This window comes from Anolis carolinensis, chromosome 3 (genome assembly GCF_035594765.1).
Source record: "Anolis carolinensis isolate JA03-04 chromosome 3, rAnoCar3.1.pri, whole genome shotgun sequence".
In the NCBI taxonomy this organism is placed as follows: domain Eukaryota; kingdom Metazoa; phylum Chordata; class Lepidosauria; order Squamata; family Dactyloidae; genus Anolis; species Anolis carolinensis.
This window is the reverse complement of record NC_085843.1, coordinates 251,768,913-251,913,091: the sequence shown is the minus strand read 5'-3', so window position 1 is coordinate 251,913,091 and position 144,179 is coordinate 251,768,913. Positions and strand designations below refer to the sequence as shown.

The 144,179-nt window shown below is 39.1% G+C and overlaps 2 protein-coding genes and 1 long non-coding RNA gene across 8 annotated transcripts in view; 1 reads left to right on the top strand and 2 right to left on the bottom strand.

The window, feature by feature from the left end:
* rhbdd1 (rhomboid domain containing 1) overlaps nt 1-8,263 on the bottom strand; it is a 39,914-nt gene extending 31,651 nt beyond the window's left edge. The window contains exon 1 of one of the 6 annotated variants that reach the window (XM_008106256.3): nt 8,109-8,263. The gene's annotated coding sequence lies outside the window, so the exon portion shown is untranslated. Of the gene's footprint in view, nt 1-2,226; nt 3,134-3,230; nt 3,837-7,874; nt 8,074-8,108 lie in introns of those variants that run through there. The other 5 variants (XM_062976598.1, XM_062976597.1, XM_016992094.2 and 2 more) reach the window with 5 other exon arrangements.
* A 17,817-nt stretch (nt 8,264-26,080) lies between these two features.
* Nucleotides 26,081-29,702, bottom strand: LOC134297848 (uncharacterized). Its single transcript, XR_010004726.1, has 2 exons — nt 29,393-29,702; nt 26,081-26,600 (listed from the first exon to the last, which is right to left on the bottom strand). It is a non-coding gene; the product is annotated as an uncharacterized LOC134297848 (long non-coding RNA).
* Nucleotides 29,703-38,586: 8,884 nt separating this feature from the next.
* On the top strand, nt 38,587-106,368 carry irs1 (insulin receptor substrate 1). Its single transcript, XM_003218293.3, has 2 exons — nt 38,587-43,763; nt 105,289-106,368. Exon 1 carries the CDS (start codon nt 40,151-40,153, stop codon nt 43,739-43,741), a length of 3,591 nt encoding a protein of 1,196 aa, XP_003218341.2. The 5' UTR covers nt 38,587-40,150; the 3' UTR covers nt 43,742-43,763; nt 105,289-106,368.
* The last annotated feature ends 37,811 nt before the right edge of the window (nt 106,369-144,179 follow it).

Genomic DNA, 144,179 nt, shown 5'->3' with positions numbered 1-144,179 from the left:
GGAATAAATTAACCATCTTGTACTTATCAAGGTCGCAGTAGCAGACACCATCACACTTATCAACCAGAATTTCCCAGAAGACATTACAGCCCTGTTTCACCATTGCCTCACCACAAGCTATTTTCAGTGGGACAATGAATTCTATGAACAGAAAGATGGAGTAGCCATGGGGAGCCCTTTCAGCCGGTCATAGCAAATTTCTACATGGAGCACTTTGTAAAACTAGCCCTAGAAACAGCACCAAAAAAGCCTACTATATGGTTCAGATATGTGGATGACACTTTCACCATTTGGAGCCATAGAGAAGAAGAACTCAGCAAGTTCCTGGACCACCTCAACAGCATCCACCCAAACATCCAATTCACCATGGAAAAAGAAAACCAATGAAAACTGCCATTTCTAGATGTTCTAGTCATCCGCAAACCCAATCAACAATTGGGCTACACAGTTTACAGAAAACCTACACACATGGATAGATAACTTCATAAAAACTCCAACCATCACCCAAGTCAAAAAAGAAGCACAATCAAAGCCCCAGCAGGCCGTACACAAAGAATCTGTGAACCTCACCTCCTCCAAGGTGAACTAAACCACCTAAACTGGGCCCTACAGGCTAATGGATACTCCACCACAGACATCAGAAGAGTTGTAAGGCCAAGAACAAGCCATGAGAGTAAAGACAAAGATCCACCCAGAGGAAAAGTGCTCTTACCATACATCAAGGGAACCACTGACTGCATAGGAAAGCTGATGAAGAAACACAACCTATAAGCTATCTACAGCCCCACCAGAAAATCCAACAAATGCTACATCCAGAGAAAGGAAAAGAGGGATCCTCTCACCTCTGCAGGAGTCTACCGTATACCAATCAGCTGTGGACAAGTCTACATAGGGACCACCATACGCAGCGCCCAAATATGAGTAAAGGAACATGAAAGGCACTGCAGACTGATTCAACCAGAGAAGTTAGCCATAGCAGAGCACTTGATGAACCAACCTGCGCACAGTATATTATTTGAGAACACAGAAATGCTGGACCAATCTAACAACTATCATGTCAGACTACACAGAGAAGCCATTGAAATCCACAAGCATGTGGACAATTTCAACAGAGAGGAGGAAACCATGAAAATGAACAAAATCTGGCTACCAGTATTAAAAAAAACTCTAAAATCAGAACAGTAAACAAGGAACAACACTCTGAAAACAGAGGAATTCCAGACATGAATCAATCAGGGGCAGCCAACACCTCTGAACAAAAGATTCCCTCAGGCAGGAAGCCAGGAAATGAATCTGGCAAAGCTATTAATGCTAATCAATGTGATTAATTAAAACATTCACACTGGCCTCTGAGGATGCCTGCCATAGATGTGGGTGAAACGTCAGGAGAGAATGCTTCTGGAACATGGCCATACAGCCCGGAAAAACACACAACAACCCTGTGATTCTGGCCATGAAAGCTTTTGACAGCACATCTTGGACTGTATGATAGGATATGCACATTAAGAGCACCTGGAAAAAATGGGAGGAGGAAACTAAACTAAAACAGTGGGTGAACATGCACATTTTGCCATCCCAAATAAGTTAATATGTGCATAATTATCTGTACTTGGCCTTTACTTTTTAAAAAGAAATGTAAACTACTAAGAATGCAAAGCACTTATTGTAGATGTGGAACACCTCTCTGGAGTTTTTGGAATGTAATCCATTGTCAATAAAACATTACAAAAAAATTCTTCCTCCAACCTCTGCTGTGTTTATAAAAAGCCTAATGAAGTTTTAGACAATGCATGATTTATTCTGTTTCCTCCAATGGTTTCCAAAACATGTCACAGCTTTCAAAATGTACATACATACAGAAAAACCCTGAAGTGGATGTTTGTCTTTAACTTGAGAATGCCATGGGCCTACATTTTTTGTCACCTACACAAGATAAATGTCTACATCTACATATTCTAGGAATGTTATTGTTCTTTATAAAGCAATGAACATAATTTAAAGATGTTTACACTGAACAGTCTTCTATTTTTATAAACCAAATTAATATATAGTCAGCCTTCTGTATCCACAGATTCTATATCTACTGGATTAGCCAGCCACAGCTTGAAAATTAAAAAGTAAACGTTTATTTTGCCATTTTATATAAGAGATCCTGGAGCCAAACACCAGTGGACAATCAAGAATTATCATGCACTCGAAAGAAAAAAAGGAACTGTAAAATAATACCCAGATTATGTGATGAGGCACAATATCATGTCATCAGGAAAAATTAAGCGGCCATATTAGATACATCCACTGGTCTGTGCTCCTCAATCCAGAGAGATCACCAATTTCCTCCTCTTACTATACTGTAACACAGACAAGGAGATCATCCCAAATGCAGAATGCACCATGACTCCTCAATATCAACTAAACTATATTGTATAGCTACAGTGATATCATAGAAGCAGCTAGTATTTAAAAAGTTCATCTTTGGACTATAGACCTCCTGACTGAAGTCTTAAATCACAATCCTACACAGTTTACAGAAATAAGATCCCCATATTGGTGCTGGGGGAAGGAGGGGAGGGAGGAAATGAATTCATGAGTAAAAGGCAGAAAGGAGTTATCTGAAACTTGTTAATGGTCAGCATTTGGATGCAGTAATGTGCCCCTACACTCTGTTCCCACCTTCTCTTCAGACATATTCACAAGATCAGTCTTCCATTTTGTTTTTCAGGTTAGCAATATATCTGAAACACAAACTGTCATTAATCTTCACAATCTAGTTTAGAGCTCGTTTATTTCAAACAAACTACAGTTAAAATTGATAATTGTTTGTCTCATTTTAGATGAAATGTCAAGCTCCAGTTAATCAAGGACAACAGCTTCCAATTTCTTCATCAGCATACATGAAGACAGTGCATAATCCTGAGGCTAGCTTGTACTTGTTCTTTTCATGATAAACCATTGTTTAATGTCAGATCTAAACACACAGCTATACTCCTTATGTTGCTAAAATTAACCTAAAAAGATGTAAAAAAAAATACAGCACCCTCAAAAATAATTGTTTGAAAAAGCCAAAACATTTGGTCCTAAAAACACATAGTTGCTGTAACTGATCCATGAGTACTGCACAGACATTTAGGATTTGTGTTGTAGTTTCAAACTCTTTCTAACTAACTCAATTTCTTTTTATCTTAGAATTGTCATGAATAATGCTATTTGATCGCTTATTAAGACTCACTTACTTTTCAGAACGGCACGTCGTAACTTGCAGTGGCAAAGAAATGAGGTAGTTCAAAAGAAATCTTCCAAGGTAAATTATGTAAATAATTTGTAAGCATATTTTTGCTTCCAGGAGTTGAATCCCACAGGGCAAAATTCACTTCAGCAGAATACTGAATATTAAATATGAAACAAGGGTCATTTTCTAAAACAAGGCCGTGTAATTTACCCAGCACTCAAGGGCTCACTTTTGGCTGACCGGTATGTCTGTACTGAGACCCTGTCATTATGGGATTTGCTTTAATCATCTCTGTGCCCAAGTCTATTAAGATCAAATGTCTACTGGACCATACACTAGTGATACCTGTCTGGGTAAACTCCGCATGCTGTTATTCTGCCACTTGCAATAGAGCAGTGAACTCAATGTATTTAAGTAGGAATTATGATCAGCATGACATGAAAAGCACCCAAAGCCAATTTGTAACATATTACTTCACATATCCAGGATATAGGCTACTCCCTAATCACCTGAACTCATTAAGTTTCAGCACACCTGCAACATCATAACTGAGAATGTTGTTGCAACAATAACTGTGGAAAATATGACATTTATGAGCTGAACAGTCCTTGTGTTCTACTAACATAAACAGTTGAATTAATACTAGTCTCTAAATTAAATGGGGCATATTATAAAAATGCCTGGTAGGCTGAAGGATATAATTATATTAGAAACAGGAAGACTCTTCTCTGTAAACAAAGAGACATTTAAAATGATCACCACGTACAAACAATACACATGGGCAATAGACACACCTCTGCCAGCAATTTGGTCAGGACTCGACAAATTCAAATTGACAAGAGCAATCTGAAATGGGATGTAGTGGGAATAGGGGAAGTGAAGGTTAGACAGAGGAGTACAGGACATTAGTCTTTGTGCCAGTACAATAATTGGATATAAACTTGGGAAACAACTTGTATATAAGTTTTTGTATAAATGGGATTGTGTAGGCTGCACTATGAAGTTCATTTAATGACTTCTACTATTTTTTTGGGGGGGGGGGGGCATGAATCATAGAATCCTTTACAACTGATGATACAAACAGGGTTTAGGGATTTTAAAAAATATAGATGTGATGTGAAGACAAACAACCCCATTTGAAGTTGGGACCCACAGTTTAAGAAGTCCTGATTCAGATAGGTGTCAAAGAGTGACTAACTCTCTCCACCCCCAATTTAGCCTGTCCATGTCATTTACCCTAAGATAGATAGATAACACAATAATAGCTAAGCTTACAGTTTGACTATAATCGTAATTTTAAAGCAAGTCCAGGCATCCATGTGACCCCATAAGGAACCAATAGTCAGCATTGCTGAATTCACTCCTGCTTTCAACACTAATACAAATCAAGCGGTATAAGCCCTTTGGACTAGTATCTGAGCCAATATGTTGAAGGCAGTATAGAGCATTCAACAAGACTTAAAAAAATGAAGGTCTTTAGTTGTTGGCTGGGTTGTGAAGAACATAATTTATTTGATTTTTATTTAAGAACGGGGCACACTGAAGAAGCCAAAAAGGTGACGCATATAAAAGCCACACATTTAGAGTAGTGTAAAGAAGATGTTGGTCTTCATCTCTTTTTCCAATACCGTAGCTAAAATGTTTAAGATAAGACAGTCTACGTCAAGAAACTACAGTATGATTGTAGTGGTGAAACAACATCTGCACATTTGGCACTATTACTCTGCTGAAGAACAGGAGTGGGATCTCTAATTTTTAATCATTGTCAGATGATGTAGGTTATATTTAAAAGGAACTAGCAAAACCACCCCTAAGTATCCCTTGTTTAAGAAAAAAATTGGGATCACCATATGAACAGGTTACTTGAAAGCACATACTCAACATCTGTAGCGATATTATTATACTTTTGGAAGCTAAGAAAGGCCAGCATGGGTTGGTGCTTGAATAGGCTTCCAAGGAAGAACTGGTGCTGTTAGCTACATTTCAAAGGAAGGAACTGGCAGCCACTTCTCAGTATCCCTTGCCTAAGAAAACCTTATAAAATGTATAGTCACCATCAGTTGACAAACAACCTGAAGGGACATACAAACATAATGCCTGCAGCTACATTAACATGATCTTGGAAGCTTAAGCATACTGTAAATAAATAAATAAATAAATAAATAAATAAATAAATAAGCAGTCAGCTCAGGTAAGCATTTGAATGGAAAACCAACAAATATAAGGTGCTTCATAAATTGTGGGTCCCAACCCCAAAGGTTAGCTCCTCAATGTTGGGGTCACAAAGAATTTGGCAACCCTAAAATGTTTCTGAATGTCACCCATTTACCTAAATCTGTTAGCAACAACGTATAATTTTTACAGTGGATTCTGCAGAAATTGCCTCAGCTGTACTTCATAAAAAGAAAAAGCAACTTGTTAAGCAAGCTTTACAAATATTATTATTTTATATGCCTAGAGAAGAATAAGAAGCCTTGCTATAGTTTATATTTCGGAAGAAATTGGCAAAATCACCTTTTAAGTATTCCTTGCCTAAGAAAACTCATAAGGGGATCTGAAGTACATACAAGAGCTTGGGCTTTCCCCTAAACACTGCAGGCTACAACTACCACACGGTATTATTTGTTTTTAACTTTTGTATTGCGATGTTTCAACTTGACTAAAGTGTGGGATTGTTAGCCACCTTGAGTTCCCACAGGGAGAAAGGCGGGGTATAAATAAAATTAATAGTAATAATTTTATTTCTTTCCCGCCTCCCCTCACGGCTTGAGGCGGGCTATAAAACAATTAAAATACATCCGCTCAGCAAAAACACTACAAATACACACACTAAAACGTACCTCCATAAAAGTTACACACCAAAACGTATCTCTAGAAAATACATACTAAAACACACAAAACAAGAGACCAAACAAAGGACACTTAAAATTCATGTTTAAGGACTGTCTGGGTATGCTTGCCGGAGGAGATAGGTCTTTACATGGTTTAAAAATTTTGACATCTCATTTAGCTGTTGGGAGTTCTTTCAGCAGATCGTTCCAGTTGTGGGCCAGCATATGAAAAGGACCTCTGGGTGGTAGTTGTCAATTGGGTTCTCGCAGGATTATCCACCCCACAGAAGACAGAAGTGTGTGTAGCAAATTGTTGTTGGAGATAGCAATCTTCTCAAGTCTACTCTATTTAATGTATTGTCTATTTTATAATGTGTCAGTTTATTTCTTGAAATATATGTCTTATTTTGTTTGCAGTTTTCTTAGCTGGGAGGGGCTGTAAACCATGTGACTGGTTCAGTGATTCTTTAGAATGCTCAGTTTTAAAAGGATGACAGTTAGAAGTCAGTTGAGGCTTGAGTCTGTCTGAGTGCAGAAGCCAGTGTTAGGAGTTAGAAGTCAGCTGATGCTCGAGTCTGTTTAAGTACAGAAGCCTGTGTTAGGAGCTAGAAGTCAGTTGAGACTTGAGTTTCTTAGGAGAGTGGTCCCTGGTCAAAAAAATGGTTGGGAACTACTGCAATAAACAGGGGGGTCGGGCTGTGGCGCAGGCTGTTGAGCAACCAGCTGCAACAAATCACTCTGACCAAGAGGTCATGAGTTCGAGGCCAGCTCGGAGCCCCACGTTTGTCTTGTCTTTGTTCTATGTTAAGGCATTGAATGTTTGCTGTATATGTGTAATGTGATCTGCCCTGAGTCCCCTTTGGGGACTGTAAATAAATACTGTAAATAAATAAAGAAAATAAATAAACTAAAGGAACACCTCTGAAACTCTGCTATCCAATAGGTTATGATCCTAACGGGTCATAATCACCATCAGGTTGTGATCCTAACAGGTCATAATCCATTATCCCAATAACTGTATGGGAGAAGACGATCCTTTAGGTAACCTGGACTCAAACCATGTAGGTCTTTAAAGGTCAAAACCAACACCTTGTACTTGTAATAATTTCCAGAGCTTATTTATTTATTTATTACATCACTTCAACCGTGCCCTTCTCACCCAGCAGGGGACTCATGGCGGCTTACAATATAAACATCTGCATCCAAAAAAACAGTTTGCATCAAATTTAAAATCCATTAATATTAAACATTACAATAAGCTTGGGAAAAAGGTGCCTTTCTGGACTGTCATTCCTGGAATCTCTGGAAGTGGGAGTCCAAAGAAAACTCCTTTCCACAAGGAATATTTGAGACACAAAAAGGAAATGAGAGCCATGCGTGAGTTAGGGCCTTTTACCCTAGCACTTAAGACCTGGCTCTTTACTAGAGCTTTTAATCTATGTTAATTTTATCAATATTTGTATGTATGTATTTTTATCCTTTACAATTTTATCTTGTAAATCGCCTAGAGCATCTTGGATGGAGGGCGATTAATAAGTAATTAAATGATGATGATGATGAAATGCCTTTCCCCATATCAAGGCTGCCAAGGAATACCAGTTGTGCTGTGTGGGGGATTCTGGGAATAGCACTCCACAGGGAAGAACCTTTTCCCAAAGGCCAGAAAGAAAGATCACAAAGGGATAGACCAGTTATGTTGCCCTGAGGATGTGGGGAGTGGCAGTCCAAAGAGGAGGACCTTTTCCCCAAGCCCTGAAGGGCTGGGAAGGAATCATGAAGGAGGGCTATATTCCAGAGGAAGGAAGTGATTAAATCACCTTGCCTTGAAAGCACACCTAATGAGAGAGCATTTCAGACACGGCTGCTTTTAAAGACCCCCTTCTCTTCCGCATAAGCTTTAAAAGGGCGCAGGAGCCTTCTCCCTCCCTCTTTTGGCTTTCCCCCAACGCCAATGGGGAAAACGACCCTTCAGCCGACGCCATATTGGAGAATGAGCCTCAGAGAAACACACAGAATCCCCCTCCCTCCCTCTCTCTCTCTCTCTCACTTACGTTCGGCAGCGCACGAATTGTGGCAGCACGGAGAGCCTAAAACATCACGTGACTGCGCCGACTGCCCAATCACGGGCAAGCTGGGAATTGTGACGTGTATCGCCCCGCGAGCTGTCTTTCTCAGGCTGTGTCAGAGGCAGAGAGGTCTCACCGGAAGTGTCAGTCTCGCTTTGTCCCCGCCTCCTCGGCCCAAGAAGGGAAAGCAGCTCAAGGCGACAACCTTCACAAGCCTTGCACCAAAAGCAGCATTGGCCAAAGATGAATCAAGGAACATGAAAGGCACTGCAAACTAACCCAACCAGAGAAGTCAGCCATAGTAGAGCATTGAATCATAGAGTTGGAAGAGACCTCATGGCCCACCCAGTCCAACCCCCTGCCAAGAAGCAGGAAATCTCATTCAAAGCACCCCCGACAGATGGCCATCCAGCCTCTGCTTAAAAGCCTCCAAAGAAGGAGCCTCCACCACACTCCGGGGCAGAGAGTTCCACTGCTGAACAGCTCTCTCACAGTGAGGAAGTTCTTCCTAAATGTTCCTAATGAAATTTCCTTTCCTGTAGTTTAGAGCCATTGTTCCGCGTCCTAGTCTGCAGGACAGCAGAAAACAAGCTTGCTCCCTCCTCTCTATGACTTCCCCTCACATATTTTATACATGGCTATCATGTCTCCTCTCAGCCTTCTCTTCTGCAGGCTAAACATGCCCAGCTCTTTAAGCCGTTCCTCATAGGGCTTGTTCTCCAGACCCTTGATCATTTTAGTCGCCCTCCTCTGGACACTTGTCAACATCCAGCTTGTCAACATCTCCCTTCAATTGTGGTGCCCAGAATTGGACACAGTATTCCAGGTGTGGTCTGCTATGGCAGAATAGAAAGGTAGCATGACTTCCCTGGATGTATTGATGACACAATCTGGACACAGAATACTTTTTGAGAACACAGAAATGTGATATCATGATGTGTTTAGACATATTCCGAAATTCTCTTGATCATGAAGATATACCCTGCCTTGCAAGGAGTTTCTTTAAAAAAATTAAATTAGGATTTTTACATATGATACGGAGGGGGGGGGGGGGAGAGAAGTAGCTGGTGGCACTATTGCTATTATCCAGATAGAAACTCTTTTTCCTAAAACATAAGTGCAAAGGGTAAAAGTTTCCCCTGAAGTTAAGTCCAGTCATGTCTGACTCTGGGGGTTGGTGCTCATCTCCATTTCTAAGTCAAAGAGACGGTGTTGTCCGTAGACACCTCCAAGGTCATGTGGCTGGCATGAATGCATGGAGCTCCATTACCTTCCTGCCAGAGCAGTACCTATTGATCTACATGGCTATGTGCCCAGGCTTTCAAAGATTAAATGATAAAAGACGACCCTGGACTGATTTACGGCTACAGCACGAGGATTTTGGAGGAATGGATTTTAATCATATGTTTTATATTTTTCTATTGTTTAATTGTTTTATTGGATTTTCATTGCTGTTTTAATTATGTGCAGGCATTGAATTGTTGCCAATTTGTACGCCGCCCTGAGTCCCTTCGGGTGAGAAGGGCGGGATATAAATGTTGTAAATAAATAAATAAATAAAATACTCACATTGGCATGTTTTTGAACTGCTAGGTTGGCAGAAGCTGGAGCTAACAGCGGGCGCTCACTTCGTTCCTTGCAGCCTTTCGGTCTGCAAGTTCAGCAACTCAGTGCTTTAACACACTTTGCCACCGGGGCTCCTTCCTAAAACATAGTAACCAATAATTCTAGTTAGGAATAGTCTGCATGGATTTTGCATTGAAAATACCTTGAATTCAAGTGAATGGTAAAGTACGGTATGTTATATTTATTTTGCACAAGTTGCTATTAGAATACAGATCTAGACATGTTTCATTATTTTTGAATATATTTTCTGATTGTATATGAGATTGTGTCAAATAATTAATATATTTTTTAAAAAAACAACAACCTGGACACAAAATATTTTTTGAGAATGCAAAAATGCTGGACGACTCTTAACAATCACCTTTTCAGACTACACGAGGAAGCCACTGAAATCCACAAGAAGCATGTGGACAATTTCAACAGAAAGGAGAAAACCATGAAAATGAACAAAATCTGACTAGCAGCATTAAAAAATTCTTAAATAAAGAACAACACTCTGAAAACAGGAGAATTCCAGACAGGTAACAATCAGGGCCAGCTAACACCTCCGAACAAAAGATTCCCCTAGGCAGTAAACAGCCTGACCTTGAAACTGAATTGATATTCAATGCTAATCAAGATGACCAATTGAAGTATTTGTTACAAAATGAAAAATCATGTGTAGTCCACGTTTCATCAGCCCACACACTGCCTTGCCAGAGAAAGAAAATATGCCACACAGATTAATAATAAAGTTTCCAACATGCCTCGCAACATCTGAGGATGCCTGTCATAGATGCAGGTGAAACATCAGGAGAGAATGCTTCTGGAGCATGGCCATACAGTCTGGAAAACTCACAGCAACCCAGTGATTCTGGCAATAAAAACCTTCAACAACACATCTTCACAGCAACTGTCCTTGCTCTATGCCAGGCCTGGGCAAACTTCGGCCCTCCAGGTGTTTTGGACTTCAACTCCCACAATTCCTAACAGTCTATGCCTGATAGAAATTTTGATTATTCACACTATAATTATCTATTTTTCTACCAATTTACACTGCAATTGCAGCAATAGCTGACATAGTGGAAGCAACCATAGTGGAAGTTGCCAAAATATGATAGCCGGCAGGAAAAGCCTAAGGTGGGGGAAGGATTTGACCTGGATTGCAGGTGAAAACTGAGGAGACTGTGGAAACTGAGGTGCCTCCCACTAGTTCATCTAATCCAAACCCTGCCAAAGAAACCATGGAACAGGAGCAAAGATAAGGAGCTGTGTCGTTGTTAGACCTTGGATTTTATATGAACAAGACTGTTTCTGATGACCAAGTGAAAGTTCAATTAGTGCAAAATTCACAGACTCCATTGCTAGGATATGTATTTCCTGTGGATAAGAAGAAGCATCTAAAATTTCAACCCAAATGGTTCAGCAGATTTTTCTGGTTAGCCTACTCATTTCATGTACAAGGTGCACTCTGTAAGTACTGTGTGGTGTTTGGAGGAGAAGTTTGGGGGTAAAGGTGGTCTTCAGAAGCTTGGTGCATTGGTTGCAATTGTGCGATGGATAGATACAATAGAAGTCTTCAGTAGACACCAAAAAACAGAACAACTTGTGGTTGGCTGAAAACTTCTTGCTAGCTCACAGTGGAAAACGTCTTGATGTAACCTGTCATTATGATAAAGGAAATAAGAAGAAAGCAGAAGAAAACAAAAAATGAACTTCTGCCTGTTGTGAAAACTATTGTCCTTTGTGGCTGACAAGAACTGACTTAAAGAGGGAGCAATGATTCAGGACCTATTACCTGTGAAGAACCTTTGCATAATGATGGCAATTCCAGGGCCTTGTAGAAATCTTTGCCAGATCAGGAGAGACTGACATGAAAAGTCATCTTGGGGGGAAAAAGTTTCAACCCCTTCTGAAAGTTTTTTCTGGCTAACGGCCTGCTTGAAGGTATCCATGTGGCCCTTCCCAGCTGCTCCCCAGTTGCAAATAGGATAAGATGGTGGAGAAAGGGAGCATATATCCACAGGACTGGACAATTGCGCAGTGTATTGAAGTTCAGTGTCATCTACGTATAATAGCTGAACCTCTGGACCCTTCCAATCCTAGGTTTGGTCTTGTATTGAACTTGCAGTTTCCCCTTGAATGGTCTGTCCTGGCTCTCTCTAGTTGAGCTGTGTTGTTTTGGTTACTGTTATTACTATGTATATTGTATTTTTGTTGTAAGCCGCCCTGAGTCCCTTTTAGGAGAGGGGGCATGACACAAATCAAGTTGTTTATTACTACTACTACTACTACTACTTCAGCTTGTCCTTTCTGCCACAACTTATACTTCTGTACAGGGTATTGTTTCGGAAGAACAATTCACTTCATTCTGTTATGATGAAAATGCGATGTGTGGTTTATCTGGCTATTGTGTTTTGCAGCCTTCTCCACTAAAAAGAAGAGCTACTAAGGTCCTGCCAGACCACCTGGCAAGAGATGATTCTTGCCTTCCTGTTTCTAATTAAAATCTTGGCCATAATGTTTCATAGGAAATATGGCTAAATGGAGTTCAGTAGTTTTGTAGTAGTTTCTTGCCTCTTTTACAGAGGTGCAATGGAAAAACTCTGCTCTTTTGCTCAGCTAAGCAATAATGCTCATTTTAAAGAATTAGTTCTATTGATTCACTTTTCCAGTCTTTAACTTCTTTGTTTCCAGGTTTCTCCTAATGTTGCTATGTAATCTACTTCTCATTGTATACTGCTTATAGTATAGACATGGGCAAACTTCGGCCCTATCAACTGTTAGGAATTGTGGGAGTTGGAGTCCAAACACCTGGAGGGTCAAAATTTGCCCATGCCTGTCAATTGCACGTGCCTTAACATGGTTATATTTGCTGAGTTCTTAAACATTTCTTCTAAAGGGTGAAGAAGGAAACCTTGAAAATGCAATTTCATATACAGTAGAGTCTCACTTATCCAACACTCGCTTATCCAACATTCTGGATTATCCAACGCATTTTTGTAGTCAATGTTTTCAATACATCGTGATATTTTGGTGCTAAACTCATAAATACAGTAATTACTACATAGCATTACTGTGATTTGAACTACTTTTTCTGTCAAATTTGTTGTATAACATGATGTTTTGGTGCTTAATTTGTAAAATCATAACCTAATTTAATGTTTAATAGGCTTTTCCTTAATTCCTCCTTATTATCCAACATATTCGCTTATCCAACATTTTGCCGGCCCGTTTATGTTGGATAAGTGAGACTCTACTGTAATTGCAAAAATACTAGGTGTGTCAAAGTCACATAATGTTGAAATGGTTCTTTTTGTAAAGAGTGGTAAATTGATGGATATGCACAGAATTAATTAAATGGGAAAGATTAAAATCCATGTAAAAAGAAGAAACGGGAATTAAGAGGAGGAAAGGAGTTGAGATATGTTTTTTCCAAAGAACGGATGCAACAAGAACAATGCATTAGGATTCTATTTTGTTAGCAGCTGCTTTCTGCACAATATGCAGAAACAGGGTTCTAGGTAGACTGCATCCTCTACCTTTTTAAATACATCTGTAAAGATATAATAACGGTATGGCCATTCTGTGAATATTCATTAGTTTAACGAACGCTGGCACTACACTACAGCGTAAACCTTTACATCTTTCTGTATTTTGTGTGTGTGTGTATTTTATTTTACTTCTTGTTTTTCACTTTCATGATTGTCTTCTATATTTCTTAATACATTTTTTAAGTAAAAGAAAAAAATACAGAAGTGCAAAAATATGTGTGATGAAAGCCCCATGTGAGATCCCAATCTTTAAGGGGAAAAAAAACATGAGATCCCAACTCAAATGGGAAAAAAATGTTCCATCTCAATGAGGAAGGCTATGCAGTGTTAAACGTTAGTTGAGGAAAATGATATATGAAGAGGGGAAATCTAAGGCAGCGTATAAGAGACTAATTGACTAGAGTCCAGAAAGGAAGCACATTGCATTGCATTGCATAGTGGGCTTCACTTCACAGTGCCTAAGGCCCCTTCCACACAGCTGTATGAAATCCACATTGAACTGGATTATATGGCAGTGTGGACTCAGATAATCCAGTTCAAAGCAGATATTGTGGATTATCTGCCTTGATATTCTGAGTTATATGGCTGTGTGGAAGGGCCCTAAGATTCTTTAGTTGGTGCATTATGCACACGGCTAATAGTGTGTCTCTGCAAGGTGTCACAACAAACTAAAGCTGGAATCCTGTTATTGATCACTCCTTGGGGTATACTGGACCTATGGACCACCATGTGTGTTCTTTGTATGTGCACACATGGCTGATGTTTTCACAGTTTCTCTAAATAATTAATTTGGGAAGAGAATAAAGCAGTTAAAACAAGACAGCTCAGGTTTCTTGAAGATATTACACTTAGATGCTGGTGCACTTCTTTTTTTTAGTACTATTAATTGCCAAGTAGTCCTTGAACTCTTTCCTGCTTGCCTCATTCCATCAGAGGCCCCTTCCACACAGCTGAATAAAATCTCACATTTGAACAGTCCACTTTCAACTGGAATATATGGCAGTGTGGACTCAGATAACCCAGTTCAAAGCAGATATTGTGGGATTATCTGCCTTGATATTCTGGATTATATGGCTGTGTGGAAGGCCCAGGGAGTCCACTACCATCTTCTCCCTGTTCAATAATCCAACAAAATCAAAAACAACTCCCAACTGAGCGTTAAACCGCCAAACTTATTTTCATTTTCACGCAATACCTTCTTTTCAACACTAAGAGCTGTGATCCATTCTTTGTACATACCATATTGAACAAATCATCTGCAATCACAAAGACAGATATTTATAATATTAGAAACAATTCTGTTTTAACTGATTTCAAAAATAGTAGCATTATCTGTCAAAACACATTGAATCAACATGGTGAGTTTGCTCTACCTGAGAATACCAACTGGATTGAAACCATGCAAGCTAAAGCTAGATTTTCATGTAAAGAAATATGTATTGTGTAACACAGATTGGACATTTGTAGAAAAGGTTAGCGGTTTACCGAAGCATATAATGGAATTGTATGAAAATAATATTTTGCCTTTCCAAAAACATCATACAGTTCGGAATACAAGAGACCTCATTCCTAGAAACAGGGTGGAGATCAAATGAATAGAGGTGAATTTGCCAAAGCAACCAACTTTGGCATATTTTTCTTTTTGAAAAAGAAGTGCTTGCCAGAAAAGCACTGTAACTTCAGTAGATATTGTATTTTCAAGTAAAAGCATTATCTTCTAAAAGTTTGATTCAATTAATGTTTAATTCATTTAAAACTTTGCAATCTATTGAATAAATTAATGCAAGTCACTTTAATTCCAAAAATAAGAAAAAGTGATGAAAATACACAGAACTAACAGGGGGTATTTCTTTTTCTGATTGTAGGTTTAGAAAGTTTTTTTGTGTAATTGCATCATGCATCCTTTTGCCATTCAGGAATAAATGGGAAATTTTCTCTGCCACAATTCAATTATTCCTGACTTTATATTTCTAACTGAAGCCCACATCGTATCCTTGGTCTTTGATGTTTATTTTGTATTCCAGGGAAAATAAAATCTCTTGTGGTTAAAGCATGATTCAGAAATCTGGGTTCTCTTTTTAGAACTTTTTTTACATGCTTTTGGTCAAATGATTTAATTTCTCTTTTCTCAATTTATTATAAGATGTGAATAACATTTCTGTAGCATAAAAGAGCATGGAGAACAATAAATTAATGTGCTCTTAAGTTACTACGACAGTAGTCCATGTAGAATTACAGGGAACTCGGAGGGGGGGGGGGGGGTTGTACTGAATTGAAGCAACTCTTCTCTTACTGTTCCATTGCTTTTCAAACTGTGAGGTCCCCTAAGGGAAACATAACTGGTTGCCAGGGAGAGACATACATTCCTTCCTATCCCTTCTCAGTGTGTATTTTTCATTGTGCCAGGAGGCAAAGAGCTAACACATACCACTCCTTCTCAATTAGGGCCCCACCAGATACACTGTACTTCCAGCCCAGGCATCTTTCAGAGCTATTGTACAGCCTTTATATTTAAGAGAACAATCACTGTATTTTGAACCAGTTGCATGAGTTTAGGGAGGAATACAGCCATCGAGCTGCTGGCTTCAAAGTAGCCTCTCTTCAAAGTCGACAAGTCTTCGGAGCAGTGTTATTTCAGAGCAAGTTCATTCAGAATCAATGCTGTAGTATTTTGCAGTAGTACGTTTATTCTACTGATGTGATGAATCATTTCTCCATTAAGATAGTTGGAATAGATTGTCTTTATTTCTGCTGTTCTATCACTTCTTAATAGACCCAGTGTGAGGGGGCAGTTTGAATATTAAATTTGGATTCTGGAATACCAGGGTTTAGATCCCTGCATGATTGTGGGATCCCACTGGATCACCTTGGGCAAGTCTCACTCTTTTAACCTCAGAGGAAAGCAGATTTGTCCCTTTGTCCCACTCTGAACAAACCTTGCCCAGAAAGCCCCATGATAAGTTTGGCATTGCCATAAGTCAGAAACAACTTGAAGGTATACAAGAACAGAAAAAACGACAGCAGTATTACTTATTATGCAACCTTATGGAGTTAACTTGTTTAACTGTTTTAACCCAAGGGCTCGGTGTAGGTTATATATAATTTAACAACTACAATCACAGTAATTAAAAATTAGCTCATTATCTTAACAGACCTCCCACATCCTATCTTTGGAACATAATATTTTGATTTCGGTTGTCCCATAATTTTAAGGTAAAGGTTTTCCCCTGACATTAAGTCCAGTCATGACCGACTCTGTGGGTTGGTGCTTATCTCCATTTCTAAGCCAAAGAGCCAGCGTTGTCTGTAGACATCTCCAAGGTCATGTGGCTGGCATGGCTGCATGGAGCGCCGTTACCTTCCTGCTGGAGCGGTATCGATCTACTCACATTTGCACGTTTTTGAACTGCTAGGTTGGCAGAAGCTGGGGCTAACAGTGGGAGCTTACCCCACTCCCTGGATTCGAACCACCATCTGTTGTGCCACCGGTGGCCCTTTAGAAGAGCTAAAAAGTGAGGTAGAAACAGTTATATGTCTATTTATTGTGTGGGAATGGAAAAGAATTCAAAATAAGAGTTTAATAGAACATAGATATGGGTATCTGCATGCCTGTCCTCTGATAGGTTAAAACTGTATACTGTATACTTAGTTGGGTGTAATCGACATTAGAGAGTTACAAAAGCAATGCCTGAATATGCTCTTATATCAGGGCAACTGCTTTAGGCAATCTGCCCTAATAATTGTATCCTTCAAAAAGAGCAAAAAAGAACCCCGCAGTCTGCAAACATAAGGAAGGGGTGTGGTATTTACTTCACAGGGAGTAGAAAAATATATGTTGTAGCCTGTCTCCTTTGCCCTAAGGATAAACAATCAGTAGCTTACAATGTTTTACCTATGCACATTCCTCTGCATGGGTTGCATAAGTCTAGAACGGTAATTCTGTTTGTAGTAGGGTCAGCAGTATTGCATGCAATTTGTATAAATGTCCACATATTACTACTTTTATTATCAATCTGTGTAAGAACAGCTGCCTAACTAGTTGTGTATCTATTTTTCATATCTCGAAGGACAAAGGAAATTGACAATAACGATCACAGTCTTTTCTGTTCATTAAACCAACATTGTTTTTTAAGAGTTCTCATTGTTCAAATTTTTTTTACCAATGATTGTTAATCAAACCTGAAGTTAAGGATATTTTTTTCAAAAAGCAATGCTGGATCTAACAAAAGATCCACTTAGAAGTCAAGCCTATGGATGTATATTCAGAAACAAGCCCTTTTGAGTTCATAATAACTTACTAACAGGTAAGTTGGTATAGGGATGGAGTTGAACAAAACAATTCCACAAGCCTCCCCAGGAAGAAATCTGATTTCAGCTGGGTTTACCTCTAGGTAGCTTTCAACCCAGTTGTCCACAAGACAGTGTCCCAGAAACAAGAGGATAGTGAAGGAGATCTTTGGAGTCTCTTCCCACCATCTATGAAAACCTCCAAGGTTCCTGCTTCCCTAACATAGGCAAATATGGAGGAGAGATTGGAAGGCACCATGATATCAGCATTAAATTTGTGAACATGTCATTATCTCTGTACTCAACTGCTACTTCATAGATGAGATTTCCATGGATGTGGCTTCACATAATGATGGAGAAGGAATATTAATGATGTAAATGCTGGTTCAGGCTGCATATCATTATGCTGCCCTGCGCTCTGTCGTGGATACTGAGGCAACAGTGTGAATTTTGCACCACTGTTTGTTGGCCTCTCACATGTGTGTATGTTCAAAAGTAACTGATTTAGTTACTGTTGAGGAAGAAATAATAGATTTTTAATTTTTTTGATGGTAACAATAGTTAACTACTGGTAGTGGGAGTAATCTGGGACTATTGCCTATTTTCGGCTGTGTCATTTCACCTGTGAATGGTTTGAGACAATAAGCTCTGAACATCTTTAAGGTGAGTGCAAAGCAGAGTGTATAGTCAATATGTTTTTTGTTATGCAAGATGTTTCACAACTGCTTGTGCAATGGTATTATCCAGCACAACTGGGCTAGGAGGAATTTCCGCTAAGCTAGCATTCCTTTTGGATTTTCTTTTGTAACTTAATTAATTACTTTGAAAAAATAATGTTCAAAGCTCTGCCGCCTGTCTTTGTTCTGTCATTAATGGCTATGGATTACTCAACAATCTGAATGTTTTGTGTTGTGTCATGTTCCCTTATAGCTGTTTTATTTCTTTAACGTGTTCATCAATCTATTTGCTTTCTGTTAATAGATTTTCATTTTTGTAACATACTCCGCATCCTCTCCATTTAACTATATATCTTTGGGAGTATAGAGAAATATTTCTTGTTACTTCTATACATATATTCCTTTTCTTTTCCACATCTGATTTAGAATTTCAGATCTCAGAATACAGTACCTTAGCAATGTTCCTAGTACTTATTATTGTACTTGATTTGATTTATATTCATTTCTTGCTAGAGAAAATAAACATTTTAGCTGGGCACCAACTCAAAATGAGGACATTGATTTTTTTTTTGTACCTTATAATGTTTCATGTCATCACTGCATATAAAAACAACACACTTTCAAACACTTGCAATTATTACATTTTTGGAAAACAGCAAAATGTTCCATTCTCTCATTTAACTCTCAGAACTATTCATTTCCAAACCTAATCATACTTATATTAGACCCACTGAGATCAATGGAACATAAGGTAGTAGTCATGACTGAGCGTAATCCCATTGATTTGAGTAGGCGTATTATAAGTATGATTGACTAACTTATCAGTTTCAGTTATTATGGCTCACAGTGTTTGCTTTTATGTATGCGATTGATATTTCATCTCACAGAAATTGGTTCATGATATTTTATGTAAAATATTGCTTTTCAAATTGGACCCCCTCCCCCCCCCCCACCAGTTTGTAAAAGAAAGCAAAACAACTAGGTGGTCTGGCCAGTTCCATTAGAGATAATTAGGAAAGGAATTAGAAATAGAAGAAATAGAAGTGCCACTAACATAAAGCCTTTATACAGATCTATCATACAGCTCTCATTGTTGCATTGCAAGAAGCGGAGCTGACTAAAATGATCAAGAGAATGCAATAACTCTCTTACAAGGAAAGGACACACAATCTGTGACCTTTTTGTTTAGAAAAGAGTCGAATAAGGGGAATTTTTTTTTTCGCGTCAGGAGCAACCGGAGTTGCTTCTGGAGTGAGAGAATTGGCCGTCTGCAAGGACGTTGCCCAGGGGACGCCCGGATGTTTTGATGTTTTACCATCCTTGTGGGAGGCTTCTCTCATGTCCCCGCATGGAGCTGGAGCTGATAGAGGGAGCTCATCCGCACTCTCCCCGGGTGGGATTCGAACCTGGCAGCTTTCAGGTCAGCAACCCAACCTTCAAGTTACGAGGCTTTTATCCCCTTGGCCACCGGGGGCTCCATAAGGGGAAATGGAGCCCCTTATGGGGAAATGTGACAGGGTTATATAATTATGAATTTTAAAAAAGGAAAGTGAATAGAGAGGAATTCTCATTCTCTCCCATAGTATTATAATGTGAAGTCACTAGATGGATCTGAACGATGAAAGAGAAAAGAAAATCAGGTTTAACCAAGCAGTCTTTCAATGGACTATCTTGAGATTAGCAGTTGATGGTATCAGTGCCTATGTGACATGGCTAATTGGAGCATCCTTTCTTCTTATTTTTAATAGTATTTAGCCAGACATACATGTAGATGTTCATTTTAAAAAAAAAATGTTTTTAAACATGGCAAAATTACAAGGAGATTTCATTATGTTTTTAAAGCAATTGGAATTCACTCTAGGAGTTTACACATCCTTACAGAACAGCAACCTCCATCTGTAAATTTTTGGACCTCATAGTTGTGCAGCCTATTGAGCAACAGGTATCACAGTCATTTAACACAACAGCTGATTAATTCTGTGCCCATCAACTCAGATATGAAAGAGTGCATGGGGAGTGATGGACTGCAGTAGCAACCATATTTGCCCAACCTCTATCAAAGTGCATCTTTTTATACTAATTTTTACACTAGCATAGTGTCCCATTCAATTTCTGGCTATAGCCTTTTAAGTATCAACATTAGTGACAAACAATCGCCCAATCTCTAAAATTCCCTGGCTTCATTACTTAATATATAGAAATTGAAGCTTGAGAGGCGAAATCTAATGTGCCCATTAGCTAGAATGTTTCTGATATTGGAATCCTAGATGGCTCAAGTACTTGGACAAATCTTTCATAGACCCATGTTCCATCTTTCCTATCCCATATGATGAAAATAAACTGAGTTTTCCTTAAAGGTTGCAAGCAAAACTGGGCAACTGACAGTTCTTATTTGTACCGATTTGGACAAGGTGCACATTAAAGAAAACACTCACTTTGGTTCTGAAATAATTGCAGATTGGTAGTTTAAAGTGGCTTTTGCTCCCCTCCCCAAAGTCATAGATTTACACTTCCTTCCCACTACAATTTTTAAAACAAGTATATTCAGTCATGTCAATAATTGCCTAGTATAGAGGTGCCTTTATAAAACTCTCAGAGCACCCCTAAATTTGTCAGCTGAAGAACTGTCATCTCCAAATTGCCCTCACAATCAAACATGTGTGGTCAGGAATCTCCTCTGCATTATTTGTTGTGTTTTTGCAAAGATCTCAGATGAGTGCAGGATCCGTGAACTTCCTAAGTGATCATATAAGATCCCAATCATATTTCTTAGAACTTAATATTAATCATGTTAATTTTATTGTTTTCTTAACTCACAAAAGTGCAGTGAATTTATGATATTATTTACTGAGCTAAGTTTTTCTGGGACTCTAGAAGTTGTTTACTGTGTTCTCCTTGTAAGAGTACAGCGAAAATACTGTGAACTGTGCTTTGCACATTACAAATATGATTCTTAAGCACTGATAACTTAAGCCATAGTTTTGCAACACAGTTTGCAGTTTATTTTTAAGCATAGCATTTGAAGAGCAACACCTGTCCCTTGTTAAGAAAAACATCCAAACTTCTGAAATATATGGAGGACCAAATATTCTCTGATTCTGGGGGAGATAATATTAAGACCAATATTTTGACTCACTAGTGTTGTATGGCAGCTTCAAAAGTGCTGAGCCACATTCATTTTTGGCTCTTAGCTGCAGCAAAGGTTTCTGTGGTTGCCACACAGGTGTACATACAAAGCATTTTGAAAACTCTGGAGGTAATACCTTCAAAACAGATAATATATAAATAAACTTTCATAATCTCCAACTGGCATGGGCATTGGTGAGGTTCTGGGATTGTAGTCTAAACTGTAGGTTTTCTGAACTGTCCCTGACCTGTGTGCTTTCAGCTGGTTGCCAGATCCAGTGTTTATCAAAACATTGCTATTTGAAGTGTTTCCAACTATGTGAAGAAAGCTTTCATGTATACAGCTTGTACATTTCTAGGTTATGAAAGGCAACCAACTAAATATGTATACCTGTTGTATGTGTTTAGATGTCAAAACAGAGCTATCCCCTTGGTTTTCCAATAGGAATATATACTGATTTCATACAATTAAAATTACAATTCCTTACGACATTCAATTTCCTTCTAATGCCATATCTTAACTGTTACAATAGTTCCCCACTTGTGTAATATAACTTCAGAAAGTAACTGTGCTAGGGACAGGTCTTTCTTATCTTCTATATTCAAGGTCAGTCAGAAATATGTGTTGGCTTTTTATTCATAGAGTAAGGTATAGAAGATACAATGTATAATGAACAAGATATATTGGAAACTTACAAATACTTTTAGTTTTACTGAGGTTTGATGCAATCTTAGTAATTCTATGTTTTGCACACAAATCAGATAAAGAGTCTTCTGAACACTGACACAGCCCTGGGATCTGTGTTGCAAAGGGGAAGTTATTATAATGTTTGCCCCTGGAATATAGATATTGCACTGTGCCATATTGCTGACTTTTGTATCTTCACTTGTCACAGCGCACAAAAGTCAGCAATATGGCACGGTGCAATATCTCTAGCAGCATTCATTGCGGAAAATTTGGAGCAGATTAGGTCAACGGAAAGGCAGCTGCTGATATCACCTCAGGTTCCAAAGGTTCTGACCCTTAATCATAAGTTTTGTAGAATGCAACTCAGCATAACATTATTGAATTCACCTTTAGATTAAAGAAAAGCCTTATTGACATATACCGTTCTGTGTACAAGGTAATGGCTGTGGTGTGGATTTAAGTTTACACATTTAGACAGTAGACCAATGCCTGCATATTTGCAATTCAGAAACACTTGCAAAGCTCTTGACATTTTGAGTTTTTCACAACGTAATGTAAAGTGACATTCACATTGCAGCTCATTCTTATTCAGGTCGTGCTGACATGCATGCCTGTTGCCTTAACACTCAAGTGTATCAGATCTAACTTCCTTCTCCTTCTGCTGTTGTCTGAAATGTATGAACAGGTTGGGACCAGTGGGACATGCATCTACATTTGTAGTGGCTAGTCCTTTCTAAGGAAGTCCATGCTAGCATAACATGTAGCATATAATATCTGAGAGTCCTGGTGCCTTAGAGCAGGGTAAGTAGGCGATAAAAACCAGTTTGTAATATCTCAAGAGAATATTGTAGTTTCAGGGCCAGCTCAAGGAATTCTGCAACCTCCCGCAGAACAGTAAACAGTACTCTCCTCCCCAGATCATGGTGTATAGCTTGCAAAACAATTCAAGCTATTTTGTCAAATAAGATGGGAAATCTGAACTTTATCACACGGAAATGGTGAACTGGCACAGTAGTTGTGTGATACCCAATGCAGGTCCACCACGTCCTCTCAATGAAGTTGTCAGGTGTTACTGATGGGCAAAGCCCCAGGGCTTACCTGTTGAGGTGAGTCTGGATGCTTCAATGGAAAAGCATTTTTTAAAATTTTTAACCCAGCAATTTTCAATTGTGAAGTGCTAATAATAATAATAATAATAATAATAATAATAATAATAATAACAACTGTGCGGTTTTCTGGCATTGTATATTTTTGCCGCTTCTGTGACTGTTCATTTGTATTTTGATTCCGTAGCTCACTTGTCGATGGATGTCCAGAATCAGCAGCATCCACCACAGTCCTTTTTATCCTGGGCGATGACCGAGCCAGTATAGACTTCGTTTTGGTTTGATTCTCCATAATGCTAATGGGTTAGGTGCACTTGGTTCCAATCCTCAGCTGAGGGCTCCCTGGCTTGGTTGGACCTGCCGGTAGTTACACTACCGCCAGCACAGCCCTCAGTCATCATTGGAGTGGTTAACCCCCCACCACCACCACCACCACCTCAAGGTGGCACCTGCGGGGGGGGGGCTGCAGGTGGTCCCGGTGGTGATGGGCACGCTGGGTGCTGCGCCAAAAGATCTCAGCCGGCATTTGGAAACAATAGACATTGACAAAATTATGATCTGCCAACTGCAAAAGGCCATCCTACTGGGATCTGCACGCATCTTCCGAAAATACATCACACAGTCCTAGACACTTGGGAAGTGTTTGACTTGTGATTTTGTGATACGAAATCCAGCATGTCTATCTTGTTTGCTGTGTAGTAATAATAATAATAATAATAATAATAATAATAATAATAATAATAATAATAATAATGGAAGAGGCACAGTGGGAAGGCAGAATTATGCTACAGCTTAGGCAACACCATCATGCAACACCAATGGTTGTGCAAATCCTGCACCACAGCAATGGCATGAGATAGCTATGACCAATTGATAACATTCCCTTGTCAATGTTTCTCTCCATATCTGACAATTAAAAAAATGAACATAATAACCTTTTAAGGAAGTTATATAAATAATTTAGACAATTTAGAAAAAAACGTAAAATGTGTTGCCGTGCCAAATTACCTTTGCTTACAGTGGTTTTCCTAACAACTTAATCCATGAAATGATTCTGATCCAAATATTCTAGTCTGGAATTGCCACTTTCTACAACAGGCAAATGATTACTGGGTTTACCTGTTGTACCAAAATAACAATAGGTTTTCTGACAGTTTAAAAAAGGGCTATTTTATTATGCTGTAAATTTTTGTGGACCAAATTCCAATGTTGCAAAATATCTAATCCTAAAGTGACAAGATTGACTGTACCAATTTATGGATTTATTTTGTTTTTTGAGGAGACAGAGAACAGAAAGGGTGACTTCAGAGGGAAAAAAGAACAGTGAACAATACATAAAAAGCATATTGTTACAGGGACAATGGACAATAAATTGCTGGTTACCACTTCAACTAGTACTTGGTTTTCTCTGTGACTTCCTGGCAGAAAGACACTTCCTTTGGTTCCTTCTTTCTTCCTTTTTAACAAGCAACAGATAGTGGTCCACAAGATTAACCAAAGAAACGGGATTTAAAACTAAGCTTGAAAGCTCATTTTCTTTAAAAGAGCCCAACAAACAGTCAAAGAGTGTATTGTCAAATAAGATGTATACTTTGAAATTTTAAAGACTATTGTTTAAGTGGAACTGATGCCTAGATGAGTACAGATATGACCTTAGTATATGCCTTATGAGTCTGGAATTGTTGAATGAATAGCCACTTCATAGAAGGTGCTTGTAAAGCATTTTGTATTTTTTCATTTCCAGACACATAGGGAACTTTAGGGCTTTCATGTTTACATTTAAGATTACATTGGAATGAAGCTTTTTCTAAATTTGGCTAAATTGAGCAAATGTCATATATCAGTTTTTATATCCTATAGAAACCCATTCAGACAATTATTCTCAAGCAAGAATCATATGCCCCACAGGTTGTGTGGATGTTTAATTAGTGTATTGCTTTATTTATATATTTACATAGCTTGAACTGATTGTATTACAATCTATCCAGAGATTATGCTCATTCATGCCTAAAGTCCATGAATTGTGTGGGTTGTGGGTATGCATTGTGCTCCCTGACACATATATGGATACAATTGAAAGTTCTTACTTTATCTGAAAAGTTTTAATGTAAAAGATGTCACAAGCTTGTCTTCTGCTGTTTTAAAGACAAAAATATGAATGAATGGATTCAGATTACATTAAAAGGTTCCACCAAAACATTGGAAAGATCTTTTTTTTTCTTTTACCATAAGAGCAGTTTGACATTAGATAGATTTCCTTGGAAGGTAGCAGACTCTCTATACTTGAAAGTCTTTAAATAGAGATTGGGTGGGCATCTTCCAGGGGTGCCTAGAGTATATATTTCTGTATGCAGGAGATTAGAATAGATAGCCCCTATGGTCTCTTTCAGCTGTAAGAGTCTATAATTCTGTGATTTCCAATGACATGTTTCCAGGAGACTGATGAAATTACTACAGAAATTATTGGTAGAAATAATTAATTTTAAAGTGAATACATCATTAGAAGTGAATTTGAAAACTGAAATTAAAAGAAAACCTACAATTATCCCTATTACAGTGCGTATATGGTAAGAACACCTTACAGATTTGCCATATATGCCCTGAAAATTTGGTGCAATGCATTCAGTGTTCAGGTGAGCGATGAGTTGTTGCCCTCTGGTGTGTTTCTAATGTGCAAACCAGAGGATATCTAGTCTAACCTCCTGCATTCAGAAATATACTATGGTAACAGACTCTTCGACTTACCACTGAATACCAGTAATATCATCGAGTAAAAATTGTAATGCTTGGATCTTATTTATGTTCTTATTTTTGACTGCTGTTGCTTAGCTTTTGAATGATGTTCCTGCTTCTGAAAGCAGGATATTATACTGAAGCATAACCCGTGACCAAAACATAATGATGTGCAATGATGCCTACAAAAAGTGTTGGCTTTATTGTGTGAAAAATTAGCCTTTTCACTGAAAACATGCACATAATTTCCTTCAGTTCCGGAAATTGTTATTTTTCTGTCTGGTTTAATGTTAGCAGTTTGTCAGAGTGATATCTGCGGAGAGGTTGGAGTCACTGTCCTTATCTGCCCTACTTTCATAGTTTGTTATGCTCAGGACCCTGGGGACAGTGCTTAGAGACTAGGCTTTGTATTCCTTGCTTTCTTTCATGCTACTATAGCAGAGAAACAAACATGACAGTGAACAAGAGGTGAATCATTCTGTTCATATGATCAAATGGGATTGATCAGGAGGGCATCTCTATCACATCTCCCATGTTGTCAGACCACATCTTGGAAGAGGTAATTTTTTGGAGTACAGATTCCCTATTTCCAAACCAGTATCTGCTCCCTTGACATGATGGATGAAGGCTTTGGGAAGTTATAGTCCAAAGAGTAAGCTTCCCAAGCTATGCCACAAACACTGACTGGTTTATCAGTTCAACTGTAAGGAAAAAGAGACAAACATGATTATTAGTCCAATTAAATTTATTTTTTTCTTTTGCTTCATGAAACAAGTTTGTCCTGAGTAATGGTATACAACACAGAATAGCCCTGGCAGGCATGTAGCTGGGGGGGGGGGGGGGGGGGGCTTGAGGGGCTTCAGCCCCCCCCCCCCCCTAAATTCTCAGGGTGGTCTGCAAGAAGGTCTTACATTTATTATTTAAACTGTTATGTTTATTCATATCATGATCTGATCACCATGCTCAATATATCCCATATGCATGAGGGTATTGGGATAATGATATGAAAGGTTTGCTAGGGTAGATCCTCTCTCACCCAGACACAGCCCCCCCAACCAAAATCCCAGTCCCTCCCGAATCAAAATCCTGGCTAGGGGCCTGAGCCCTGGCATAAAAATCGGCAGGGGTCTGAATTCAGTGCAAGCTCCAAGACAACCAAGTTGTTTTCTCAATCAGTTGATGACTCTTGTCTCTGTCTTGGTTTGAAACCTATTTCCTATTTGCGGTGGAACAGTAAAATATGTTCTAAGCATTAATATTATGTTGTAATAATAAATGTACCTATCTGGCATGCTACTGTTTGAAGAGTCTCCCAGCTTACTTCCACATGTTTTATAGTATTTACATAACTCTTTTGGCCATGTTGAAGTCTAATTTTTAAAACACATATGCATGTCCACTTACACATGTCAACATGTTGATTTTTATATATTTCTATATGCTTGCAGTCCAGCTATAACTTTTTGAACAATCCTAAAGAGACTTTCTAACTTTTTTCTCCAAATGTTTAGAGGTTGGGGTCCTGTTGGGGATTGTCTTGTTATACTTCTATACTTATTAGGTGATTGCATAAGGAGACCTCCAATGCCCCCTGACAAAAGGCCCCCCACTCATTTGCAATGCGTTTGTTCAAACCTGCCCTCCTAGCCTGGAACAGCCACTGAAATGTCACACTGACCTTACTTGCACAGCCTTGTTTGTGTAAATACGCTGAATGTTGTGCTTCATGTTGAATGGGATCTCAGCCAAAATCCCACCCACATGGTTCAGCTCTTGAGCCAGGCCTCCTCTGGTATTTTCATCTCTATCACTTTCTAAGCACTATTACATTTGATGAGGAAAATGCCAAAGATGTCTATTTATTTTATCTTGTTCAGGATAATTTTATCTTGTTCATTTTATCCAGCCACAAACTGATACTGCTTAATGCAGTGGACAGACAATATTACAGTATACATGACTAGGCATTTTGACTGTGGAGATTATTGTCCTATATTGCCAATAATAACATGGAAGAAGATTTTTATATAACTCTGTAAGAAAGGATTAAAGGTAATTGCTACAGGACTTCAGGAGTCACCACCCTGCTTGCTATCTGACAATATTTTTTTATTTCATTGTTAGATTAAAGCAGAGAAATGTAATTCCTGTTTTCTCAGAGGAAAGTAATGCAGTATATGAAGAAGTACTAAAAGTAAGAGATACTAAATTTCCCATGTGTATGAATGATTCTCTATAGACCATTTTAAAGAAAAGCACTGGATCTAAATAACAGAATTGTGGTTTTAGGAGAAGCCACAAGGACCATCCAGTCCAGCCACCTAAATCGAGATGTGTGACAGCTAAGGTTAAACTAAGAGCTAAGATGGAAAACCTAGACTAGATTTCCAGATATCATGTGATACCTAAGCAATGTCTACCCGGCGGAGAGGAAACTGTGGGTCCTTATTCAACATTGTTTACAACTCATGGCACCTGCTCTTTGACATGCTATGGGAAAAGCAGGGCAAATTTGTGGAAAGTTTGAAGCAGCAGCAGCCCAAATTTTAGGCTGAAATAGCCTCCTTCTTTGCACTGATTTATAACTAAGAAAGCAGATTAAATTGATGTGTATCAAATTGTGCTAATAAATATGAGCGTATGTTATGAATCAACATTTGGACTAAAAGTAGTCAAAAGATTTTAAAAGATACACCTGACCTCTAGATGGCAGCATTGAGCAATGTATTTCCTGTTGCTGAACTGCTTCTCCCTCTTCTTGAATACAGAGGCTGAAATAATACTATTGTATCTGGGTTGGGTATGGTCTATAAAGTGCAAATCATGTTGTGTGTTTAGTTCATTTAGGTAATTATTGTTTTGGAAAGTACAGTTCCCATTACATTAGTAAAATAACCAAGCTCTAAGCCAGAGGGGATGGGAGAGTGCCACAAATGTTGTAATACGTAAAATGTGAAAAACACCCTCCTTTTGAGTCATACCTCAGTAAGAGAGAATACCAATATTTGCAGCATAATCCTGTCTCTTCTCAAAACTGTTTGTAGTTTCAAGAAGAAGCATTTTGTAAGCACGCTGACAACATGGAAATGGATGGACCTGCGGATCATACAGCACATCACCTCCTTTAATCTAGCAGAGAAAGCGATTCACTGTGAACTTTTTCCTCTCTTGCCATTGCTTCCAATTGAACTGAGTTACATTTGCCTTCAGTGATGACATCACTGTCAGATTGGATCATCTCAGAAAAAAGGAGTATCTGTGGTTGCACTGGAAGGCAGTGGCTGTGAATTGTCTGGGGGAAATGGTTTTAGCTATCATCTTAAACATGACATTGAGCAATTTAGAGCAGTTCGCAAATAGTGAGATCCAGACTGCGGATTGCGAAACCCAATACATGGATAAAGAGATCCAACAAGCAGATAACAAGATCCGGCACCGGGCCTGGCAAGACCCAAAGCTAAAACCCAATGTTCCCCAATCAAAGAAGTCTCACCAATTGAAGCAGAAGCCATCAAGGTAATTTATTCAATTTGGCCAGAAAGGAAGAAGCTCAAAGAAGCCAACATGCCATGGTACAGAGCTTTGTGCTGATTGGCAGAGCCGGCTGTGATGTCACAAGCAGCTGGGAGGATTCCTTCCATGTGGAACGGCTGTGGCACCCGGCAGCCAATCAGAGAGCTTTCCCTGCTTCCAATGCAGATTCTGGCTCTCCAATGGCAGGCAGGGGCAGGATGGCCAGGAGAAACAAAGGAGGATATAGTTTTATGAATGGGTTACAATGTCTCAACCTTGAAACTAACAAAGAGGGGCCACCAGGCCGCTGAGGATTATTGTCTTGATGATTGTCCAGGAAATGACCCATCAGGTGGGTCTGGCACCCACGATGCCTGTGTCTATTGTTGACTGTACAAACATGCTGTCTACTCTAGAATGATGGGATTAATGAATCCTTTCCTGGGAAAGGGGAAATGGCATTCAGGAAAAAAAATTGCAGGACCTTCCAAACTTCAGGAAGGGTGTTAGGTGATTATGAGTCTATGTGCAAGGTTCTTGGAAGAATGTAATTAAGTAATTTATATGTTTTTAATGTATTCTTATTGATTATTGTTAATGGTTTTAAATGTGTTGCTAATTTTTTATTGATTTGTTTGGCATTGAATTTTGCCGGGTGTTATAAGCTGCCTTGAGTCCCCCCGGTGAGAAAGGCAAGGTAAAAATGTTGTAAATAAAATAAATAAATAAATAAAATTATGTCTATGGGCACACAAAATAAGTTTTGCCCAATTCAGGGTCCAGTAATCCTTTGTGTGGTCAGTCCAACCTGCAATCAATAAAGATGGATTGATTCTGAAGATGATGGGTGCTTGAGTGCTTTGTCGAGTTGAAGACCAGGAAGATACAAGGGGAATCCTAGGTCAAGGAGTGCCAGTGAAAGATCACTAAGGTCATGGCTTCATGGCTCCAAAGATACTTTATGAAATTATAAAATACAAAATATTACAACACACATACATAAGGGATCCCGCTTCGCCTAATCAGTGTTACTTACCACAGTGTCTTAAGGCTGTTCCTGAAAGACAAAACAGGACAATAATGCGATTTGGATTACACTGCATTATATGGCAGTGTAGATCCAGCCGCCTAAAATAGGAATATTAAGATTTTATAGTACAAAAGATGATACTGGATTCAAGTTCATTCTTTATTGTCGGGGTGGTGAACTCTTTTCAATCCAAAAGACATTGCCTCTGTGAAATCCCTGTGAGGATTAACATGCTGCTGGGAGTGTCAGAGCCCTGGGTTGGCTATTCTTTTATTATTACTTGCTTAATTAATATCCTACCTTTCTTCTGATATAGGGACTCAACGTGGCTAGCAGCAAAAAGACAACAGGGGGTGGACAACTCCCATATTATGGCAGCTCCACTGGCTGCCAATCTGCTTCTGGGCTAAGTACGAAGTGCTGGTTATTACCTATAAAGCCCTAAATGGTTTGGGTCCAGGCTACTTAACTAACTGCATCTCTGCATATAAACCTACACGGACATTGCGATCATTGGAGTGGGCCCTGCTCTCAGTTGGTGGGAATGAGAGAGGGGGCCTTCTCCATGACTGCCCCTTCCCTCTGGAACTCGCTCCCTTTGGAAGGAAGAACAGATTCCTTACTCCTCTTCTTTAAGAAGCAATTAAAACACACTTCTATACATTGGCTTTCGGAAAGGATGATGATTTAGCTTTTATTAACTTTTGATAATTCTACTCTGTCTGATGAGGCTGACTGAGAACATATTGCCCTAACTCATTGCACAGCCACGTTTTTATTGTTCATTTCTCATGTTGATTCTATTAACTTATTATGCTATTTATAGAACTTATTACCTGTTTTAACTATTATCGTGTTGTTTATGAATTTTTAACTGCTTGTTTTAATTGTTTTTTACTGCTGTTTATTTCTATTTTGTTTTTCTTCGGGGAGAGAGAGCAGGTTATAAATAAAGTTATTGTTGTTGTTGTTATCTGCTATACAGTATCTCTGGTACATATAGGGTGAGCCGACATTGTAGAACTAATGCTGTCTGATATTGTTTTAACTATTATGGCTTGATGCTGTGGAATCTTGGGAGTTGTCGTTTTTCAAGACTTTCTCCTCTTCTGCCCAAGAGCATTGGTGCCTCTCCAAACTACAACTCCCAATAAGTTTTTTTTCTAAATTATCCCCTTTTCCTGCAGGGGTGAAGAAGCTTTATTATGTTTTTAATTTTTTGTGGTGGTCTTGTTTTGCTCTTTTATAAAATGTATATGTGTTTGTAATACGAATGAAGGAAGGAAGGAATGCATTCGTGTGTGAATACCAGGAGAGTGATCTCTTCATAGTTCCTTAGTGGCTGGGTTGTGAGTGAAAAGAACGGAACTGAAGGGATAGACTTTGGAAAGATTTTAAAGCAGAGACTGGATGTCCATCTACTGGGAGAGCTTTGATTGTAATCTCCTGCATGGCAGGGGCTTGACTAGATGGCTCTTGTGGTCTCTTCAAACTCCATTATTCTATATGTTTCTCCCAGAGAAAGCCAAGCACTAACTACTTTTCTAGCCGAATGGGAAATGCCACCACCTCAAAGGAATGAACATGTAGGTTGGGGCTGGAAGATGTGAGTGGGTTGTTGAAGAATTTTCACCCTACAGCCCCTGGCAACTGCAGAACAAATCTACAACGTTGATATTTCATTTTGACTCAAAATCACCTGTTTATTGCTTGGGTGTGTGGGAAGACAAACAAATTGTTGCACTTAAAGTCACTTTGTGGCTTTGAGGGTAATTTTTTAACCAAAAGGAAATTGGAAGGATCCTGGTGGTGTTTTAGGAAGCTTGAGAAGAGCATCTCACATCACACAATGTACAGTATTTGTCTCAACGCTATTGTATGTATGAAAGGGGGATGGGCTAAAATTTCCCACCACCAGCCATCCTTGAAATGCTGTATGTCTGTCAAGGAAGGGATTATGGACATGGCTTTTAATCATGGTTTTAATGATATTGTGTAACTTGTTTTATGGCTCTCTATGTGATTGTTTGTATGGTTGAATGTTTTATATTGCTTAGTTTATTGTTTAATTTATTATAGTATTTTATGGCATTGAATGTTTGCCTTTTAACCTGTTGTTTTTTTTTCCCGTGTCAGGAGCAACTTGAGAGACTGCAAGTCGCTTTTGATCTGCAAGGACATTGCCCAGGGAGTGCTTAGAAGTTTTGATGTTTTTACCATCCTTGCGGGAGGCTTCTCTCATGTCCCCACATGGAGCTGGAGCTGATAGAGGGAGCTCATCCGCACTCTCTCTGGGTTGGATTCAAACTGGCAATCTTCAGGTCAGCAACCCAACCTTCAAGTCATCAGTCCTGCCGGCACAAGGGTTTAACTCGCTGCACCATCGGAGGCTCTTTTATGCTGTGAGCTGCCCTGAGTCCCCATAAAGAGGTAGAGTGGGATATAGATAAAGTTTTTACTTACTTACTTACTTAGCATGTTCTTAAGTAAGTATTTTACTTACTTAAGAACATGCTAAAGAGTATGTTCCTCCTGAGAGGATTGAACATAAGAAAGGACCTGATGAATCAGCCCAAAAGTGTATGTATTCCAGCATCCTGTTTTTCCACAGTTGCCCGTCAGATACTTCTGAGAAGGCTACACTTAGGACATGAAGGTGTGTGAGTAGTCAAGTCACCTGTCAATTTGTGGCAATCCTGTGAATTGCTTAGGATTTTTTTTTAGACACGTACTATTTAGGAGTGGCATTCCTTGTAAGTTTCCCATAGAAATGCTAACCAGGGCTGTCCTTGCTTAGCTTCCAAGATCAGTTAAGATCTGGTGATTTTCGACCCCCCCCCCCCATATAGTTACATCAGCAATGGTCAATATTAGCCATCTAGAGCTTTCTAGATAGAAATTCCCATCATCCACTCCTGTTGGATATGCTGGATAAGGAAATTGGGAATTGCAGTCAAACAGTATCCTTCCTTTTCATATTGTGTTTTAATGCTGAGTTTCTATTTATTAAAACTTGCACTTATTAATTGAGCTGTGTGTCCAGTCCTCTCTTAGACACCATCAGACACCTTTGCATAGCCAAAAAACATACAAACATTAAAACAGAATTAAATGTTAACAGCAATTATTTATTTATCATATCCGAAGTGAATGGAGGGTACAAGTTGTAATGTATTTAAAATACAATGTTTAAACTTGGCATTATACTAAATGTCCATTGACCAGTAGCTGGCCACATGGAGTGCCTCTTATGTTGCTATAAGAAGGTCCTCCATTGTGCATGTGGCAGGGCTCAGGCTGCATTGTCGTAGGTGGTCTGTGGTTTGCTCTTCCCCACACTTGCATGTTGTGGACTCAACTTTGTGGCCCCATTTCGTAAGGTTGGCTCTGTATCTCATGGTGACAGAGTGCAGCCTGTTCAGCACCTTCCAAGTTGCCCAGTCTTCTGTGGGCCCAGGAGAGAGTCTCTCATTTGGTATCAGCCATGGATTGAGGATCTGGGTTTTAGCCTGCCACTTTTGGACTCTCGCTTGCTGAGGCATTCCTATGAGTATCTCTGTAGATCTTAGAAAACTGTTTCTTGATTTAAGGCATTGTCGTGCTGACTGATATCTGAACAGGGGATGGGCCGGAGATGTCACTGCCTTGGTTCTTTCATTATTGGCTGCTACGTCCCGGCAGTTGTCAGGTGGTGCAATACTGGCTAAACAGTATAATTTATCCAGTGGTATGGAGCATGTCTCATTAACAGCCACATACACTGTTTTAACATGATAAGATGTGTTCTACACTGGGCATGTGTACTCAGCAGCAGAGTTAGCAAAGCACAAGAGCAGATGTCTTCACTGTATCTGGCTGTGATCCCCAGGTTGTGCTAGTCAGCTTTCATATGATATTGTTTCTAGCACCCACTTTTTGCTTCATATTCAAGCAATGATTCTTGTAGGTCAGAGCACGGTTCAGGGTAACTCCCAAGTATTTTAATTGTATTAATAGTAGTTTAAACCCTTAAAATTGATTAAAAACATATTCATAGTTAAAACCAGAGCACCCCTCTGACTTGGTCTTAAAAACTTCCTTCTTTAAAAGCATACCCGAATAAAAAGGTTTTAGCTTGCTGCCGGAAGGGTAGCAGTGAGGGAGCTATTAATTATGAATAGGTTTTTAATCAGTTTTAAGGATTTTAACTGTTTATTTTTAATATTTTGTGATATGCTTTTGTGTTCTACAAGTTCTGGGCAAAACTTGTGTTTCCTTTGGCTAAATAGCTATCCAGACTGTTAACACACATCCAGCCACTTTTAAGGTAAATGGAATCTGTATTTTAAAACTCAATAATATGTGGTAACTAAAAAAAGAGAGATGTAGGCCCCTTCCACACAGCTGTATAAAATTCACATTGAACTGGATTTTATTGCAGTGTGGACTCAGATAATCCAGTTCAAAGGAGATAGTGTGGGTTATCTGCCTTGATATTCTGGGTCATATGGATGTGTGGAAAGGCTGATAGAGACCAGTGAGATGAGTAACAGGATGAGTGTTAAAATGATGTCAAAATGGAAAGTGTGTTCAGATGGAAAATGCATGAATATGTGTGTCACTCAGCATTCAAATTAATCTCAGTATTGTTTTAATTTTGATAAGATAAAGGGATGTCCAGACCAAGGAATGTAATTTTTTTTTCCGTGTCAGGAGCAACCCGAGTTGCTTCTGGAGTGAGAGAATTGGCCGTCTGCAAGGACATTGCCCAGGGGACGCCCGGATATTTTGATGTTTTTACCATCCTTGTGGGAGGCTTCTCTCATGTCCCCGCATGGAGCTGGAGCTGATAGAGGGAGCTCATCCACACTCTCCCCAGGTGGGATTCGAACCTGGCAGCTTTCAGGTCAGCAACCCAACCTTCAAGTCACTTAGTCCACTATGCCATCTGGGGGCTAAGGAATGTAATAACACCACATCATTCAGCTTTAGGAGCGAGTGTGTCGTAATGGTTTGAGCATCAGACTACAACTACCGGTATGGAGACCCGCTTCAAATACCCACTCAGCCATGGAAACTAACTGAGAGACTATGAGCAAGTCACATACTCTCGGCCTCAGAAAACCCCACAACATGTTTGCCTTAAATAGGAAATGACATGAAGGCACACAACAACAATTCAGCTTTTATCAGACTTCACCTACAGTGCTGTGTCCAGTTCTGGACACTACAATTCAAGAAGGATAATGACAACAAGATGGAATGCAGTCACAGTGACTGAGGCCCCTTCTACACTGCCATATAATCCAGATTATCAAAGCAGATAATCCACATTATCTGCTTTGAACTGGATTATGTGAGTCTACACTGCCATATAATCCAGTTCAAAGCAGATAATCTGGATTTTATATGGTAGTGTAGAAGGGGCCTAAAACATTCTGGAAGTCAAGCCATGTGCAGGGAAGTTTATGGAGCTGGCTTTACCCTAGAGAAGGTTAAGAGGAGACATGATAGCCATGTTTAAGTATTCAAAATGATGCGATGTTGAAGATAGAACAAACTTGTTTTCAGAAGAGAAACCAATGGATCCAATTTGCAAGAAGAGATGCCACTTAAATATCAGGAAGAACTTTAGTTATTTCATATGTGAAAATATATGTATATATGGAGATGTTTATCTCTGTATATAGATTTATATCTCTGCGCATATATAGTAGCATTATATTCAGTTATTTCATATGTAAATATATGTGTATATACAAATATTTTTCTCTGTATATATACAAATATTTATCTCTGTGTATAGATTTATATCTATGTGTGCATATATACAGTAGAGTCTCACTTATCCAACACTCGCTTATCCAACGTTCTGGATTATCCAATGCATTTTCGTAGTCAATGTTTTCAATACATCATGATATTTTGGTGCTAAATTCGTAAATACAGTAATTACTACATAGCATTACTGCGCATTGAACTACTTTTTCTGTCAAATTTGTTGTTAAACATGATGTTTTGGTGCTTAATTTGTAAAATCATAACCTAATTTGATGTGTAATAGGCTTTTCCTTAATCCCTCCTTATTATCCAACATATTCACTTATTCAACGTTCTGCTGGCCTGTTTATGTTGGATAAGCGAGACTCTACTGTATTTCATATGTAAATATATGTGTATATACAACTATTTATCTCTGTGTATAGATTTATATTTATGTGTGCATATATAGTAGTATTCCGTTATTTATTTATTTATTTATTTATTTTTCAAACTTATATGCCGCCACTCCCCTAGGGCTCGGAGCGGCTTACAAGAACCGGCTAAAATCAACAATTTAAAAAACATTTTAAAAACATCATTTAAAAAAAATCTTTAAAACATCCTAAAAGCACCTTTTAAAACATCAGCAACAGAACTCAAAAGCCTGCCGAAACAGGTGTGTCTTACATGCCCTGCGGAAGGCCAACAAGTCCCGCAAGGCACGAACTTCAGGTGGCAAGGTGTTCCACAGAGATGGCGCCACTACTGAAAAGGCTCTGCGTCTAGTTGCAGTTAGACGCAAGGTCTTAAAACTGGGGACTTCCAGCAGGTCTTGGTCCTCAGAACGGAGGGATCTCTGGGGTTTGTAAGGGGTGAGGCGGTCCCTCAGGTACATCGGCCCTGGACCATGTAAGGCCTTGAAGGTAAGCACCATCACTTTGAAAGGATATGTGCATATACAAATATTTATCTCTATGTATAGATTTATATATGTGTGCATATATAGTAGCATTATATTCAGCTATTCCGTATGTAAAGATATATTTCCAATATTTCTATCCCGCCCTTCTCACCCGAAGGGAATCAGGGCGGCGTACAATTGGCAACAATTCAATATGTATACAGAGATGTTTATCTGAATATAGATATGCATGTATATACATTTGTGTGTATATATGCAGTTATTTCATATCTATAGATGTGTATGCAATGCATAGATGTTTATCTCTGTGTATAGATATGCTTGCATATACATTTGTGTGTATAGTTGCATTATTCAGTTTTTCATATCTATAGATGTTTATGCATAGATGTACAGTAGAGTCTCACTTATCCAACATAAACGGGCCGGCAGAACTCTGGATAAGCAAATATGTTGGATAATAAGGAGGGATTAAGGAAAAGCTTATTAAACATCAAATTAGGTTATGATTTTACAAATTAAGCACCCAAACATCATGTTATATGACAAATCTGACAGAAAAAGTAGTTCAATACGAAATAATGCTATGTAGTAATTACTGTATTTATGAATTTAGCACCAAAATATCATGATTTATTGAAAACATCGACTACAAAAATGTGTTAGATAAACCAGAACGTTGGATAAGCAAGTGTTGGATAAGTGAGACTTATGAGACAGGTATTTTTATCTGTGTGCAGTTGTATTATTCAGTTTTTCATATCTATAGATTTGTATGCATAGATTTTTATCTGTGTATTGTGTGTATAGTAGTAGCATTATTCAGTTATTTCATATACTGTATATACACGTTTTCTTTGTGAGACATCTATATATGTGACCGAAATCTAAATACAGTATGTATATTTATATGTGTGTGTGTGTGTGTGTGTGTGTGTGTATATATATATATATATATATAAAGGAATATCTATGTATTTCTATGTGAGGCATCTATATATGTAAGAGAAATCTAAATATATGTATGTATGTGTGTATATTCAAAATGTGAATGCATAATGCCACTACAGAAGGGGTCTGCAGGGCGAGAAGAGAAGGACCACGGCTCACAGCTGCAGCCTCTCGCTGAAATCACGGGCGGCCGCACGGAGGAGGCAGAGCGCATGCGTGAGATTCACAACCCATCTCTCGTTTATAAATAACACGCCACTGAATGGCGTCTACTCTGATGAAAAAGAGAGAGAAGCGGTGGGGAAATACTACGCCGTGCCTCTCAACCAACCCTGGGTGCCTCCCCGTCTGGCTTTCTACAACCCCCCCCCTCCCCGGCAGCCTTTGAATGATAGCTAGGTGCTCCAATGGGATCGCTGAAACTCCCCTCCCGCCTTTAGCTGGGAAGGTGAGCGCTCTGAAGTTGAGGTGCTGAATGAAAGGGAGAAAAGAGGAGGGGCGGGTTGGAATGCCGCGCGAGTAGGTTAGGTTGCTCCCAAGAAGATAGAGACGGAGAGCGCTTTCCCGCACGCATGCGCAGTGGCTGATGTAGACACACACACTCTTCTCCGCTGTTCAGTGCTGCTGGGGCTGGCGGTGGGGCTGGTCCACGCATTGGCGCCGTCACGTGTTTTGCTCCTCGGAGTGAGACGGAGCGTCGTCTGCTGCTGCTGCTCCTTCTGGAGGGGGCTGGACTCTTAAACACGCACTCTCTCCCTCACACTCGCTCACTCACACATACACAGAGCCGCTTGTTTTGGTTTGGGAGCGCGCACAGGCGGAGGAGAGAGAGGGCTGAGCGGCTTCCCTTCATGAGGACGAGGAAGAGGAGGCACCGGCGCTGCTGCTGCTGCTGCAAGGCGAAGGCCCTCTGCGCCTCCTGCTGCCGCCTCTTTTCCCCTCAGAGACTGGAATGAAGAAGAGGAAGAGAAAAGTGGACGAAGACGCAGAAGATGTGCCTCCCCCTCGGCGTCCTCCTCCTCCTCCTCCTCAGTCTGCACTCCTCCTATCCGCCTCCTTCTCCGTTCCCCCCTTCGCTCGCCCCTGCTGCTGTGTCTTCTCCTGCTGCAGCCTCTGCTTTCCTCCTCCTCTTCCTTTGGGGAAAAGAGCACTTTCCCTTCTTCCTAACCAGACGGGACTGAATGGGGTCGACCATCGTTTCCTCCACGAACTGAAGAAGAAGCCGCTCTGAAATAATTTTTGGGATATTGCTGTGCTTTATTTTGGATTCTTTCCTTCCTCCCTCCCTCCCTCCCTCCAAGAAGGATTTGGATTTTTAATTTTATTGAGTCTTGGTGCTATTGGACTGACTGCCTGGTTCCATTATTATTATTATTATTATTATTATTATTATTATTATTATTATTCAATTTTGCCACTTGTTTGGTCTTGTTTGGTGCTGTTGGGACTACTTGGGATTGTTTTCATTTTTCATTATTATTGCTATTTTTTTTGGTTACCTGCGTTCAAGTTAAAGACTTCTTTCTGTTTTATTTTTGCAAAACAAACTCTCTGGACCTCCTTCTTTCCCTCCCTCCTTCCCAAGAGGATATTGGATCCTAAATTGGTTCCTTTCTGAAGGGTAACTTGAGAAGAAGGGGGCTGTTTGTTTGGGAGAGAGAGAGAGGCAACTGGGGGAAACCCTGATGGCTCCCTTCGCGAGAGGAATTTCCACTCCTGTTTGGATGAAAGGATGCCCTGCTCTCTTTGCTCCCAGGCTGCTGCTTCTTGTACCAGGCTTTCCAGGGGACTTCTGAAAGCCACGTTTCTCCCCAGAAGGTTGATTTGGAAGTAAAACACAAAAACAAACCAGCAGCATCTAACTCGGCAGAGGCTCCGAACAGCTGTTTTCTGCTTCACCACTCTTCTCTCCTCCCTTCCCATTTTGGAGCTTTTTTATTGGTTTATTTTGTTATTGTTGTTATTGCTGTTCTTGTTAGATTGCTGCTGCTGCATGAATGGTATTTTGGACTGCTGCATTCATTCGCCTTCTCTGCTGATTTGGAAGCTGCCCTTTGCCATTGGAGCCGCAGTGCTGCCTGCCTGCTTCCAGCATGGCAAGCCCCACCGATCCTCATCACCACAGCGAGGGCTTCTTCTCCGATGTCAGGAAGGTGGGTTACTTGCGCAAACCCAAGAGCATGCACAAGCGTTTCTTCGTGCTGAGGGCAGCCAGTGAGTTGGGGCCTGCCCGCCTGGAATATTATGAGAATGAAAAGAAATGGAGACACAAATCAGGGGCCCCAAAGCGTTCGATCCCTCTGGAGAGCTGCTTCAACATCAACAAGAGGGCAGACTCCAAAAACAAGCATTTGGTGGCTCTCTACACCAAGGACGAGCACTTTGCCATTGCTGCTGACAGTGAGCCTGAACAGGAGAGTTGGTACCAGGCGCTGCTGCAACTGCACAACCGAGCCAAGAGCCACCATCACCAGCATCATCACCATCACCACTACCATGGGGATGTTACCGTGGGGGGTGGGAATATTGGAATGGGAGAGGCAGGAGAGGATAGCTATGGTGACATGGCTCCTGGCCCAGCGTTCAAAGAAGTTTGGCAAGTGATCTTGAAACCCAAAGGTCTGGGCCAGACTAAGAACCTGATTGGCATCTACCGCTTGTGCCTAACCAACAAAACCATCAGTTTTGTCAAGTTGAACTCTGACGCGGCAGCGGTGGTGCTGCAGCTGCTTAACATCCGGCGGTGTGGCCACTCTGAGAACTTTTTCTTCATTGAGGTGGGGCGCTCTGCAGTCACTGGACCAGGTGAGTTCTGGATGCAGGTAGATGACTCAGTGGTAGCACAGAATATGCATGAGACCATCTTGGAGGCTATGCGGGCAATGAGTGAAGAGTTCCGACCTCGTAGCAAAAGCCAGTCTTCTTCTAATTGCTCCAATCCTATTTCTGTGCCTCTCCGGAGCAGGCATCATGTCAACAACCCACCACCCAGTCAGGTGGGGCTCAGCCGTAGGTCTAGGACAGAAAGTGTGACTGCTACCTCCCCTGCTGGCAGTGGAGTGGGAGGTGGGGCAGGGGGAAAGCCCAATTCTTTCCGTGTCCGAGCATCCAGTGATGGAGAAGGCACAATGTCAAGGCCAGCATCAGTGGATGGAAGTCCAGTGAGTCCTAGTGCGAATCGGACCCACTCACATAGGCACCGCGGCAGCTCCAGACTTCATCCTCCTCTCAACCACAGTCGCTCCATCCCAATGCCTTCCTCACGTTGCTCTCCTTCTGCCACAAGCCCCGTCAGCCTCTCATCCAGCAGTACCAGTGGTCATGGCTCCACTTCAGACTGCCTGTTTCCACGTCGGTCCAGTGCTTCAGTCTCAGGCTCCCCCAGTGATGGGGGCTTCATCTCCTCTGATGAGTATGGATCAAGTCCTTGTGACTTCCGCAGCTCTTTCCGAAGTGTAACCCCTGATTCCCTGGGACACACACCACCGGCCAGGGGAGATGAGGATCTTAACAACTATATATGCATGGGAGGGAAAGCTGTCTCTTCCTGCTGCAGCATCACTGCTCCTAATGGGCAATTTGCCCCACGCCCTTGCCACCCTCAGCAGCAAAAACCCTATACTCCTTGCTGTCCCCGGCTTGGCAGTGAGGATGTGGGTGATGTGGAGAAAGGTTTCAGGAAACGGACACATTCAGCTGGCACTTCCCCTACCATCTCCCACCAGAAGACCCCCTCGCAGTCTTCAGTAGCTTCCATTGAAGAATATACTGAGATGCTCCCCTCATATTCCTGTGGTGGTAGCAGGCTCCCTTCTTTTCGACATTCTGCTTTTGTGCCAACCCATTCTTACCCTGAAGAGTGTATAGAAATGCACCAAATGGAGGGTAACCACCACCGGACCAACTCTACCCCACACACTGATGATGGCTACATGCCAATGTTGCCAGGAGTTGCTCCTTTGCCTAATGGTGGAAATACTTCCAAAGGTGGTGATTATATGCCCATGAGTCCCAAGAGTGTGTCTGCCCCACAGCAGATCATCAACCCTGGAAGAGGAGGCCGCCATGTCCAAGCCATGGTGGACTCCAATGGCTACATGATGATGTCTCCAAGTGGCAGTTGTTCTCCAGATAGTGGTCCCAGTGGTTACAGCAAACTCTGGCTGAATGGGACAAGTCATCACCCCAAACTTTCGGTGGAGAGCAATGAGGGGAAGCTGCCAACTGGTGGCAGTGATTACATTAACATGTCTCCAGCCAGTGGCTCTGCTACCAGCACCCCTCCAGATTGCTTCTTCACTGGCTCAGGAACTCCAGGCCCAGAAGAACCATCAGTGCAGGGTCCCACCCAGTCCCACCACAAGCCCATTTATTCCTACTTCTCCCTGCCACGCTCCTTCAAGCACATGCAACGTAGGACCGGTGAAGAGGCAAATACTCAGATGCGCCTGTCCTTCAGTTCTGGCCGCTTGCTGTATGCTGCTGCTGAGGACTCTTCCTCATCCACTAGTAGTGATAGCCTTGGTGGCCCTGGGGGACAGGAGGGTGTTGGGTATTCTGTTCTTACACAGCCATTACAGCAGCCTGCTCCTTCTTGTCCTGTGGACACAGCAACGCTGGCCAAGAGCCGTTTGGCTAGACCTACCCGTCTGTCCTTGGATGGCACAAAGGCCAGCACTTTGCCTCGTGCTAGGGAACAGCTCCCGGAGCCCAAAAGCCCTGGTGAGTATGTGAACATTGAATTCAAGCAGCCGCCCTTCCCATCACCTCTGCCTCATGGAGATACTGGCTCCAGTTCTGAGGAGTATATGAATATGGACTGGAGGACTGCCTGCCCAGCCAGCTTAGCACCAGGGCAGGCAAGCCAGGGAGGGGTGGGCCACATTGGTGGCCGAGACTATAGGAGCATGCAATTGGGCAGCGGAGGGCACTATGTGGTTTGTGCCCATACCCCCTCTCCTTCTCCTCCAGCTGTTCTGCTCAGTTATGCTGATATGAGGATGGGTCGTGGTAGGCCAGAGAAAAGCACACCTCCTATGGGGCTGCCCTCCCCTCATCCTCAGGCCCAGCCAGGGGATTTGGCTTCAGTCTTGCCCCACTCCTGTTCTTCATCCATGATTGGGGGCCCAGGAATGACCAGCGCCTTTACACATGTCAGCCTCAGCCCTAGCCACAGCACCCAGAGTGCCAAAGTGATCCGTGCTGACCCCCAGGGAGGCCGGCGACGCCATAGTTCTGAGACTTTTGTTTCCTCCACCACCCCTAGTGGTGGCCTGGGGGCCCCAGCTGTACCCCATGGTCCTGGAGGGGGGCCTGATGATGTGAAGCGCCACAGCTCAGCTTCTTTTGAAAATGTCTGGCTGAAGCCCATATCTGGAGAGCTGGGATCTTCCTCTGGCCACCGTATGGCAATCAGGAGGGAGCAGATAGCTGGCGGGACTGGAGGAGGTACTGAAAATGGCCTCAATTACATTGACTTGGACTTAGTGAAGGATTTTAATCGCCACCAACATCCTCATCCTCAGGAGAGCACTTCCCTGCTAGGGGTCAAGCAGCCAACGCAGCAGCAACAGCAGCACCAGCCACCTAAATCTCCAAATCAGCCTTGTGGGAGTAGCCACTTGAGTGATGAATTAAGTGCATATGCCAGCATTAGCTTCCACAAGCGGGAGGACACCCAGTAGCTGGGCAGGAGCCAGAGACAAGGTGAGTGTGCTGTAAGCTAACAGTTGTTTCATAGTGTGGGGTTGGATATTGGGAGAGATGGTGTGAAAGCTGCTTTGGATGGTTAAAAGAATAATTTCTCTTTAAGCATTTAATTAATACACTGAATCTTGGAATATGGTTAGATCACGTTTCGCTGTAGGTTATGTAACGGGTCTTTTCTTTTGTTCCTAGCTTTAGCGTATTGCCTTTAACCATTTTCTAGTCTCATTTCTGTCTCTTTTTTGTGTTGGTGTTTGGAGCGTGATTGGCATGCTAATTCTCATCAACAGGATTTACTATTAGAGGTGTTACTAGAGTCTGTTTATAAATTTGATACAATCATAGTGGAAGTGAACCAAGTCCTATGTCTTGTCTAGTGGTGGAGAGGGAATGGCTATTAATACAAAGCAGAATCTCAGGCTGCTTACTGTGTTGAAACCTATTCCATTCAGAAAAAAGAAACGTATTAACCAAAAACATATGCATATCTTGTTTGATGTTTTTCTATGTGATGCCCATTTCAGTGGCATTTGATCTTTGAAAAAGAGGCAGTTGCACAAGAAAAGAAAATTGCAAAAACAGCCAGCTGTTCAGAGTTCCAATAACAAGACATTAAATGGCATTCTTTGTTTTTGTTTTGTAATGTAATTGTTCTGTTAAAACAAAATAGGGTATTGTGTAGGACCTCTGAAGCAGTTGCTTCTTAAGTATGTACAAGTAAACATGTCTAGGCTAGGTGGTGGCATCGTTATCATTCTCATAATTCTGTGTGAATGTTACCTTTATGAAATCGCTTAATCTACTTTTGGCTGAATTTCTGTGAAGTGTCTTTATGAGTTTTATATGTGTTTTGACCTTCAGAATATTCAAATTTTAAAGAAAGACATTCTCTGTGTCCATATGAAGGGGCCTCTTCATATATATGTGAATACATGTATATTTGTTCCAAGGTGTGTGCTGCACAGGAGCAAAAGGTCTGGCTTTCACTTAGGACATTGGAGCTGGAATTGGAAACCTCTACCATTGAATCCTTGGTGGAGTATCAATTTCTGTGGCCTTGAAGTAGTTTTTCTGTATACAAAATACATGCAGAATGAAACCACAAAGGATTTCTATGTGTATTCATTAGCTAGTGTTTACATAGGGTTCTGTACATGAAATATGAGGCATGATACTAACGTAGAATATGTGTAAAGTTTTGTTTTTGATGCTACTAAGAAAGCCTTTCTGCTGCTTTGTTGCATTGAGCAAAAGTTGATGAATAGCTCTTAAATTATAAATTAGGTGGAATTTCCATAAAATTGTCACGTTATAGTTGTGAGAGATTAGTGGAGTAGCCAAGAGAATTGTTTAGTTTTGTTTATGGTTTGAGTCTGTATAAGAAAGCATTAAGCAATAATGAGGGACTTTCTCACTGCCAGTTTTTTCCAAAGCATGTATACTGCCGATGTGAATATGGCTGCCACTCTTGCAAAGTGTTTCTTCCACCAATTATGCTTGTCAAAACGTTGCTGTTCTTCACCGTGATGCCTCTGCTCCAAGCTTTGTATTGTGAGAGTCCTCATGATCTGAGCTGACCTCTTCCCACCCTTCCCCTTACCTTTGATCCGTAGTAGTTATTGGTAAGACACGGAAAATGTTTACATTGGCACAGGCGGAAGCAAATCCAGCAGCATGCTTTTTGATTTAAAACGTGACTTCTCCTGTGGGGTGCTTTCATTACTTGTTTGCTGGATGCATACTGACAGTGTTGAGAGATGTGAGTGTTAAAGGCCCTTAGATTATATAGTTGTAGCTTTCCTGTAGTTGAATTGGTGGGAATTCAGAATGAAAACTGAGCACCCCGAATCTCCAGTTACAATTCAGTGGCACTCACTGAAAAACAAATCAAGTACTTGTTGTTGACTGAAAGATTATTGCTGCTTTCAACTATATAAAGAACCACAAATTGTCATGTGGCATATAAAAGTTGTCCTCTTGTATGTGTAGCAGGCTGGTTATAAAATTGCAGCATGAGAAGTGCAAATACTAGAGAAGGGATGGCTGTGTGTCCTGGTTTAGGGAGCATTTTTTTTTTACAGTGAATATGTGTTTCAGGGCTCCTACCTTGACATTGACTGTAGTTGCAGTGACTTTGTTTAGGGCATAACCCTTAATTCGTTTATGGGTGGTCTCATTCTTTGGCTGTCTGTTCAGTTTAAATATATCATGGCACCACTAGATTTGAAGATTATGGATACTTCTCTTTTGTTTCTGATATTAATCAGAGATCTGCGGTGCTAAAAATGTTAGCGTTGTTACTACAGAATCAATTAAGTACTTATTTGTCTCACTATTCTCTATCTTCTTGCTTTTTTGAGTGATCATTCATGCTGCCATAAGTTACATAACTATTCTGCAAATCTAATGATGTATAGGGATGCTTGGCTGATAATGGTGTAGAGATACTGATATGCTGTTCCTTGATGGTCTCATTAAAGCTGTTGTTTTAAGCGTGCATGCATGTGTATATTATGAATTGTGCTATTTAAAAGGAGTATGCAGTAAGCCAGTAATTATCATTTTTTTGTTCTATGGATCACCCTAGGATCAAGTAAAAGATACCCCACATTTGCTGTAAGGATTCTGTGCAGCTTCAATCTCCTTTCCCCAAATTGTTGCTACTTTGTAATATCAATATAACCAAATCCTCAGTTATAAGGGGCATGTTTTATACACTACTAGAAAAATTCAGGAAAATTCTAATTTCTCTCCTCTCCCTTGCCCTAGTCGGCGTATAGGATGCAAACTTCTGTACTTGATTTCCTTGAGCCTAACACTCAATCTCAGTGTATAGTAACACAGCATCCTTATGCTCCTCTATAGTGTGGAAGCAGACGCACCATCAGGTATGGACAGCATGCATGTTCAGACTGTTGTGAGGGGAGAGTGATAAGACTGTTTTTATGAAACCTGGGGGTATTTATAAAAAAAATAAGCAAGATTTTTCATACCCCCAAAAGTATGTACAGTGCTCCCTAGCTAATCCGCGGTTCGGGTTCCGCGGATTCGCTGTATCGAGGATTTTTCCATCCAGCCCGCCCTCCCTTTGCAGGCACAAAAAAGGGCCCTGTTTGAGTCATGTAACCTGGTCCGCGCTTTCTCCTCAGCCGCCTGCAGGCAGTGCCAGTAGGCCCTGCCTGCACCTCATCACCCCAGGATCAAGGAAGACAGAACAGTATGTTTAAAGAGGAAAAGAGGGAGGGAGGGAGGCTGTATTTATTGAAATAAATATAGTGCCGCTATATCACGGTTTTCCACTTTTCGCGGGCAGGCCTGGAACCTAATCCCCGTGAAAAGTGAGGGGACACTGTATCCCTTTCCTTTCCCTTGGTGCCCAGTGCCCCATGTATATAGACTGGCAACTGTATCAAAGGGTAAGGCTGAGCAACATGTCAAGTTCCTTAACAAGTTGGAACAAGGTACCTTCCGAAACTAGCAAAACCTCTTGCATTGCCATTATTGTATTTCATGCAATAGATAATTTAAATGTATTCACCATGTGTTGGACATATACATTAAAATTCTACATACCCGGCATGTGCCATAAAATAACACAAAGAATTAAGAATACTTGTACATTACAAGGAAAGATAACAATATACCAATATTGGAATTGTGGAAGTTGTTAATTTTGCTGTATGCCATTTATCCTTAGATGGTAGTATCCTGTTACTATGATTTGTATTTTGCATTGTACATGTTGGGGTTGGAGATAATGGAGTAATATTTAGCTCAACTGTTCTTGGAACACTGAGATGTTACTCTTTTTGACTAACAGTGCTCAGAATCCCCCAATCTCTGCTTTTACCAAGGAAATAATTGTTTGCTCTTTAGTATACCGTTCTTCTCAGAATTCTAAAATATCTTAAAAACAGGAATATTTTTGTTTCTTAATCATCTTATATTGCTCTTTAGTTGCTTTTTGAAAGGGGTTATCTTGCTCCCATTTTGTTTTTGTGCATGATGAAATTTATTAGATATTGGCAGTGTATGTTATGTATATTTTGTCTGGGACATGAATACTTTCAGTCTTTTAAATTATATTTCAATGTTCCTGATTCTTTGAAACTGATAGCTTTTAGGTTGATTTGTATCTGAGTACATCCATATGTTCACCTCATTCAGGCGTAGACAAAAATACGGTTCATAGTCACAGTACTGTTTCGGCTTGGAATGGAATTTGCTTACCAGTATAGTTTCATTGACACAAACAGTAAAATTCATTGTTGGTCACTTTATATTGTTGACCACAGAAATGTTTGGGCCTCTAGTGCAACTTTATTTGGGTGAAACTGTAAAAAAGTGTCTTTTAATTTTAGGTATGCAAACATCACCAGATATTTCAATTGGGATTATCAAGTAGCTACATTTTTATATTTTTCTCATGCATCTGCATTCCATTGTTTCTCAGGGAAGTCTTGATCAAGGAAATCACATTTGACTGCTCCACAGTTGTTCAATCTCTCTTTTTACAGTGGCAATTGTCATATTCACTGGAGGTATTGCCTAAAGAAGCTAAAGAATTTCTGCAGTGTTCTTATGAGCACATAGTCCAGAAGTTAGTATATGATGCTAGTTATAAATCTGCCACCCTGCCCTCTCCCACTTTGACTTGTTATGAGCAGTGCAGTGATTGAAGGTTAAAGTTAATGTGTTATACTTTTATGAATATAGCCTAAGTGAGCTTTTAACTTACCCATCAAATGCTCTCTTCTTAACCCAGAAAATGTGTGTTTTAGGTTATTTCCCCTCCCCTGATATGCCTATGTTATGCTCTCTGATCCTCTGAACCATAGCATAGAGAATGGAGTATTCCTGTGAAATATGAAATTTGTGGGACTGTTATAAGCTGGTGTGTGTTCTTGCCTTCCCCGTTACCTTTTCCTTTTGTACACAGTTTAATAGCTTATTTGTCTGTAAAACTAGTCTCATCCCAGGGATCATCTTGGGTATCATCCCAAGGGAAAATTAACAAAAGCATAATAAAAGTATAAAATAAATAATTTAAAATGTGAACAATTCAGCTGAACAAGGATTTCAAATTAATTCAAATGTCACACATACATAGCCCATCCTCATGCTTCTGAACCATTGTTTGGAGGAGGTGCTATCTTATCAATAGGTAGGAATTTTATATTTGCAAATAATGTATCACTTTTGGGACAAAGGCCATACCTGACTTTTCTTTACATGGTGAAGATAAATCATGCTGAAAACATTTGACTATCCAGAAGTACTTGTCTATCCAGCATCGGCAAGGACTGGGTTGGCTGGCAAGTACAGGCAGTCCCTGAGTTACAAACATCCGACTTACAAAGAACTCATAGTTAAGAATGGGGGCGAGACAAGACGAAGTAAGAGAGATCTACCCCTAGGAAGGGAATTTCACTATTGAAAGAATTATCATGAGGAAAAAGTGTCTCAACTGAAGCTTTAGCACCAATCCTTGTTTCCACATCAAACCAAAATTTTTAAAATTCAGTTATCACAGGGACAGAAAGTGAGGTGAAATCTTCTGAACAGGGGCAGAGACAGCAAAACAAACACCACATAGGTGTTAACCCATCCCTATGCTATCCAAAATTTCCTCAGGCAAAGTGTACAAGGTATATAAATGAAACATAAATTATTTATTTAGACTTGGGTCCCATCTCTAGGATATCTCATTATGCATGTACATATAAATACTGGTTGGTATCCCAGCATTGAATAAAAAAATCCAATACACTTCTGGTCCGAAGCATTTTGGATAAGGCTATTTAACCTGTACTGCTAAGACACATGCATGCATGGCTTGACATACTACAAACTGGCTTGGATTATCTTAACTGCTTTCCTTGTGAAAGTATCAAGGCATCTGTGTTTGCATCTTCATATGTGTGAGTATATGTACATAAACTCTAGTGTGAAGAAAGGGGATATATATTTTCTATATATGTATGAATAGAAATTTAAAGGATATGTAGTTCGGAATGTTGGTTGTGCTGTTTGTAATATGCATAAAATGGATTCAAAGCTTTTATCTAAATTCAAATTAACTAACTTCCAGTTAATCAGTTGGTTGGAACTATTGTCAATAGTTTTAGAGGTTTTTAGATCTAGAGATTTTTTTTTCAGACTTAGAGGAGTATTTAAATATTTTCCCCATTTCAAAGTAGTACAATTTACTCTTGTCATGTCACTCACTCAGTTACGTTATGGACCAGGCTTCATTTTCATTAAAAATCTCTTTTGTGCACACATACATCACACTACTTTTCCTGCTATCAGTTTTCTCTTAATTTGACTTACTGTGTAATATTGGAGCCAGGCTGGGAAGAAAGTGCCTGGAGCCGTGGAATACAAAAGATTAATACTGAGATGGAGGATAGCGTAGCTTTTTACAACTGCATACCTTTGTTCATATTAAGTAGACATTACAGCATATTTTGGAATTGAATTCTAAAAGAACTTTTCAGATAAGGAAGAAAAAAAGAAGAGGAATTGTCATGTGTAAGCCAAAGAATTAGGGAGCGTATGAAATAGTTTGTTTAAATGGAAAATCTTGATAAGAAGCATTGTATAAAACCATTGCCAGTTTCAATCATTTTTGTATGACATTTTATGGAACATGTTGAAATACAGTAGTTTGCAAAAGTGGCTTTATTCCCAGTTTACCAGAATGCTGAAATTGTAGTCTTGGTCTCTTGACTATATACCACTTTAAATGTGCAGCCTTGGTTTCATTCTTTGTGGTTATAATAATTTCAAAAAAAGAATATGGATTGTAAACAATTTTATGAAATTTTGCTAGGGCAAAGAAGACAATGTGCACGTTCCGTTGGGAATACCCGAGTAAACAACATTAATTATTCAAGTATTCATGCGACAAATTTGAAGCAACACAGAATGTCAATAGTTAAAGGGGTTTTACAAAGTCTGGCACTTTTTAAAAACCAACTAAAAAAATACCTTGAAGTGTATCTCTGTGATCACGCTTGACATATCTAGGTCACATTTAACCTTCCATAATTGAAAGGTTTGCTAATTTCTCCCTAAAACTTTGCAGTGGGATTGGAAGGTAGTGAAAAATGTGTGGTGTATGTTGCTGTTTTATCACAGCTTAAATTCTACTTTAACTGCTAGTTTAGTATCTAAATCATAGGGTTACTTCTGAAATCCTCTCTCTTAAATGTTGAAAGTTCCAATTCAGATTTTATGGATAGAAAATATTGAATGAGTGCTGTCAAAATGTTCAAAGCCAAGTTCTGGATATTCAGGCATATTTCCAACTGAGCCAGGGGATTCAGGTATCTGTGAGATGCTACAAAGAGACAGTTTTAGGAATCTTGAAAATTAGATACCTGTCACCTGAGATAATTGTAAAATTATTCTGTCCTTTGGCAATTATTATTGTATAATTTGGAAAGGTCAAGCTGCTCACCTTGTGTGATGAACCATGGGCCTTGTAGTCCTGCTCAGGACATTGCAATTCCTGATGAAGATGAAAACTTGGGTTTTTTACCTTCCCAGTCTGAACTGGATTCCTCTCAGCCTGATCTTTCCCAGGCAGATCTGGGAACCTTGCACCTGCAAGAAAGTTGTGCCCCAGAAGTATGTCAAACAACCCCAGAGCCTTCTTCTCCCGTGTTCTTGCGCCGGGAGTTTTGTAAACAACAGAGAAGTTTGGATTCAGCTTCGCGCAGGAGTGCGAGGATAGCAGCTAAGAATGTTGCCAATTAACACTGGTTCTCGTGAGAATCTTTGAGGAGTTTAACATCTGGTCTCAGAGTTTAGCTTTCGTTTCTGATTCCCAGAGAACCGCTTTGGTGAGAAAGTTGGACTCTATATAGGTGTTTTGCCCGCGTAGCAACTTCGCGGAGTCAATTCGTCAGCCTGCGGAGCGAGTTGTGTTTGGACAGCGCGCTCCGATTCAAGCCTCGCTTCAGCTCAAGCCTTGCCTTGCTATCCAGCCTTCGCCTTGCTTCCCAGCCTTGTTTACCTACGGACTTTGCCTTGTTTCCCAGGACAAATCCTTGCCTTGTTTCACGGATTTTACCAAGTTATTCCACGGACCTTGTTCTTGTTCTTAGTTACCTTGTTCCACGTTCAAGCCTTGTTTCAAGTATCAAGTTATTTCCTAGCCACGCTCAAGTTTTATGGACTAAAGGACCTTGTCATCTCCCCTCACTTTGCTTGGCAAAGTGAGTGTTTCGGTTATTGGATTACAACTTTGGACCTTAATATTCTTATTGGACATTGCTTTTTTGGACTAATTCTGACCTTTCCTGAAGGGTCTAATTCTGGACTATTTTCTACACTTGTTTTTATTAACTTTATATATTCCTTCAATAAAGATATTAGTTAGATTCTGGCCTCTGTGTATGGTTATTGGTGCCTCTGCCGCCTGGGTCGTGACAGTTTGACTCCGCCACCCATAAGCACCAACTAACCGAGGCCAGGATGTCTACCGGAGCCGCGCCGGCTGGACAGCCGCTCAGCTACACCATCAGCAAGGACGAAGTGGACCGCATCCGTGACAGACTCAACGCGCAGGATGGAGAAATAAAAGGGTTGAGGGAGCGCGGAGTTCGCCTCCCGGCCATGGCGTTGCCTACCAAGTTTTCTGGAGAAGCTGCTAAGGTTCATGTTTTCCGCCGCCAATGTCAAGCTTATCTAGAGGCCCGTGATGCCGAGTTTCCCCAAGAAGACATCAAGGTGGCGTGGGTCTACAGTCTTCTAGATGGACCAGCGGCTAGCTGGGCGACGGCCCTGTTTGATCAAGCCTCCCCCCACCTAAATTCAGCACAACGCTTCTTGGATCACCTTAAGGAGACCTGGGGAATCGAGGACAATTTGGAGGCAGCCGGTCACAAACTCCGGCGCCTCCTTCAAGGAGACAGACCCATGTCTCAGTACATAGCCGAGTTCCGCGTGCTGGCCCACAACACCGGCTGGAACGATGTAGCCCTCAGAGGACAATTTCGGGAGGGTCTCAACATTGAAATGCTGGAAGAAATCTCCAAGGTGGATCCTCCCCAGACCCTCGAGGCACTCATTGATCAATGTTTACGGGCTGAAGTCATGATTGCCAACAGGAAACAATGGGTTCGAGGCCAGGGCGGTAGAGCCGGGGCAAAACCCCCCGCTCCCGCCAGTGTTCAGCCACGTCCGGTGTGGAGACCCCCGCCGCCAACCCCATACCCCAGAGGAGGCGAGGAGGTGCCGATGCAGTTGGGCAATGTGCGTCCCAGACTAGATGCCGCCGAGAAGGCCCGTCGTCAACGCTTGAACCTCTGCTGGTACTGCGGGAACGGGGGCCATTTCGCCAGAGAGTGCCCAGCCAAAGGGAAGCCTGCCGCCCGTCTTGCGGCGGCGTCCTCCACGGAGTCGAAGGCGTCTGAGCCGACTGGCACACAGCCGGCGGGGGAAGCCAACGACCGGGTGTAGAGAGGCTCGCCAACCCGGTCAAAAAATCCATCCAAGAGCCGCCAACCGGGGTCCTGTTCCTTCTCGTGGTCACATTATGGTCAGCAAAAAGGGGACCCGTCATGATCCACGCCATGATAGACTCTGGAGCTACCAACAATTTCATCGATAGAGAGTATGCCGACTCTCTGGGATTACAATATCATGATTTCAAGAATGCCCGTGTGGTGCAAGCCATAGACGGCCGTCCCCTCAAGACGGGCCCCGTAAGCCAGTGGTCGGAACCCACCAGGATGTGGATAAGGGAACATATGGAAGAGATTTCCTTCTTTGTTACCGAGGTTCCCCATTTCCCTGTGATTTTGGGAATTCCATGGCTGACACTTCACGACCCTAACATTTCCTGGTCCAACAGAGAACTGCAGTTTGCTTCACCGTACTGCCAAAACCATTGCCTCGTAGCCAAGGTATGCCATGCCACAGACTCCGAGCCCATCATCACCTTGCCAAAGAAGTACTCCGAGTATTGGGATGTATTCAATGAGAAAGAAGCCGAAAAATTACCCCCACATAGACCTTATGACTGTGCCATTGACTTGGTGGAGGGGGCCCCGATCCCGCGAGGGCATCTCTACTCCCTGACTGAACCAGAGCAAGAAGCTCTCAGGGAATTCTTAGAGACAAACCTTCGCAAGGGGTTCATCAGACCCTCTCAATCCCCAGCCGCCTCCCCAGTGATGTTTGTGAAGAAGAAGTCAGGGGAATTACGCTTGGTGGTGGACTACAGAGCATTGAACAATATCACCAAGCGGAACAGCTATCCCCTGCCCTTAATCTCGGATCTACTGGACCGACTTCGAGGAGCCAAGGTCTACACCAAGCTGGATCTTCGGGGGGCTTATAATCTAGTTCGCATCAGAGAAGGGGACGAGTGGAAGACCGCCTTCCAGACTAAATTCGGATTATTCGAGTCCCGAGTTATGAATTTCGGTTTATGCGGAGCTCCCGCAACGTTCCAGCATTTTGTCAACGATATTTTTCAGGACTATCTAGACAGATTCTTGATAATCTACCTGGACGATTTTTTGGTGTTTTCCAGATCACAATCAGAACATGAGAACCACGTCAAATTGGTGTTGCAACGATTGCGGGATCATGGACTTTATGCCAAGCTAGAAAAATGCGCTTTTGATCTACAAGAAGTAGATTTCCTTGGCTACCGCATCTCGCCTCTAGGGCTTTCCATGGATCCAGCCAAAGTTTCAGCAGTATTGGAATGGCGGGCGCCAACTAACAAGAAAGAGGTGCAGCGTTTCTTGGGGTTCGCGAACTACTACCGCAAGTTCATTCCAGATTTTGCCCGCTGGTCCGACCCCATCACTAGCTGCATCCGTGGAAAGCAGCCTTTCCGCTGGACTGATCAAGCAGAGAAAGGGTTCCAGCAACTGAAGAAACTATTCACCTCCCAGCCAATTCTACAGCACCCAAATCCTGGAACCCCTTTTGTGGTGCAAGCGGACGCCTCTGATGTGGCAATTGGGGCTGTACTCTTACAACCGGTGGGAGATCACCTCCATCCCTGTGCCTTTTATTCTCGTCAACTAACCACACCAGAGAGGAATTACACCATTTGGGAAAAAGAACTACTGGCCATAAAGGCAGCCTTTGAAACTTGGAGACATTGGCTAGAAGGGGCCAAATTCCCCATTGAAGTCCACACTGATCATCGTAATCTAGAACATCTAAGAACTGCCCGCAAACTAAATCAGAGGCAGCAACGTTGGGCTTTATTCTTTGAACGCTTCAACTTCCAGATCCATTATGTGACCCCAGCTCAAACCAAGCAAGCAGACGCCCTGTCACGTAAACCGGAATACGCTGCAGGACGCAAGGAGACCTTTGAATCCCAACTGCTACAACCTGAGAACTTTGCCACGCTCACTGTGGGGAACACCAAATCCAGTCCCATTGGTTCAACTTCTCCTACTCCAGGACCCATCTGTGCTCAAGAAATCAGGGCTAGTCAGCAAGCAGATGCCTGGGCGCAGGACCAACTTCGCCAAGGTCTGCATTTTCCCTTTTCGCTTAAAGATGGGCTGCTCTGCTATAGAAATCATGTTTATATCCCACCCGGACCGGGCAGGGAAAAAGCGCTTCGTCTGTGTCATGACTGCAAACCAGCAGGACACTTCGGACTATTTAAAACCATGCATTTGATCCTAAGAGATTTTTGGTGGCCCAAGATCCGCAAGGATGTGGAAAAATATGTCAACACCTGCCCAGTATGCCAGCGCTCCAAGATACGAAGGGAGAAGCCCTCAGGGCTTTTACACCCCCTTCCTACCCCATCTCGCCCATGGGAAATAATTTCCGCGGATTTCATCACTGACCTACCACCTTCCTGTGGATTCACCACGATCTTAGTGGTGGTGGACCTATTCACCAAGTTAGCCCATTTCATTCCCTGCGAAGGCCTCCCCACGGCCAAAGAAACTGCGGATCTATTTCTTCAGCATGTTTTCAGACTACATGGATTGCCCAAGAGTTTAGTCACAGACCGTGGATCTCAATTCACCTCTCGTTTTTGGAAGGCACTGCAAAAACTACTGGGCATAGACTCTCGCTTATCTTCAGCTCATCATCCCCAAACAGATGGGCAAACGGAGCGCACCAATGCCACTTTGGAGCAGTATCTTCGCTGTTATGTAAACTACCAACAGGACAATTGGGCTTCTCTGTTACCACTGTCTGAGTTTGCCTACAATAATGGAGTTCAAGCTTCTACAAAAGAAACGCCGTTCTTTGCAAACTACGGTTTCCATCCACGTTTCTTTCCCCCTGTCATTGAAACTTCAGAAGTTCCCGCAGCAGAGGATTGGCTGCAGGAACTCACAGCGGTGCAACAACTTTTGCTCCAGCAACTGGACCAAGCCAAGGAGGACTATAAACGCCACGCTGACAAACACCGCCAGCCGGGCCCCGAAATCAAGGTAGGAGATCGGGTTTTTCTGTCCACTCGCTTCCTGCCCTCCCACCGCCCATGCCGGAAGTTAGATGCCCGCTTCATTGGCCCCTATCCAGTGGTGGCGCAATTAAACCCCGTGACTTTCAAACTCCAACTTCCGCGTTCAATGCGCATTCACCCAGTGTTTCACCGTTCCCTGCTCCTTCCGGCGGATGGTGTGCGTCCTGATACAGACCAACCGGCCCCCCCTCCTGTTTTGATGAATGGGGAGGAGGAGTTCGAGGTTGAGGACATTTTGGATTCTCGCTTTCATCGCCGCCGCCTACAATATCTCATTGACTGGGTGGGTTTTGGCCCTGAGGAACGCTCTTGGGAAGACGCCTCCACAGTCCATGCTCCTGATCTAACCCGTCGCTTCCATCTGACCTATCCCACCAAACCGCGACCTCGCGCCTCGGGGAGAGGACCCCAGTTTGGGAGGGGCCCTGAGGAGGGGGATAGTGTGATGAACCATGGGCCTTGTAGTCCTGCTCAGGACATTGCAATTCCTGATGAAGATGAAAACTTGGGTTTTTTACCTTCCCAGTCTGAACTGGATTCCTCTCAGCCTGATCTTTCCCAGGCAGATCTGGGAACCTTGCACCTGCAAGAAAGTTGTGCCCCAGAAGTATGTCAAACAACCCCAGAGCCTTCTTCTCCCGTGTTCTTGCGCCGGGAGTTTTGTAAACAACAGAGAAGTTTGGATTCAGCTTCGCGCAGGAGTGCGAGGATAGCAGCTAAGAATGTTGCCAATTAACACTGGTTCTCGTGAGAATCTTTGAGGAGTTTAACATCTGGTCTCAGAGTTTAGCTTTCGTTTCTGATTCCCAGAGAACCGCTTTGGTGAGAAAGTTGGACTCTATATAGGTGTTTTGCCCGCGTAGCAACTTCGCGGAGTCAATTCGTCAGCCTGCGGAGCGAGTTGTGTTTGGACAGCGCGCTCCGATTCAAGCCTCGCTTCAGCTCAAGCCTTGCCTTGCTATCCAGCCTTCGCCTTGCTTCCCAGCCTTGTTTACCTACGGACTTTGCCTTGTTTCCCAGGACAAATCCTTGCCTTGTTTCACGGATTTTACCAAGTTATTCCACGGACCTTGTTCTTGTTCTTAGTTACCTTGTTCCACGTTCAAGCCTTGTTTCAAGTATCAAGTTATTTCCTAGCCACGCTCAAGTTTTATGGACTAAAGGACCTTGTCATCTCCCCTCACTTTGCTTGGCAAAGTGAGTGTTTCGGTTATTGGATTACAACTTTGGACCTTAATATTCTTATTGGACATTGCTTTTTTGGACTAATTCTGACCTTTCCTGAAGGGTCTAATTCTGGACTATTTTCTACACTTGTTTTTATTAACTTTATATATTCCTTCAATAAAGATATTAGTTAGATTCTGGCCTCTGTGTATGGTTATTGGTGCCTCTGCCGCCTGGGTCGTGACACCTTGCACGTCTTGACAAAACTGAGATGCTGTTCAATAATGGCAAAAATTGCCCCTTTTATATTGTTCCTGAAGACCAGAACATACCTCTTGGCTATTTTCACCTGCAAAGATAAGTGAATGGTCTTTAATTTTAACAGGTATAAGGATGGGGAAGTTAATTCTTCACCTTGTCTTTCTATGTTCTTTCATTTCCCTAATCCAAATAAATTCTGATGTCAAATTAGGCTAGAAGAAAAATCCTGGCCTAGGGAAGTATAGGAAGGGTGTGGATCAGCTCTTTTAACCTCCATACCACCCCCTTTCCTTAAAAAACAAACAACCCAATTTTTCCACTTTATCTGTGGAGGCAGCACAATAATTCCAAAAGTGCCTACCCTCAAAATTCAGGTTTGCAGTCTTCATACAAGTGTTCATCCATTATGATTGCTTGCATTGGGAAGTCTCCAAAAAAGAAATAGAATGACTTGACATTTACTTGTTTCCTTGTTTTAATAGTCATGCAAATAAATTGATCCAGTCCTGAGAGAATAAGATTTTCAGTGGTCAGTTGTCACAACTTTCATTCTTTCCGTCCCTAGCCTGGCAACTTCGATATGTATTGGATAATTATCGCTTGCATTGACCCAAACAGCATTGTTGTGCTGGTTGTGGATGATGGGAACTATAGTGTAACTTGTTTTGAGGATCTCACAAGTCTTCAAGCACCCATACACTCCAAATCTTCCCCTCTAATACTGAATTTTCTTTGTCTTTTAAGAAAAATCTTCCTGCTATTTCATTTATAATGTTTGGGTTGGTAGGATCTGGCCTTTCCTGTTTAATAGAGGAAAGTACATGATGCAGTTCAAGTGAAGGTCATTTGGGTCTGAAAGGTGTCTGGATGGAAGAATGCTTTTCTCATCTGTTCTTATTATAAGCATGATGAATTTTTGAGTCTCATAAAAAAGTAAGACCAAATGCAGCCAAATTTGCTTGATATCACAGGCCAAAGTAGATGTGGCAATATTCAAACAATTAGTAATTGTATTAATTTCTTTTTTAAAAAACAAGTGTTGCTGTAAGATTGGTCCCGTTTAAATTGAGACTCTGGTGGTGCAGCTAGATAGCTTCTTGTTTCATTTTTGACCTGAATCGGTTCCAATTGCCTGCCATTTCCATTAGAAATAAAAAGGACACTGCAGTTCGTGCCAGGTACATGGGGTCAGTTCAGACCAGTTATCTGAACCTAACCTGATATTTCCTTTAAAAATGAACCTCGCCTTTTTGCATACTTGTCACATCTAATTTGGCCCTGAGACAGCTAGTTAGCTTAATGTATTGATTGTGATCTCTCCAGCAGTTTGAAAGTGAATAGTCACAAATACTTTATTTATAATATTTTCTCAAGAACAAAAAACAACAACATGTAAGTTATAGTTTTACAATGTCTTTAGTGCTGATGCTTCACCAAACTAAACTACAAATCCTATTGTGAAGTCAAATTACATTAATTGTACACTTTAAATTATAATCCACTGACATTATTTACCCTCCAACTATCCTAGATTTCATTCTTTGATAGATATGCAGTGAAAAGGTAAAGGTAGGAGGCTGTGGCGCAGACGGGAGAGCAATGAATCACTGACCAGGAGGTCACAAGTTCGAGGCCCGCTCGGAGCTATGTTTGTTGTTTGTCTTAGTCCTATGTTAAAAAGGCATTGAATGTTTGCCTATATGTGTAATGTGATCCGCCCTGAGTCCCCTTCAGGGTGAGAAGGGCGGAATATAAATGCTGTAAATAAATAAATAAATAAATAGGAGCTGTGCTCGAATCACATTAGATAATAAAAAGAGCACATGGGGGAAAACTTGATAGTTTGGGATTTTGTTAGTTGATTTACTAGGTTCTAATATCTAATCTATTAGAATTCGAATTGGAAGGGTCAAAAAAATGGGTGCAAATAGAAAAGGAAGCAAATAATTGGCAAAGGGGAACATTATTGGGAGAGAGAATTGATAGAAAAGACTTAAAGAATTTAAAAGCGGGCCCTTGTTTTTCAATGTTGTTAATCTGGAAAAAATGGCAAAATAAATTACAAATAAATAAAATTGACCCTTTCCCACTAGAAACATTGGAAAATATGGACAAGACATTCACAAATCTAATTAGGGCACTGAAGGAAAACGGTTTCAAAAGGATTGGGGACATCATGAATCCCAAAGGAGAAATACTAAAGTGGAATATAATAAAAGATAAATGTGGTCAAGGGAACTGGATAGCATGGTTAGCTCTGTCCAGTAAAGCCCAGGCCATGAAAAGAAGAGAAGTTGTTGAAACCCCACTGGATAGAATAATTAAAAGGAAAATAGAAATAGATAAAGGAATAACTGGGCTATTGTATGATGTACTAATCACATTAACTTACAATACAAAAATAACCATTATAGATAATTGGAAACAGGAAAAAAACTTCACTGAGAAATTAATTGGGACTTGGATTGACAATATTCCTAAAATTAAGCATATAAGGATTAAAGAAACACAAAGGAAAATAATATCTAAATGGTATAGAACCCCACTCCAAGTAGCACATATAACGGGAAATACTTCAAATAAGTGTTGGCATAACTGTGGGGAAATAGGTACATTTTCCCACATGTGGTGGGACTGTAGAAAAATTCAGAACTTCTATAGAAAAATAAGAAAAATAATGGAAGAAATAATAGGGAAAGAATTAATATGGGACAAAGCTAGATACATGTCTCTCACAGTAAAGGTAAGGGAAGATAATAATAATTGGACAGAGATTCTAAAATATATGACAGCCGCAATACAAGCCACGATAGCCCGAGGATGGAGAGATGATACAAAATGGGATGTAGAAACCTGGTGGACTTATATATCAGAATATATAATTAACGATTTCATCATTCAAAAGAAAAAAATATATACAAATAGCCTAAAAGATCAAGACTGGTTAAGGAAATGGTCTGTTCTAATCGACAAAATAGACGGAGACGAAAGATACCGCACCTTGAACCAGGCGTTCCACACGATTAAACTGATGTATTGACAATTTTGAATGGCTGTTCCAGGGGGGTGGGGGTATGGGGGGAGGGTGGGGGTGGAGGGTGAAACATTTCTAAGAACTGTTTAAAATGTCATTTAAGAAATAGTTACCTTTGGAACAATGTATACTTAAATAAGTTATGTATGGCAAAAATAGTTAATTGTTATGATGTATCAAAAAGAAATAAAAATTTAAAAAAAGTTGATTTACTAGATGTGTTTTCCCCTTATAATTGTGTACCATAAATAATAGAAAAGAGAACAGTTTTCAACAACTTCATAAGACATCAGTTCAGAAGGAGAAACAACAGTATTAAAAAAATCAAGAGCAGTCAAACAGCTTCTGCAATTTATAATGCAAACAAACAAATTCTGAAAGAGTGAAGTAAATAGAATAATCTTCAGTCAGGGTGATTTTATTGAGTGAGAGAGAACAGAATAATCCTTGGAGTTGGGGCTGGAATAAGGTAATTTCAGGTGAAGAAGGTTAGGATCCCACATCTGTCTGGTAGTTAGTAGTTTTATATGTGATATAAATTATTTCATTTATTTTCTCTATACAAATAGATTACATAAATATAAATCCTTTTACTTATTTTGTATTGATCATAAAGTTAAATACAACTTGGAATGGAAAGCTATGATGACTTTAAACTTGATTGTATTTTCAAATAATGGGTTTCGCCCGACTTAGTTTGCTTAAGAATGTAGAAACCCATCCAGATTTTGTGGAGGGATATTTCTTCACCCTCCGCCTCCTGTCAGCTTTGCATTCTTGTGTACAGTATTACTCATGTATGGATTTCTTTAGCAAAAGGGCAGGCATTTGTAGCAGAACATTTATCTTAGGTATTTTGCAATTTGCTGTGTTTTTGCACATGTCTAATAATGTTTAGGTGCTTAGGGAAAAGAGAATTAAAGAAGTAGATGTCTTATCAGAATTTTTTTGGCAAACAACATTTGGAATTTCTTTTAAAGTTATTAATCCAGAGAATCTGTTACTTGAATCAAAGGCATTTCTTCCTTTATTGTGTATTAGCTTAGGTACCTGGCGATGCCTAGATTAGATCTTTTATAATTATATTTATAAGAAATAGTCATGGTTTGCTTTTGTTTTTATGAATGCTTTCATTAGAAAATGCATAAGGATATGGGTGAACTACAATTCCCAACATCATGGGTCAGTTCCCCCCAAACCCTGCCAGTATTCAAAGTTGCTCACGTTGGATATGTGTGCCGAGTTTGGCCCAGATCCATTGTCAGCTGGGTTCACAGTGCTCTCTGCTTGTGAGGGAAATGATAACTACCAGTGTCCAAGATCAAGTCCCTCCAAACCCTGCCGGTACTTAAAGTTGGTCATGTGGGGAATGTGTGCCAAGTTTGGTTGCTATCCATTGTAGCAGGAAATCACAGGGCTCTCTCGATGCAAGGAGAACTATTTTAACTCCCCAAATCCAGGGTAAGACTCCCCCAAACCCATCCAGTATTTTCTGTTGATCATGGGGAGGGGTGTGTGTCTCTGTGCCAGGTTTGGTCCAGATCTGTTGTCAGTGGGAGTCAGTGTTCTTTGTAAGTGGGAGCCATCTTGGAAATCACCCACAAGCACACCAACATACATACATTCATATGGACTTCACTTTTTATAATATCTATATTATATTACATATTATAGATAGATATGGGATGGTTTTCCTCCATAGTAGGAATATATGGCATAATTCTCCTAATTTGGTAAGACCCCTGTAACTTCAGAAGTAATGATAGCGATAGATACGATACCTCTCTAGAAATGTCTAGGTCCTCCAAGGTGACTATGAACAGAAATCAGATAATTTAATGGGATTTGGTTATATTTGTAGATTCCTGTCACTGCAGTCTGGCCAGAGATGTATCTTGGGGGCTTCTGAAATGGGGCTTTAAGGTTTACATCTTTCCTGATTATTACACTTTATTGACTCCTAGTTTATAGCTGTCCGGGGCAAAAACTACAATAGCCTTATGCCCGCAACAGTGGAAGTATATTTCTCCCATGCAGCTGAAATGTTGTGTTAAACTCAGGTGTTTACAAAATAATTCCTTATCATCCAAAGCATTGTTAAGTGATTTGTGGCTTATCAGTTTGGCATAAAATGAACATTGAGGTGGATGAAAGGTACATAGTTTGTGTTTGCTGTAGCAGTTGAGTGTGAAGTACATTGTGGGTGCTGCCCTTATCACATATTATTAGATCACTATGGAAAGGACATGAAAACATTGGAAGAGGTCTTCTCTTGAAGTACTGCTGGGTGGCTTTATCAGCACAGATGATTACAAGTTTTATATGTTCCCTTTGTCTCCTGGCAGTAGGTCTTTATGTCCATTGTAAAAGCATAATTTCTGCAGTTTTAGACTCAGATTACGTCTAGTATACTGTTTTTTCCCTAAGTGGATGAACAATGCGATGTACTAAGCCCTTTATGTTGTACGATAATTTTGTCTAATTAACCACCTTTAAATACTCTTAATATTTTTTTCTCTCAACACACTTTTGTGTCTGGCAAGTTTCTACAGAGGGGAAGGAGCGCAGGCATGCAGCTTAGGGTATGCCGTTTCTCAGGCCTTTGAACTAGGTAAGGAATGTTTCTCAGGATGGAAGAATGAATGGTTGGATGGTGCTTTTTGCCTCAGGGCTTGAAACTCACAAGAGGAATGTTATCATGTATTCAAAGCCTGTTTCACACAAGCCTTTGTTGGACAAGGTCTTAGATAGGCTCTTTGTTATTATCAAGCACTGCAGCAACAACAATAACAAAAAAAGATCTCCACAAAGTGCTTTCATTCAGTGGCGATCTAGGAAAGAATGCGAGCAATGTGCAAATTATGATACCACACTGTAAATCCATTTAGATCTTTATTTATTTATCTGATTTTTAAAAAAATATGAGGAGATCCGTGTCAAATTTGGCTTCATTTGATTGCATAAACAAAATTAGATAAACCTATTTCTGCTGTCAGAATTTATTCCATTTTCAGCTGTCGTGTTGAATTACCCTTTCAGACAATTGTAGTCCAATTCCTTAGTATAACATCCTGAATTGGCAGAGAAAAGGAAGCGGGGAATGATATTTCATTTTCCTCAGGAATGGAAATAGGAATGGAAATAGTATTTTTTTTTTCCGTGTCAGGAGCAACCGGAGTTGCTTCTGGAGTGAGAGAATTGGCCGTCTTCACGTTGCCGAGGGGACGCCCAGATGTTTTGATGTTTTACCATCCTTGTTGGAAGCTTCTCTCATGTCTCCGCATGGAGCTGGAGATGATAGAGGGAGCTCATCCACACTCTCAGCGGGTGGGATTCGAACCTGGCAGCCTTCAGGTCAGCAACCCAGCCTTCACGTCACAAGTCTTTTATCCCCTAGGCCATTGGAGGCTCCATGGAAATAGTAATATCAAACTCTAAAGCAGGTGTGTAAATAATGCAGCATCTGGATGTTGTTGAACTGCAAGTTCTAACAGTCTTTGTTGGGGTACCTAATGGTGAGTAAAGCAGTGAGTTGTACTCGAGTGTGTAGGACCACATTATTCCTTTCCCTGCCCTGAAACATGAGAGGACTGAGTCATACATGTGAAATTAGTAGACTATTCAAAGCTCAATATCAATTCTGTCATTAAATTCTGGTAACATGCATGCAGCAAAACAAGTGTGACCCTTCTGGTGGATGGAGCTGTAACAGTAGAGCAAAAGGGGGATGAGAGTCCATCTGTTGCTTGCTTTCCTGTCCGCCTTCCCATGCCATCTGCCTCTGCTTGGAGTCTGTGGCTGTAAGGCTGATGGAGCTGGAACCTTCTCAGTAATGTGGTTTAAGCCATGCCTTCATTTTAGTGCACCATAACAAGTCTGAAGAATGATTTCTGAACATCTGTTCTCTAAACTGTTGATATTAATACTATCGCTGATTAAATTTTAATTGGCCATATCCATAATATAATACCAAAGAGAGTTCTGAAATTGTCTAATTATACTAATACCCTTAGATATGCCATATTTTTTTAAAAAAAATGCTCTTGAAAATTGACAGGGCCTCAAGGTTTTTTTAATGGGAGTTTTCTATTGTTTCAATTGCTAAGTTCATTGGGTTTTATTTTATTTCTGAAGTACTCTTACGATGTTAATTGCCTCTTACACAGCTACATCTCTGCAATCAAATGTAGTTTTGAAGGCAGAGGTGTGAGTGATAGTGGTATATATTTTATTCGCGCGTGTCTGATTTATGTGTCTACATTATAAAAATTAATGCAGTTTGACTTTCACTGCTATGGCTCAGTGCTGTGGGATCATGGGACTTGTAGTTTGGTGAGGTGCCAGCACTCTTTGACAGAGAAGGTTAAATACCTTTTAAAACTAGGAATCTTATGATTCCATAGCATTGAGCTGTGATAGTTAAAGTGGTGCCAGACTTCTAAGTCTTTAAGATTATTGATTCTTTGCGCCGCCCTGAGTCCCCTTTGGGGTGAGAAGGGTGGGATATAAATATGGCAAATAAATAATAAAAAATGGATGATTAAAAATAAGGTTTGAGATCGCAGTATGCAAAACTCAGCTATAGGAGATTTCACTGGCCTGTATACATGACTGTAATCTGTATGTGTGCTTTTTAAGAATTTGCATGGATACACTGCATGGATACAAACTGTGGTTTTCACAAGTTTATTACCCATTCATTTAGTAGTTTCTAAGTAGAAAATGTCTTTAAAAGTCCAACTGATGTTGGTGGAATATCCTATATATTGTCATAAATATGTCACTAACTAAAAAGGAAGACCCATTCAAAAGGTATATACTAGAGTGAAATTGAATTAGCTTGGTTTATAATCAATAGAGTTGTTTAGATATGTAGGATTGCTGAGATCAGTAACTTAGTGGTATGATGGGAATTTCAAGGTGTTTTCAGCCATATCCACTACTTTCTTGGGTTATTCATGGGTCATTGGGTTTCTTTCTCTCTTTCTTTCTTTCTTTCTTTCTTTCTGTAGGAAAGTTCAGCCTACTGCTTGCAGGTTAAAAATGAGCAAACTTTAGCAGGTGTTTGCAGGGCCACTTATCCTGGGATAGAAGAATGAGTTTTTGCTTGGAAATGTTGACTCTTTCATTTTGTGTATCCATATCCGAAATGATTTTCATTAGCCATTAACCGCGGGTAACTGGTAGTGTAAATGAGCCTAGCACAATGTCATAAAATGAAATAAAATATCAGCTAAAGAAACCCTTTTATTTACAGTCTAGCAAATAATTATTATGAACAGAGTAGCTCAGCCCTGTTGAGTCTCCCCTTTGGGAAGCCCTTTCCTTCTCCCCCCCCCCCCCCCTCACTTCTGGGAAGAGTAAGGGAAGGCACCTGTTTAAATGGCAAGAGAAGTAAAATAGCTGCGAAGTGCAGTTTGTCACTTCAGAAAGATTGGCATTTCCTGAGAATTGGACTGAAGTCATCAAATTACTTGTAAGCTTCAAATTACTTGATGCCATTCCTTGAATTAATACTATGGCAATGTAAGTGGTCAGAGAATTGCAACAGCTGTATGAGAGGTTATCATTGAACAGAATTGGCAGAATTTAGTATCATTCGTGTTAAGGTTGTGTTTTAATTGCTGCAAAAAAAACCCTGTAGATAAAAACATTAATTGAAGATTTATATATCTTTAATTTCTATGCTTTTATTGTAATTGGATACTGGTAAGAAAAATAAAATACAGGTTATAAGGTCAATTTGTTTTGATTGAATATGTAGAGCTAGTTTTGTTAATACATTACACATAAGGGATATATACTTTCAGTTTCTCTATAGGTTGAGCATAATAGATTAAAGTAAATTACTTTATAGTGAGCTGTAGTTTTCCTCCACCTTATGTGACTCTGGCTGTGTCAACTATTTTGGCACCTTCTAATCTCTCTGTGTCACTCTATGACAGGATTCCCTTAAGTTCATTCTGCCTTAGCAAGTGAAGGTCACATAGCACACTCTTCCTTTCATTTGCCATCTGGCAGTTTATTATTAGCAGTACACTGTGGAAAACAGAAATTAGAAACACCCGGACCAAAACAGGCTTTGCAAGTTCAGCCATTTTGGTGGAAGCAAAAAAGGATTGGAAATGTCCAATAACCCCACTTCGTTGATAGTAAGAGATTGATTCTTAGGGTAGAATAAACAGCTTGCTGCAAGGCTATTGTCTACTTCCTCAAGCACAGAAGAGGTGGGATTAGAAGAGAAGAGAATTACTGTCTTGTATGACCAAGTTTCACTTTTTAATAAACCCACTGGAAAACTTTAATAGCAATTCCACCAAATAAGTGAAAATCATAGCCCTTTTGTGATGAGAACCAGATGAATGTTCTTTTGAGAAAACAAAAATTGGGTTTACAACTGGAGCAGTTAAATGGTATATTAGTGAGATGCCCACGAAACGTTGTGAGTGTACAGTATGACCCCTGCGTCCAAGGGAATGGTATCTGTGGTTTCATTTATCCATTTCCACAAAATATGGCCTTTTCTTAGACTTTTTATTTCTTCATGCCATTCATCCAAGCTTCCTTCATGCCTCTGTGATCCTTTGTGATGCCTGATCTTAGGCCCATAATTGCATTCCTTTTCCCCTTTACTCACTCAATCACAGCTTGCTAAGAGCTTTGAGAAAAGGCTGAGGCTTTCACAAAGAAAGTGAAGGGTCTGCTTTCCTTCATTGCATTTTCTAGAGAGAAGGAACTTTTGAGAAATTCACACATGCAGTTCGGTTTCGCTTCTACTTAGGGCCTTTCCAGACAGCTCCTATATCCCAGGATCTGATCCCAGGTTTTCTGTTTTAAACTGGATTATATGAGTCTACACTCCCAGATAATCTGGGATAAACAGAAAACCTGGGGTATAGGGCCTGTCTGGAAGGACCCTTAGTGTTCTCCCATTTTAACCAGTATAGCAGTTTAGTAAGAGAAGGAGACTAGAAACACAGGTGTACAAAAATAATTTTAGAGAATTTGTGTGATCCTCTGCTTAGGCTCAATTTGGGCATTGGGAATTCAATTTGAAGTACTGTGAATCTGATTTGTGATTGACAGGACATGGAATGTTAATTGTTTTAACCTATCATCTATTGCTCCTAGTATGTACATGTTTGAATTAACAAAGAGTTGGTCCCATCTGAAATTTTCTACTGAAATAACTACTCTCTCTCTCAGAGCCTGTTTGTATGTAGAGCAATGTATGTATGTACATTGTTTGTATGTAGCAATGTGTTGCCTTGCAATTGTTGCTTTTGCTGTGAAAGAGTGTGTGTGTGTGGGGGGGGGGGGTAGAACGGGTTCTTTAGAAAAAAAATACTCAGCCTTTGTTTAGTGTGAACTGGAACTAGACACAATAAAAAAATAATGCAACTGTTTCATTATTTTATAAGAGTCCTTTACACTTTTTATTGTATTAGTCGTTGGACCGAAGGAGGTTAAAATGTAATAGGATTTATGTAAAGATATATGAAGTGAAATAATAGGATCCATATAAAGATAACAAATTGTTAAAATCAAATAAATAATATGTGATGTGGATATGCATATTGCTTATATCACACAAGATACAACTAATGGAGGGAAATGTAAACTTGGGGAAACTACTTGGAATCAAACTATTTGTAATGTACCAAGCAGTTTCCCCAGGTTTACTAAGTTTATTATGAAGTAACCTTTGTGGAGTTGTGTACATGTACAGAATTTCTCTCTTCAGTGAAAACATTCGGGACTTAGTATGCCTCAGTTTTTTAAGCTGTTGATGGGAACAACTCAAAAATAAAAGTGAATTCAAAAGATACTTGATTTGCTGCTTAAGTTGTATATACTTACACCTCATCACTGCTTAGTGAAGGGTTTTAAATGAGAACGGCAGCAGGAAAACATTTTAAGCATTTCTTGCTTTTGCTGTTCTTTTGTTAAGATTATCAACTTGTTAAATGTACAGACAGTCCAAATGGTGCAACCCATCTATAACAAAGTAATTTATAACAAGTTTGTAATAGCTATTATTGCACTAGGTTTAACCATTTCCAAAGTGTTGATAACATATTTTTGGTTTATCTACCTGCACAATAATTTGCATTGTTGGTGAGGTTGGGTGAGATTTTCTAGTGAGGTTATCTAGTAAACTGTTAAGACTGAAGAGGAATTTTAATCTGGGTTCCCCACACTCCAGACAGCATTGTAGTCACTGCCAGTTGATTCCTGCAGTTATTTGTGTAAAATTTTAAAACTGAATTGAATAACCAGGCCCAATCATTTTGGATCCCCTCAAGATCCCAGTTTCTGAAGGGAGCCCCACATAGAATGTGTTACAGTGATCCATTCAGGATGTAATCAAGGCATATGTCACTGCAGCCAGATCTGACATCTCAAGAAACAGGTGCAGCTTGTGCACTAGTTTTAGCTGTGCAAATGCATTCCTGGTCAAATCTGAGTCCAGGAGTTTGCTCAAACTGCAAATCTGAGATTTCAGGAGGAGTAAAACAACATGCAGTACAGACTGGATGCCCTTTTCCTGATATTCCTTTTAACCAACAAAAAAACATTTATATCCTGACCGGAGTAAGCTTCAGTTTATTTGCCACCATCCAGTTCATTAGTGACAGCATACACCAGTTCAGCCTCAAAATAGCTGTCTTGGTGTTAGATAGAAAGGAGAGATAAAGTTGGCTGTCTTTGGGAAACTGGTGAGACTGAATTCTGAAACTCTGATTAACCTCTTGAAATGGTTTTATGTAGATCTTAAACAGGTACAAAGCTTAGTGCAAAGAAACCCCACAGTGTTGTAAACTGTATTGGACACCCTCCCAGATCAGTTATTTTACTGATTTATAATCCTAAACAAAATGGATTGAGTGAATAGATTGTTGAAAAGCAACCCAGGAAATTCAGAGGTGAGTTCTAGGGTTTTTTAAGTGAGAGTGTCTGCTCAATGTGACGTGGAATAGGAAATAGATGTCTTTTTTATAACACATCGAGCTTTGCAGAAGGCAATTTTAAACAAATGTTATCAGATATTTCATACTTCAAGGGCGCTTCCACACAGATTTAAATCCCCATGGACACCCAAAAGAACCAGGCTTTCCCAGGGGTTGTCCCCATTCCAGTACGGTAACTACCACACTGGAATGGGGCTACCTCAACCTCCCCGCAAAGTCTTAAAATAAAATAAAAACTTAATGGGCTGCCATGCCCCCTTCCAGCAGCTCTCCCGACACATAGGCGGGGGGGGGGGGGGGACAGGCAGGGGAGGAGCGATTTTCCTCCTCCACCTCACTTCCTGGTGCGTCATTTCTGCATGCCAGGAGGGCTGCTGGAGAGGAGGTATGGCGTTTTGGTAAGTTTTCATTTTATTTTAAGGTTTTTTTGGGGGGAGCATGGGAAGTGGGTGGATGCCATGTCACATCTTTGGGGTCCAGGAGCCTAAAATGTGCAAGATGGGTATGGGGACTGGCCCCCGGGAGTACCCAGCAGTCAGTCCCCATAGGGCTCATACCCCATTAGACCTGGCTTTTCAGGAAGGCCCAGGTCTAATGGGATACCTAATTAATTTGTGATACTGCTTTGTCCCGTATTAATTTGCTTTTACCTGACATGCCATTTGGACACCTCAGGCAAAGGTTCGACGGGGCCTGTATTTTGGGCCCTGTCTGGAAGAGGTCCCTCGATTTAGGATATTTTGAGCATATATTTGATGATTGGCATGAACCACAATTGACTATGCATCTAAAGGTATTTTTAAAAATTAAACTGTGAGTTCACATGAGTTATAGTTAAAAGTTGTGATACGTTCTGATAAGTCTGCTTTAAAAAATAAGGAACCAGTAGGAATGTATTACTGTATATAATCAAGTATAAGCCGACCCGAATATAAGCCGAGGCACCTAATTTTACCACAAAAAAAACTGGGAAAACATTGACTCCAGTATAAGCTGAGGATGGTAAATTTCAGAAATGAAAATAGATACCAATAAAATTACATTAATTGAGGCATCAGTAGGTTAAATGTTTTTGAATATTTACATAAAGCTCAAATTTAAGATAAGACTGTCCAACTCTGATGAAATCATTATTCTCATGCTTATGTATCTTTTTAATAATAATAGAGTAAAATAATACATGTAATAATAATAAGTAATAATAGAGTGAAATAATAAATGTATTATTATTATTAATAATAATAATATTAAATAAATGTAATAGTAGCAACAATAATAGAGAAAAATAATAAATGTAATAATACCAATAATAATAGAGAAAAATAATAAATGTACCATATATTGTCGAGAATAAGCTGACCCAAATATAAGCCAACCAGGACCCTCACCCGAGTATAAGCCGAGGGGGGCTTTTTCAGTCTTAAAAAAGGGCTGAAAAACTAGGCTTATACTTGAGTATATACAGTATATGTCTCGTGAGCTGGGAAGCTTTATTTTGTATGGTATAGCATTTCAGGCTAAGAAGTTCAAAATGTTTTGGAATCGTTTTATGAAAGAGGGTCCTAAACTATGTATGTGTGTACTTTGCCGTTTCTGGGAGATGGTTTTTTGGGGGTGGAGAAGAGGTTTTTTTAAACAGATATAAATACATTGTATTTTTGTCAGATTTGTGCCTAATTACAGTGAGAAAGTGTTAGGTCCATGATCTATAAATATTTACCTAATTATCAAGCCCTTACCAGAGACTCTTGTGTTGCTTTGACTTTTCTGTACTCTCAAGGCTTGGGTGCTTTCTTGGTTGTTGTGGAGCTTCAGACTTACAGGAGAATTATAAAAGAGTCCCCATCTCAGTGCTATATAATAACTTCTTTCTTGAGTCTCCAACAGATATGGAAAAAAAGTCCTGAACATGGAAGATCTTTCATATTACAGTAGAGTCTCACTTATCCAACATAAATGGGCTGGCAGAATGTTGGATAAGCGAATATGTTGGATAATAAGGAGGCATTAAGGAAAAGCCTATTAAACATCAAATTAGGTTATGATTTTACAAATGAAGCACCAAAACATCATGTTAGACAACAAATTTGGCAGAAAAAGTAGTTCAATACGCAGTAATGCTATGTAGTAATTACAGTATTTATGAATTTAGCACCAAAATATCACGATATATTGAAAACATTGACTCCAAAAATGCGTTGGATAATCCAGAATGTTGGATAAGCGAGTGTTGGATAAGTGAGACTCTACTGTATTCTGGTCTTTGGAACAGACTGATTCAGAATCAGTTTTGTACTGGGAGGGCTAAGAATTCAGTTTTCTCTGTATGTGGCTGGGGACTTCAAAGTGGGGAGTTCTTGATATAGTAGTTTTTTTACTCTTCCAAAGCACAGCAAATGGATCATAACATCCACAAAGAACTCGGGAGAAGATCTATATGTTGAATTTTGCTTGCGCAAGTGCTCAGTTGAGAACCAAAGATATTTTCCACCAATAGACCTGGTTAGTTGGAGGTCTGACTGAGAAATAGAAAAAAATGTCTGCATCCTAAATTAAAGATTAGGATAGGTAAAGGTAAAGGTTTCCCCCTGACATTTAAGTCTAGTTATGTTTGACTCTGGGAGTTGGTGCTCATCTCCATTTCAAAGCCGAAAAGCCAGCATTGCCCGTAAACACACTGCATGGAGTGCCATTACCTTCCCACCGGAGCAGTGCCTATTGATCTACTCACATTTGCATGTTTTCAAACTGCTAGGTTGGAAGAAGCTGGGGCTAACAGTGAGAGCTCACCCCGCTCCCTGGATTCAAACCACCTACCTTTCAGTCAGTAAGTTCAGCAGCTCGGCGGTTTAATCCGCTGCACCACTGTGGGCTCTGAAGATTAGGATAGACATATTGAAATCGGTTTGACCTCACTTGTGTTGAATAAGCCAAATTCATTTTAATAGATCTGTTGTAGGTGTTAGTTTTAGATATTTGAAATGAAAAGTTACTAAGTATTGTGGAAATTAAAATTGGTCAGTAGAAATATGGATACATATGTATGGCTGGTTGATGACTGGATTATATATTATGCACCACTTGCCATTCCCCTTAGATTCTACACAAGAATATGATCAGTAATCAATGGCCACTGAAGGAACAATGCAATTGATTCATTGCAAAGTACAAGTTGAGTTATTTTCAGAAATCAGATATAATTATCAGGATAGCAATGGGCCCATGAATTGTCCTAGGGAATCCCAAAGACAAAGACTATCTTATGACAAAAAGAATAAATTCTACTCTAAGCCAGCTCATTGAATCCCAAACCCGAACACCCTTCATTTGATTTCCTCTTAGAATCTATGGTTCTAAGGGGCCATTACTACCTCCAATTCTTTTTGTTACTTTTTAAATTTATGTAATTATGTTTTTAAAAATGCCATGGCAGATTTATAACTGCAGTTAAAGTTCTTTGGAATTGAATTCCAAATACAGAGGAAAGGGTAAAATCACAGAAACTGGTTTGTGCAACTTATTTATTACCAGCCCAAACTCTGTAATCAGAACGCTTGGGTGCAATTAGTGTTTGTTAGTCTTACCTGTGTCCAATTAAAATCAGTGGAATTCAGTGCACATAACTTTGGGCTAGGCCTTATTCGTATCTCTCTCTGGACTGTAAACTGTAAAGCTCAACTATGTAGATACTGATCACCTGAAAACTAGAGTCATAAATTCATTAGCACATCTTGAGAGATTTCTACCCTGTAATTCTCAGTGTTACTAATGATTGTACATGACCAGAACTGCAGATTAATCAGTTGTGATAAAGCAGTGATAAAGGTATCACTATGATGTGTATTTTGGATTTTGTTAGATTAAGCAGGAATTACTTTCAACTTGTTGGATGTAGAGGTAGGAAGGGAAACAATGAGTCGATTACACTTACTTAGTTTCCACAAAGTAACATTTTGTATAAAGATCCCATTTTCCAGTTTGTCTTAAGAATCTGTTGGGTATTTTAGTCATAAATCTTCCTTTAAAATAATAGCATTGTGTTTACCAGTTTCTCAAACATCTCTTATCACAACTAATGATCTGTTTACAGAAATGGAATCTTTCTGGGAAAGGTCAGAGTGAATGTATTGAAATATGCTAAGCTACTGCAAATGTACATGTAGGGAACTCTGATATTTTCATGCCATACATTTTGCCTTGCCATGTAAACTATTTAGAATTGATTGTTAAATTCCGAAAGATAAAATCATAAGGATTTATAGTATTTTAGCACATATTTTGGGCTAATAATTGTATTATGCCTCATCAAATGCATGTGATGAATTGGACTCCTGTTCTTGGACATTTATGCTGTATAGTAAGTGCTACTTAAAAGGCCTGTGTTATCTCCCACAACTGTTGCAAAATGTATGGCCAGGATCACAATTTGAATCTTTCCTCTCTCATTTTGTCTCACTTCTCTAAGTGTGTTAACAATGTGTGAAAATGTGGTTTAAATTTCACTCTATCAGTTCATCTGAAGAAGTAGATTGATAGTCAAGAAAGCTGGAAAAAATCTAAGTCTGCTCTACCCCCTCCTTTCTACCACATTAGTCTATGAAATATTATGCTACCAACTTTATTCTTTCAATTAATTTCTAAGATGCGTACAAAATACCTTTGCTTTAGATATGATTTTTATTATTATTATTATTATTATTATTATTATTATTATTATTATTATTATGATGACAGTATTATTGTATTTAGTACGCAAATATCTAATTTGTAAAATATTAACTTTCAGGCACTTCCAAGTCAGTCCTATTGGATTCTATAAAGCTTCTTAAAAATAAGAGTGTATAGGATTGCAGCCTCAAGAAAATTGTGGAGCTTAAAACATAAATAGGTAAATGTTCGCTGTTAAAAAACTTAAAACCCACAAGAACTTGAAATAGTCCCAATACTAGCAAATGTTCATTGTTTTGGTTTTTTCTGTTGTGTGTGAGAGTTGTAAAAACATAATGTTTAATAGACAAAAATGGAATTCTTCTCCTTCCCCTCCCCAACTGTTTTGTATTGTCTAGTTGCTCTGACTGAAGTTGACAAGACATCTGGATTTGGATGGTACAGGAAGTAATGTTCTTGATTAGATAAATAGCATTTTAGTAAAGCTCAACTATTTTAATATCAGCCAGTGCTAAACTAATCTTTTGTTTTCTTTTTTTGGTAACAGAATTGTACATCAAATGCAAGACAACATTGTTAAAAATAATATGTCCCATTAATTCTGCTGGGCCAACCAATGTGGCAGTGACTTGTTGGATTTTGTGTGGCAAATATATCTGAGACTATAAATTTAATTCAGCTTTCTTTAGAAGAGAGAGTAAAAGAAGAAATGGCTTTCAGATACAAAGAATGATAGTGCATAGATTCTGATAATGGCTTTCTAATAATCTGTGAGGATATTTCTGTGTTACCATGACATAATACACTTTATGATATGAGGAATAATCCTTTGATTGAAATTTAGTATGTTTCCTAATATATGAAATACCTAAAGAGGAATACACATTTCTATCTCAACTTCCAAATCTTTATGCTCATAGTATCCACCAGGAATCAAAAATATTCCTATGCTCTTTTTGCATACCTGTTCTGATAACCCAGAGAAGAAATAAGCAATTATCTGCTATTCTGTGCATTACATTTGTGAGTAATATCAAATTAGCTATAAAGAAGACATATTAAAAATAGTATTTATTCCATATATATTGTTCTGTTGTGAAGCACAATCTGAACCAATAAACTAACTATATACTTTATTCAATTTAATTTAGCAGATGTTTAGCAATGCCTGTCTTTGAGACTTGAGTTACTTTTCAAAAGGAGCGTTGTTTTATTGTCAGACTATCCAGTCGATTTATAAAAGTTATATTTTTGGACTGCAGCTGCCAGGATCATATGGTGACCAGGGAGCTCTGAGAGTTGTAGTTTAGAAAACTAACTTCTTAGGTTTTCAGCCACAGTGGTATGCTTTGAAATGCATCTCTGAGCAAGCATAAATGCAGAAAAGCAAATCTCTTTGGAAAAAACATGGTTCTGAAGTGGTTAGGAAGTGTAGTTAGTTAATGAATAATAGCAAATACAGTAGAGTCTCACTTATCCAAGCTAAACGGGCCAGCAGAAGCTTGGATAAGCAAATATCTTGGATAATAAGGGGGGATTAAGGAAAGCCTATTAAACATCAAATTAGGTTATGATTTTACAAATTAAACACCCTAACATCATGTTATACTACAAATTTGACAGAAAAGGTAGTTCAGTATGCAGTAATGTTATGTTGTAATTACTGTATTTATAAATTTAGCACCAAAATATCATGATATATTGAAAACATTGACCACAAAAATGGCTTGGATAATCCAGAAGCTTGGATAAGCGAGGCTTGGATAAGTGAGACTCTACTGTATTGAATGTGTTTCCTGTGACTTAATTTGCAGTTTCTGAAGTTTGAAACAAAATATCAGAAACAAGTGAGCAGGAATGCAAATAGCCAATTATTTACACAAATGTCTTTAAGATCAACATCTGTTCCTTACCTCTATACCCATGCTAGAATTATAGTATTATATTGCATTCTTTCTTCCACAGTTATACACACACGTATTTTGTATTTCTAGTAAGTGTTTCAGTGTAGCTGTATTTAACTATTTAAAAGATTCTCTCTGCTATTTCCCCCCAAAGAACCCTCTGCTATTTCCCCCCAAAGAACCAACAGCTTGTTTCATAGGGTAGTAATGCTTCCCAAATTAATAGGTGAAAAAGAATAAAAACAGGAATGACTATCACAAAAATAAAATATAGTGAGTTCTCAATATCCACTGGGTTTGGTTCCAGAACCCCTTGTGGATATCAAAATCCATAGATGTTCATGTCCCACTATATAGAATGGTGTAGTACTGTACTGTAACTCATATAAAAAGCAATCTTCCCCTTCTCTTAGTAGAGTGGCAAAAGGCAAGGACTTAGTCTAGCCAAGGAGAACTTTAAAGAAGCACCAACCTCCTGTGCTCTTTGCTGCAGCTCTGCTTTTGGACTTTTTGAATGTCTGGGTTGGGAAATAGTGGCAGCTTGGCTTCAAGTCAGCACTGGTGCTTTCCCCACTCTGCAGTATGACACTTGACTCATCCATGGATCATATCAAAATCCATAATTTTGGACCCCCAAACTTGTCCTCAGTTTATACATAAGGTTGACTTATATATGAGCATTTATGGTAATTCGTCTGCTGTCTGCCTTTTTATGATCTCATGTTTTGTACAGAGTTTACAGATAGGAGTTTACTTGTCTTTTTCAACAAATGATCAGAAATGTTATGGGATGCAGATATCAAATTTTTGCTAGGCTCAAGTAGTGTTAATGTGATGAATGACTATTGTGTCACGTACTTTCCATGACTTTTAAATCTCCAATACGAATTGATGCAGTTGGTGTCATGTTTTTTCAGCAACTGAAAGAAGGGCAAGATGTGCTATATTTTAGTGACTTTTGTTCCCCTTGCGCTTTTCTTTCCTCTTCTGTCCTCCCTTCTTTCCTTTCTTCCATCTTTTTTTTTTTGGAGTGACAACTGGTTTGCTTTCTAGGACTGCTGCAAGGCTGGTAATGTGAGGAGCCTTGAGCCCCATGGGAAGAGCCTGATTTGCAGATCCAACCAGTCCCACCATTGCCAATAATCCTGTGGATGTCTCTTTCCACATGACCTATGTTACTAAAACAGTGCAGAGAGGAGGAACCACATAGCAGTGGCTGTCGTACTGCAAATGTAATGTGATAAAACCAATCCCTTTTTTGTAGACACTGTGCGAAAAAGTGCTGATAGGATTATGTGATGTTGTACTGTGAAGTGAAATACTGTATTAAAATAATGCTATTTTAATACAGTTTCTCCTATTAACCAATCTCATTGCAATGTGTAACTGGTTTGATGTCTCTGTTCAGTGCAGAGTACATGCTATTATGTAGTGTAATGTAGGAGATGCAGCAATGTTTCTGAACTTGATTTGTCACAGCTGTTATTTTGTGGCTAATGCTACAAGACATTTACCAGCTGCCCCCACAGTGTAGATTCTCAAAAATAACCAAATGGTATCATTTGGGTTGGAAACATTCTTTTCATTCTTATTTTTCTGTGTCTGCAGATGTTAAGACTAATGTGTATTCTCATGCAGTGCAACTTAATTCACCCCGTTGTCTTGGTTGCGCTAAATATATGGAATACAAATCACTGTTTCTGTGTGCTTTTTCATAGCTTACATGTTAGGGGAAAATGGCTTACTGCTTGCAACAAATGTTTATGCAGTTCTGTTAAGGACTTTGGAAGAGGAGCTGTCAAAATTGTGTCCAGTGGGAAAAGAAGTTCGGGTTGATTGTGGGAATCTGTGTTTTTCTCCTCTCCAGGGGCTCTGTGGTGGGATTAGTTGAGTTAAACACACTGATCCAAAAGCAATAGCGATGGAATCATGCTATATTCTTCCAAAATCCTGAGTACCAGTCACCTCAATTTCTAGAGAGCATAGTATTACTTTATTGAAAGTTGGTGTGCAGTTTCTCTAACTTAAAAAAAAAACAAAAACGCTTCACATACCGATTCCCATTGTTAGCATGTCTGACTAAACATGATTAGCTGGACTTTTACCAGTAACCTACTGCTTAACCAGTAATTTCAACTGTGTGGGTGTGTAAGGGCAGTAGAACAATAGAAAGAAGTATAGTATGATACTTTACTTATACAGTCTTGATTGCTGTCTGAACAAGGCTTTCTGATGAGTAGTCATTGCAGAGGACCAGTTTGCATGGTCAGTCACAGGTTCTGCCATCAGACATGTGTAGAAAGCTACATTGATCTTCCACTGTGTTATTGAAGTGCAAACCTGAGTGAGTGTAAAATCTTTATACCAACATTATAAATGCCTAATGCAGTAATATAGTGCATAGTACTAGGATCTCAATACTCATCCGCTATACTTTTATTGTAGTTTTAACATTTTTGCCATTTGGAAACTGTTCAGATGCTCAAGCATCTTCTTTTAGAAAATTAAGTTTTCTTATTTTATTTGTTTTTCAGCAAATATAACAAGAAGTTCCATAACTTTATATGTGATATTTCAGTGAATATAAGACATACTAGTTCATTACTTATATTTCCTTTCATCATTTAAGTTCCCTTGTGTCCTATTTTTTTGAGATGTGGTACCATATAAATATAGTAACACAATAAAGTACAGCTATTAGTTGGCAAATTGTCATGTGTTATACTGCCATTATTTCACATCTGGAGACAGAATTATTTCCATGATTTGCCAGATTTTTTGTATCATATTGTTTGACCAGTTAATAGTCCTGCTTTTTAGCTATCCCAGCTGTACTGGTTGTTCATAGGAGGTTTTATTTTATTGGAAATAACATATAGATTTAGCTTTCAATCAATGCAGATTTCCCACCAGGACCTCACTGTTTTTATATATCTGTGGAGGCAGAGTAATTTTATCTTGAGGTGCCACTGAGACAAAGTCCCTACATATACTTTGTGTATAGCTAGACCCAATCCTTGCCTCATTCAGTTTAGTAATTCCCTGAGCTTTATTCCCTGATCATTTTGATATTGTCAGTCTAAAACAGGTTGAGCAAACCTGTATCAGGAATTCTGAAGTCTGAAATATATTTTCTGAATGGATGGCTGAGATAGTGGCACCTTTGTTGTCTGCTCATTTAATGTACACATACTTTGTTTCATGCACATAATTCTAAAACATATTGTATATAAGATTATCTTCAGGTTATGTGTATAAAGCATATATAAAACAGATATGAATTTTATTTTTAAGCTTTGTCCCATCTTCAGGATCTCATGTACAGATATGCAAATGCAGATATTCCAAAATCTAGCAACAAAAAAGTAAAAGCATAAACATTTTTGGTCCTAAGCATTTTGGATAGATATATTCAAACTATATAGATTTTAAATCCTCTAGGTATGAACAGGTAATTATGGTTTACTCCCAGATGTCATCTCTCAAGTGTGTATTGCAGGTCCATAAGCTCTTACCATTGGTCATTCTAACTTGGTTTGCTGGTTATTGCAATTGAAATATCTAGAGAAAGGAACTGACAAAGCCAACTGAGTATTTCTTACCAAAGAAAAGCCTATTAAATTTGTGATGTTGCCATAAGCTCACACACACACCAGGTTGCCACCTTCTTGCGGACACTTAGTATGACTATCTAAGAAAGAGATTGTATTCCGGGCTAAACTTGTCCACCAATTTCTCAGTAGTTTCCAGGATATGAGCTCAATGGTATTGCTATGAACAAAAATATAACTGCCTCCATTACCTTACCCATCCCTCCCTGCTTTGTGTAGTTAAAATTGTTACAATTTAGTGCTGCTATTGGTGCTAGTGCCAACTAAGGTGAAAGCTCTCTATAATATAAATTATTTGAAGATAAAAACAATAATACTGATTTCAAATAAAATCCACATCTCTGTAAAAGTTTTTCATGAGAAACAGATTATAGGAGACACAGCATTTGGGGATTAATCTGTGTATAGTCTGTGTTTGTAGTTCTAAAGCATTAATGTGAGAGTTTTCAGAGATACAATATTGGATGACAAGGGATTTGAAAATAAAATCCTAAGAGGAACAGCATATTTATTTATTTAGGTATTTCTATAAAGTCTTTCTCCAAATGGTGTCAGCATGAAATGTTCGTTCATAATGAAAACAATTAAAATGCAATCATACAATAATAAAGTAATTTAAAAACCTATAAAATGACTGACTAACCTAAAATGCCTAGTACATCGAAGATGTACATAGTACTGAAATGGTTGCAAAATCAGAACCATTAACACCTGTTGGGACCCAAGTATTTGAAGGAGACCTTTGAAAGGCTTCTGGTTTTATAGATGAGTACCATTGTTGGATTTGGAATTGGATATGGAATCAAATAGCTCTGCAACTTCCTTAGCATCAGTGTGATATGATAGTCACATATGATCAAGTTTGTTAATATTCTAGCAGGCACAGTTTGCTTTTGTTGAAGCTTCAAAGTTATCTTCAAAGACAGTTCCAAATACAACTCATAATAATATTTCAGTGAGTGGACTGTCACAGTGTAGACCACTGTGAGTAAGGATTATCAACTCATGGTGGTCTTTGCTGTGACAGCCTGTTGGTTGAAGATTATTCAGGAAAGTCATACCTAGCAAATCAGCTGAAGCGAGCAAAAGGTGCTTGAAACCATCAAGTCCATCAAGGTATCCGATAATAAAAGTGGATCTTCACATATGATTTTTCAAGAGGAATGCAGCCTTGTCTAGAAAAGCTGACAGTCCAGTTCCTGGACATCAGAATCATCTATGTGGTTGGACTTTGGCTTGTTGGGAATTATTTATTCTCACCCAGCTGTTTACCGGTTGAGCTCACTTAAAATGGGCAAGAGGACATGTAGGAGACATGTTAGCTGTCATCAGAACATGGGATAGACATAGACTTCTGTAGTGATCATCACTCAAACTGTAGAAATTAAAAGAAATAAATTCTTAGCTAATTGCTGTTCCACGGAGTGGGTCAGATTAACTTAAAAGGGATGGCTTCTTCTTTGTGTTGTTGAAGGCTTTCGTGGCCGGAATCACAGGATTGTTGTGTGTTTTCCGGGCTGTATGGCCGTATTCCAGAAGTATTCTCTCCTGATGTTTCACCCACATCTATGGCAGGCATTCTCAGAGGTTGTGAGGTATATGGGAAAACTTAAGAAAGGAAGGTTTATATATCTGTGGAAAGTCCAGGGTGGGAAAAGAAGTCTCCCCAGGCAGGAAGAAACCAGGAGCTGAAGCTATTCAATGCTAATTAAGGTGATTAATTACAATATTCACACTGGCCTCCAACTGACCAGAGTTCTTCTCCCACCCTGGACCTTCCACAGATATTTAAACCTTCCTTTTTTAGTTTTCCCATATACCTCACAACCTCATTATTTTATATCATTTTTTAAAAAAATAAATGGCAAAAAATATAACCAGGATATTAAGCACTTTATAAGCTGCAGTTCCTCATATGCAACTAAAATGTCCCATAACATTAGAGGAAACAAATGCTCAAGATGAAAAACTAATAGAAAACAGCTGCCCTTTTCTTTTCCTATTGTTTATGTTTCTACTGAGGCCTCCACTTTGTAAAATATTCCCTATACAGATCAAAACATGCTGTGCCTGGATAAGTGCTAAGCAATGACTCTGCTTTAAAAGCTGTGCCAGTTTAGCAAAAAAGCCACGTTTATGATGAGTATGACCTCAATTGACATGAGTGCAATTTAATGATAAATAAATTATCACTGCTTCCAGAAAATTCTGAAAGTGTACACAAATCAGAACCTGCAATTCACATATTTTTCTATTTTGGTGGTCTCAGCAATATAAAAATACAAGTACATCTAGTATTTCTTTTTAGTGAATACAGAGTATAGCTAAAGACATGGTTTTATTCATCAGATCTCCACAAGACTTAAATGTTATATCTTTGAAATATAAGGTTAGATGCTTAGGATGCATTGCATCAAACTATAGTGTGCATCTCTTGTTCACACTAATTTCACTGGAAAATTCTTGCCATTAAAATTAATGCAAAGGAATCAGTATTACTTTCTGAAGTGCATTTTGGAAAAGAACCTATTCCCAGCAAACAGCCTAGATCTCTAAAGAAGTTACTTTTTCTGTTGCTAGTTAAGTTTACATTTTATTGCCTGGATTATACATTTACTTGTCTCCCAGAGCCCATATCTCTGCCTACATGGATATACTGTACCTCAACTGTCTCAACTGAAATAACAAAAAATAATATCTTGACAGAATTTAGGCCTGTGATTCTAACACTCATTTTCTCTTCTTTTGTATGATTTTAAGATCTTTGATTCAGCTTCAAAAGTTTGCATGATATATTTTTGGCCCAATAAAGGTGTCGCTGTTTTGTAGATTTGGGATAATATTGTTTTCCCACTCTCGTGGTTTTGAAAATACTGTCTCAATCACAGTATTGTTGGTCTGTTCGAGCACCTAGCTTAATATTAGTACTGTACTAATCCTATTACTACTAGTATTATTGTGCTTGGATGGTACATGCAGACAGGTTACTTGAAATGAAAGGAAATGTACTATCTTATAAGATTAATGAGAGCTAGTTCATAACTCACTTTTAGAAGATTATTTGGAGAAACTTTAAAGATACAAGTGGGAAAGAATTTATTACTAGTATTAATAGTGATAGTACCAAGGTGTTACTCTTTTTTGTTTACAGGAAGAGTTAGAGCGGAAGTCACTGAAAATCCCTGTATATATATATATATATATATATACATATTTTTTATTTTAATTTTTTTTCTTTTTTTTGTGTTACCTTTCTGGCTTTTCTATACAAATATTGTTCTCCCACTTTCCATGTATATATATTTCTTTATCTTCTTCTTTTTTCCTACTTTCTATACTGCATATTGTTCCCCCACTTTTTATGTATATAGATCTTTTTCTCTTTAATAAAAATTATATGACAGAGAGCTAGTTCATAACCAGTTTTAATGAGTTATCAAATGATGACTTGCATGTACAAATGGGCCAGTAAGGAATGACGAGGCACAAAACCTTTTTTAATATAATATGATCACACAACCCACAACAAAACCAAACGGTCATAAGCATGTATGTGCATGTATAAAGAGACACTTGCTAGCCATGTTCCTGTTTGAGTGAACACAAATACGACTGGAAGGAGTAGGGGCTTAAGTATCTCAAGATGCAAGCTATAATGAGTGTCACAAGATTAGATCTGGGCAGTTGATCACATGTGATTATTGCACTTCTAGATTAAAATACAGCTGTATTTAATATGTGGGTCTTATTTTCTCTTTTTTTGGGGGTGGGGTCTTGCTTTCTCTTTGGCGATCCAAAAATGCAGAGTTCTTTCCAAATCACTGCTAGTTTTAATAGCCAGAAGGTCTGGCTGTCATTCAGAATAGTGATTTAATGTAGTCAGTCTCACTAAACTAGATCTCTGTATACTTTTACATTTGTTATCTCCAAGGAAGAGGACAGACTTCAATAAAATAGCAATTATCAAAGGAGTGTGAAGTGTTAACTGATGGTAAGCAAGAATATTGAGTGAAATTTTGGTGCATGAATTCTTTCAGGAATAATTTCATCCCAGTTAAGTTATTACTATTATTCTTACCTTAAAGCCTTGGCAACTCAAATTTGGTCACGACCAAGTCATGAGAAAATCCTTAAATTAGTTTTCTAATTTAAAGTGGTGTAACATTTGTACGTTGGGAAATAACTCATTACTGGCTTTTACTATGACAAGAATTTGTCTGTTCTACATATTAAGTTACAGTGAAGGGGCCCTGGTCTGTCCCTCATCAGGTTCTTTGTGCCTGGCTCCCTGCCAGCCTCGGAAAGTAACTTACGTTCTTCCATATATCATGTTAGCTCTATCGGATAGCAGATTTTATTTTTGAGCTGCTAATATGAACCAGCCAAATTGGGAGAGGGGGGACACAGGAACGGTTCACTCCACACATAATTACCAGTAATCAGTTGAACATTTATTATGCAAGCCTCATCGTCTTTATAATGCTGCAGCATTAACTGATAAGACTTTACTACTGCTTGACAAGAGTATGAAGAGATTTTAAAAACAACACAAATCCAATAATATAAAATTAAAGTATCCAGTATTCAATGCCTACAATATTTGCTCCCACTCAGTCTGATTTTAAAAAATAAAATCATAACGGTAAACCTTCATTTTTCCTAGAGATATGCATACAAGTTTGCTGGTTGCTCTTATTTGCCTTGAAGTTGCCTTTCTCTAGGACTGAGAATGTGACTCATTGAGTTTTCACAGTTGAATTGGCATTTGAACTATGGTCTCCAAGGGTCCTAGACCAATACTCAAACCACTACATCATTGTGGCTCTATGTATTATTTACCACATTTATTTATATTTTAATCATAAGCCTTAATCAGAAACTTGTTATCAGAACACATAATTCCTTTTAATGATTCATAACTGTTGCTAACAGGGAATCAAAGTTGTGTATACACTTGTATTATAGCTTCATTGTGAAATAGTTTCTCATTGACCAAATGTTTGGTGATGATAAGACAGCAGGTGTAGCAGGAGTTTCTTTTTCCACTGGGATGGCACAAGTAGTCTATGACATCATTTATATCAAGTATCTGATAATATGATCTTCCAAAACAAAACACTTGATATGACTCCGTGCAATGAATTCATTTACAGTAGTCCCATGTATATGACTAAATATTGACAGTAGCTATTTCTCCTGGAACACTATTAATAAATAGAATAAACAAAAGTGATTCATTTATTTGATATAAGTGATATGAACTCCTCTTCCTTTTCTGAATTTACAAAATACAGGGGAGGTGAGAATGCCCAACTGTATTTTGCCAACATTATAGATTGGAGGCATCCTATAATATACTTACTGACCATAGTTATCTCCTCTTTCTTGGCTTCTCCCCTCCCGCCCCTTAAATATGAGGACACCTATTGTACAAGAAATGTTATTCACTGTGATTACCCTTAAAATATAGAAATCTTTCCTTGGAAAGTGAGCTTGCTTTCCTCCATTTTTACCTGATAGCAGAAAGTAAAAAAAAAAATTCTTTCAGTAGGCATTTTGGTACTGATCCATTATCTGGGCAGATGCCACCAGGGGGCTTTAGAGAGAGAAGGATAGTCCATTTTATTTGGGGGGGGGGAGTTGAAGGAGGAAAACAATTTCCCCAGTTTTTGCTGGTTATTCCCCTTCTCACTTCCTTCTCATTTCATAAATGAGGGTTGCTTCCACCAGCGACATGGGTGGGGGGAATACCCCCCACCCATAAAATGGTCTATCTTTCTCTCTCTAGCACCCCCTGGTGGCCTGCACCTGGATAATGGAACAGTATTGGCATTTTAAAGTGCTGCTGTGTTCTTTTCCAGAATGAATATTTAATTTGGCTGGACTGTATATTCAATTTGGCTACTACTATTATTTGCTGTTTTGCTGTTGTGTCTGTGTTTTCATTTTGGATAGTTTCCATTTTTCTTAGTTTTAGAATTTATGTAATGATTATTTGATTTATTTGATGTTGCTTTCTTTTTATATTTTGCTCCTTTCAGTCCCCATGGATATTCTGTGTTAGAAAAGAATAATCAGAATAGTGTCAGTTAATAAATAACCAACATACTTGCTCATTTTTTATTTTACTGTCCTAGAACTAGGAAAGAAGAAGCATGTAAGAATGACTATAAATGTCTATCCCAAAATACTGCTTCTTGGTGTTTCCTCTTTGCTCTCATTGTTGACAGCTGGCCCTCCATATCCATAAATGTTGCAGCAACAGCTTGAAAATACCCTTAATCTCTTATTTAAAAAACACATCTTGATTTTGCCATGTTGTGTACAGGTCACCATTTTCTATGTTGTTGTATATAATGAAACTTCCGCATCCATGGATTTTGGTATCCACAAGAGGTCCTTCCTGGAATTAGGTCTCAGTGGATATCATGAGCATACTGTATTTAGATGGGAAAAAGCAAATATTCCTCTTCGCAGTCTGTCCTGTTTTGGAAAGAGTGAGAGAATGATTCCAAGAAAGAATATCGGTCTTTGTGCAAATCAGGGAAAGAAGAAACACAAGTAAGGAGGAAGCCTTTTCATTCTGAGATCCTTGGGGAAGAATTGGGTTAGAATGTAATAATAAAATATAAACAGGTTACTTATAGCCAAAGTGGCATGGCATACATGCATCCCCCTCCCTTGTCATTTTCCTAAGCACAGTCCCTTACCAGTTTGCTGGTGACAATGAACTCTTTGTCTTAATTCATGTACATTGATAAAGCTCTGTGTCACATTACTGCAGTCTTAGGGCCACTGCAGTTATCACTGAGTCTCACTAGCAGTGGCAAAATCTATACATAAATATGTGACTAACAAAGTTGGAGGAGTTCGCAGTGTCAGGTGGACCGGAGCAGTTTCCAGACTCCCACTGGATGCACATGAATTTTAATTCTCTAGAGGTTGACCATCCTTCACATGTAAGCTTTCCTCCTATTTGCAAGTTCTGATCAGAAACATTTCTCCTTGATGTTCACGTTCATCTGAAACACTTCCTCTGCTCACCTATCCTACTTTCCGATCTACCGCTGTGTCTGTAGCACTATTTGTTTCTTTTGTCCCCAGACTTTTCAAAACCTTCCTTTTCTGGTCTTTGGTTGTTTCTGTTGTCTTTTCCTTGAATTTCTGTATTTATTTCGTGTCAAAAGCATTGCATAACAAATACATTTTAAAATGATGAAAAAAAAGGAAATCACAAGCAACTAAATAGTTTTAGACCAAAAACGGGCAACAGCAACCGCATTGTCTATAGCTTTAAACAACTCCTTCTCCGTGCATGAGGCAGGACATTGTGGGCAAGCATACATATGCGGAGTTGTTTGTTCTGCTCCACAGTCACACAAGGTGGAGGATTCCTCCAGGTAGTGCCACCTTGCCAAGTTGTCTTTTGATCTGCCCACTCCACTTCTGAGTTTGTTCAGGGACTTCCAATTTGCCCATTCTTGGTTTGCCCCTGGAGGAAGACCCTCATGGGGGGCCATCCAGTTAGAATTGCCAGGTTTAGCTGCCCAGAGGGACACCCTTGCTGTTGCTGGAGGAACATCAAGAGGAGTGGTGGTTTTCATGAAGCCCTTCCTTGATTTGAGTCTGGTGGGAGGAGGCTGATAGTCATGCAGTGGGTGGCTTTCACAGTGTTCAACCTTATTTCTCTCACCGTTAGCAGCAACTTCCCATCGCACGTCAGGAGGGGCAATGCCAGCTAACTTGTAGAGTTTATCAACAGGTGTAGGTTTAAGGCATCCTGTGATTATTCTGCATGTTTCGTTTAGTGCTATGTCCACCTGCTTCGCATGGGCAGACTTTTGCCAGACAGGACAGGCGTACTCAGCAGTTGAGAAAGACAAGGCCAGGGCTGATGTTCTTATTACTTGTGGGTCTGCACCCCATGAGCTGCCAGTCAGTTTCCGCAGGATGTTGTTGCGTGCAGCTTACTTTGTGCTTGGTGTTCATGCAGTGTTTCCTATATGTTAATGTTCGATCTAAGGTGACACCAAGATATTTAGGATGGAAACAGTGTTCGAGCTCTTGGCCTTCCCAAGTAACTTTCAGTTTCCTGTTGGCTTCACGGTTACGTAGGTGGAAAGCACACACTTGTGTCTTTCTGTATGATCTGAGCAGTTTGGTTAGTAGCAACAAGATGTTTTAGAACCGGAATAATTCAGCTAGAGAGTCTTTTGCCTGCCCTCTTCTTCTGTGATGAAATTATTTTATTTTATAAAAGTATGATAAACCTGGGGTTTCCACAGCTTTTCAAGAAGAGATGTATGGATGGGACATGCATGGTTTTCCTAATGTGATGACCTTTGGGGAGGATGAAATAGTGTGTTTTATGCATAAAACTGTTGTACCTGATTGATTTCTGCTGGATTATCTAGTGCTGTTTGCCTTTAGTTTCAGAAGCATGTTGTCAGCCACTTAAGATAATGTTTGTTTTTTTAATGGAAGGCGGGGGGAATCACAGAGTAATAATTTTCAGGTATGCATTTTTCATCATTATTAAAAGAAAAAAAGATAGGTTGGCATAAAATTTAAATGTAAATATACTACAGTAGAGTCTCACTTATCCAACGTTCTGGATTAGCCAATGCATTTTTGTGGTCAATGTTTTCAATATATCATGATATTTTGGTGCTAAATTCATAAATACAGTAATTACTGAGTAATACAGTAATTACTCAGTAAATACAGTAATTAATGTGTAATGAACTACTTTTTCTGTCAAATTTGTTGTATAACATGATGTTTTGGTGCTTAATTTGTAAAATCAACCTATTTTGATGTTTAATAGGCTTTTTCTTAATCTCTCCTTATTATCCAACATATTCACTTATCTAACATTCTGCCGGCCCGTTTATGTTGGATAAGTGAGATTCTACTGTATCTACTAATGAGGGGGGGGTTCAATAAATGACATCTGCCTGCTGAGTTTGCAATCCAGGTGCTAACTCTTAATGAGCAACTCAAGGTCCTTGCTGCCCTTCTCTTGGTTATTTATCTTGAAATCAGACTTGGGCTGGATAGCCCTTCACATGAGGGTCTGTCCTCTGATAGTCCTTCACACAGAGAACTATCATCTGTAAAGAAGACTATTTGGCTCTCTTCTTATGAGTGGTGTCAGAATGCTAACAATATGCTGCTGGTGTATTATTTTCTCTTTGCATATATGAGCTCTATCTAATGTAGATATCCTGTTTCAAGATCTGGGCCAGTATGCATTTATATATTTGATGGTGCTTTGAGATTTTCCAGTCTGTTGATGAGAAATATCCTCTGTGCTCATAACTCCTCTCTCGTAAGCCATAAAATCACACTAAAATAACAGTTTCAGGGTAAAGTGAAGAATGATGATGTTGTGCAGTAAAAGCCCATATTAAATTAAGGACCTGTCCATCACTGTAAGATTTCATTTGCTGTAAAATTGAGTCTGTGCCTTGTAACCAGCTTACCGTTAACTAAAATGGCAAGTGTATGCCAGCTTGCAAAGAGATATTGAAAAGGAAGCACATGGTTATTACATTTCCAAAATACTCTCTTTATTATACAGTAGAGTCTCTGTTATCCGACATAAACGGACAGGCACAATGTCGGATAAGCGAAACTGTTGGATAATAGGGAGGGATAGGCCTCCCCTTGCTCACCTGCCCTCCCTCCCTTGCTCGCTTACTCACCGGGCCGGGTCCTGGTTCTTTGGAGCTTACTTTACCTCCCTCTCTGCCTGGGTCTTAGCGAGGAGGAGGGAGAGGGAAAAGGAGGGCAGGCGAGTGAGTGACTGAGTGAGTGAGAGGGAGGAAGGGCAGCTTGTAAAAGCAACAGTGACGGCAGGAAGAGGAGCGCTGCTGTTGCCTTTGCAGCCTGCCTCCTTCCCTCACAAACTCACTCACCCACCCTCTTTTTCCCTCTCCCTCCTCCTCGCTAAGACCCGTAGGATAATCCAGAGTGTCGGATGAATGGAAGTCGGATAACCGGGACTCTACTGTACATAGTTGCTACTAGTAGCCCTAGAAATTATATCCCACAGCAAAACCATAATTCAAAACTGGATATTCTAATATGTGTACTCTTGATGTATTAAAATGCTTGTTACACAAAAATGCTTGGTTACTTTACTAACTTTTATAATAGCATATGGGGCTATATATTTATATAAGATAAATTGTGATCTCTAAGTTTTTTAAAAAAGAGGGATTAAGATTAGCATTTTAAGGTCATGGTATTATTACTGGTTTTGTTTTACTAGCATACACACACACACACACACACACACACACACACACACACACAACATTTATATCCCGCTCTTCTCACCCCGAAGGGGACTCAGAGCGGTTTACAAATCAAATGTACATACAATATATTATTAGCTTAGCACAATATAAGCATTAAATTACTATATTGTACTATATCATTATATGGGAATTAATATTATTATATTATATTATTATTAGTATAATATTGTATTACATTATAATATTATTATCAATATTATATGTATATACAGTATATTATATATTTATACATTATTATAAATTATATATAAATAAAATAGCATAGCATGTTGCTATGGCACAGGAGACAAGATGGAACTATCTTCCTGCCTCTCAGGTTGGTATGATGTCTTCTTGGCCCCCGCGTTCTTCACTCTGGCCCCAGAGTGGCAGTTATTCCTTGGTGGGAGGGGTTCCCAACCGATGAGACAGGTTGGTATGATTTCTTCCCCCCCCCCCCCCGGTTCTTCACTCTGGCCCCTCCTTTGTGCCTTTTAAAATATTGAATTTCTTGTAGATTTCTCTTATTTTTCTCTTTGAAAGAGGGAATTTTTTTAAATATTTCTACAATTGTTTTTGTAGATTTTTTCTTGTTTATTTTAATAGCTTAGTTATCTCATTTCAACTTATTTTGATGCCAGCAACAGTCTTTACCTACTGATTAATGTTCGTTCTGGAAAATAATATATATTTTAAATGCTATATGTACAAAAATAACTGTCTGAATTGGATGTTAGCCAATAATAATAATAATAATAATAATAATAATAATAATAATAATAATAATAATAAAACTTTATTTATACCCCGCCACCATCTCCCCGTTAAAGTTAGATTTGGGACCTCTAGATATCTTCAGCTGGTATGATTTTGTTGTCTTGTGCTTCATGTGTAACATTTTTTTAACCAGTTCTGGCTAAAGAAAGCTTTCAGAGATAGCAAAGTAGATAATTGGTTAGATGTATGATCACATTATGCCCAACCCTCCATCTGCACATCTCAAACTGGTACAGACCTAAGGAGTGTTTATGACTTGTTCAGATGCCAGCAGTATGCTTTGTTCTGGGTATGAATCATGATATTGTGCCTGCACTAATTTGAATGGGCAGAAGAACAAATGTTTAAAAAGGAGGATGTCCTGAAATTATGCTAATATAAACACATGTCTAAATGAGAAAATGAATTTCTTGTGAACATTGGTTACCATTGTATTGTAGGGTCTTGAAAGGATTAGAAAACTTCGTGTATTTTGACCATTGCCTAGTAATACTCAGTTGAAAGAAATTCTAGGCAAAGATTCTACCTAGGCATGCAGCTGACAAAATCCCATAGAAATACTGATGATAGTGAAGTAGTGGCAGTGATTAACTTGAAGGGCTTTAAAGGGGAATCAGGCATATTAATGGAAGAAGGGCTTGTCTGTGGATGCCAGTCACGACACATCCTTTTACAGAGCCATATGCAGCATGTCTCTATATACTAATAGTTGCAGGGGAAGCATGGTTTTGTGTGTATCGCAAGGGGAAAGGCAGCTGCATATATGCTCTGTGTGTGGGCTTCCCATATACAACTGGTCAGCCTCTATGACCAGAATGGAATGTCACAACTCATGTTCTTCTATTCCTCAAGTAATAGTCGTTTCGGATCACACCTAGCAGAGATTGTATCAAGATAAAGTCTTGACTTCACTTGCACAAGGCCAATGTGGCATAGCATGAGAGTTTAAAAATAAGATGAATAGTTCTGACTTCAAATTGTCACTTAGGAAAAAAGGAGATTGCAGTACAAGTGGATTGTTTCAATTGGAAAATAAATGGCCTTGAGTTTGCAATGGTTGATAACTCTATAGGAGGGTCTCTCATTCAAATCATAAGATGTCATCTGTACGCAGATGATGTCCAGCTCTGTCACTCCTTCCCACCTGTCACTAAGGAGGCTGTCCAGGTCCTGAACCGGTGTCTGGCCACTGTGTCGAACTGGATGGGGGCCAATAAATTGAAATTGAATCCGGACAAGACGGAGGTCCTCCTGGTTAGTCGCAAGGCTGAACAGGGAATAGGGTTACAGCCTGTGTTGGACGGGGTCGCACTCCTCCTAAAGACGCAGGTTCGCAGTCTGGGGGTGATCCTGGACTCATCGCTGAGCCTGGAGCCTCAGGTTTCAGCGGTGGCCGGGAGAGCCTTCGCACAACTCCGCCTCGTGCGCCAGCTGCACCCATTCCTTGGGAGGTCTGACTTGGCCACGGTGGTCCATGCTCTGGTCACATCCCGGCTGGATTACTGCAACACACTCTACGTGGGGCTGCCTTTGAAGATGGACCGGAAGCTCCAGCTGGTGCAGCCAGGTTAATAATGGGAGCAGCTTACAGGGAGCGTACAACCCCCCTGTTAAGCCAGCTCCACTGGCTGCCGATATGCTACCGAGCCCAATTCAAAGTGCTGGTTTTGACCTACAAAGCCCTAAACGGTTCTGGTCCTGCCTATCTATCCGAACGTATATCCTCCTATGAGCCTGTTAGAACCTTAAGGTCTTCCGGGGAGGCCCTGCTCTCGATCCCACCTGCCTCACAGGCGCGGCTGGTGGGGACAAGGGACGGCTTTCTCGGTGGTGGCTCCTTGGCTGTGGAACTCCCTCCCCAGCGATATCCGGCAAACCCCATCCCTCCTGGGATTTAGAAGAAAATTAAAAACTTGGCTCTGCGCCCAGGCATTCAGCGAATAAGCTCATTGGCTGATGTAATCGGGTCGCAAATCTGTAATTGTAGCAGTATTGAATGACTGAGGATGGTGCAATATCTCTGCCTTGCATCGTTTTAATTTTTGTATACTTTTTATTATGTTTTAATTGTTTGTTTTATAGTATATTTGTTGTTGGCCCTCGTGGCAGAATGTAAGCCGCTCTTGAGTCCCCTCGGGGAGAAGGGCGGGGTATAAATGCATGTAATAAATAAATAAATAAATAAATAAATCATTACCATAGGTTGAAGTTAACTTCATAGCAAATAGCACCCCTTCCCAGGTTGCATTATCTCAAGCCAATCAATGTATCTACCTAATGAGGTTTATGGGACTATAAAATAGATGGTGCAGGTATACATTTATATTGCCCAAAGAAGCAAAATGTGCATATAGATTAGAACTGGGTAGTCAGGGAAAAATGCATGAGAATCAGTTTAAGCTAAACAGCAACAACAAAATCAGGGTCCTAGGTGGATACAGATTTATACTAATAGCTCCTGTTCTATAATCAGAAAATACAAATGTTAACATTAAAATGGTAAAGGGATAAGGCATATAGATCCAGCTGGGAAAGTAGCAATGCATTATATACTTAGAGGATCAGTAAAGTGTTTCATTTAACATATGGTATGATCAGTTTAGATAAAAGTCTGCTGAGAAAAACCATGCTGGCAAATATATTCAGGATGAACAAGTTTCTGGACTTAATAGAAATAGTTTGACATTTACTAGTACAAAGTGTAATGATCTGTCTTGGGGGAATAATAATGAATGCTCTGTTGACGAGAAATCATCAGCTGGAAACACAAGAGGAAAATGAACATTTTGAAATGTTGGTTAATCTTGAAATTATAACATACAATTTATGCAAATGTGATGCAACTAAAAAGATGAAATATGCTATTCTAGCATATTTCATCTTTTTGGTCTGTTTTATGCTGCTTGCCCTGCTCTCCCCAATTAGTTTAGAAACATAAATGATGTCGTGAAATAATAGCTAACACAATTTTTATATGGGAAGCTCCAAATCATACATTTTAGAACATGAAAGTTCTGGCAGGCAGTATCATGTGAATTTACTACTCACAAGATCATATTGATCATAGTGAGGGAGAAAAGGGTAAATAAACAGGAGCTTGTGAGGGTATATTTGTGAGGCATTTATTGTAGAATTAAGGAAGTAATGGTGTCATTATTACTCAGTCTGCATCTAGAATGCTGTATCAAGGACTATCCACTTTTCTTTGAAGAAGACTATCTTTAAAGCAAGAGCCAGCATCGTTTAGTGCAGTAGTTCTCAACCTGTGGGTCCCAGATGTTTTGCCCTTCAACTCCCAGAAATCCTAACAGCTGGTAAACTGGCTGGGATTTCTGGGAATTGTAAGCCAAAACACCTAGGGACCCACAGGTTGAGAACTACTGATTTAGTGGTTTTAGCATTTTTTCTTTAAAAAAAAAAAGCTATACAAGAAGATGTGTTAACAGTATGGCTATATAATCCTTCTTTATAACAATATTGACGAATACATAATGAATATAGAAGTGATATACATATAATGAGATGGACATTAATTATAGGCAGGAAAAAATATCCTTACTACTCGTAATTCTGCTGTTCATTGTTTTGGGGATGTTTGGGGAGTTGATGAAGATTTCATATATAGTTTCCTCATACATCTTTACGTCAGAGAATAGTGGCATGGAAAGTGTGTGACTCAAGAGATAATGACTCAAACAGAATGAATCTGTGATAATTACAATTGGGATAAAAGAATCTTTTGTCCTCTCAAAGTCAGATACCATAGTGGTGAGTCTGGAATAAAATACCCTTATAGAAGGTCAGAGCTGTTTGCAACCTGCCTTTTTTTTAACAGCTAGGGGAAACATATTTAAGATCAGCATGCAGGCTCCTTTTCCAGACTTTTATCTTAAACGTTATGTCAAGCAAACTGTTCTGTTGTTACAAATCATTGTTAATAGGGTGATTTCCTCTTGCCAAAATAAAATTGGGTGCTGTTCTGTCTGTAAGAGGGAATTGGAAAATTTCCAGCTCCGCATTTCTTGCACTGTGCAGGGTGTTGAACTAGATGACCTACAGACTCCTCCAATTCTATGATATTCTATAGCATATTTCCAGTACTCCACTGTAAGAATAATTTCTTCTGAATCTTTAGATAGATGCTGTAACATATAGGTATTTCTGAGTAGAGTCTGTCTTATGTTGAGGATCTTATGGAAGGGGGGGGGGGCTTTGTTTCAGCTACATGTTAAAACAGTCATCTAGAAAACAAGACGTGAGTTTCCTGGAGAGCATAACCCTTATTTATTGCATTGGAAGCATCAGAAAATAGTGGAAATTGTTAGAATGTTATATCAGCATAGGAATGAATCTTGAAGCATAGTAAGATAGAAAATAAAGGAGTAAGTAGTGTAAGTTGACTCACATGTGGCTATTTGTTTTGTTTCCTAGCCATATAGAATCAGTCTAGTATTGGTGTTTAGTAAAATAATGCAAAAAAATCTCAACTCTTAAATAGTGTTAGACATGACTGTGTTGGCTGTTTTTGTATTTCTACAAAAGGCCAGGATTTATGACAGCTCAGAATTCTGGCAAACGTATTGAAGGGAAGCATTGTTTGCTTATAGGTGTGACAGCTTCCATGGGCTATACTTTTTTCGTGTTACTTTAAGATTAAAAAGCAATAAGAAACGTTGTCTAATACCTCTTGAGGACTTCAAAATGCAGGAGTAAGTGGGAACACTATAGAATTATAATCAGCAGTGTGCATCAAATTTATAGTTGCTTGAGATGCCAGATAACTAGATTCATGGTTTTATGCAACACAGAATGTAACATTAAGATGCTTATTATGCGAACAATATGGTTTTGAAATGTAACATGTCTGCCGTGACAATATAACTTTTGCTACTATTAAGGACATGTCCTTGAAAGGGTATTTCTTTTCAATACTAGATTGCACCAAAACATACTTTAAAACTCTCAGAGAATTCAGATATCTGATTTAGATATCTCACCATGCCTACAAAGGCCAGCATGGATTTTGAAATCCCCTGACACTATAATTTGTTTCTACTCAAATAATACAAAGCAGACAGAAATGACACTATATTAAAAACAAACCAGCATTGATTCTTTGCCTAACCAGTTTTCCTTCCAAATCATTTTTGTTTATATATACTCAAAGTGAGGAATCCTTTTTATATAATTCCATGTAAAGTTGGTGATACCTTTAAATGATTTAATAGGTATGTAGTTTTAACATATTCCCTCAAAGGAAATTAACTCAGATTTAATTTTATCTATGAATGTGTCCAAATTGTTACCCCAGGCTCTGCAGTATGGTTCTTTCTATCTTTGATATAAATTCTGTTGATTCTTCTGAGTGTTTTTGTTTTTTAGCAGTATGAAACTTCATATCCTATAATTCTTTAATGAAAGTGTTGTCATCTTGTTAAGTTTACTTCAAAATATAAAATTGATGTCACTAGTGGTTTTGAAAGGCTAATCCAGAGGCAGATAGTAAAGTATACCATTACAGAGCTAAACATGCAGCAGCTCGTTTCCGCCTTGCTGTGTGAGCTGATTAAGTAATTCCATGCTTCTTTTGAGGTTAATCCCAATGAAGTCCAGAATATCTGGATAGCTAGCCCAAGAGGACTGTATGCTTGTACATATGGGCATTTTATGTGAGCATGAAAGGAATTGCTCATCCTGCATCTGAACGGCTCTTTCCTTACTGGTTGTTGTTAGTAGTAGTGAGCTGCTGAATAGACTAATGAATAATGTTTTCAGGCCAAAATTATGGATTTTGATATGATTCATGAGTTGCATCAAAAGTGATTCTTCAGAGAGGGAAAAACTGCTCCTGGCCTCTGCCACTGCTGCCATTTTCCACCCAGCATTCACAAAGGCCTTTTCCCACTCAGAGAACAGAATGGTTCCCCCCTTTTTGGATAAGTGTTCAGTATTAACTCGTTTTTTTTTTTTTTAAAAAAAGGAACCATACATTTGAGTAGAATGGTGAAAGTCTAACCCAGGATAACTCAAAAGAAGCACCGACTCCTCTCTACTCCATCGTAAGAGTGCTTCTGGCCTTTTTGAATGACTGGATGAGAAAGTGGTAGTGGAAGCAGCTTTTTGGCACCTTTCTTCAATTGAGTGCTAAGAAACTAGAAGGACTCAGTGCCTCTCTTAGATTCTTTTGGGACAGAGTAGGTGCTCCTCTTTTACCACTTTACTCAGAGAAGAAGAGAATTCCTTTTTTGATAAGAGTTGAGGACCAGAACTTACATTGGCATGTGGATAAGTCAACCCAGTTTTTTACGGTCAATTTTTACTAAAATTTCTAGATTTACTAAACTATTTCCTATTTTGACTCCCAGTCCTATTTTCTATCCCAGTAGCAAATGGATGGTTTTAAAAACATTTTCTTTATCAATTCTGTGCCTTTTAATACTTTTATTCATTGTAGTCTGGCTTATAGGTAAAATCCAAAGCATTTCATTTTGCTCTCTTTTATTATTTGTTATCACATCAGCTTTGAGATATTGGAATTTTTTGAATGAATCAGCTCATTTGCAGTGGGTTTTTTTTTTCTTTTCCTGCTGCCTTTCAGTTTACCAAGCATTATCTTCTTTCCTAATGAATCACATGGTTTCATGTTGTGCTCAAAGTTTGGTCACTATAGTTGCTAGAAAGAGCTCAGGCTTGATTTCATTTTGGACCCATTTATTTTTCTTTTGGGCAGTCGGTGCTATCAGTAGAATTCTCCTCCAGTATTACATTTCAAATGAATTGATTTTCTTTCTGTGAACTTTCAGTTTTCTTCAGATCTCTTTATAATGCATGTCAAGTTCTAGAGGAGATAAAGAGTTTCTTGAAATTACCTGAGAATGTTTAATATGCCAAGACTAGAGCTTGGGAAGGTTCCTTTTTGGACTACAAAACACCAATGACTGGTGGACTCTGCTGGCTGTAATCTGCAAAGATACCTTTACCATATCATAAATACTGATAATATGGTAAATCAATGGTATACCTTTGAGGATATGGCTCATCTCTATGTCTGAGAAGAAGGTTCAGTGATTGTATGATGACAGAAGAACAAAATGCATTTAGATTCCTTTTAAGGCAGGGACCCATGACAGTTGCACTTGGGAGGAAAAGAGAAGGGTCAAGCCATCATGGATTGAATCAGTTGGACCTTATTACTTAAAATTACTACTTACTAACTGATATAGATGAATCAGGGTTGCAGTGTTATTTTTGTTGTAGTTAATCATAACATTTTTTGACCAACCATAGCCCAGGGAATTCAGGGTAGTATACATGGTCTCATGACAAATCTAGGAAGTAGGCTAGGCTTGGGGTGGTCAGAGAGAGAATGTAATTGGTTTGGTGGCTAAATCAATTTAATAGTTGGAGGGGCATTAGATCTGAGGTACTTTTGGCATTTGTTCCACTACACTCATTATTACAAATGGACCACCAGCAGACCTCAGTGAGTGGTGTAATCAATCTGTTATCTAGCTAATCCTCCCCTTGCTCTCACCAGCCATGGAATGGCCATGTGGGGCTGCAGGATCTTAGAAGTAAGCCTGCGGTTGTTGCAGCCACATGTGAAATTACTATGCTACATGGTGGCATACAGGATTCTGACTGAAGCATGTCTTTCTTTAATATGCAGATGTCAGTGCGCCTAATATCAGGGGAGTATGGATTTCTGGTACACTGTTTGTCCCATCTTGCTGCCTTTATGGTGTTAATTGATCCATGGATGGTCCAACTCAAGTCATTTTGCTACTTGAGGCAGCACAACAAATTGGTCCCATACTTTACCCTCCAAGGTGTTTATTATTTAAAGCCAGCAATGTTATTTTGGCACAGGAGGCCAAAAACCCTACAAACACCTCTATTCGTGTCTGGCAGTGAAAATACAGCAATGACAAAATAATAAGTCAAAATTTGTTTTCTTTGCATGGTATTCCATATCTGCAGCCAAAAGCCGCCACTTGTTTTTGCCGTCTTCACCAGTTGTATCAATAGCACTTACTTTTTAATTAGCATCTTATAACTGAATCTTCACTATTATCTTTTCTGGAGATGTCAAGTGGCAAGTTTTATATGTATATCTTCTGTTATTTAGATAGTGATGTAGTTTCATTTTTCAGCCCCTTCCTTTTTGTTACAGGAAGGTAACAAAAACTACTAAGAGGGAAAGGAAGGGGAGTTCTGGTTCTGTAAAGTAAAGAGGTATTTAACTTTCTAAGTATTAATCTTTTCCATATTATTGTTACCTTCCCTCATCAATACATTGGAGCCCCCAGATGGCGTAGTGGACTAAGTGACTTGAAGGTTGGGTTGCTGACCTGAAAGCTGCCAGGTTCGAATCCCACCTGGGGAGAATGTGGATGAGCTCCCTCTATCAGCTCCAGCTCCATGCGGGGACATGAGAGAAGCCTCCCACAAGGATGGTAAAAACATCAAAACATCCGGGCGTCCCCTGGGCAACATCCTTGCAGACGGCCAATTCTCTCACTCCAGAAGCAACTCCGGTTGCTCCTGACACGAAAAAAAAAATCAATACATTTTCTAATTTCTAAACATTGACAATTGAATGTTTAGACACTTTATATTTGATCTGGAAAAATCTATCCGATATGTCTGTACTGTGTCTTTTTGTAGTTACTATAAATAAGTACTATTTTCATTGACTATTTTAGCTATTTTCTTTAGGCATCTATTTACTTCATTGAGGCTCCTGGCCAGGGAACACAAGGAGCAGATTGTATGAGCCTCCAAATGCCAAAATGATTATGGAGACTGGGTATGTTGTGTTGCTGGCACTCAAGTCCATTCCCTGGATGCTATAGATCCTGTGTAAGAACATGTTAAAAGTTAGGCCACTGCTTTGGAGGGCTATAGTAGAAGTTGTTGCTTGAAGGAAAATCATAGAGGAAAGAAGAATACCATAACAACAACAATTGCTACTATCACTTTATTTCTTACCTGTCTTCTTGCGGCTGGAGGCGGAGCACAACATAGTTAAAGCACTTCAGAATACCTTATATGAAATACATATATTAAAATGTATTTCTATGAAATACATATATTAAAATATACAGAACAAAGTAAAATACAGTAAACACAGGACAGTTTAAATTCATAGTAAAGAATTGACTGGGCAGGCCTGCCGGAAGAAATAGGTCTTCAGTTGTCTCTTAAATTCTGACAGCTGATTTAGCTGTTGGAGCTCATCTAGAAGGTCATTCTACAGTCTTGGGGCAGCCGATGAAAAGGTCCTCAAGGTGACAGATTGTAATGGAGAAAGCAATCCTTATCTGGACTCAAACCATGTAAGGCTTTAAAGGTCTAAATTTATTTATTTATTTATTTATTTACAGCATTTATATTTTGCCCTTCTCACCCTGAAGGGGACTCAGGGCGGATCACATTACACATATAGGCAAACATTCAATGACTTTTTAACATAGAACAAAGACAAGACAAACATAGGCTCCGAGCGGGCCTCGAACTCATGACCTCCTGGTCAGAGTGATTCATTGCAGCTGGTTGCAGGTGGCTTGCTCTCCCGCCTGTGCCACAGCCCTCTTAGTAGTTTTTGTTACCTTCCTGTAACAAAAAGGAAGGGACTGAAAAATGAAACTACATCATTATCTAAATAACAAGATATACATATAAAACTTGCCACTTGACATCTCCAGAGAAGATAATAGTGTCCAGAATAATAAGATACAAGATAATAGCTTCTGTCTTGTCTGGATTCAGTTTCAAATTATTTTTTTCATCCAGCTCATTACTTCCTTCAGGCATTCATTGAGAGGTGACACACTATCCTTAGCTGAAGGCATAGATAAATATATTTAGGTGTCATTAGCATACTGATAGCACCCTATCCTATGCCTTCTTATGCACTCTCGTAGTCATTTCATGTATTTTTTTTTAAATGGGGATAGAATGGCCCTTTGTGGGATTCCACCTAACAGTTCCTTTTTGGAGGAGTAGCTATCTCCAAGTACCACCATGCTCTCTGTGTTAGATTTGATCAGTTCCAGCTGCTTTTTGGAGACATAGTGGAAACTGGGGATCCAGCCCAGAATTATTGGTTTCCAGCCTTTGGAGTTTTGCACTGGTTGCTGCCCATGGGAATACATTTACGCAGGTGAAGAAGAAAAAGTAGCTACTGCTGTTTTATGATTTGAAAGAGCTGTTACTTATTTTCAGAGTTTTTAATAATGTTAGGTTTTAAAGATCTTTGATAAACACATTCCTAGGAAAGATGTAATAGGTAAATATCAGCATGCTTTCTGTCGTTTTGAAAAAAGAGGATTCCATTGATTTCATATGAATTATTGTTTCATCACCTGAAGACTTAAGGCCTTTTTACTTTCTTAATTTTTAGCATTATAAATGAATAATAATTTCTTCATTTTATTAGACCATTATTTGATATCAGGATCAAATCTGCTGTTCCACAAAATGCCTTACATCTTCATTCTTAACAGTGTTTAAGGGGTAGATGGTCAATTGGATTGTGCATCATTGTTGCATCTCTATGTATTTTGAGCAGATGTTGAGCAAGAGCACTTCTCAAAGGTATTTTGTAATGTATGTTGAGCTGGTCCTCCACCCCCGTTTTGAGCAAGTACATTTTTCTTGGATTACCAATAGCTTCTATAGAATCAACTACAAACGCATGTTATTGAGGAATCCAGCTTGAAGCCTGTGGTGTATAGGAAATGTATTAAACACAGGTTTTCCCTATTTTCAGGCTGCCAGCAATGATGTCATTCATGTTAACAATCCTTACTACAGTGCACTGAAGTTAGAGAACCCTTTTTTAAAACGTGAGCGTTGTTAAGGAAACACTGGTCTTTGTTGATAAGAAACAATGGGGTATCCAAATGCTGATTTAAAAACTGTGCAAGGCACTCTTCCCCAAATTTGCTTTTTGTCTTATTATGGCATTCATATTTATAGTAATGCTTACATTTAAGAAGATTTAAAAAGTGGAATACTTTTAATTATTTCAACATTTTAACACATACTACATATTGCTATCATCTCAAACATTCATAAGACAAAATTGTTCAGATATTTGGATATAGTATTATTTCTGTGACTCAGATCTGTTGCTGAAATTATAGGATGTCATTTGCTGTTTAGAAATCTGACACACTCAAATTAAAATCCTGCTGAAAGAATTTTCCTCCCCACATTTCTTCTTAAAAATAAACATAGATGAATTTTGTTCACTGGCTGTACAAACTTTTTGATTTTAACTGAAAAAAGTAGCAAGCCATGTCATGCCTGATGTGTTATGTTGTTGACATCATGAATAGTATAAACATTACTTGTGAAAAAAGTCTTGGATATTTAAAAAAATTCCTGGTATCCATGACTTGTATCCATGAGATGATAACATCATGTTGAGATGGTGACTAAATCTTTCTGTCAGCGTTCCAGTGGTGAATTGATACCCACACTGTGTGTAATAATGTAATCCTGTTTCATGGGGCAAATTGGGATTTAAATAATGAATACCATACGTTATATTTATATCCTATATTTTTGGTCCTCCTATGGCAATGTAAATTGTATCATTTACCTTTGCACCTGGCCCCACTCCCTTTATATGGAAAAAATGCTCCGACTCAAACAAAAACCTATGGATTCTGTTTTTAAAAGTGAATTGTATAGACTACTTTTTGATCTTATATTCAGAAAGCCGCTTGAAATTCAGTTATTGATAAGGAGAACCTTACTTGTTTTTTAAAAAAATTAAGAATCTAAGGGTACATATATACTATAGAGTTAATGCAGTTTGACACCACATTACTGTGGTTCAAAGCTACGGTAGGCCCGTGCGCTTTGGACATACATGTCACACATGCACTCTCTTTCAAAGGAGAGTGAACGTGTGGTGTGTAGGCCCAAAGCAGGTGGTACCTGCTCCCACCTGCCTTTCATATCGAAAAACCACCAATATTTATCCTTCCTTGTGTAGTGGTAGAAGGTAAAAAGGCATGATGTTTCTCCTTGACATTGAAAATTGCTTTTGTCTCTTCAGAGTACCTGAGAGCAACAAATACTGACATAGGAAGTAGGACTATATTTCCCTTTCAATTCCTTTGATTGCATATCTGTCACAGGTTAGAACATGTGACCATTCTGCTAGGTACAGTTTGTTCCTGCAGTAGACTATTCATTCAGTCCTGGAAGAGAGCCAAGTATGAAACAGAAAGCAACCCATGTATATTTCACCTCTTCCCTTTTTAAATGAGGTAGTTCTTTTGTCACTAGACTTTTTAAAGAAATTATGGCAGGACTAATTTTAGGTTGAACATGTTTTAAAACTGAGTCTCTATGCTAAATTTCATATAGTTGTTCCAATAGGAATGTTTGTGTAGATTACCGAAGGGAGATTAGGAGAAAGTTGAAAGTATTTTAAAAACCTGTGAGAGAAATACTCCCGGGGATTTTCACAGTATACCACACATTTGCAAATACAGGTCTTTCTGTTCACATGAAGGACCACACAAAATAATTTGATTACTTAAGCAATTAGCACATAGCATTGGCAGTCTTTTGCCAGTTTTCCATCTCTTTGGAAAAAAAGTCTCGGCATTTTACTAAAAGGGAAATAATAATAAACTGTCTGACTGACTTTTGGAAGGAAAGCTCTTATAACCTGAAAATACATAGAGGTCTTCTTAGAAATCCAAGTTTTACTTAAAATAGTTTAATTTAGATAAAAGTTACAAAATCAGTAAATGTACTTCACATAGATATCCTGTAACACAGCTGTAATAGTTTTGAGCACAGGGTTGTATTCCTCCCCCCCCCCCCCCCCCCCCGATGGATTTTGGGTATGTGGTTGTATTTGTGGGATTTTGAAGCTAGTGTAACCTGGGGCAGAATAAAACCTAAATGTCAATAAGTCAGTTGCCAGAACTGACTTTCTGGAATTTAGAAAGCATCATGTATACACTTAACAGCAAATTTACTTTCTAAATGTGGATCTTGACGGTACCAGAATTTCACTCCTTATGCAGAAAAGTTAATTATCAACAGAAGCAAAAACTTTAGATTTTTTTTAAAAAAGGAAATGTATGAAAACTGCTGCAGATTGAGCATGCTCTGGTCAGAGAATAAGATTTGTAGAGAGGTGGAGGCCTCAGGGAAACAGGAATGAAGTACTGTGCAACATGTAGTGTTTTTAATGGTTTCTCTGTAGTGTTTTCCCCATAACATGTGGCTTGAAACATATCATTGAGGGTCTTCTCCTGATCCCATACTCATGGTGTTTGAATTTATGTACTGTGTAATAAGGTACCAAAAGAAGTGAGATGATCTAGTGTTTAAAGCATTTGCGGTGGCTATTCAAAATATAAAAAATTCAAAAGCATGTTTTATAAAGTTCTGACTTCAGATGAAGTGAAAGACCAGGCAGGGTGGACAGGAAAAAACGAAGGGGCTGTTGAATCCTTAACTTCCTTACTATTTCCTGCCCCAGATTGCGTCTTCCAAGCTGTCTTTCTCACCCTGGGAGAGAAAAAAAAGATGAGATCCAAAACAGTCCCCTTTCCTGCACTCATTTTATGCTTAATCTGGTTACTCTCCGTTTTCCCTTATGAAACAGTGATTTGGGGAAGGAATCAGGAATGAAATGCAACAGGTTGATCCACTCGTATTCAGTACAATCATTATTGCAGATGTCCAGCTAAATCATTTGCAGAAGAAGTTGTGTGTATATTGTAGTAACCTTTATTGACAGTGTTTGATTAAGATGTTTAAACATTTCAAACCCAGTTAGATTTATTCACCATTTGAACTGATGTATAAATCAACCACATGTATAAGTTGGGAACAGATTTTGAGGCCAAAATTATGGATTTTGATATGACCTATGGATAAGTAAAGAGTCATTCCATGGTGAGGGGAAACCACCAGTGGTGTCTCAAGGAGACAGATATCCCTGACCATAGCTGCCATTTTCCCACCCAAGCATTCAAAAAGCCCAGAAATGGTGCCATGACGGAGAGAGTAGAGTGGGTTGGTGTTTCTTTTAAATGCTCCTGAGATAGACTAAGCTACTCTACTCAGAGAAGGAGGTGGTTCACTTTTCTATAAGACTTAGGTACAATACTCACATTCACTTGTGAATAAGGCTGTGTTTTTTGGGTTGATTGCCTGAATAGCATTTCTAGACTTATACATGAGTGTATCGGGTATATTTGGTTGCCCAGTAAATCAGTAAGAAACCAATTCTGTGTCTGTCATTTTAAAAGGAATTATAACCATATATTTCTACATGCTTCATTTTTTTTCTTTTTCTTCTGTTTTCAGAATGATGACCTACACAACCTCAGAAAAAAAATCCTTCTTTGAACTCATGGGTATCCAGACTGTTTTGTGTATCACAACTAGGACCTCACATCTTCTTCCTCAGTAGATGGGTACGATGCCTCCAGTTCAATTTGTTTACTTTACACAGACCTCAGGAGTTAGTTGACTGAACTGCACATTTTTTTCTTCTTCAATTTTTTGTGCCAAGCGAAAGCACTGTGACCCCTGGATGACAAGTCTACAATTACTTTCTCCTCCACCATAAAGACTTAGTTGGCTACAGTGAACTCAAGTTCCCATCCCGTAATAACGGTGAACATGGGTATACTACTAGCTCAGATGACACAGTTTTTAAGTTGCTGCTGAAAACCCTTTACGACAAATCATCAGTGTAAATTATTACATACAAACTGTTAATGTTGGTTGAAGAGTATTAAATATTTAACATAGGTTTTTGATTTATACATGTACTTTTTTAATTAAAATGTAACTTTTCCTACAGCACATCTTTTTTTGATGTGGAACTGAGGTATATTATATTCTGTTGTAAACAGAGTGGGGTTAGGGTGGGGTATGCTTAAAACAAGTTGATTTAAGAATAGAGTAGGGTACTATTCTTTTTTAAGATTGTAAGTCAGAATATAATATAATATGGATCAATGGCCCATGGATTGTACAGTCATATTTGCTGGCATCGTAATTTGTAAAATAACCCTACAATTGACATGAATTCTTTCAAATAGAAAATAATATTTTGTACTCTCCCTGTAAAACATAAGGCTGTATTAATGAAAGGAAAACTTAACTGTGCATGATATATAGAAGTGTGAATTTGAAACTGTTGGTTGCACAGAAACCTAAAAACCACGAGAAAAATAAATCTGAGTCTTCCATTGTATATATATATGTATGTGTGTGTATATATATATATATATATATATATATATATATTGAAGAAAAAGAAAAACAACACAGGCAAACTCTTCAAATTGAAATATCCCTGGAATGAAATATGTCGGTGTTTGTAAATTCTGGAAATCTCTTTCTATACTTAATAAACTAGATACTGTTTTATCTTTATTTCTCCTGCTTCAGTTAATCTTCCTTCAATTTTACCAATTTTTTATTCATGTCCATTTGGGAAGTGTCCTTGCATTCTTATAGATGAAATTACTATTTTTAAATTGTTACTTTAGAATTAATATTTAAAATGTTGGGAGAAAGGTAGGTGATAATAAAATAATTTATAAAATTTCTCAGAGATCTCTGATTTCTCTACAGGATCTCCCTGAAACCTTGGCTCTGCCTTCTCACAACCTTGTTTATATTGAGAATTTCTTCACTATTTTAACCTTTAAAATGTAGAATTGAACTATGTTATGTATTTTAGAAGACAGAATTTTTCTGCTGTTTGTTACTCTCTTGTACAGTATATCCTATGTGTTTTCACTGAAATGGTTTCCTATCCAACTAGTTTCCTATATCAAAGACTAAAACAAATGATTATTGTGCCCTTCCCAAATTATTTTGCTAACAATTAGTGGCAGCCACTCACTTAAATACAGTAGAGTCTCACTTATCCAACACTCGCTTATCCAACGTTCTGGATTATCCAACGCATTTTTGTAGTCAATGTTTTCAATACATCATGATATTTTGGTGCTAAATTCGTAAATACAGTAATTACTACATAGCATTATTGTGCATTGAATTACTTTTTCTGTCAAATTTGTTGTATAACATGATGTTTTGGTGCGTAATTTGTAAAATCATAACCTAATTTGATGTTTAATAGGCTTTTCCTTAATGCTTCCTTATTATCCAACATATTCACTTATCCAACATTCTGCTGTCCCGTTTATGTTGGATAAGTGAGACTCTACTGTACTTGTAAGTGGAATTTGGGATGTGGCTGCAAAGCAACATAGAAAATAGACTCAATCTGTATGTGTAAACTGACAATACATCCTCAAAGCCATAAAATAATTATAAAGATAGAGGGGAATAAAGACTATAAACAGTCCATTAAAATTCTGTTTTAAAGTGACTATTCACATTTATAAAAATGTTAACCAAGCCTTTGAATTGTGTACACTTCCCTACAATTGTAAATGCAGCAGAAATAGGGCACTCCATTAATATATATTATCTTAAGCATTGTTAGATCATTCTTCCTGTTCTAGTTCAAACCTACAATCTTAAGCATACTCACATGGGAGTAAAAAATGTCTGAGTACACTTGCATACATTTATATGTCATCACTGGGTGGTTTGTTTTTTGAGTCACTAGAGTGCCGATTCCAACCAGCCATTTCTGATGGTCCTTTGCAGCAGATCAGGGGGCTTCATGGTAATGTCCAGTAAAAGATAATATGGGATACTAAGCTGCACCTGTTTTATTTTTTAAATCTGCTTCCCACAGACTTGGTTTACTCTTCAAATGATTAGTTATTGTACATTACATGCATGATTATATTTCAATATATGGAAAGATCACAGTCTTGCACACAGAAGTTCAGTGATGTGCCAGTGAATGCTAATGCAACCATATCCCAATGCAAGTGCTATAACTCTCCCTTCCTGTCTAATTGAACACTGCTTGCTTCCTGTGGAGGCAGACATTAAATCATTATACTGGCTGCTGCAAGAAAAAGATAGACTACTAGATCCCAAACCAGTACTGCATCAGTCACATTGCTGTCACAACACAGTGAAGAAAATATGAAGTTTTATTCATACATTTCCTCTTAGCAATGTAACTTTCATTCACAAACACTTACAAATATGCACACTTGTCTAATATTGGCTGGTTTGATCAGGGGAAAGTATCATATTAAAACACCCGGAAAAGATTCAGAATTACATACAGCATGTCAGAAATAAACAAAAAATCTTTTGTCACTCCACTTGCCAAAAGTTTTGCCACCCCTGGAACTTTTAGAAAACATTACACAGGTATTTATAACAAGCTACTGGAAGCAACGCAGATTAAAGCAATCTTAAGAATATTGAACTACTTACAGCCACAAAATGCACAAACACAGTCCAAAATCTCTTTTCCCAGAATTAGGTTTTATAGGTTTTAGACCAACACAAAAACTATTTTCTGATAGCAAATCTACAAAGCATGTATTTCAAAAGTGACAAGAGTTTGGTAAAGTTTCTTTTTTTATATAACAGGTCCCAGAATCCCCTGGATAAAATTGATAGTAGCATTAGAAGTTGCCAACCAAAACAATAACCTTTCCAAACTGAGTGTACTGTTAATGATGGTCAGTAACAGTTGAGGTCATCTAACTTTTTATTAATGGTGGATTAAAAACTGTTGTCCATGAATCTCCCAACAGATCTCCATAGTTTCTGTTGCTCACAACCAACTTTTCCTGGGGACTGGAAATAATCTGTGTTTGCTTTCCGTACCTTCGGATTGACTCCAGTTAACAACTCTTGTTTTACGTCCTGGTGGCTTTCTTGTCTGGACTATTGACTTGTTATAATGGCTCCTAGACCAGCTGATGACCACCCTCTTGTTTTGCCCTTCATCGTTTTGGATAACTTGTGTCTGACCTGGACTGAATTAACTACTCAACAGATCTGTCAATATCTTTCTTGAATTGTGGTGTCCAGAAAGGAACCCAGTATTCCAGGTGAGATCTGATCAAGCAGAATAGAATGGTGCTACTGCTTCCCTTGATGATCACACTATACTTCTGCTAATACAGTGACTCTGGGTGCATTTAAACTGTTGAAGGCCAAAACATCTGTGGACCCAAAGGTTGAGAACAACTGCCCTATGTGGCCCAATTAGGTGTTTTTAGCTTGGAGTAACTACATGTAGAGAAAAGGAAGATTTTCCCATCCATTGTTATGTAAGCATTCTTAAATATAAAGATTCCATTCTTATGGGGTTATTTTTTTATCAATGTGATATGTAAACATGATGTGATTGGACATGTAAAAAAATTGCATGAACTCCAGGTTCAAATTGAATGTCTTTATTAAAACTGAATGTCTTTATTAAAAAGCAAAAGCATGGAGAGAGAAAAAAAGAAAAAGATACCAAAAAAAAAAAAGATTCTTAGCACAGGGTCCTATTAGGGTCCTTCATATATTCCGTATAACAGTGTAACTTAGTCACAACTGTGTACAGGATAGATTGCAGGCCAACTTTGTTTTTTTTTTATAATACTTTTTATTGGTATTTTACAGTGAATTGTGGGGGGGGGGGAATGTGGGGGAAAGGGTAAGACTCATGTAAGTGGGGGAGGGCATACGGGGAGGAGAGGGGGAGGCAGAGGGGATGGGAAGGGGGTATGAGAGGGGTAGGTGGATGGGGAGAGGGGGAGGTGAAAGGTAAATATAGGAGGGGGGGAGGACCCTAACCTAGGGGGTAGGATGGGGGGGGGGTTGGGTATGTGACTTCCAATCAGCTAGCTTCCATCTTCGAACGCATATAATTTCTTCATTTCATCATTCATTGAAGATATTCTTCCAGAGGTGACCAGTTCGTTTCTCTCATTGGTCTTCCTGTAGTTTTTTTGATCAGAAAGGTTAGTCTGTCCATGCTTTTAATTTCCATTAGTTTCTCCAGCCACAAATCTTTTGAGAGGTTTTTCCCCTCTTTCCAGTTTTTTGCTATCACCAGTCTGGCGGCCGTTACCATATAGGTAAATAGTCTCTCCTTGTTCTTTTTCTCTTGTTCTGTAATTGTTGTCTCCCTCTCTTTAAAGTTATACAAACCTAATAAATAATATTCCGGTTTACACTCAAATTCCAGTTTTAGTATCTTTTTACATTCTTTGTGGATTGTTTTCCAATACTTTTTTATTATCTTACAATTCCACCACATACGATAATACGATCCTACTCGTTCCCTACAGTGCCAACATCTATTGTCTCTGTTTTTATACATTAATCCTAGTTTTTTTGGCGTCAAATACCATCTATGTATTGTTTTCAGCCAGTTTTCTTTTAAATCAGTGGAGTAACATAGTTTAATTTTTTTGTTCCAAATAGTATGCCATTCATCTATAGTTATAGATCTACCTATATTTCTGGACCATTTTATCATTGATTCTTTAACTATTTCGGTTTCCGTATTCCATTCTAACAATTTTTTATAAAGGATTGTTATAGTTTTTTTTTCCCTTTTCAGCAGATTATCCCAGAAGCCTGTAGTGGTACTGAAACCTAGTATTTTGTCTTTTTTATAATATTCTTTTAGTTGGTGATATTGTAGCCATGTGACATTCTTATATTCTTTTTTAATATCCTCCCATTCTTTCATGGGGGGTGTAGATATCCCCGCCTCTGTTTTCTTAATAATTTCTGAGTATGTCGGCCATTTTTGTCAGCCGAGCAATCTACGTTGCGTTGCCTCTAACGGAGACAACCAGAGTGGAGTTTTCTTATAAAAGAATCTCTTGTATTTTTGCCAGATTGCCAATAATGCTGCTCTGATAAAATGGTTACCGAATTGTTTATCTATTCTAGCTTTGTCTTGCCATAAATAGCCGTGCCAACCCCATCGCAAATCACTTCCTTCTAATGATAGTATTTTAATTTTTTCCAATCTTACCCAATCTAATGCACATGCTTCGTGGTATAGATTTAAATTTGGAAGGTCGAATTCCCCTCTTTCTTTTGGAGTGGTCATTGTGGCCAATTTAATTCTAGGTTTTTTGTTTTTCCAGATAAATTTATTTAGCTCGCGGTTCCATTCATTGAATAATTTTTTGCCCCTGATAATGGGGACATTACGGAAAAGATATAATAATTTAGGCAATACATTCATTTTGAAATATCATTAAGTTCTTTCTGACTTTTATTTGACATATTCTTTGTTAAAATTGTTGTTTTCTCCTTATTAATTTTAAAGCCTGTCAGGGTCCCAAATTCCTCTATTTTCTCCAACCAGGCTTTTATTCTTTCTTTTGGACTTTCTAATATACAAATCACGTCGTCGGCAAATGCCCGTACCTTTATCTCTTGTTTCCCTATTTTTATACCCTTTAAATTGTCCTCTTTTCTTATTGATCTTAATAAAATTTCTAACGTAAATATAAAGATTAAAGGGGACAGTGGGCAGCCCTGTCTCGTTCCTTTTTGGATTTCAAATTCTTCCGTCAACATGCCATTTATTTTTATTTTTGCGTATTGTTTTTCATAAATTGCCTTAATCCCATTTAGAAATTGATTTCCCATGTCCAATTCCCCAAGTAGTATTTTAAAAAAATCCCAATTTACATTATCGAATGCCTTCTCAGCATCTAGTGCTAAGAGGCCGACTTCCTTTTGATGGTTTTGTTCCAGGTATTCGATAGAGTCAATAACAATCCGGATATTATCTTTTGTGCTCCTATTGGGCAGGAAACCTGTCTGATCCTCCGCAATCCAATCATTTAGAAATTTTTTAAATCTTTCCGCCAGTACCTTAGTATAAATTTTATAATCATTATTCAATAACGATATGGGCCGGTAATTCTTTACGTTGCTTGGGTCTGTTCCTTCTTTATATAGCAGAATAATTTCAGCTTTTTTCCACAAATCTGGTATTTTGCTTTCGCTTAGAGCTATATTCATTATTTTTTTTAAATATTCCAATGTTGTTTCCTCATCAATTTTGTAAAAGCCGGCGGTAAATCCATCCGGGCCTGGGGCTTTGTCTGAATTCAATTTTGCTATAGCCTTTTTGATTTCTTCTACTGTAATTTCTCTATTTAGGTTGAGTCTTTCATCTTCTGATATTTTTGGTATCTTTTGTTTACAAATGTATTCTGTTATAGCTTCTAGATTAATTTCATCTTTTTTATACAGTTTTTTATAAAATTTCTCAAATTCAGTTATTATTTCATCATCTGTACATATAGTTTTTCCATTTGTTTTAATATTAACAATTTGCTGACTATTTTTTTTTTTGATTGCAGGCCAACTTTGTTAATTCCTTGGAAGGCACAACAACTATCACCGTCTTAACATTTCTTAGTATATCATCATTTAATATCCTTCTGATTGATAATTCCTGAGGAGGTTCAACTACATAGGGCTTTTTTGTGGTCCAATTTTGCTGAATTATTTGGAGTCTACCTGCTCTTGCCATATCTTTTCCTGTTCTTCCAAATCTGTAGGTGTATAGAATCCCTGCAGAGGTTCTTCCTTTTTTTGTACTGCCCCTTTCAAATGTTTGAAAGGTTTCCTTTCAAACGTAAGAGATCATACGTTATTACATATTACATTGTTTCAGTTATTTTACTGCTTGACACATCAGTATTAAATCACAGTTACTCTGGATCAGTAGGAGATACTTCCTCCCACCTCAGTTACGTGTTTCTGAAATGTATTTTGTATTTATACTGAACTATACCGCTTTAATGCAAATAATATAAACTAGGGACCCTTCCACACAGCCATATAACCCAGGATAATCCTCAATATTTGATTTGAACTGGGTTATCTGAGTCCACACTGCCATATAATCCAGTTCAATGTGGATTTTTTTACAGCTGTGTAGAAGGGGCCTAAGTGAATACAGATTTCTAGAGTTCTGGGCTAGACAATAAATCTGCTTTAAAGAAGACATGAAAAACTTAGAGAAATGTTAAATGCATACAGATTATGTAGTATGTCTATTCTTAAATTTCAGCTAGTTCCTATTATTGATTGGATGATCAGAAGTTAACGTAAGTGTTTTTCTAAGTAATTTCCTTTTGTGAATGCATATAAAATGCATTTCAGATTGTGTAGCAGTGATCTGAGTATCTGTGCTATTCATCAGTCCAGTGTGATCTCATCCATTTTCTTTCTAAACAACTCCCAGATGTTCATTTAGATGGATATAGTCAAATCTCTGACAAATCAGAAATGAAGCAATGAAAAAGCGGCTTTCCCCCTGTTAATGTACGTTGAAAATAAGAGACTTAAAACCATGCTTTTCAGCAGTTATATTCACTCTGTCAAATCCAACTTTACTGTCAAATCCAACTCTTTCACCATCATTTCTGTGAAATGTGAACTTGGTTTCTGGTCCTTGAAACTCCAGATTTGCTGGCATATTTTGCCGCAATGGATGATAACACAGTCAAACAAAAAAATACTTGGTGCCTTGGTTTTTAGGTCTGTTCCTGGAGTATTTCAGGCACTGATTCAGAAAATTGCATTGGATAGACCAATCAGCTCCAGTTTCTTAGCTATGGCTATCATGATTTTCTATAGGCTAGCAGATGGCGACTGGTAGATGGCATCTATTCTGTATCTCAAAAACTGGAGCTGATAGGGGAAAACTGGTGCCATTTTTTGAATCAGTGGGTCAAATGTACTGAGAAACAAGTCTAACATTTGAGGCACCAAAATGTGTGTTGGACATTGTATTCAATTAGATCAATGTTTCTCAACCTGTGGGGCCCCAGATGTTTTGGCCTACAGCTCCCAGAAATCCCAACCAGTTTACCAGCTGTTAGGATTTCTGGGAGTTGAAGGCTAAAATATCTGGGGACCCACAGGTTGAGAACCACTGAATTAGTTGATGATATCTATAAAAATCTGCTGAAAGGATTTTTCCACAGTCTTCAGTACATTCCCACAAAATAAACATAATGTCTAAAATGCTGTTAGAGACATTCGGGGGCTATTCTCTGTTGTTTACCATTGGTTCATACCAGGGTGGTTCATTTATAGCATGGAAACACTTCCTAGAAAGGCTACATGCAGTTCCCCAAAGCATTACATTTTCCACCCATGATGTTTGCCCTTCTGTTACCCCCTTCCCCACTGCCATTTTAAAAACTAATCTCATACAGACCATTGGGATGTAAGGGACAAGAGAGGGTTCTTCTTACCAGCAAATACAGTTGATTGCTGACATTTATATGTATACACATGTGCAACTGTAAACCACCATGGTCTAAACAAAGGGGTGTCTTATCCCCCACCCCCAGCAAGGGCATGGGCCCATCCCCAACAAGCATCACATGTGGACTCTAAAATGGTTTACCTCTGATTGGGACTATATTGAGAGCTATTCATCATCATATGGTATTTGCTGCCATATAGTCCCGTCATTGTTGAACCTGGAGGGAGTAAACAAATTCATGGAGCATTGCTTTTCAGTAACTCATGGTCATTATTGACCATCCATATTCAGAAACAGCATGTCATGGAATCCCAGCTGTGGCATGCATATGTGCATTTCTTTATTCTCTTCATAGTCGTCATCAAATAGGGTGAGTGACTAGATGGGTCTTTTGGATTTGATACAGTAGGGCTTTGTATGCAACAGTCAGAAAACTAAAATATGCTATTCCTGTATCTGCTTGGTCCTGATTACTCCAAAGGTAACAGTTCCCATCTGATCTTGGAAGCTAAACAGCATCAGCTCTGGCTAGTATTTTGATGGAGAACCATAAAAGAATAGCATGAACTGTTGGCTACATTTCAGAGTAAGAGCTGCGGTGGTGCAATGGGTTAAACCCTTGTGCCGGCTGAACTGCTGACCTGAAGGTTGCTGGTTTGAATATGCGAGACGGGGTGAGGTCCCGTCTGTCAGTTCTAGCTTGCAGGGACATGAGAGAAGCCTCCCAGCAACACATCCGGGTGTCCCCTGGGCGAAGTCTCTGTAGACTGCCAATTCTCTCACGCCAGAAGCGACTTGTAGTATGTTATCAAGTCACTTCTGACACGATAAAAAAAAAATCAGAGCAAGACCAGCCTGGAGTATTTTTTTGCCTAAGATAATGCTATGAAATTCATGAAGCCACCATAAGTTGACAGGAGACTTAAAAATATACACAATACCTGGAAGCCCATCCACAACCTACTTAGGAAAGAGGAATTCCTCACTTCATGATTAACAACCATCAGATTAGAATTAAAGGAAACACCAAGGTTGGTTGAAAATATATTCTTTGCTTGACTAATATATAGGAGCATTACCAACAACATGTATGCCTTTATTCTGTTGGTGGCTCAATCTAGTTGAAACCTAATGTTTACCTAATAACTTGAAAATGTAATCAAAACACCTACTGTGTGTGGTATTGCTGTTGGTAGGAATTCCTCTGTTACTGTTCCAGTTCGGTTCAGAGTAGTCAAGAATGCAGAGGAAAATGTATACTATACCTGCTTCAACATCAGTTATGTTTAATATTAAATTTAAACCAAAAAATGTTGCAAACAAGGAAGTTGTTCTTCCATCTGGACGCGTTAAATCTGTTTGGCAGAAATTCAGAATACTAGAACCATGTTGGATTTGTGCAATAAATCATTTGCTAATCATCTCCTGCTTCTGAACATGATCATGAATACAAATAGTACTGTCCTTCGGCTATATACTGTTTGTTACTACATGTACGTGATGAAATTTACCATAAGCCATAGAATAGAGCTGGGAATAGTGTGGCTTTGCAACTATTGTTGGACTGTAATTCCCAGCAGACCTATCAAGAATGCTTAGCAGTTGTTCAACAACACCCAGAAAGTTACAACAACCAGGTCATAGATGCCATTGCCTAAATACATGGTTTAGTTTTTCATATATTTCAACTCTATTGTTTTTGCATCAACAGATGATCTTACATAATTCTCTGTAAGTATAGGTTTTAACATTTTTGCCCGATGAAGAACCCAGCTAAGCTTCAAAAGCTTGCATGATGCATTTTCTGCATTTTCATTGCCCAATAAAAGTATCACTCCTTTATGGATTTTGTTGTATTTCCAAGTTTTTAATCCCTGATTCAGTAATCAACATTGCTGAACTGACTCATTTTTATATATTCTGAAGTCTCTTTCTCAATTCTGCGTACTTATTTTTACTTAGTCAAAACAGCACCCATATCACACAGGATGACTTCCACAGCCTCAAATCTTTTGGTATACAGAAATGAGTGTGTCTGTCACTAAAAGCCTTCCTACAGTGCTAGGTTTTCTGAGCAGCTGTAGCTAAAGGCCCTTCCACACAGCCCATATAACCCAGAATATCAAAACAGATAATCCACAATATCTGTTTTGAACTGGGTTATCAGAATCCACATTGCCATATCAATGTTGATTTTATACAGCTGTGTGGAAGGGACCTTAATCAACCATACAATACTGTGCCAGAAAATGGTCCCATTGTACATATATTGCTGTTTACTAATACTTGACACAATGGAATCCAAGTTACTGGTAAAACTCAATTTTTTGTTTCAGTAAAACTGCTCGGGTTGCTTGCTGTGTGGAACATAGATGCATTAGTGTTTGATAAACTTTGCTTTACTAATGGTTGTTGTTAATTATTTCCAGAGTTGCAATACGAACAACCATACCATGGTATATTGCTTAAACATCTTTTTTATAAGTCTGTAGCCTGTACACTTTTACTGCATTGTTGGAACATAAGAAGGTGAACGTCAATATACAGCATTGTTTTAAGTAAAGGTGGTGTCAAAAGATGCAGTGGATGGTTTACAGAAGATAAGCATCAGAGTCCTTTGATGCGGGTTGTAGAACTAGGCCTCTAAATAACTACAGGAGATCCTCCACTTTCATAGGGGTTAGGCGCTCAGGACCACCACAAAAGTTAAAAAGTGAATAAGACAAACACATTTTTTTATCCAATGTCTAGGTCCTTCTGGTGGAAATTGACCATGGAGTCGCCTTGGAAGAACCTCGAGATTCCTAGAGAGAAGATATTAATCAAATCCACAAGTAAACAAAAGTTATATTCACATAGATGTGACATTTCACCCAGATCTATGGCAGACATCCTCACAATCTCTGAGGATGCCTGCCATAGATGTGGGTGAAATGTCAGGAGAGAACGCTTCTGGAACATGGCCATACAACCCAAAAAAACTCACAGCAATCCAGTGATTCTGGCAATGAAAGCCTTTGACAACACATTAAGTGATTATTGTTGTCTACTGTCTATTGTTTATATTATTTTCTATATCTGTTGATTGTTGTAAGCCACGCCGAGTCCCTTCGGGGAGAGGGGGCAGGGTATAAATAAAAATTATTATTATTATTATTATTATTTTATTATGACACAGCAAACAAGATAGATATGCTGGATTTCATAGCACAAAATCACAAGTCGAACACTTCCCAAGTGTCTAGGACTGTGTGATGTATTTTCGGATGATGCGTGCAGATCCCAGCAGGGTGGCCTTTTGCAGCTGGCAGATCGTAATTTTGTCAATGTCTATTGTTTCCAAATGCCGGCTGAGATCTTTTGGCATGGCACCCAATGTGCCCATCACCACTGGGACCACCTGCACTGGTTTCTGCCAGAGTCTTTGAAGTTCAGTCTTGAGGTCCTGATAGCGGCTGAGCTTTTCCTGTTGTTTTTCGTCAATGCGACTGTCACCTGGGATGGCGACATCAATGATCCAAACCTTGTTCTCTTCCACAACTGTGATGTCTGGTGTGTTGTGTTCCAGAACTTTGTCAGTCTGGATTCGGAAGTCCCACAGTATTTTTGCGTGCTCATTTTCCAATACTTTTGCAGGTTTGTGATCCCACCAGTTCTTTGCTACTGGGAGGTGGTACTTGAGGCATAAGTTCCAATGAATCATTTGGGCCACATAGTTGTGCCTCTGTTTGTAGTCTGTCTGTGCAATTTTCTTACAGCAGCTGAGGATATGATCAATGGTTTCGTCGGTTTCCTTGCACAGTCTGCATTTTGGGTCATCAGCTGATTTTTCGATCTTGGCCTTAATTGCATTTGTTCTGATGGCTTGCTCCTGGGCTGCAAGGATCAGGCCTTCTGTCTCCTTCTTCAGGGTCCCATTCGTGAGCCAGAGCCAGGTCTTCTCCTTACCAGCTTTTCCTTCAATTTTGTCAAGGAACTTTCCATGCAATGTTTTGTTGTGCCAGCTGTCAGCTCTAGTTTGTAGTGTGGCTTTCTTGTACTGGTTTTTTGTCTGCTGTGCTTTGAGGAGTTTCTGATTTTTGACTTCAATCAAAGCAGGTTCTTCACTTTGCTTTACATATTCTGCCAGGGCATGTTCTTCTTCTTTGACTGCTTGTTTTACTTGCAAGAGTCCAGCGGAGGAATGCAACCAAGTGCACCTAACCCATTAGCATTATGGAGAATCAAACCAAAACGAAGTCTATACTGGCTCGGTCGTCGCCCAGGATAAAAAGGACCGCGGTGGATGCTGCTGATTCTGGACATCCATCGACAAGTGGGCTACGGAATCATCAAAACCCAAATGAACAGTCACAGAAGCGGCAGAAATATACAATGCCAGAAAACCGCACATTATTATTATTATTATTATTATTATTATTATTATTATTATTATTATTATTATTATTAGGAAAGTTGACTCCCCTGTCTGTACCCAGCAGCTAATTTTTTACCAGCATTTAGTACCAAGCTAAAGTAAAACTATCTAGCAGAAAAAATGGAATGCAAAGATACAGAATGGGGGACGCCTGGCTAGACAGCAGTACATGTGAAAAAGATCTTGGAGTCCTTGTGGACAACAAGTTAAACATGAGTCAGCAATGTGATGCAGCTGCTAAGAAAGCCAATGGGATTTTGGCCTGCATCAATAGGGGTATAGCGTTTAGATCCAGGGAAGTCATGCTCCCCCTCTATTTTGCCTTGGTCAGACCACACCTGGAATACTGCGTCCAATTCTGGGCACCGCAGCTGAAGGGAGATGTTGACAACTGGAAAGCATCCAGAGGAGGGCAACTAAAATGATCAAAGGTCTGGAGAACAAGCTTAAAGAACTGGGCATGTTTAGCCTGCAGAAGAGACGGCTAAGATGAGACATGATAGCCATATACAAATATGTGAGGGGAAGTCATAGAGCGGAGGGAGCAAGCTTGTTTTCTGCTGCCCTGCAAACTAGGATGTGGAACAATGGCTTCAAACTACAGGAAAGGAGATTCCACCTGAACATCAGGAAGAGCTTCCTCACTGTGAGGGCTGTTCGGCAGTGGAACTCTCTCCCCCGGACTGTGGTGGAGGCTCCTTCTTTGGAGGCTTTTAAGCAGAGGCTGGATGGCCATCTGTCGGGGGTGCTTTGAATGCGATTTCCTGCTTCTTGGCAGGGGGTTGGACTGGATGGCCCATGAGGTCTCTTCCAACTCTGCTATTCTATGATTCTAGGGTCTACTACATATAAATCAGTAATTTCTATGACACTATACAGCTATAAATGTTTGGTAGTAGTAGTAGTAGTTGTAATAATAATAATAGTAGTAATACAGTAGAGTCTCGCTTATCCAACATAAATGGGCCAGCAGAACGTTGGAAAAGCGAAAATGTTGGATAATAAGGAGGAAAAAGGAAAAGCCTATTAAACACCAAATTACGTTATGCTTTTATAAATTAAGCACCAAAACATCATGTTTTACAACAAATTGGCAGAAAAAGCTGTTCAGTACACGGTAATGTTATGTAGTAATTACTGTATTTACGAATTAGCACCAAAACATTGCAATGTATTGAAAACATTGACTACAAAAACATTGACTACTAAAAGGCAGACTGCATTGGATAATACAGAACATTGGATAAGTGAAGGTTGGACAAGCGAGACTCTAATAATATTTAATTCTTACCTGCCTCTCCCCATGACTCGAGGCGAGTCACTTCACAGTAAAAATACACAAATACTATAATTTAATTTTTTTCACACATATTAAAATGCAGTTCCATAAAGGATACATATCAGCATTTCGGTAAAATACACATTAATCACACAGGACAGCGGCAAGGATACTAGTAGCCAAAATCTTGTGCCTGGTGAGAGAGCCCATATCCACTACATCTGGTGATCTCCTACATCAGTACTAATTTGGCCTGCTTATTCCAAAATTAGAGAAAATTAGATATATTCAGAGTAATATTAGTCTCTTTAACAAAAAAAAGACACATCTGTATTAAGAAAAATTATCTCGTTTTGCAGTCAAGCTATTGACATGTTTTTCCAAGATACAGGGACACGGAGAGGAAAAGGAACTTGATCTGGAAAGGGCATGTTCACTCTGGCCCAGGTCTAGCTTAGGGATGGGATCCTGTGGCCTTCTAGATATTGAAAGTTGTAGCCCAATAGTACACACAATACCTAAAAAACGGAGCTACGTGATTCACTCTTTTCAATAAAGCTAGTATTGGTTTGGTAAAGCTCTAAAAAAGGTTAAAGCAGCAAAAATCCTACCACAAACACACTTTGCCTAGAATTTTATACCCCACTGACTTAAAGTTTCCTTAAAGTCATTGGAATTTCTTTCTGAACAAAGATTTACAGGATCACACAGCTCACCTTTTTGCTTACCCAATGATAGGTTTGCTACCAAGTGGTAGAGCTGTTCCAGATGTTAAAATAATAAAATAAAACAGCTGTAAGAAGCCTTTGAACTATTCCCAGTGGCCTTTCCTGTGGGTGGCATCTGTTTGTCAAAGTTTTATATGAGGTCATCCGCACAAGGGATGTATCAAGGAGGGGAGAAAAAAGGACTCATTGTAAACATCTGATAGTACAGTCTTCTTGGCTTCTGTTGCTCCAGTAACTTGCAAATAACTTTGGGGGGCTTTGTGGTACATAACGTTAGTGCTGTAATCTATCCAGTAATAAATCAGGAATGGACTGTGTCCAAAGCAGAGCAGTATCAATGAAATGAGAACAGTCATTTCACTTTGATCACATGCCTGTTTTTTTAAATTATTGAGAAAACATTTAGGCTGGAAGCTGTATTCTATGCACAATCTTCCAAGACAAAATTTTGTAGAACAGTGGGTTTATATGTGGAGAAAAAGAAACATGTGCAACAAACACTTCCCTGGAAGAGTAGATTTCAGTTGGTTTTAATGGTGCTTTTATTAGCTGCATCTCTCAGTGAGGGTTATTTATGAGCTAGGCTAGACAGATGTTCCCAAAGTGAAGGGACCGTTCTTCTTTCAAAAGACAACAGATACACGAAGAGTACTGTGTGCCTATTCTGCATTACAAGTGTATATCAGTTTCACTGCCTGGAATCCTCTTTGGTGTCATATGCTAGTATAATGCTCCATTATGTCAACATAAGGCAGAGGGGTGAAAGGGGGCAGGGTTCAGCAGTGGCAAGATGTACAGAAACTGTCCCCATGGTCAGAAAAAGCTACCCTGACAGCTGTGAACCAGCTCTCTTTCTCCCTAGGGTTCATTCACATGACACAAATACAGTGCTACACAGTATGATCCCCTTATCCATGGATTCAGTGTCCATGGTTTCACAAACTCAGAAACCTAAAAATATCTCACCACCACCACTGGAAGTGTTTGTGAGCCTTTTTAGGTATTCTGGTGTGATTCTATGGTATATTTCTGTCCAGAATATAGTCAAAACATGCGACTCAATGTTATCCATGGTTTCATGTTTCCATGGGGTGTTAGTGTGTGTGTTTGTGTGTGTGATTGGAACATATTCCCCATGGATCTGGGGGTCAAGCTGTGTACCACTTCTGCTGACACTGCAACATCCTATGGAATCTTGAGATGTGTAGTTCTAGGATGCTATGGATGAGAATTCTGAATGCCCTGCCCCAAACTGCCAATCACAGGACTCTAAGGAGGTAGCTATAGCAATTAAAGTGGAATATAGCACTATAATGTTGTAGTGTGAATGGGCTTTTCCTCTTTCCTGTTCTGCATCAGTAGTAGTACTAGTAGTCATGTTATTCTGCCAACATTTGCCACGTAAGCTGTTTTTCTGTTGAAATCTATGCTGGCCAACAGGATCATGATCACTGCTATGGCTTTCAAAAAGTACCTTGGGAATTGTAATCTGGTGAGAAAATCTCATAGTGCCTTCTGTCTTGCCCTGTGCTATATTGTTTTTTGGAAAAAGAGAAGACCACAGTGGTCTGTACCAGTTCTTCTTCAGTTCTCTTATGTAGGGGAACTAACATTTCCTCTCAAATATTTCTGGGACAAGTACCATATTGGTGCCCATTGGCTACCATTGTTCCTTTATTTCCTGGAAACTCCAGGAACTGATGCTAGATCGCTACTGCCACAGACCTGGTCTACACTGTTGTTTGAGTCCATAATGAAAGTAAGGTTTCCATGGTCTTTGAGATAAAAGCGAGCATATCATATTCAGTGGAACAAGTAGCACACCTATTTTATCACTGCATTATTCTGAATAAGATGTTTTATTTGAAATATTAACTAGTGTGCCCTGTAGTAAAAAAAATAGGTTGTGGTATGTTGAATGTATTTTCTCCCCAATAAATGTGGATTGCCAGAAAATGAGATAGCTCTTATTCCAATAATACAGGGATTACATTCTTGGGCTGTAGAGCTATACAATCTGTTTATATTTTGCAGATTCCTTATAAAGGTATGGAAAACATGTCCATGTTTGATGTCTGATACTAATCTAGTTTCAGAGGCTTTCTGCTAAATATTTTGATTTTTTTAAAACAAAGAAACTATAAAAATAATTTGATGAATTGGTGATACATGGAGAAATCATGTTAGGTGAATTCATGTTACAAACGGGCAGTGTAGAAAAGGACATACGTCATAGGGTTATTATGAATATGATAAAGGTTATAAATTAAATGTGTTATATTGAAATGATAAATAATAATAATAAAAATTATCTTTCCTAGCAGCCCAGTAAAAACACTTGAATCTAATTATTTTAGTAATAAAACACTTGAGTCTGATAATTTCAGCGATCTTGACTGATGATTTAGCTGGTATAGCTGAGGCTACACAAATGATGAAGAAGCTGTAGGGAATTACTGTGTGGACAGTTATTTGAATCATTTTGTGGACCCGTATTCTGATCTTGCATGAGGAATTTTTCATTTTAAACATTCATTAATCTGGAATTATTACAGCAATCACAAATTTCCATTTATTTTCCTTTAATTGTTATTGTATGCACCTCAAATTGTTTCTGACTTAGAGCAACCCTAAGGCAAAACTATCACTGATTTTTTTTGGCAAGATTTCTTCAGAGTAAGTTTCCCTTTGACTTTCTTTCAACTGAGAGAGTGTGACTGGCCCAATTTCACCTAGTTGATCTGAACTCTAGTGTCATAGGGTGAATCTATACTGGCTGCTAAATCTGAGGCCAGACACACTTAGTTAAACCTGCTGTGGCACCACATTGATGTTCACATGGTTCAGTCAGGCCCAGACCACATTGGACTATCACCTCCCCATCCATATGGCTGCCAGAGCTCCCAGCTAGACATGGAAAATTTCCAAGTTCCTGACCATCATTGATGCCCTGTTCTGACAACAGCAGAGGTGCCCACATGACTAGCAAGAAGAAAGTAGGCATCCTCTCTCCTTCTTGCTACTCACAACGGAGGAGATTGTATTTGCTGGGGGCGAATCAGTCTGAATTGGACCTGAGCCCACAGTCAGACTATCTCACAGCCTCAGGATACTCTGGAGTTTCCAACAAGTTCTGGAGTATCCTCCGACTTTGCACCAACCCCATAATTCTCACTGGATATTAGCAAACATTGTGGGCCAGGCAGCAGCAGATTCGAGCAGAGTCCAGGTTTTTTCTGCCTGTGTAGACTCAGCCATAATCCAATACTCAAATTACTGCACCACACTGGCTCTCACCTTCTACCAGTTCCAATTTGTTCATTTGGCATATCCCTCCTTTGTCCCACAAATGAAATTCAAGGCATCTTACAGAAGAATACCACAAAATACACAGAATAAACAAAGGCATGAAAACATTCAAACCCTTTGAAAGTTCTGAGGCAGAATTAGATTAAATCCCCTGCTTTGACTATTGTTTTGCCAGTGACATGTCATACGGGTTGGCATTAGTGTGGTGACAATAAGGGCGTGTGAATATGCCTAGGTAGATATCCAAATCCAACAGAGAACAGCAGAATCATTTCAACCTTCTGTGGAGTAACTATTGTTCTCTCTCAAAAAAAGTAATAGATGTTTCAAAAGTGCTTTGAAGCCTTTCCAGCTTCTTCATAGCACTGTGAAATCTGATACTTTGGCTTTTAAGCAGTCTGTGAAAGTACAAACTGTAGTACATGTGGAATTCATTCACTGACTTCCAGGCTCAGGTCTGGGAGGAAAAAGTATGTAAGAAGAAGTTGAAGAAAGGGGAAGGAGAGAGTCTGGAATAAAATGTGGCATGAAACTGTCAACTTTGGCACACTTTCAAATGTACAGCTTCCTACAATCTTGAGGTGAGCTGAAATTTTCCCCACGGGCTCAGAAATGTGATTTTCCTTTGAAACCATCAAACTGTTTTGACTATAAAATGAAAGCAAGGCAAAAACAACTGAATGACGTGCCTCTGAAAGGCATTCCAGAATTAAACCTCTCGATGGATTGGAAATCGGGGTCTTCCCTTTTCTCTTGTGATTTTTTCTTTACTTAGGCCTCTGTTAATGGCTTGTTACACAAGTACTTCTTGCTGCCAGAAATGTAACAAAATCCCTTAAGTTATTCATGCCAGTGGGTAGGTTGGCAAGCAGCGTTTGCCTAAACCCTCAGCCCTGTAATCAAGGGTTTGTTTTTGGAAGGAAAGACTAGAGGATAATAAGATGTTTTCTTCTCCCCAAGATAGCAAAGTTTCTATCATGTTGAACTTAACAGAGGTGGAATCTAAACAGAATCAAAGGATAGTGGCATGGACTATCCTGCTGTGAGTGTTCAGGTCACAAATAGTAAACCGCTGCTTTGCATCCAAGGAGGCATTCTGAAAATGGCAGCGGTATAATGGATAGACTACTGGATTTGGGATCAAAGCAGATCTTTAGCAACAGAGTTAAGGGTAGAAACTTGGGGTTTGAGAGGTTGCAGTTTTTAGGGGGAAATCAGTAGGCAAGGAAGAGTGCTTAACTTTCCCCTAAACTCACTACATCTGCTTTCTCCTGGGTAGCTATCCCAGATATCACACACATTTGTTGGAACTAGCTCTTGAGAGGAAGGTAATGTGGCCCTGGAGCTATGCAGTTCCAAATGCTCTTTGAGCCTATGCAGTCCCAAAGATCATTAAATTGGCCCATAGACTGATCAAAAGTGTGTGGTTACATGTGATATGAAAGATTACATGAGTGGCCTCTTCCTTGAATGTTTGCCTGAAGTAGACCAACTGCTTTAATGATCAGCAAAGTAGAACAATAGAATAATAGAGTTGGAAGAGACCACATGGGCCATCTACTCCAACCCCTTGTTATGTGTTCACCCTTTTCAAACTCACACTCATGTTCCTAAGACTTCTCCAGACTTGCAGCCAATGTAGTTAATGCTTTCATCTCCAAAATCTATCTTGTAAACCACACACCCACCTCCCCAACATGATCTAGGTCAGTTGTTCTCAACCTGTGGGTCCCCAAGTATTTTGGCCTACAACTCGTAGAAATCCCAGCCAGGTTACCAGAAGTTAGGCTTTCTGGGCGTTGAAGGGTAAAACATCTGGGGACTCACAGGTTGAGAAGCACTGATCTAGGTTGTGGGGGAGCAGGGGATCTGCCAAAACACATTCAGCTATTTTCCTTTAGCTGGATGCTCTGAGACAGGCACCAGCAAGGATCTCCAAGGGTCTTTGCAGATGACAAAATTGCAGCACTATGACTATCCAAAACACTTTTTAAAAAAGGAAAAAGAGAGTTTGAAATCGAAAAGAGAAATAACATGTATGACTGAAAGTGGACATGTTCCAGTTATATTTCTGTTTGATAAAGAATTCAAAGTCATGCAAATGGAATTGGTCAAAAGGCAAAGAAAGCCAGGAAAATGTGATTAAATTATATTTGTTCAATTCCCCTCAGCGCAGGAAGGCAGTCTGTACCTGTGGCAGCTGGGGCCAAAAAGTGTAATGATACACAGATATTCTATAAAATGTTTATTATTTTTTTAAGTTTGTTGGCTGAGAGCAGTTAACCATAAAACTGAATTAAATTAACCTGCCAATACCAGGGAAAAATATTCCCACCAATACTATTATTCATATTATCATTTATTTATATAGTATAATCAATGTATATGGTGTTGTACAAGTAAAACAACCCAAAATAGTGGCCCCTGTCAAATGTATGTGTCTGTGTGTGTATACACACACACACACACACACACACACACACACACACACATATACAGGGACTTGTAACTAACATCATCGTCATCAACACCAATTACACAATAGTAAAACAAATAATCCAGACCAAATTAAAAAATACAATATATTCTTATAAAAGTTTGAAAGCAAAGTAACTGAACATTTTTGCAGCACCACCATCTCCATCCCTCCTTAACCCCAAATATACAGATAGCACAAAGCTATGACAATGATATGAAACAAACCATGGAGAGGAGATGGAGATTTTGTCTCCTATCTCCAGATCTGAGTTGAGAATGTCAGTGCCTTGAAAATGCTGAAAAAAAACCAACTGATGACAAATTAGGGGAGTTGCAAAACTGTAGAAACGATAGCCAGAACCTTGTGTCAGCTACTTCACTAAGTATATTTAACTAATTGGTTGATACAGGATTCCAGCCAACATCTTTATTGAATCATTTTAAAACAATACTTGTACTCTTAAATTCTATCCCAATTTCTTTCAGTAATTTCAAAATGATATGTTTCATAATGTGGCAATGTTAAAAGAACATGAAGTGAAATGCCACTTTTTATATAATTTATAATGTTGCCTTAAACATGAAAAATATTCTGTCATTTGTCATTGTTTAAAGGACATTTTATTGAAGTTTTCAAGTTGGTATATTTTTAGTGTGGTTTCAAAACAGATGCATGTCTTCAAAATAATTTAATGTACAAAGAAGCTCATACTGAAGCTCCTATCTTGAAAAAATATGGTAAAGCTGTTCAGTACTTGTGTAGTTTCAAACTTATTATTTATTATTACAATATTTATATCCCGCCCTTCTCACCCAACAGGGGACTCAGGGCGGCTTAGAATACAACACACATATAAAACTTGTACAATACACTATAAATCAGTTAAAAATTAACTTACATAAAACATTCATAAAACGCATTATAAAATACAGATAGGCGTGTTCAAGTTTAAAAGACTGGGTCTTTTAAAACTGTTTAATTAACCCATTTTTGAATTCAATATAATTTAGGCTTTTAAAATAATTGGTTATTTCAGAGTAACGATTAGAAAAACCAACAAAGTATGCTGAGGGAAGGTCAAGAAAAGTAGAAAAAGGAAAGTTCTTAGAAAGCCCCCAGCAGAGACATGATAATACAGAATGGAGGATTGCAAAAACATGTCAATTTTAATACTTCTGTTTTGTGAATTATAAACCACATTGTTTTTAATGTTATCAGCTACTTTTTGTCTAAATTGTAAGAAAAGCAGGATGAAACTGATGATGTCATGGGTCTCCTCTGCTAGGTTAAAAAATGTCCTGATCTTTCACATTGCATTGTTGTACTATGTAAGCCTCTGTTGCATAACAAGTCATCTTGAGCAGCACCTTACTACCATCTATTTTTCTTGATGACATTAGTTGATTAAGATTCTGCTTTATTTAGATGCACATGCTGTCTAATTTTACATTTAAATCACCTCAGTTTAAACATACTCAATTGTCCTAGCTCATATCCTTCTTCCTACTAGCATTAGTGTGATGTCTCATGGGCCTTGTAGTCCCGTTCCTAGTGCTATTGTGGCTGATGAGGAGGAAAATTTGGGATTTCCACCGGTTCAGCTTGAATCGGAGCCTCGCTACCTGGAGGATGTTTGTCCTCAGGAAGTTAACCAAACAAGCCTTGGGCAGAATTCTCCCCCGTTTTCCCGAAAAGATAATTATAATAGAGATAGAGGAGCCAGGGAGGCTAATCGCCGGAGCCTCAGGATCGCTGCCAGACAATTAGCTGATTAGGTCTGCTTCCCTTGGGAAATTCTAAGGAGTCATGCATCTGGACAGAGTTTGGTTTCCTTTCTTGTTCTCCAGGGAAAGTGTTCTGTTGGCGGGAAATCAAGATCCTATATAGGGGTTTTGCCGCAAGGGGAACCTTGCGGAGTCAATTTGTTCAGCTTGAGGAGAGAGATCGTGTGTAGACTTCGTACTCCAGTTCCCTGTTTCCCGGATCAAGTTTCCAGCCTCGCCTTGTTTCACGGACTTCACTGGACTCAGTTCATGTTTCTTGATTGCCTTGTTTCAAGTTTGACCTAGCCAAGTTTCAAGTCTTGCCTTGTCTTGCGTTTTACCACGGACCTTGCTTCCTAGTTTCAAGCCTTATTTTCCAGTTTCCTTCGGATTTACCTTAAGCCTCGAAAGACTTTGGACAGTTCCCCGCACTATTGCTTGGCAATAGTGTGTGTTTCGGTCAAGTGGATTATAACTTTGAACTCTAATATCTTATATTGGACAATACTTTCCTGGACTATATTTGGCCTTTCCTGAAAGGTCTGCTTCTGAACTATATTCTTCACTTGTTTTTATTGACTTGATATATTTCTTTAATAAAGATATTAGATAGAATCTGGTCTCTGCGCATGGTTATTGGTGCTCTGCAGCCTGGATCCTGACAATTAGTGACATTTTCTTCCAAACTGTTGATTAGATTCCAGTAGACCTAAAAGAAAAATGTGACTAGCTTAGTTTGGATCCAAAGTATGATACTGTTCATTATTTGAAAATCAGTCCAGAGAATATGAGCATGAAGCAAAGGAAATCCCTTCTCAAGATGTTGAAAAACATTTTAAAATATTATAATAATGTAATAGTTGTGAGTGATAGTTTGGATAGTGGGAAAAAGCTCTAGGCCTTCATTCCCTCAGGGTCTGACATTCTGAGAGATACTCAGATATATAGGTTTGCGCTCTTATGGAGTAAGTAAAGACAGTACAGGCCAGGGCAACAATGCATTCTAGAAAGAGTCAATTTCTCAATTCTAGAAAGTTTGTTTGTTTTTAAAATTGTGTACACACTTTTCTGGGAAACCAGAAAAACTACTGTTGTCTTGTCAATATGTGGAAGACTGACCTAGTATGGATGTTTTGGTTGACACATGCACATTACACATTCTGGCAAGGTAGAAGCACTTTGCATCATAGCTGGTGAATGTGAAAGACCTGGGGAATGTTTATTTTCTTTGTAAAGCCAATAGTGAGCTTCTTTGGAAGGACCCTTGCCTTTGGCAGTTCATATTTAATGAATGTCAGCTGCTCGGGAGCATTTGCGGGCTGCTGGAATGCTAGAATATGGCCAACAGAAGGGGAAGTAGGCTTGTTAATGTATAAGCACTGGAGAGAAGTTGTTTACTACTGCTGCTACTTCTATTTAATTTCATGTGCTAGTGACTCTCTGCAGAATGACACAGAGAACTATTTAGGGGAGGTTTCTGGGTACATACCATTTATTTGAAGATTGATACTGTCACGTAGTGCATGCGACATGGCTTCAGAGCAGGTCTGGTCTTTGCAGGATATGCAAACTTTCTTTCACCGCTGGCTTTCTGTGTCAGTCTGGGTACACAGAGGACACTCACTTCCAGTCTGTATGGAATGATGCATGGTCCTTCATGCTTTAAAGCCTGGGCTGGGTAACCTTTGGTTCACCAGATGTTGATGGATCGAACTTTCACTTATCCCAGCATGACCAGTGATCAAACATAAAAAGAGCAGTAATAAAAAAAAAAGTTTTCTCAGCCCTGTTTTACGCTTCTTCTTCAATTCTACTGCTATCCCGTCACATTATGTGTAACAAAATACTAGATTCCCATCAAGTTTTATTCATGGTGGATGAAAATCATAAATGTGTCTCTTTGTGGTGTTAAAATGTATGTTACACTAGTAATGAGATACACCTATGCTAGAGTGCTGTTCAAATTAACGTTAATATAGTTACAAGTATAGCTATTTGGAGATTTGATTTCTGAACAAAATGATTCAGAGTGAAGGATGAACATTCTATATTCTACTGCACATGTCTATATTTAAACTATTTGTATGCAGCGTACACCACGTATCCCATTGCCAAGTGTAATGCTTGCTAGAAAATACATATTGAGGAGAGGTGTATTTGCAGGTCCAGTGGTTAAAAGGGGGGAGCATATGGGAGAAGGAACTATACACGAGCAAACTGTTGGAGTAAAATAACTATACTGGTAATAGGTATTGGAGTATTGGTTAACCAATTCATGAGTAAACCAAGTTTTATTTTAACCTGACACAGTCCACTTATTGGGGAACTCAGCATGGAATTATATGGAGCTCAATATGAATATCCATCACTATGGATGGCCCATGTGTTGGGCTTGTCACTAACATCATTTACTTCTGAGATCCCAAGATCCATTACTGAAATGGAATAATATAGACATACAGGCCCCACCTTTCCTCTATATTGTGTCAGTTTAGTTCCAAAACTCTCTTTCACTATGCTGCAATCAAAAGAAAACAGGAATAAAACAGTACATGGCTGCAATAAGTATCAGCCAGAATGACCTGGAAACATGGACCAAAGGAAGCAAGAATGGGGAAAGCTGGAGCTGTCTGGATGCAGGCTGCTCAATAAGGGACCTGTGTAAACCTAGAAAAAAACCTGTTTTCACCCCATATTTTTTGGATCCCCATGGACCCTACATTTGCCCCATTAGTACCATATACAGCAATTATGCTGTGGTGAGTTCATCTTAAGCAGTCACACATGTCCCCCAGGTGAACACACCTCGATGTGAGATTGCTTGTGAAAAACCTCCTCCCATTGGTACCATTAGTCGCCATATGGCAGTATCCATTTTGCCTTTCCTCCCTGTTCTGCATGTAAATGTATGTATTTCTGCCTAAGGTATTTTTGGCTATCGTGTTGTGCAGTGGTGCCCTAATACTGGTATATGAGTATCCTGATCTGTGATTTTCAGTATACACATTCCATTACAAATATTCATGGAGAATTTAAAATAAAAAATTTAGCCATGTCTAAGTCCACACTCTGGCAGAAGTGATCCTGTGACCTGTTGGCCTTTGTCACCTCCCAACAACCAGTTTGGGTCACCCCTGACTCCTCCCCTAGCTGCAATGCAAAACTGCCTGTTGTGATGACTGTGTGACAAGCATCTCCAGAACTCCAGATCATCAGCCAGAATACCGTGTAAGGGGAATTCATTGGAATACAAATAATCACAATTGCCATATGTCAGGAGAGCAGCCAAATATAAGGTGAGTATGATTGTTTTTCTGTGTGGACAGGGTCAGGTAACGTTTGCTAGGCAAGAACCGACTGAAGACATGAAGAGTTTCATCCTCATATGAATGTCCCCATAATAACCAGCCAACTCTAGGGGAACACTATATGGGGGAGGAGAGCCAGTCTGGAGACCCACATGGATCATCTCAGAATCATCTGATAGACAATTGAAGCCAGAACCAGAACCAGTGCATCTTTTCTAGTAAGCATTAATCTTATCAATGAAGCTATAACTTAGTTCTCTATAAAACAAATTTGGGAAGTGTAAACATAACAAATCAATATATGCTAACCTACTTGATGACTGGAAGTTCAGAAATCCCCTGGAGTTGTTGTAATGGAGATCTAGCAAAGAACTGCAATCATGTTACAATTGGTTTCCTCCTTCCCTTTGGTTTTAATTCTAATATTAGTATATAGTAGTTATTTCAAGTTATTCATAAAAACAGCTAATAAAGCAAAAGTGTGGCTTCTTTTCTATTAAATAGAATAGGTAAAGGTAAAGGTTTCCCCTGACGTTAAGTCCAGTCGTGACCGACTATGGGGGTTGGTGCTCATCTCCATTTCTAAGCTGAAGAGCCGGCATTGTCCATAGACACCTCCAAGGTCATGTGGCCGGCATGACTGCATGGAGCGCCGTTACCTTCCTGCCGGAGCGGAACCTATTGATCTACTCACGTTTGCATGTTTTCAAACTGCTAGGTTGGCAGGAGCTGGGGCTAACAGCGGGCGCTCATTCTGCTCCCGGGTTTGGACATGGGACCTTTTGGTCTGCAAGTTCAGCAGCTCAGTGCTTTAACACACTGTGCCACCAGGGGCCCCATTAAATAGAATAGGCTGCATTATTTGAAAAGTGTCTGGCTAGACAGCTGCAGTTGTTTATGGAAACAATATTGTCACTGTTTATGATTAGGTAAATTTCTTAAATGAAACAAATAAACATGTGGCTCCTTTTGGAGTGTTTCTGGTATGTAATATAATACAAAGATTGTGCAAATTCTGTATGTGTAAGAGAGAAAGAGAGATTGAGAAATAGTCCTTCTCCACCAAATAAAACCAAAGTTTTAAGTTTGAATTCTGGAAATTCATCTAGCATATAAACCTTTCTAACTGTACCTCCTCTAAATTTATCTGCAGCATCACTGACCATCTGTCTGTTGAGTGGAGGGAAGCAAAGGGATTGATTCTGCTTTCCAATATGCTATCCTTAAAAAAAGATTGATGCTTTTGCCAATACTTTGAATTATGATACCCACAGATCCAGCTGCTGATTGAGAGGGGCAGGAGTTGTGTGTTCAGAAACCCATTTCATTTATTTAGATGTTTGATCTGAGTTGAGTTGCTTTCTGTTCCACCTTTCTTCCAGAAAAAGACAGCTAACCACAAGATCAAACTGCTACAAAAGAAATCACAATGTTATAATATTGAAGCAGGTGAACAAATATAACATAAAAAGAGAATGGGTGGGACAACAGGAAGTGAGAGATATCTACGTCTTGGAAGGGAAATCCACTTCTGGAAGAGTTATGGAGAAAAGGGGTCTCAATTGAAGCTTTATCTCCAATCCTTGTTTCCACAATAAGCTAAAGTTTTCAAAATCCAATTCTCACAGGGACAGAAAGTGAGGTGAAATCTTCTAAATGGGTACAGTCAGCAAACCAAAGACCATAGGGGCGTTAGCTGTTCCCTATGCTATCCAAAGTATGTGTGTATGTGTGTATGTATGCGTATCTGTATGTAAATGTATGTGTGTGTATATATAAATACATATACATATATACACACACACACATACGATTCACAAACAAATTCAACTTAAGAATAAACCTACAGAAACCCACCTTGTTCGTAACTTGGGGACTACCTGTATGCCCTGTTAAAAGTTTTCTCCTCAAATCCCAGCTGAATAAGATGTCCTTTGCTTGATGATGGGGATACACTGAAGAGTGAGGCAGCCTAGTTTTTCTTGAACCTGATTGCCACATCTCACCTGGAGATCACAAAGACCCAGAAGGCTTATATGGGGGTGGGATATTCTTCAGCCATGACCTCCTGTATGTGCATAAATTAATGTATGGTTGATTAATTATTTGTGCAATCAAATTAAAGGAGTATGTTTTCCTCACTTCTATCAAATAAGTGACATGATCATATCCACTGCTACTTGATGGGGTGTATGATTTCTGACCATTTATTTTTTCACTGAGAGGTGACTGAGGATAGGAGGCAATGGCAGATCTCTTCCTTCAAATAAAACTGACCAAGCCGATTGGAGCAGAAAAGAAGAAAAAGGAACTCCCCACATCCCCTGTTTCCCAGTTCAAAAATAAAGGTGAGAGAAAGGTTTAAGGGAGCATCTTCATGACAACACCAGGAGTAGAAAGTCCACATCTGCACATGCTGCAATCCTGATAATTATTATCCATTGGATTACTATTTGCATTTTTAAAGCACTGTGTATGTTAAATTCAAAGATTTCCAATTTGGACCTCCTAGGATTGCATTAGTAACAATATAATAATATCCACCTCCATGATTTTGGCTAGATTTCTTAAAATCCTCAAATGTTAAGCTATTGTTTTAGGAAACAATGCTTGTGAATATTTTATTGTTTCATAGCCACTAAAGACAGAAAAAAACTATTAGGACGAGCTAGTCCAAGAAATTGTTAAATATTTAGTACCTATTTTTATCCAGTTCCATTTTTATTATTCCTGATGCTAAATAAAAAGGCAATATTTTCAGGAACAATACTGACCTTTAGTGTTCTTCTCTCTCTTTTTAATTTGCCCCATCTATAAAAGTACAAGCAGAACCTATGCTGGAAAAGAACTCTGTACACTTAGATGATTGATGAAGTTAAGAGATGGAAAACAAAAGATATAATAAACACAAAGACTTTGTAAATTAAAGGAATCATTTATAAAGTCCAAATAATCTGCATGGTGGTGGTAGGGAGACCTTTTAAGGTAGACAATGCAAGCAAATATACCGATAATACATACACACATGGTGTGAGTTTATATTCTCAGTTCTGGAAAAAATTCACATGCCCCAACTCTATGTTGGCACAATTCGATATCAGAAAATTAGGAGACTAATTAAAAATAATGGAGTCACTACATGAATTTCCACAAAAGTTGAAACTTGTGTGGTCTGTTGGGTCATTTAAAATATGTTCTGTGAAATAACATAAGTCTTCTCATTCTGCTGTTGTTTTGTTCCATTTATCTGCTCTCAACTCTATAATTGTTCATTCAACGTGTAAATATTATGACCAATACCCAGCAAAGTTTAGATGAGGCCTGTGAAATGTAAGCTTGCATGTCTGTACCAGAGAGTGGGTGAGCATTGCTATGATTTGTGAGAACTCCAGTCTCCTTGGAAAAATAAAATATGTTGTGGGTTTTACAAACTTTTCAGATTTGGTCACATTGACACAAAGTAGTTGTAGGTTCTTGTTGCAAGCAGTTACTTCACAGCAGTTTCCACTGAAAATGATGAAAGCCATGTCTAAATCCAGACATCATGTGGTTGCTGATCTGCATCTTCCACAATTACACACCATTCTGTTATGATAGTAGCTTCTTGTTCTGAGTACAGCATATGCCTCAGGACAATCAAATATTGCAGCTCACCTGTTTCTTTAGGAGCTCTCCATAATTTTTCATGATCTTAACAATCAAAGGCTTTGTTATAATCTATAAAGTACAGGCTGATTTTCTTCTCAAGATCTCCATTAGTATGTATGGCAATATGGCCATCGATATGCAACTAAATGTGTTTTGGATCTTCTTAAGTATAGCCATTATTAGAAGAACTTATAAGCATTATAGTCCTTATTAACTTTGTGTATCATTCCTGAAAAAGAAATGCTCCCATATTTTTTCATAAATAGAACAGGAAATGACATGAATACATGTCTAAACTCTTGCAGAAAGGTGAAGACTACTGAATATACGAAGGTGATGGCTGGCTGGCTACCGCTAACAATGAAGAGAAAGGAGTGAGCACCATGAGGTTGTCCACCACAATTGATACCCAGGCAGCAGGCTGAGCAGGTACCTAGGGCAACTGGTCATTTTTCTTCACCATGGTGAGCTAGTTTGTATTTCCTATTTAATTTTAAACGTTGATTTATATTATATATGTTCACATACAGACTGAATGCAAAATTCTATCTCCTTTTTGGATGACCTCCCTCGATGAATTCTATTCTTTACCTTGATCCAGCCAAGCAATTTAATGTACCATTATTGATGGCCTAAAATGTTATTGTGGTTTTGTGGTATTACTCATTGTGAAGCACTTTCCGTGAAGGACACACATGATCTCTGAAGCAGCTTTCTCTTGAGGCTTCATCCGCATGACCTTTTGTGCTCGTAGCAGCTGTGTTTTTAAAATTCAGCTGGTGCTCACTTGCCAAAGGCTGAGGTGGTCACGTGACGGCTGTCCACCGCGCGCTGACTGATTCTGGATGGGTTTTTGGCACGCAATTCCAACCCTTGTTTTTCAAGTGCTTCTAATCAAGCAGAAGGAAAAGCTCTTAGCTCAGTATAGTGCTGACAGGCTGCAGCACCTAAAAATCAGGCCATGGATGTACAGGTGTAGTAAGCACAGGTGCAAATACAACAGCTCAGGTGCTGGTGGCTCAGACAAGCTGGCCAGAAATTGCAGGTGACACACACCTAGACATATGTGCTGGTCTTGCAATTTTCCTCCTAGATTTCAAAAGGAAGGGCTAGCGTGAGTTATAGCTGCAGAAATAACAGCTTGCTTTGGGGCCTAAACTAACACCGTCGATTTACTTGTATGTCTTGTCTGGATAGAGCAAGATTAACAAACAGTTCCTGCACAGCACTTTCCTCCATCTTTTTTATTGATTTGTGGTGCTCATAATAGCAAATGGACAAGAATCTGAAGGCATTGCATGCATTAATAACATGTGGTTGGTTTGTATTTCCTGTGCATCAAACCAAAACAATAAAATAAAGCAGAAAGTAAAGCAAGCTTTTCTGACTTCTCTGTAGATTTCTTTTAAACATATTTTTAATTAATAAAACATTCACTATGGGACACAGTCTCTAATTTTGTTTAATCTCTTTTTCTGGCAATTTACCTTATTTTTCAGTTGACAACACTTTCTAATTAACTGTCTTCCTCTTTGCTGAGGGGAAAAAAATTCAATCAAGATCAAGCGAAGCGGTAGTTGGAGAATATTTACTATGACAGGCTGTTTTCAATCCATATTATTTGTCTTTGGGTTTATACAAGGCTACGTGTTCTCTCCATTCCTGCCTCTCATACACAGACATACATTTCCTCTTTAGAAATGTTCTCAGTAGAGTTTGTTTGTGAACTTTACATGCAGCCTCTCTGTGACAGGATTCACTCGCTCAGAGATTCATTATATCAATTATTTATACATTCACTAGAATCCTACATTAGTTACCTAGTTATGTCTGTACAACCAAGTAGCATCTCGTGACATCCCTCCTCCCACCCAGGCCAACATTAACAACCAGCTGCCAGATCTGCTGTTTCTAGCTCCGCATGTCCTCCCTCCCCCCCATCATATGGTGGGAGTGGGGCAAGGTGCATTGACACCCTGTCCCTGTCCGCATCAAATGGGCAAAATAGCAGCAACACATGTTGCCCCATCACCCTTTTCCCTGTCATATGGAGAAAAGGAGAGGAAAGCCATTGGAGCTGCCCAAAAAACATTTTACTCTTCATCATGGAGGAGAAAACATCTTGAGATGCTTCCCCTCCACTTCGGGAAGAATGTGGGCAGAGCCAAGCCAGCTTGGTCTGATGATGCTTGGTAGGCTCTATCGACAAATGGAAGAACGGGGCCAAAAAGCCCTGTGTGAAGAGGTCCATAGATCAGTTACATATCCCTAACTCAAGGTTGCAAATCCACAACTGCAACATTGAATACTGTTGTTCTATTACTCACTATTATTTTATTATTATTTATTGCATTTTCATTACTATTATAGTCTGCTCTCTGTTTCCATGGATTGAACCATCCACAGTTTTAATATTTCTTTTTTAAAAATTCAAAATTCAAGCTTGATTTTTGCCACTTCACAAAAGAAACACTATTTTTCTAGCCTTTGTATATAGTGGAATTTGAGCACCTTTGGATTTTGGTGTCCATGGGAAGTCCTGGAACCAAATCCAAAGGGTCCACAATATTCTTAGTCATTGTATTTGTATGCTACTTTCAATCAGATCAAGGTGCCATGCATGATTCTTCTCTTACCTCCTTTTATATTCAGAAAAAATATATAAACCATACAGAGTCAGTGGCTCAAGGCAATTCCGTGAACTTTATGGCTCAGTATAGATTTGAATCTGGATATCTCAAATTCTAATCCAACACCACACTTTCTGGCTTTCCCAGAAGAGTAGGGGATTTACATTAGGTAGAATCTCAGTCTCCTTGGTCTGCCATAGTGAACATTGGAGAGCACTCCTGTCCGCTTAACAGTTGTGTTGAAGAGGGAATTTTCATCAGGTGTTGCTTATTGTAGTTGCATGAAAAAATTGCTCCCTTTACACAACCATAACAGGTACAAGAGCCCGCTCCAATTTTCATTCTAACAACACTAGCATAGAAATTCCTGGTAATAATTGTTTCTGCATTGAATTTAATGGATAATGCTTCCAATAGTTAGTAGTCAGATTATATGTAATATCAGATTTAATATGTCTTCAATATTAGTTGCTGGAGAACATGATTGTATAGGTATTATCGCACTTACACTCTGCTTGTGGGCTTTCCATTAGTATTTTGTTGGTCATCATGAGAAACAGGGTATTGGATTAGATAGGGTTGAATCTGATTTAGGAGGATGTTTCTCAAGTTCTTACGTCGTAAAGTGCAGAAGTAGAGGAAAGGGGAACTAAGCAGTCATGTACTACCCTTGTATTTTGGGCTATGGAAAAGAAATTACTTATGTCTTACAACATTTTCCAGAAGATCAGAAGTGTATATGGTTTCTCAAGTGCAACATGCTTCCCTTGAATGACTTTAGGCATAATATCTGAGTTTGTAACAAGTTGCAGTACTCAGTTAAGCAATATTTCATTCAGCCAAAGAAATCTTTCATGTTATGCCAAGAATAAGAACACATATTAATGATCTTGAGATTTAAAAAAAACTATTAATATTCTCCATTTGATAGACACAAAATGTATTGGTTATTACTGTTTCTTAGGCCCTATATATACAATTTAGATTTCTGTATTCGAAATGGGTGGGAATACTCTGTGTAAAAGCATAAAGTATAGTATATGTTCATTTCAGTGGAGTCAGTGTAGGAAGAGATTTTTGGTGAGTTATGCCCCTTGTCATTAGTTCAAGGCCATGAAGTTATTATTTTCATCTTTGATATACCATTGGCTATATTGTTTATTTCTTGGTTTCTGTAAGGAAGTACATTTGGTATATAAACATTTCCCTTCTGCCAGCCCTCTCCTGGCATATAGAAATGATGCTCCGGGAGAAAGGGGAGGAGGAGGAAAATAGTTCCTGGCTCCCCCTTCTCCTGGCGCATCATTTCTATGCACCAGGACAGGGCTGGCAGCAGGGAAATGCCGGCCTTACTTTTTAAGGCTTTTCTGGGTTTTTTGTTGGTATCTGGGTGCTCTGCTGGAAGGTCCGGCAAGGCATCTGGGCAACCCCCCCCCCCCGAAAAGCACAAGCTTTTGGGTGTGTGTGTGTACTCTGGGTGCAAATTAAAGTCCTGTCTGAAACTTCCCCCAGATGGAGATTATACAAACTAGGATATGCTATGGCTTAGCAACCACAGAGAATACATTTTTAAAAATTCCATCTGCTGGGATGTGCAGGAAGAGTGGATCACTTTGGGTGTCCAAACAGTGATTTGCATTCTGCAGAACTGATTTATCCCTGCAGTGCGATTTATATTTAAGGGCTTTATTTCAGACTCCCCCCCCCCATTGGCTTAATGTCCTTAAAGCACACTGCAATGGGCTGTTATGTGTGCGTCCTTTAGTCACACTTTGAAAATAGGGACCTCATCACATGAGGTTTGAGCTTTGTCCTAGGACGCTTCCTGGATGGACCCAGTGTGGAGTCTGCCGGAGCCCATCACATGATGCAGGGCTACTTCCAGCAGAGCTTGATCCTGCTTCCTTCCTGGAAGTGTCTTAAAACAGAGTCCTGAAAACACGAGATTAAAATGGGGCCAGTGCAGGGCGAAGCTGGGCAGCTACGGTTTCCCCTGTGGAATGGGGAAGGGGGTGATGTGGGGTGCGGGGCAACGGTTTTCCCCACTGCCCGCCGAATTTGCCCTGCTGCCCCACAGATGTTCCTGCTTTCTCCCGACAATATGATGAGGTCCTAGCTTTGTTTAACAAAGCCTCTGACAATGAAGTTCCCACTAGCAAGTCTGCTTATGCCCAGCACCCCCCCCCCCATCTTTCTAACTGGACATTGTTTAGCAGCATCAGCATTGAAAGGATTTCCTTCACTGCAGGAGAAATACAGTTATTTGAATTTCTATTTCAGAGAAAGTGACTACCAGGCCTTTTTGAACCTTAGCATATTTGTCTGCTTATATTTCTTCAAGTTGTCTATCGACTTATTTTACTTGGCCCTAACATCGTAAGAGGAAAGAAAAAACATTCTTGAATTTAACTTATTGTTTTATTTAACATGTACATATTCTTAATTTGATGGTTTTTTTCTCTTACGTTGCAGACAAAATGACCACACAAATTCTTGTGGGAATTGTACATGAGGGGAAGTATAGATGTTATGCTTAATCTTAATTCACAAAAACCAGACTGTCAAACATGGTTGTGTCTGGAAATTATAATGATTGTGAATATGGCCTGCTTTGTCGTTACTATTTGGCAATCAGTAAACATTATGAAAGACAGGGGTAAAATTCTTGTTCAATCTAGAGCAAGAAGAAGCTGTTCTTTGGGCAAATAAATGTTTCGGAGACCTGACCTCTCCTCCCGTCGTATTATTTTTTAAAAGGTGCCCCTATCTCCTTTCTATCTAGCAAACAAACGTCTGCCTTCAAGTCATTTCCTTTGGGGCAATTTGCCAGGAATAACAAGCCAAACCTTAGTTCTCAGTGTAAGAAGTTTCACTTTACTGAGCAGAGTTCAAGTGTACTCTATTATCCTAAACTAAGTGATAAAAAGGCCTTTGATGATAGCTTTTTGAGTGACATATATAGGCTAGTGCTTCCTGTAGGGCGAGAGAAAAACAGACTCATTAAAGGAAACAGTTGGTTTGTCAGGTCACTTTCTTTTTTCCTAGTTCAAAGCTATACAGGGAAGTTCTGACGATTACAAACACAGTCCTGTGTATATCAATTCACAAGCCGGCTCCGCTGAGTTCAGTGGGATGCACTCATTTATAATAGAGGACTGTAGCTGTATTGACATAATTACACAACAAAGAAAATAATGGGTTAGATCTGGATTCTTGCAGAATTAATGGAAGGCTTGGTGCTTTTTACTAGTATAAGCCATCCCAATGTCAATGTGCTTAACACATGGCTGGTCATCTCCTAAATGTCAACTTGATAGATGCCAGATTTTTTTTTTAATTACATAGGAAAAATTATCTGAAACCATTTAAATAATCTAACTTAATTTGTAAAAGTAAGTATACGTGATAATTTACCCATGTTGTCCCTGCATATTCAAAACCACAAATTATAGTTTGGGCTTTGTTTTGTTTGCTTGTTTTGTAATTCCTGGTTAGTGACTCCAGTATTGATCTGGACCTAGACATTAACAAGGACTATTTATATCATATTGATTCTCTTATGTAACAGTTGGGCTTTTGATTCCATTGAGTGTTAATAATGTGGCCGGCAGGTGTTTGGAGGATCAGAGTTGTCTGAGGGAAAAATCCAGAAGAGCAGGGCTGTGTTGTTATGCTAAAGCACTTCAGTAAACCATCACAAGAGACCACATGGATCATCTAATCCAACCCCCTGCCATACTTTTCTTTCATGGCAGGGGCTTGGACTTGATGACCCATGTGGTGTCTTCCAACTCTAGGATTCTGTTATTTGATTCTAATACCTGAGCCATAGTTTCTGGTTGAATTTTGTGCAAGTGAGGATGGAAATGCCAACAACAACAACTACTAGAATAATTTTCATTCCTTCCCCTAGATTGGGATTTAAAGTGGCTTTCAACAGTTAAAAGAAGCATAGTTAAAAGTTTATACCACACAAAGGTCTTTTTTAAATTAGATAAAACATCAGCTATTAAAAATATAAAAAATCTGCACATTATAACAGACCCACCTCCCGTAAAAAACAGTTCCCAACAGTCTGGTATAATAAACAGTTCCTCACTTGGGTACAAAGAAATAGTAATGAGAGTGTTTGATGGTGATATTAAGTGTGCCTTTGCATTTAATATACATCTTTTTTTTAAAAAAAAAATCAAATAAAAACGGAGGTGACAGAAGATATGGAAGGAGTTTTTATCCTTTTCTCACATGCTGTGGCCCCGAGGGCAATCCTTTCTAAGAAATCCCTCATTGGCACCACATGCTAGAATAGTGAGAAGCTTGTATTCTCTATACCACTGAAACCTGGTTAAGGGAACTATGAAAGATTCAAGCAATACTACAAGTACTTTTAAAAATGCCAACACTTTAATTAAATTGTACTCATCATCTCTGCATTTCCTTAAATTCCTGAGAAATCTTATCCTGGCATTAGTTCATAGGTGAAGTGGCCCTTTTTGATTTCACTGGATTGACTGTTGCTAGGTGAAGTGGCCCTCTGATGTCACTGGGAAAGCAAGATGACATGTGGGGAGGAAGGAAGGAAAGAAAGAAAAAGAGAAGAAGGCAAAGAATTGAAAAGAGAAATAAAGAAAAAAAGGAAGGAAGGAAGGAAGGAAGGAAGGAAGGAAGGAAGGAAGGAAGGAAGGAAGGAAGAGGGGTAAGCCTTTCTAACACCTGGGTAATGCCAGGAGTATATGTTAGTAGTTATACAATTGTCTAGTCTAGTGTGAATGATAGGGGCAGATGAAGCTATCAATTTCAGTTTTGCTTAGTTTATCATTTTTTCCTGACCTTATGTTCCTCTTGGGTTCATTTTTAATGGAATTCAGTCAGCATGGAAATCCATATGTGTTTTCATGCATGTGTTCAAATGTAGATATTAATGTTTTTTTCCCTAATATGTACATTTTGCATGCAATTGCTTTTGATACAATATGTTATTGTGTATAATTTCTATTAATACACATTTTTGTGTGTACATTTTCTAATGTACATAAGTTTTAATTTTTTCGATTTTAAAGAAAACCATATCACAAAAATTCAGGAGCAGTAGGAAAATGTATATTACATGCTTAAGAGTTATGAATTGTGCAAGTTCATATGAAACATTGAAACATGAATTTTCCCCAGGCTCCTTCCTAAAATGACCAATTAATTCTCCTGGATTAAACTGCACAAAATAGTTTCATAGACATATGTCAACATAATCTCTCCCCTAATATGGTACTTTAGTTGTAGTCACACTTCTATTCTCTTTAAGCGGTAGTCAAAGTACATCAGTAGTCAATAATTTAATATTTGGTTTTCTTTAACATCAAAACATCTTAAGACACTTTATAAATATGTATATATGGGTCTGAAAAATAGTTTTTAAATCTTGTTTATGCGTTCTGTCATTATTATTATTATTATTATTATTATTATTATTATTATTATTATTCTGTCCCCATGCTATCTTAACTACTTGGAAGGTGAACTGGCTGCGCAGGGAACAGATTGGAGACTATATAGTTGAATCAAACAAGAGTTTATTAACTGACAAGAATTTTAGATTTTCTCTCCTCCTGAGTCTCAGTATAAAGTCTTTATGAGGAGAGGTAATGTCTTTGAGAGATAGACACAGTTGTGGCTGAACTGAGGCTCTTGAATATTTATTTCTTCTTATTGTCTCTTTCTTGTATGGTGTTCAACTGTCTCTAAGATGGTCTCAATATTTAACTCTGACTGGACTTGAATACAGTTTATATAGCTCCGACTGGATGTGCTGTTTATAGACCTACTGGCCTTCCTCTCTCTTCACCTTCCAGTCACAAAAAGCTGACTCCTCCAAGAATCAGAAGTGCCTTGCCTGAGGCTTTGCCCCTGAGGAGATTCTTAAAGGGGCAGGACAACAGAGGTTTGAAAGGGAAAGAGGCTATTTAGACTGACTTTCCACAAAAGTGTACACAAAATACTAATTCTTTCTAACTAAAAAGGAGTGAAATAGGGGAAACAATGAGGGTTCTTGTAGAGGCACAACTTATTATTTTATTGTATGACACAGCAAACAAGATAGATATGCTGGATTTCGTATCACAAAATCACAAGTCGAACACTTCCCAAGTGTCTAGAACTGCGTGATGTATTTTCGGATGATGCGTGCAGATCCCAGCAGGGTGGCCTTTTGCAGTTGGCAGATCATGATTTTGTCAATGTCTATTGTTTCCAAATGCCAGCTGAGATCTTTTGGCATGGCACCCAGTGTGCCCATCACCACCGGGACCACCTGCACTGGTTTCTGCCACAGTCTTTGAAGTTCAATCTTGAGGTCCTGATAGCGGCTGAGTTTTTCCTGTTGTTTTTCGTCAATGCGACTGTCACCTGGGATGGCGACATCAATGATCCAAACCTTTTTCTTTTCCACAACTGTGATGTCTGGTGTGTTGTGTTCCACACTTTCCACA

Excerpts from the sequence above, each read along its gene's own strand:
- irs1 (XM_003218293.3), top strand. The coding sequence starts at position 40,151 with ATGGCAAGCCCCACCGATCCTCATCACCACAGCGAGGGCTTCTTCTCC.